The following is a 144,179-nucleotide window of genomic DNA, read 5'->3' as shown; positions in this document are numbered from 1 at the left end:
TTCTGTGCTATTCTGATTTCTTTCCAATTGATGCCAGTTGGCATTTCTTGATAAGCAGCTACCTCTTCTGTTTCTTTCTCTGGGGTTTTCTTCATTTTTAAGCCTGTTGAAATATTGACCCACCTGTCATTGATTTCATCCTCCTTCATTAGGATCATAAAATCATTAGAATAGGGAGCATGAATAGGTCGTTGAATCACTTGCACCTCCTCCGCCATTCAGTAAGATCATGGCTGATCTGTTTGTGGCCTAACTCCACTATCCTTCCTGCCACCCATAACCCTTGACCCTATCCTGCTGATCAAAATCTGTCTAAAGATAATGTGGTCTGCAATCTTGATTTTATACTCATTTTGTTAATCTATCACTAGCAGTTGCTATTCTGAAAAGATCTTTTTGACTGTCTTCGATATCAAGATTTTCAAATCACCAGTAATCACTTTCTTTGCATTCCTTTTTGCACTGTTTATCTTCTCTCAATCCCCACTGTTTCCACTTTTTTAACAGTAGAGTCATGGAGGTTACAGCATGGAAACAGGCACTTTGGCCCAACTTGTCCATACTGCCCTTTTTTTTAAAACCCCTAAACTAATCCCAATTGCCCGCAACTGACCCACACCCTTCTATACACATCTTACCCATGTAACTATTTAAATGCTTTTTAAAAGATAACATTGTACCCGCCTCTACTACTACCTCTGGCAGCTTGTTCCAGACACTCACCACCTTTGTGTGAAAAAAATGCCCCTCTGGACACTTCTGTAATTCTCCCGTCTCACCTTAAACCTATGCTCTCTAGTTTTAGACTCCCCTACCTTTGGGAAAAAATATTGACTATCTAGCTGATTTATGCCCCTCATCATTTTATAGACCTCTATAAGATCACCCCTCAGCCTTCTACGCTCCAGAGAAAAAAGTCCCAGCCTATCCAGCCTCTCTTTATAACTCAAACCATCAAGTCGCAGTAGCACCTTAATAACTCTTTTCTCTACTCTTTCTAATTTAATAATATTCTTTCTATAATAAGGTGACCAAAATTGCACACGGTATTCCAAGTGTGGCTTTACCAATGTCTTGCACAACTTCAGCAAGACATTCTAATTCCTGTATTCAATGTTCTGACCGATGAAACCAAGCATGCCAAATGCCTTCTTCGCCATTCTGTCCACCTGTGACTCCACTTTCAAGGAGCTATGAACATATATCCTAGATCCCTTTGTTTTATAACTCTCCCCAACACCCTACTATTAACTGAGTAAGTCCTGCCCTGGTTCAATCTATCAAAATGCATCACCTTGCATTTGTCTAAATTTAACTCCATCTGCCATTCGTCAGCCCACTGGTCCAATTGATCAAGATCCCGTTGCAATTGGAGATAACTTTCTTCACTGTCCACTAAGCCACCAATCTTAGTGTCATCTGCAAACTTACTAACCATGTCTCCTATATTCTCATCCAAATCATTAATATAAATGACAAATAACAGTGGACCCAGCGCTGATCCCTGAGGCACATTATTGGTCACAGACCTCCAGTTTGAAAAACAATTCTCTGCAACCACCCTCTAGCTTCTGTCAAGAAGCCAATTTTGTATCCATTTAGATACCTTGCCCTGAATCCCATGAGATTTAACCTTATACAACAACCTACCATGCGGTACTTTGTCAAAGGCCTTGCTAAAGTCCATGTAGACAACATCAACTGCACTCATCTACCTTCTTTACACTTTGTGTTTTCATCCCACTAACAGGTTTTTTTCCCAGCCTTTCTCCTCCCTGATAAACTTTCACACACTTCTTCACCAGTTCTCTGAATCAAATCTGCCGCCGAGTTCCACCATTCCTCCACATTATCTGTCGTGACTCTTATTTATCTGAGTTGTCTCATCTGAATTCCTCTGTCATTTGCAGGTTTTTGGGTTTCCATCACCTGATGTTCTGGCTATCACTTGTCTTCTGCTGTTTTGATTTCTTTGCAGTCAGCTGTGTCATCAGCACTTCGTGTTGGGTGGTCAGTGCCTCTCTTGGGAAGACTGCAGTTGTTTGCTTCCTGTTCATTTCTCACCATAATGTGGTCCACCTGTTGTTTCACTATTTCCATTGTTATAGGTTATAAAATGATTTCTACATTTATGGTATCACTTTCTCCAGTTGGTATGATACAGAAAACTCCAGGATTTTTGCTCCTTTGTCATTTGTTCCTCCAAAACCCTGTCCACTTTGGATAACTAAACACCTGCTTCTGATCTCCCCAGGTGTCCATTTAGGGCTCCTGCCACCACTAGTTTGTCACTGCTTGGTATTGTTTGAATTATATTGTCTATCTGTTCTCAGGATTCTTCTTTCTCATCTGGTCCACATCTGCTCTGTGGTGCACAACAACTCACTATATTCTACTCTTTATCCCAATTTCCAGCATTACTTTGCTGATTCTGTCATTGATCTTGTCCACTGCCAGCATTTTTTCACATTGTACTACTCCATAACAATTTTGTCTCCCATCCTGTTCATGGTAATAAGGTTTATATCCATTTCCAATCTCTCTTGCTTTGATTCCCTTCCACTTTGTTCCCTGGGGAATTGTATTCCTTTTCTCATCATCAGATCCATTACTTCACCACTACTTCCTGTCAGCCTGTCAATGGTTAAACTTGCAATTTTAAGTTTAGTTATCTGTTCGCCCCTCATTTGAACTTTCTTCTTTAGCCATCATCATCCACTGGATGCCAACCCTTATCCATTCCTCACAGTGTTTGGGCGGGGGACCTTGTGTGTGGCTTGCAAGGTATGCCCTAGCATGGATACCATTTCCATTTATATCAACCACAATTTGGATTTAGTGGGTCGATTTACAGCCAGATGCCCTTCCTGCCACTAACTCTCCCCTTTTTATCCGGCCTTGAGACCAGCACTGGCCTACCTGTCTAGTGGCTGTGTAGCACATTCTAAATATATTTAAATATAACTCTCCAAAGTTCTGTGGTCACATCTCAAAATGCAAACAATATTAAAAACATGTAACCAATGAAAGGCTATTTCGTGGGATGATTTTCCTTAACTTTCATAACACAGTTCTGGTGATGGCACTATATTTAGTATTGCAAGTTACAGTAGTCCGTCAGTGATAAATGGGTTAAAAAAAACAACAGTCACGCAGGTGTGAATCTTCAGTGAACTTTATTAGGCCATTTTGTTGTAAGTGCATTGTTTCTCTTAATTACAGAAGTGAGTCTTCCTGTGAGACGCCAAGGAGCTAGATGTTTACAACCTTATGGTCTGGCTTGAATTCTCAGGGCTAAAGTATAGAACTAACATGAAAGGAATGCAACATGAATAAGTTTTGATCAAAGAAACTAGTGCACTGATTATTTAAATACAGACACTTACATGGAAAGTCAAGTGACAAGACATCAGCTTTACTCGCATGTGGATCAAATCAAAATTATTCAGTAATTGACTCTTTACAAGGTCCAACAGTATTGTAATGGACTGGCTATTAAGTCTCTGAGCATTTATAGTTGGGTCCAAAGTTTTTGGATGAAGGCAGCATTCCGTTAAGAGCTGTTTTACAAGTCTGTAGAATTAAATGTATTAGCCTAAAAATGCACTGGTGCTGACTCTACCAGCCTGGGATTAAAATGATTGTAGCAGTACTTGTGTGAACTGGGTAACTCTGAGCTAGTGGGAAATAGGGAATGATCTTTTAGAAATGAACTCCAGATGAGTCTGTCTGGCTGTACCAGAGACAGACTCTATTCCTGTGATGTCCTGAGGATTTGCTGGGCCCAGTTTAATAGAGATCGGCTGTATTTCTTTTACTGGAAGGTTCGGTATTGAGAATGTTTGGAGTTGTCTGGGAATCCTATGAACTTTGGACTTGTATAAATGATATACACTGGATCAGAAACAGCTCACTTGATTTTTACTTTAGATAAAATGTATCTCAGGTCATTGAGATATCCCGTGCTCACAACACCCACACCCCTTGCCTGTAGAATTCTGAGCAATGAAGTACAATGGACTGTTCTTCCATTTTGATTCAGTGTTTATCTATTTAACAGCTAACACATTGCAACTTACTCTCTCCCATTTATTTCATCATGCAGCAGAAAGTTTTTGTCAGCAGAACGAGTCTGATGCCATAAGTAGTTAGTAAGTACAAGGAATTTCAATGGAACTGTAAGTAAGTTATGCACCGTAAAACATGAAATGGAGACTATTTATACACAGCAGACGTATTTTGAAACCAGCAGTATCATAGCCACAGATTTGAGGGTCTCTGAATCTTCCTGGTTAAGGCTATAAAGTAAACATAGAGACAAACCCACATTTGCCGTCTAGGCCTTTGTATTAAACAACGGAACCCAGTTTATCTAAACCTGAATATTTAGGGACCAGAGTGCTATATATTCTTTCTGTTGCTTGAAATAGAATACTTTAACAGATGTACAAGCATCAAATTAAAAGCCTGTATAATCTATCTAAACAATATAAAAATGCCTAAATATTGTTCACACTTCTTGTAAATATCACAATTTTGCTAATATTTTCCCCCACCACACTTCGTTAGTAACACTGTATTGTTATAAAACATAAGAGGGTAGAAATTGGATATTATTATGCCTTTTTACATGTGTAATCTGGGTGCCGTGAGGCTGATTTCACAGCCAATGCCTTGCATTACAAGGTCATGTGAAAGACATGCAATCAAAATTCCCAGGAGGGAAAACATTTCAGATATGTTTTCTTATTTCCCTGTTTTTTCCTGTTTTCCCTTCTGGGAATTGGATTGGATAATAATTCGGCCCATTCCTGGTAGCCACTTACAAGGAGTACTAGGTCCCTTAAAAAAGTTAGTGATGGCCCAATGCCTGATTTGGAATCCCTGACGAAATTAGTATTGCAAGTATCAGAACAAGCTTGCTCTCAGAAAGATCTGCATTTGGACTAGGCAGAACAGCCTCTGAAGTCCTCCCTGAAGATGACAGATGAGGGGGAAAACAAGAAAGCAACAGAAGGAGGAAGACTATCTTGTTGGTTTGCAGCAAGAAATATAGGAGAATCACTTATTGCTCAGCCATTCCTGGAAACTGCTTAACTGACCTGAGAACCTACATAGAACCAGCAATCTTAGCATTTCTTATTAATCCTTCACCATTGCCTTTATCCAGAATTAAAGAATGCTGAAACCATTCAACCTTTACTTTTATATTCTACTCCTTTAGCAACTTCTGTATCCACAACATAATGGGAATTCATACTCAGAAGTTGCTATGAAACCACACTGGAGACTAAAGGTGTAATTTAATACCAAATGTAACCTTGAATACATTTCTCACCCATTTGCTCAATCCATAGTTTTCTACAAGGAGGTTTACTAGCTCTGCTATGTCTATGAAATGCAGCCAAGCTTAAAACAGATTGTTCCATTTTCTCAGCCATGGTGCTAAAGAATGTAAGAACTAGAGCAGATTATAATCTTTATACACTTATGACTGTATGACTAAATTTTCCTCCAATTCCATTTTCAAGTTTGCTCATGACACCACCATAGTGGATCAGATCTCAAACAATGAGGAGACAGAGTACAGGAGAGGGATAGAGAATCTAGTGAACTGGTGCGATGACGGTAGAACAAAGAACAAAAAATACTATAGAGCAGCAACAGCCCCTTCAGCCCTCCAGGCCTGTACTGACCATGTGAACTGAAACCCCCTACCCTTCCAAGGACCGTATCCCTCTAATCCCATCCTATTCATGTATTTGTCAAGACACCACTTAACATTCACAAATAATCTTTCCCTCAATGTCAGTAAAATGAAGGAGATAGTCGTCAACTTCAGGAAACATAGTGGAGGACATGCCCCGTCTACATCAACTGGGATGAAGTGGAAATGGTCAACAGCTTCAAATTTCTAGGTGTTCAGATTACCAACAACCTGTTCTGGTCCCTTCAGTTAAGAAAGCCCCCCAGGAGGCAAAGGAAATTTGGCATGTCCACTATAACTCTCACCAATTTTTACAGATGCACCATAGAAAGCATCCTCTCTGAATTTACAACATGGAAAAAAGAATTTTGACTGTGAAGAACAGAGTATCCAGAAATATGATGAAGAGCTCCAGCCAAATGTCTTATCTATGCATGATGAATCACATAGATTCTGGGCGATTGCAAAGTTAAGTGGACAATCTATGAGGATGGAGTTTGATACCGGTGTTGCTGTATCTTTAATTCCTGAGATACTTGTTAACAAAAGCATCTTCCTTTAAAACCAGCTGATGTGATCTTAAGAACATACACAGAAGAACTTGTGCTGTTAAAAGGTTACATCATGGTCAATGTAAGAGTTGAGTGGAGTTGCCTCTCCATGTGGTCCGAGATACTTTTCCAGTTCTATCTGCGAGATCAAGATTGGAGAAGATAAAGCTTAACTAGAGTGCTGTCAACAGATTGGTCGATGTCAGAACACACTGACTGCACCTTCTGGATAAAGACAAGAGTGTATTTGAAGAAACACTTGGTTCAACGAAAAGAATTTGAATGAAACGCAAAATAATGATCAACCAAAAAATCTCAAAGCAAGAGTGGTGCCATATGAAATTCATCCCAAGTTCGAAGAAGAATTAGTACGACTTGTTAACACTGGTGTGTAGGAGCCAATTACAGTAAGTGACTGGGCTACCTCATTATACCTGTCATGAAACCAGATTGTTCAGTTCATATCTGTGGGATTTTAAAATAATCATAAATCCAGTGTTATGTGCTGATCAATATCCACTGAAGCATTATCACACTTATGTTTACTATTGAGCAGATGCCACCAACTAGTTTTGCTAATATTCTTTATTTTTTGCAAGTAGATAATTTGCCTGTAATAGCTTCTCAAGTTCAGAGACATACATCTTACTGGCCAGTGCTTTTTTATGCCTCGTCTTTGCTCTCCAAATGCTTTCTTAAGTTCCCCCTACACTTTCTATACTCCATTAAGGTTTCCACTGATTTGCTCCCTTTGTACCTGCTAAAAAGCCTCTCTTATTTTCTTATCCAGTATTGAATGCTCCTAGACATCCAAGGTTCTCTGGGCTTGTTGCTCCTACATTTCAACCTAAAGGTAACATGTTTGGCCTGTACTGACCCCATTTCATTTTTGAATGACCCCCCACTGCTCTACCATAGATCTTCCCACAAGGAGCTGTTTCTGGTCTATTTTGGCCAGATCCTGCCTTATTTTAATGAAATCTGCCTTCACCCAATCCAAAACCGTTTTCTGCAGACCATCTTTTTCCTTTTCATGACAAACTTAAATTGTACTGTGTTCTGGTTGTATCACTAAATTGCTCTCCATTGCCAACTTGAACACCTGTCCAGCTTTGGTCCCCAGCTCTGTGCCATCCCTAGTTGGACCTTCTACGTACTGACATTAAAGCTCTTCAGAAATCCACCCTCTCTAAGCCCTTTACACTGTGACTATCCAAATTAATGTTGGGGAAGTTGAATCCCCATCCTCTTGTATAATTATCCTATTATTCATACACACCTCAGTGAATTGTCTACACATTTTCTTCTCTATTGCCGCCGGCTCTTTAGGGGCCCATAATGCACTCTCAGCAATGTGACTGCTCCTAATCTCTACCCACAAAGCTTCATTCGAAGACCCTTCCAAGGTATTTTGCCTCGTGATTGCAGTAGTTGGCTCCTTAATTAATAATGTGATAGCACTGCCTCTTATTCATCATTCTCATCACACCTGAAGATCTTATACCCCACAATGTTGAGTTGCCAGTCCTGCCCCTCCCTCAACTACATCTCTGTGATGGTTTCTATAATCACAATTCCACATGTCAATCCATGCTATTAAGTCATCAGTCTTACCCATGATACACATAGCATTAGAGTAGAGGCCATCTAGCCTCTCCTTACTGCCATGGTATTCAACATGGCTAAATTCCCAGTCTTGGTTCCTTTATTGTAGTATGCTGTGTTCCTATTATACTAATGCTCTGTGTTTCCTCCCCTGCCAAACTAGTTTAAACCACTCCCAACAGCATGAGCAAACCCGCCTGAAAGGATGTTGGTCCCATTCTGGTTCAGATACAGACCGTCCCACTTGTACGTGTTCCATCTTCCCCAGGATTAGTCCCAGTGATCTAGGAAGCTAAAACCATTCCTCTTGATCCACACATTCATCTCTCTTACTCTCTTATTTCTGTACTAACTGGTAGGTTACACAGTTACCCAGAGATTACAGTAAATAGTCTCACTAGGTTAAAGTCCAATAGGTTTATTTGGTAGCACAAGCCTTCAGAGCATTGCCCCTTCATCAGGAATGTGAACCAAACTCTTCACTAACAGGGCATACATAGACACAAAATAAACCTGTTGGACTTTAACCCCATGTTGTGAGACTACTTACTGCACTTACCCCAGTCCAATGCTGGCAACTCCACATCAGAGATTACAAACATTGATGTCCTGCTTTTTAAGCTGCTGCCTTAATTCTTGATGCAAGACATTTTACCTATATCATTCATATGAACTTGTACTATGACCTCTGCCTTATCATCTTCTCCCTTTAGGGTGCTCTGCAACTGTTCAGTGACATCCTGACCCTGGCTACAGGGAGGTAACACACCATCCTGGAATCACATCTGTGGCCACAGAAATGCCTGCCTACAACTAAATGGCCACTTAAAGGTCTTCTCCTGCCCAGCTTCAATTTTTACACTGGCAGGTGTAGTAATAATTCCACAGAGGTAACAGTCCTTCACCAAGTTACTTTATTTACACCATCTATCTGTACATAGCCAGCTCTCCAGTTACTCCCTGCTGAATGCAAGCTAGGTGTCTTAGCACACCTGCATTAAATAGGGAGCATGAGGTTCCTTGATTTAACCATCAATTAGGACTCATGAGGCACCTCTTTTGCATACCTATCAAGTAAACAAACTCAAATTAACTTAGGGACAAATTAAAAGGGGCAGCCTCCCAAAAAGGAAGAGGGGCCAGCCCGAACCAAAAATCAAATCACAAAGGAAACTTAAAGCAAGGACTCATCAGGTAGTTCACATCTAGCAAGCCAATGTCATTAACCTGGCTGAAGTCATCACAGGCGCCTTATAGATCAGGGAGGGAAATAGGAAATTTTCAAATCTTAAATTGCAGAGGGAAGGTTGCAAGAGCAACCTCTGTCAAAAGCCCTCCCCTCAAAGACTGAACACCTCCAGACCTTCCTCCCTCCACCCCAACCTATCCTCCAATACCCCAATCGCTCCCCTGGTGACATCCGCAAGGGTTCCCTGCCCTCCCCGCTCCAGGACCTTTGTCCATGTCCTGTCACCTAATCCCAGGCATGTTGTTGCAATGCTTCTTCTGGCCACTATAGCACTGCGCCTAGAGGGGCTGAAGAGCTGCCAGTCCATCTGATCAACTTTTTTTTTTGGCTTTCATTCAAGTGAGGACAAGTCCCACCTGCTGCCAATCGACAATCTTTAGAAAGTAAAATGGCTGTGGGCTTCTCAGAGCCAGCGGGAATGTGTTCCCTGCCAACTCTGCTGATGGCAGGGACATCCTAATAATTCAGGCCCAAATATATTTTAAAACTTAAATGATTGACATAAATGCGTAGGAATTAATTTAGATAAAATGGTTACTTTGAGAGCCAATTTTAACTAAATTTTTAAATATAAACTACAAATAAAACACTTGTGTCAGTGACAGATTACAATATTTGTTAAAGTTTCAAACAAGTTCATTTGTAGCACACTGAATTTTTAAATCTATTTTTATTAATAATTACAAATAAAGATGAAAACGAAACTGACCTAAATTTATGTTGGCCCCAAAGATCGGCAAACTAGGATCTTTGTAGCTTTGGCAGATTTGTTCCCACCATCCTCTCCAGGTACACTTTTCCAGGGTCAATAAGATAGCATCTAATTTCTGAGGGACAAGCAAGCACTTCTATGGTTGCTGTCTGACATATGTACTGCAAAGATCCAGTTCCTACACCCCTTTTGGAAACATCCCAGCCCTTCCACATCACACAAACTCCCCCAACCCCTACTAGACCACAGTCATCCTTACTTTCGACCCTTGTGACATGAGGCTTATTCATGAACTATGAAAAACTTGAGTAGTCTTCAGGGATTGATGTCTGGCCTACTGGGGTTAGCCGCTACCCATCTGGACACCAGTGTGTTTTATCTCGCTGGGCTTACCAGTCTCCAGTATGATACAGTGTCCCAAATGAGCCAAGAAAGTAGGAACTCCAGACCTAGGAAACCTCAGAGATCCACCACTGATGATTTCTGTCTTCTAAAAAGCAGGGCAGAAGTTTTATCCCTGCAAGACAGGCCATCAAATCCCACAAATGATTAAGATCCAGCACACCCAGATCCCTGCTAGTGGGATGGAATTACAAGGGAGTCCAATGGAATAGCTGCAGATTTCCAAAGTCACTGCATATTATTGACATTACAAGCTGAATGGCCAAGCCACATTAGTGCTTCCAGGATTTCTAACACTTAAAATCTCAGCAATGAGTCACTGTTACATCCACAGGCCAGGCTGGGCAGCAGGAACCAAGGCTTCTCAATGAATTGGGTTAAAACAGTCACTATGATGTTTTTGACTTTGACAAAGTTTTCCCTACTGAGGTCAAACTGTGAATATGTAAACTGCAAACGTTTATTCACTGTATACCCGCTGTGTGCTTATATTGCCGCTCAAAGCAGTGGAAATCACAGCAAGTTGTTGAATGAACCAAGGAAGCAGAAACACAAGACTTAGGATGCCCCAGATCCAACACTGACAACATTTACCTCATAAGGGGATGGACAGAGGTTCTATTCCCTACGAGACAGAGTGATACATCCCACTGGCTGTGGAAATCCAACATATCCAAGCTTTTCCAGTTCTTTGGAATTAGGGGGGAAAGGGGGAATTATACACCAAGTGTTCCCATGAGTGAATAATTGTGAATTCCTTCTGTTGAACTTTACACTTTATTAAGCTCTGCCCATTTAGATAAGACAAGATAGATCTTGCCTTAACATACACCACAAGCCTTGAAGCAATGAAAACATACCAAGTTCAATAGACAGCATAATCTTCCTTTTATTAAGCTCCTGAGAATCGAGGTTAGCTAATTTGCACTGGTGCTTCTGCTGAGGTATATGCTTGTTATGATGACACTGTTTAGCACTAATTTACAGCACTGTGTTTCTAGATTTGATTTTGCCTTCAAAAAAAGGTGGGTTGTGGCTAAAAAAATCCCTCCACAGAAGCATTCTGTTTTCATTAAAAATATAAAGTTATGGTCCAATTCTGTCACGTACACCATGTATTCATAGTTCTGGTCTCCATTCTTCAAAATTTAACGGTACTGTATAAACAGACCAAAACTTTTCTTAGTCTGCTATATTGAATATGTGAGCAGTTAACGATGTGTTGATTGCTTCAGACTGTCCTCTGCTTATATATGAAACCAAGCTGACCAAACCCCATTATTCTAAATTGCCAAATTATTTTGGCTCAGGTATTGTGTTTCATGAAAGTTTATGCAGACTTTTAACCTATTTATGAATGACCTTCACGTTAAAGCAAGCTTTGACCTGAACCATAGTAATACCAATGTCCAGCAGGCTAAAATGTAAGCACGCAATTAGAAGGGTCTGTTTCCATGCTATAAACTTCTATGATTCTATGACTCTATGATATGTTGGCCTCTGTTGCAAGGGGTTTGGGGATTAAGAGTAAGGAAGTCTTCCTGCAAAAATATAGGGCTTTGGAGAGAGTGCACCTGGAGTACCGTGTGGAGAGAGCATACCAGGAGTACCATGTATCATTAGGGTCTCCTTGCCTAAGGAAGGATATATTTGCCGTAGAGAGGATACACATAGGGATGGCACAATGGCACAGTTGTTAGCAAAGCTGCCTCACAGCTCCAGGGACCTGGGTTCGATTCCTGGCTTGGTTCACTGTCTGCGTGGAGTTTGTACATTCTCCCCATTGCTGTGTGGGTTTCCTTCCATGGTCCAGTTTCCTCCCACATTCCAAAGATGTGCAGGTTAGGTTGATTGGCTATGCTAAATTGCCCCTTAATGTCCCAGGATGTGTAGGTTAGAGGGATTAGCAGGGTAAATATGTGGGTTTGTGGAGGTAGGGTCTGGGGTGGGGCTGTCAGTGCAGACTCGATTGGCGTATGGCCTCATTCTATAGGGTTTCTATGGTTTCTATGATTTAATGGATATTACATGCCGAATGATCAAGCAAAATTAGCATTTCCATGATTCCTAACACTTAAAACCTAAATACCTCCTCATACTTCCGCATGGCAGGCTAGTTAGCAATAGCCAAGGCTTTTCAATAACTCGGGCTAATGCTAGTCACTGGATTGATTTCTGAGTTGAGAAGGCTGTCCTCTCAGGAGAGATTTAATAGAATGGGCTTATATTTCCTGGAGTTTCAAAGAACAAGAGGTGATCACACTGGAATGTAGCAAATTGACAAATTCTTTCTATTAGCTGGAGAGTCTGGAATTAGGGGACAGTATCTCAGAATAAAGGCCAGCTAGATAGAATTGAGCAAAGGAGAAATTTCTTCAATCAGAGGGTTGTGAATCTTTGGGACTCTTGATTCTCAGAGATGTGTGGATGCTCAGTTGTTCGGTATATTCAAGACTGAGATTGATAGATTTTTGGGGACGATGGGAATCATTGGATATGGGGATAGGGTAACAAATTAGAGTTGGTATGAAAGTTTAGCTATGGTCTTATTAAATGGCAGAACAATCTTGAGGATCTCTATGTGTACTTCTGCTCCTATTTCTTATGGTCCTGTGTTCTAATCAAAAGCAGGCCTTGCATTTATTCTGATCAATTTTTACCTTCAACATCACCATCCAAACAAAGCTTAATGCAAAATACTGCAGATCTTGGAATCTGAAACCACCACAGAAAAATGCTGGAAAATCTCAACAGGTCTGACAGCATCTGTGGAAAGAGAATAGAGCCAATGTTTCAAGGCTAGATGACCCTTCGTCAGGCAGGGCTCTGCAAAGGGTCATCTAGATCCTTAACCCTACAAACCCCACAAATTTCCACCAAAAAAAAATGAGGTAATTTACCTCACTTCCTGGACCAGGACAGATTATTGGTGATGTGCACACCTAAACACTTGAAGCATGGGGCCAGTGAGCATTTGCACGACTTTGGACGCTCACCCACACATGCTGGCTGAATGTCTAACACCTTTCAGGCCTGGGTGAAGGGAAGAGAGGGAATGTCTAGTTCCTCCTCCCTCCTCACACTTTGAAGATCCAGGTTGCTGCAGCCTGTGTAAGAGGGGGCAAGTATTGAACTGAGGAGATTTTTACTGACCTCCAATCAGTGAAAGTGTCTGATCCAAGGGTGAAGAGACTGAATCAAGACCCAGTTTCAAACCTCAGGAATTTGAAAGGCTGTGCTAGTCTGTATATAGGACTGGTGTGAAGGAGAGAGACAGTATATTTATGAAGCCACGCTTACTCCTGGTTCCACAAAACATTCCTTGGACTGATTTTGTAGCAGTTCTTTAAGATCCACTGCTTCAGCCGCTCAAGACAATGATGCATGGATGATTCGTGCACAATGCATGCTCCACTAACTTGTTCATTTAAAACTTAAATGGGGGTCCTAATAATCTCATTGGGCCTTGATTTATGATCAAGAGCCCTGCCATCAAATCTCTGCCAGAGTTAGAATGGGAATTGGCTAAGAGCCAAGAAAATTTGGCCCCTATAATTTGTATGCTTCCTTGGTGGTTCAGGACATCAGTGTGCTAACATGTTGGGTGTAATCTTCCAATCCTGCCAGCAATGGGAAGCATGCCAGGTGGGGACACCTGGCAAAAAATAGCTTCCTGATAGTGAGATGAACTTCAGCAATGATGGTCTTGGGACTTAAGGCGGGTCAAGTTTTCTAACAAACAATATCAGGAAGCCCTTTTACATCCATTAGCACATGATACAAGCTTATTAGAAACCAGCTTGCCAGAATTAAGTTCCCCTCCAAATTAAGTACCAACAGCGAGAAATTAGAAATTTCAATATTACCCATAAGTTGGGTGTGCATCTGGTGAGATAGACTTCTGTGATTAACAGTGAGCTGAACTGTCCTCCTTGGGGAGTGTCTATAATTGCTAATCTGTGATTGAGGCCAAGTGATATCAGTGTAAGTTGTGTGGAGAATGATGAAGGAAGTGAGAAGATGAACGGGGAAGGCTGGAGAAGTGGCTGGGCAAAGGTAAAAGGAATAATACAGAATGTCTTTAAATATGACACCAGGAACTTCGACCCCATGAAGTGATGCAGGAGATGGTAATTCCTGCCTGCCCCTGCTGCAAGAATCAGCGAGATCCTCACTATGGTATATTTAATGAGCGGAACAGCTCAAGGTCACTCATGATAAGATATCCTGAGCCTGCCACTGAATTTAAACTCCAGAATGGAAGATTCCAGCCATTGTATCATAGCACAACAGATGGCAGCTTCTTGCACACAATTCTAAGCAGTTAAATTCTCAGTTTCAAGTAAAACTGTGGACTTAGTGGGTATTAAATAAAGCCTGCACACAGGATGGTGGAGAAATTTGGATAAGTACCTCCATCTGTGCTCTCAAACTTGGACCCAGCTGAAGATGAGCAGTCGCAGAAGCTGAGACTTACGGTGGTTATATTAAAAAGTACCCTAGTCCCAGGAGCAATTTTATGTGGCTCTCTATTTTACTTGTATTATTTGCAAGTGCTTCATGTAGTTAATCTTCTTTATGGATATCATTGACTTCACAAATTATTATATGTGACTGATATTTCCCTAAACATTGTACAAACTAAAAATAATCAATTTTAAAAATCCACTCTTTATGTGTGACATCTAAACTTGTTTGAAAAATCTATGACCTGAGCGACACCTAATACTGAGCCTCATGTGCGTTAGACTGTTAGGCAACAGACGCCTACTTGATATCACCAGGCACCTTTCTGGCCAAGAGGATTCCTCAGGTATGTTCTGGGATGGCCAAGGTAGTCATTCGGAGAGGAACAATAATGGAGAGGGTTATGATTGAGAGAGAGGAAGGAACCAGTCAGGAGAGGTCCGGCATTGAAAAGCAGAGGGAACAATCAGGAAAGGCAGTGAAGTGATCTGGGATGGGGGGGTGCATAAATTGGGAGAAGGCAAACTGGGAGAGAGGAGGCAATCAGGAGGGATGGGGAAATCACAGAATCAAAGACTTACTCTTGGTGCGCATGTAGATGGCGTAGTTCCGTTGTCTCGTCTGCTTGGCAATGTTTCACAGCTGGCCTGCATCCTGAGCGCAAGTTGAGAACATGGATTCTATCTTGATTTCTAGTTATGAGGCGTCTGCTGTAGAGCTCGTGTATGAGGTGGTTGATGAGTGTGAGAGAGGTGTGAGGGCAAACTCTCTCAGCATAGTCTGTGTTATAGGTTAACCTGGGTGGGTTTGTGATTTGTAGCCCTATCAGTATCTTGTCTGCTTTCTTGCATCTTTGTAGAAACTTGATATCTGTGTTGCTATGCATGATCTTTTTGGAGACCCTCTCCAATTTGAGCCAGCAGTTTGCGGTAGCCATGATATGGAGATGCCGGCATTGGACTGGGGGAGGCACAGTAAGAAACCTCAGGTTAAAGTCCAACAGGTTGATGGGGTATCGCAAGCTTTCGGAGTACTGCTCCTTCATCAGGTGAGATGTCACCTGATGAAGGAGCAGCGCTCTGAAAGCTCACGCTACCAAGTAAACCTGTTGGTCTTTAACCCGATGTTGTCAGACTTCTTACTGTGCTTCCCCCGGTCCAACGCCTGCATCTGCACATCAAAGAATTGTTACGATGCAGAAGGAGACGTTTTGTCACGTTGTGCCTGCACTGGCTGCCTAAACAAGTAAGAAATTTCACAACACCAGGTTAATGTCCAACAGGTTTATTTGGTAGCAAACGCCACTAGCTTTGGGGGCTCTGCCCCTTTGTCAGGTGAGTGGGGAGTTCTGATCACAAATAGGGCACATAAAGGCACACACTCAGTTTGCAGAATACTGATTAGAATGCAAGTCTTTACAGCTAATTAAGTCTTAAAGGTGCAGACAATGTAAGTGGAGATAGCATTAAGCATGGGTTAAAGAGATGTGTATTGTCTGCAGAGAGGACAGTAAGTGAGATGTTACAAGCCCAGGCAAGTCATGGGGGTTACAAATAGTGTGACATGAACCCAAGATCCCAGTTGAGGCCGTCCTCATGTGTGCGGAACTTGGCTATCAGTCTCTACTCAGCGACTTTGCGCTGTCGTGTGTCATGAAGACCGCCTTGGAGAATGCTTACCCGAAGATCAGAGGCCGAATGCCCATGACCGCTGAAGTGTTCATCAACAGGAACAGAACAGTCTTGCCTGGTGATTGTTGGGCGGTGTTCATTCATCCGTTGTCATAGCGTCTGCATGGCCTCCCCAGTGTACCGTGCCTTGGGACATCCTTTCCTGCAGCGTATTAGGTAGACAACATTGGCTGAGTTGCAAGTGTAAGTACCATGTACCTGGTGGATGGTGTTCTCACGTGAGATGGTGGCATCCATGTCAATGATCCGGCATGTCTTGCAGAGGTTGCTGTGTCAGGGTTGTGTGGTGTCATGGTCATTGTTCTCCTGAAAGCAGGGTAGTTTGCTGTGGACAATGGTCAGTTTGAGGTTGTGCAGTTGTTTGGGGATGGCCTTGGCCTAAACAAGCATCATGGCTTTGTGCCATTCCTCTGTCTTTTCCCGTATGCCTGTACATTGTTTCTATTCAAATAATCCTCCAATGTCCTCTTGAATGTCTTGATTGAAATGATTGGAAAGAAGGGAAATGACCAACAGAGTTTGACTGGGATGGGAGGGGCTTACTTGGAGGAGGGATCAAAGACAAGGCAAAGCAATCAAAAAAAACAGCAAGTAAACAGTCTTCAGCTCTGCACGGGAACAAGAAGCACTCTTCTTCTCTCTGCTCTACATTCAGGTAAGTATATTTCTTTTATGTCATCTTCTTGGTGGCAGCCACCAGCAGTTCCTTTACTGGAATAGTACTGCAGTATAAATGGTTAATGAAGAATTTATATTTGACATTCATAGGTTTAAAGCAGCTTGAAATCCAGAGCATTGTATTTCTTAACAACTTATATTACAGTATGAGTGTGATACTAATAGAAAGCTGATTGAATAGTGGGAAAAATATAGACTTCAGAATTTGATGGCACTGTGCTGATTCTGGTTAGAGTGTACGTGGACCTTGATTTCCTGAACCAACTTGCCCACTATCAGCTGCGTTCAGGGCACCCCAATTATGCATAAGGGGCCCCTATCTGAATATGCAAATGGTCCAACTCCTGCTTCTGCCTTCACAAATATGCTGAGCACTTACAACCCGTAAGCCTAGCACCTCATTAACCATATTGGGTGCTTAGGTGATGTTTTGCAAATGAAAAAGTTGGTAGTTGATAGGTTGGTGGGGCCATAATGAATGCATAATATTGAAATTTCTTTCTAGAACAGAACAAAAAATCAGGAAGGTAATATTAAAATCAAAGGTTAAGTTGCTATAGTCCAGATGACCATAGGCTGCTCGCCTCTTTGAGGGGAGACTGGTGCTGATTTTAACCTGAGGATCACTACACCTCAAGTTAAAATCAGGTGAGAGGCAAGGCTAAGAAGGTGAACTACATGAATAACCACAGCCAGTTCAGGTATTGGCATCAGATATTGGTGCTGTTGGCATCACTCTGCATCACAAACCAGCTGACCAACCAATTGAGCCAATCGACTCTCCAGTACTAAAATTAAGGGGTTAGCTTTGGCTGAATAGTTGCACTCTTCCCTCTGAATCAGAAGGTTGTGCGTTCATTATCCCACTCCAGAGACTTTGGCACACAACATAGGCTGGCATGCCAACTGTAAACTGAGGGCCTTCTGTATAACTGGAGATGTTTGGCAAGATTTTACAGCCTTGCTTGAGTGCGACTAGAAATTCATGCCAGAGGTCAATGGACATTTCCATTGTCTGTCCCTCGCCCACTCTGATTCCATGATGGGTGGGGCGTTAGAATTCTGGTTGGCTTTTGGATTAGACTTTAATCTCAGGTGACGCGGTGGTACAGTGGTTAGCACTGCTGCCTCACAGTGCCAGGGACCTGGGTTTGATTCCTGGCCTCGGGTGACTGTGTAGAGTTTGCACATTCTCCCTGTGTCTGTGTGGATTTCCTCCTGTTGCTCCGGTTTCCTCCCACAGTCCAAAGATGTGTGGGTTAGGTTGATTGGCCATGCTAAATTGTCTCTAGTATCCCAAGGCATGTAGTTTAGGGGGGCTAGCAGGGTAAATACATGGGGTTACGGGGATAGGGGCTGGGTGGGATTGTGGTCGGTGCAGGCTTGATGGGCCAAATGGCCTTCTTCTGCACTGTAGGGATTCTATGATTCTATGATATTGTGTGGGTATTAAAGATCCCAAGTCACCATTTGAAGAAAAGCAAGGGAATTCCTGGCTAACATTTATCACAAAAAGAATTATAATAGTGGAATACAGAGAAATAAAATGTGAAAAAGTAAAAAGCAACTTGAGCAGTTGTTCCTCAACCAACCAGTATACTAGAAGCACCCCATCTGTAACAAGGAAACCACGCCAGACAAAATTTATATTTATATTCTGAGGTCTGACTTCACATCATACATGGGCAGCTTTATGTAGCTTTCTTCAGAGTGATTAGTTTCGATTCTGTTAAAGATTCTTGTGAAAAATAATTAGCAGTCCTGTATTTGACGAAGTACTTTTGCATTAAAGATGCTAATTTTATCACAAATATTTTGTTGATCACTGTTAGTTTAATTATTTATACGTTCAAGGGCTGTTCACCTAGAGGTATTAAGAGCTTGGCCAAAGAAACTAGATGGCCATAATTTTTCGGCTATTCACGCCTTGATGCCACTGCAAGTTATTGAAAAATTCATATCAAAGAACAAAGAACAACACAGCACAGGAAACAGGCCCTTCGGCCCAACAAGCCCGCGCCACCATTTTAACATTGTGAGTGCCCTCTTCTACCTATGACCTTTAGAGTTTTTATTTGCCCATTATATCCTAGTTACCTAAATTCAGAGCGGGTGCAGTTTAGCAGGATCAAAGTTTAGAGGATGTGCAGACGGATATGTTAGAATCATAGAATAGTAAAGAGCAGATAAAGACCTTTTAGCCGATCAAATCTAAATCAGCTTTCACAAAGCAATCCAGTTAGTTCAACTCTTCTGCCTCTCCTGCTTTTTCCCCATATTTGTGCAATATTTTTCCTTTAAATATTTATTCAATTCTCCTTTAAAGGCTGCAGCATCTATCATTCTCTTCTATACCTTCTTCAAATTCTTCACATCCTTCCTAATGGTGAAGTTTAACCACCTATAACCATGCAGTTTATCAGAGCTGATTACTAGTAAGTTTCCTCTTGTTTATCTATCTCGGACTACCCTACCAAAGATGTTTTTGGCTTCAAGGTGATCTGGAGTAAAATAAAAAGAATCCCAGATATCAGGACAGTTTACTTCTCCAGATTTCAATGGTAAAGAGATTGATTGGCCAATCATTAACAGCACTTTGATGGTGTGTGAAACTAGCCTGGTCTAAATGCCAGGATGTCAGAGTATCAACTGGGTTCTGAGCTTCTCCTGCTGGATGTATCTTGACACCACCCAGGTCCCAAAAGAATATTGCCTATTTATTTCTCATGAAATATAGTCATTACTTGTTTGGTACCTGAAAAGTACAGGTTTGAGTCCACAGTAGTGGACAGCAGGCAGAAGAAGCTTTTGAGGAGCAATTTGGTGCTCGCTACAAAATATGTGAGTACAGTACATTGACATTGTTCCTCTAACCATAGCATCAAAACATATCAAACACAAATTTCACCTGACACTTCGGTCCTGTATCTCCCACACAGATAGGAGGGAGCTTCTCTGTTGTAGACATAGGAAGTGTGAACCATAGGGCAGAAGTGTTTGGACTCATAAAAGGGCAAAATGCTCTCTGCCTCTTCTTCCAGGTTGTTGTTAGCTCCCACCAGGACTTTCAGCAACAGGCACAAAGCAACACCAGTTTCAGTACTTTACTGTGCAAGAGAGTTAGCAAACTTGTTGAAGATGAGTAGATGCTGCATGGTGTTGGTGATATAGAAGTGAAGCAACACAGAATAGCATCAACAATTAGAGCGTCTAATACCTACAGTGGTGCAGCAAACTGAAGAGGTGGTTCTCCACATGACCACTGAGCTTCATATTTCACTTTGGCACAATGCATAAAAGACATTAAATATTTTAATCTAACAATATTTCTCAGCAGCCTTTCATAACTCTGATGTATACAATAAAGACAAGGTTTTGCTTGTAGCAGTGCAATGAATCTTTAATTGAAGAGCTTCTTGGTGACTTTTAGATTTGCCCATTAAGTACATGGTAGCTCAATCCTGTAATCTGAAGTGGCAAACAATTACTTTGTATTTTCCCTAATGGTAACGCCATTTATTTCAACTTGCAAGAATTCTGAAGAACATTGCAATCAGGAGACAGTAAGAAGTCTCACAACACAAGGTTAAAATCCAACAGGTTTATTTGGTATCATGAGCTGCTCCTTCATTAGGTGAGTGGCCTGTCCTACGCTGGCATCTCCATATCATAAATCAGGAGATGAAGACGTGGAACATCATTGATGCACTGCACTGTGGAAGCATGCCATTAATATGAACTCCTAATTTCCATATACCAAATTCCCACCTTTACAGATGCCATCACAGGAAGTACTCCTGGTCTTCAGACAGAAAAAGGTACTTCAGGATGTGCAAAACTTTCCTTTTTGGGGCCAGGAGGAGTACAAGTGATCCTTTGAGTCGCCTGAGGAAAGTTGCACCCTCCTCTGTCCAGGACTCCACTACCGCTGCACCCCCCACCCTCATTCCATCCCTAGTTGCCACTTGCTTGAAGACTTGCCAGTCTTTCCCTTTTCGGCAGCTGCTTTGTGTCTTCTTCCACCCTTCCAGATGGGAAGTAGACCAGTAGCACTTAAAAGACAGCTGGGAGTTAAAAAAGCCCTGAATCTTAAACTCAAGCTAGTTAGTGCATTTCACACGTGCCCTTACCACTGCCCTCTTAAAACCAACAGGCTTAAAATTGATCCTAATGCATCTGTCTCATCTCAACCTGGTGATTACCATTTTAGGCTTGATTTTGTAGATTTCTAATTACTATTCTTTCTTGTTTCTGTAGGTCTGGCTGGTTCCTACAGCTGTTTGGCATTGCCCACTGCTTAGAATTCCTGATACCACACTGGCAGAATGAGAGAGGAAGCAGTGAAATTTGACACGGAACATTGGCTTTTACTGTCGTTTCTTCACCTAGTCAATTTCCATATATGAAGCAGGTCTTTTATCTGCAACAGACATCTGATGGCAATGTTTACAGCCTATGTTTTAACTTATGTGGTAAACTTACAAGCCTATAAAAACATAAGTAACAAACTCACAGTTTCTGTAATTTTCAGACTACGATAAAGCCATTTACTTAATTTGGATATTAGAATTCAATCCTTTAACTGTTTTTTTCAGATGTATTTTACTGTGTGATGACAAATTTGAATATTTCAGGATCAGCACTATTAAGAGAAAGGTCCTGGCACTTTAGTCACTGGAGAATGTTTAGAATTGATTGTGACACCAAACTCTTTCAAAAAGACTGCAGTCTCCAAGGCTATCTGCAGGACTGAAATGAATGTCAAACTAAACTAGGTTATGCAAAATTTCTGGAGAATGCTTAGTAATTGTCCTCTCTAGCCATCCATGCCATACATCTCATTAGGCTTGTTCCATTCAAGCATTATTCATTGAATTAACCCTTTCAATACCAAAAGCTCATTGCATATTATGTGTTAGCTGGCAGTTGTTTCTTGTTGCAATGTCTCTGCAAATGTTGTGGGATATTATACTTTGGAACTAGCAAAATATTTAGGGAGATAATTTCACTCTCTCATTAGAAGGCTGTGGATTAAAGACAGGATCAGTTTCCACCACCAATAGAGTATCATCAAGGAATCAAATACATGATCCTCTGCTTCTCTAATAGCACATGTGGTGCAAACTCCAGTGATCAGTCATTCAAAACAATGAACTAGCGATGAGAGGCATGAGTAGAACTTGTGTGGAATACTTCTGCCTAATCCTGCATTCATCACTCACCATTAAAGGACCTGTACCAAATATGTACTTTTGAAGTCATAAGTTAATACCTCATCAGAAGGTGAGTGACTGTTAATGCTTTGAAAATCTCATGGTATGTGTTTTTTTTGTGATACAGGGCAGCACATGCTTAAACAGGAGTTTGTTGGTATGCGTACATTTCTATAGCCAGTACAAGGACAGATGTAGCAGGTTTTCAGATCTGTATGTGAACAAAATGAAGTGCAGAAATTGAGTCAGGCAGAACAGAAATGACAACAGTCAGCTGCCCAAGCTGGCTCTAATCTGTCACATATTGTACAGAGGAAGGAAGTTTTAATTAAGTTTGCAGTTTATTTACTTTTTATGCTTGTACTGTGGCTGCTGCTGTGTGTTCTATCTAAATGATGCACTGCGGTAACAAGCCAAAGCTTCTCTGACAAGCGCCTCTCCACCACCTAGAAGAACAAAGGCAACATAAACTTAGGAATGCCACCAGCTCCAAATGACACACCATTCCGACTTGGACACATATTGTCATTCCTTCATTGCCAGGTCAAAATCTGAGAACTGCCTTCGCTACATACTCTGCAAGAACCTTAACTTGGCAATAAATGCTGTCTTTGCTAGTGACACTATTCCAAGAATATTTTTTTAAATCTATAAGCAGAGAAGTAGTCATTAGTCAATTAGAAGGAAACAGAATTCAATTTATAATTTGTCATTTGAATGAAAATAATAATGGTTGGTTTTAGATAACGTCCAGCTATGTGTTATATGTTGGATACCTGCAATTTACTGAGAGAACGTTAGAAAATTGCAAGGCTGAAACAAAAATTAAAACTTATAATGTTCATGATTTCACATGCAATACGCTTTTAAAACAACACAGCAGTAACAAACTAGGCACTATTAATGTAGTTGGTCTGCTGAGTGTTTGTTTTCATTGTTTTAAATTGTAAGGACTAATTCTGAGAAAGTCACGAGACCACTTCTAATGGAAATAGATTTTTTGTCTATTTGATCCCATCCTTTCTTAAGGTCAGCCATACCAACCATCCATTACAATTTTCTTTTAAATCCAATGTATAGCAGACAGAACCTTAACTTAACATCTTATGTGGAAGACAACCTTCCTTGTGAATTAGAAGCAGAAAACGGATCTCATTTAAGAGATATAGTTATAACTGTTGAAGATAGTGAATGGACAAACTGGGATAATGGATAGGAGCCTCCATAGTCAATGAGGAACTTGCTTTCTGGTCTCCGTGCGAATTCATCTTCTATACCCAAATCTTGAAGTTTCATTTCCATTTCCAAAGGGGCATTTTGTTTGCTGTCATAAAAAAACGAATGATAAGTGAAAGTTTTGTATTGCAGAAAAATAGCAGTGTGAAAAGAAATCCACAAGTGAAGATGCAAAGTAAAATAAAAGCTGACGATTGAAAAGAAATCAAAGTTTCAAACCAATACACCAAACTCCATGGTGACTTTTAAGAACAGTAAGAAGTCTCACAACACCAGGTTAAAGTCCAACCAGTTTATTTGATAGTAAACCCACAAGCTTTCGGAAACACTGTTCCTTCATCAGGTGTGTGGAAACAGTGTTTCCAAAAGCTTGTGAGATTACTATTGAATAAACTGGTTGGACTTTGACCTGGTGTTGTGAGACTTCTTACCGTGTTTACCCCAGTCCAGTGCCGGCATCTCTACATCATGACTTTTAAGAACCTAACTTCAAAAAGCCAGATGAGCAGTTGAGTCATGCACCTGTTTTTTTATGCACAAGCTGCACTAAGGGGGAGAAGGTGGAACAAAGACATGAAATGCAGCTCGGGATCCACTGAATAAAACTTAAAGCTGTTATGAGGTTCAAACTGATCAGCAATTTGGCTTCTAGAAAACCATAGCACAAGTTATATGACTTATCCTCACTGACAGTGTAGTTCCTCACTGGGACTATGTGATCAGTTCATTTATACGTACCCATGATTTCCATACAATCCCGTCTCACAATTTCCAGGGTTGATTTCATGTTGAGGATCACTTGTCCCAAGAAAAGGGCAAATGTAAATTATGACACAGAATCACACAGAAACCCCATAGTGCAGAAAGAGGCCATCTGGCCCATTGAGTCTGCACCGACCACAATCCCACCCAGGCCCTACCCCCATATCCATATACATTTACTCACTAATCTCTCTAACCTATGCATCTCAAGACACTAAGGGACAATTTTAGCACGGCCTATCAATCTAACCCGCACATCTTTGGACTGTGGGAGGAAACCGGAGCACCCGCAGGAAACGCACGCAGACAAGAGGAGAACGTGCAAACTCCAAACAGATGGTGACACATACCGGGAATCAAACCCAGGTCCGTGGAGCACTTTAAACTTTGGGATCCAATGTAATAAGTGGCCCTTGTTTTTTGATGAAGAATTTTCATGGAATATTCTATATATTCTGGTGCTTTCAATGCCAAATTGACCAGACTGAAGAGGTTTAGAATGTTTGAATTGATTTTGTCAGTGGCTTTGCTGGTTAAAACACTAAGTAACTGAGTCATTCAGACCAGGAATGTCCATGTTTTGACCTATGATGCTGTATTAGTTATTTTCAGTTGGGAGGGGGGTAAGGGAAGCAGAATTGGTCTTGACATCTCTGAGATAGGTAAGAGAAAATCTGTCAAGACTTCCCCTCTTAATAACCAAAAAGAAGTTCAAGGGGTGCCCAAATCTAAAGTTAATTTAATTATTAGTCATGAGTAGGCTTGCATTAACATTGCAATGAAGTTACTATGAAATCCCCTTAGTTGCCACACTCCGGTGCCTGTTCAGGTCAATGCACCTAATCAGCACGTCTTTCAGACTGTGGGAGGAAACCGGAACTTCCAGAAGAAACCTATGTAGACATGGGGAGAAGGTACAAACTTCACATAGATAATGACCCAAGTTGGGAATTGAACCCAGGTCCCTGGTGCTGTAAGGCAGCAGTGCCAATGACTGTGCCACCGTGCTATGAGATGTACATAAGCAAGGAGTCAACCACATCGAAGTAGGGGAGAAAATTGGAGGAAAAAGTAGAGAAAAAACATTGTTTTTTTGGTACTGGCTGGCACAGTGTTTTGTTGCAACAGGGAAGGAAAGAAAAGGAAGCAAATCCTGTACTCTGGAACCAACCATCCCATGGGACATCTTGCCCTAGATTCTCAAAAAGATGTGGGTTAACAATTGGCCTGCTCAGTCGCTTAAAGACCAACGGCAGCAACTCACAACCCTGAATAGATGGCATCCTCAAATCGAGAGACAGCTGACAACAACATGTTACCACAGAGGGATTAGTTACAAGAATAAACCTACCATTCTTCAAATACTACGATTCCATTTTCAGGAGATGGGGGGAGGTGTTACATAGTACATGGAAGAAGGGAAAGCTACACAGTGACCTGCATCATTTTCCAGCATTTCCTAATGGTCAATTGACATTGTCTGGGAATCATTTTACTACACATCTTCATAGGATGAAATTACACTGTAAATTGCTATTTTTGTAGTGTAATCTGAAGTTTCAGTGCATTTTACTCCAAAGTTGACTCTCCCTGATTTTGGGCTGTGTTTTACAGGGTAGTTAACATCAATGTGAAGCAAACCACAACAAAATCACCACTGATCTTTGGGAAGTCCTGTAATTGACATGAGAATGGGAGAGAAAGAGAACTAAACAGGAAAAGAATAACAAGGAATAGAGGGAAAAATAGTCTATAAAGCACAAACTATGGATCTATCTTTTTTCTTATATATGGATACTTGACAGTCAAATACACATGATTAAAAGTTTGTTTGAAAACTTTATACAAACATCTTAAAATGGTAGATGACAGAATCACTCTGATAACATTGAAAATATTCACCTCTCTATCATAACAAAATAAAGTTGCTGATTACAAAGAAAAACATTTTTTAAAATATTTTGAATCCCAGATATTGCAAATTCCAAGATGTGACCAGAAATTTGTTTTTCTTTTGGACCAACTTTCTGATCCATGAAATCAAGTGGCAGCAAAACAAATACTTCAAGACCACTACAACACAATCCTTCACAAAATCAAGATACCTACTTTATAAAAATTCTGATATACCACCTATCATATAGGTTAATATGGGAGCAATAAAATGATGACCCATACTGTAGTCTGATATTGAGAATCTCTATTATAATACTGACCATTGTTTGACATTGACATGGTAATTGCCAATTTGCAAGTGCAATTGGTCTGACAAACAGCTAGCTTCAGGAAGGAAATACTGGAATTTCAAGCTAACTGAAGAATTTAGAACAGTGAAACTTGCCTTGCCTCAGAGTAAGTGACACTGATACTTAATCAGATTCAGGAGTATAAAACCAATGCTAACAAATCTGCCTTGCTAGCAGGACTGGAAGAATCCAGTAGAATTTATAAAATTCTTCCAAACCACAACAGTCCAAGCCTTTGCCGGTGAATGGGCTGGCATCCAATGTTAAAGTGCATTGAGGCTAATTCCTGACAGATACAAATGGTCTAATCCTTCTGACTAAAGCAGCAAGCATAGCTGGCTCAGGTAGCATTAAATGGGGAAATATTTGTATAAATAACAAGAAAAGAAGCAATCTTATTGGTTTTGAAACAATTGCAAAGATTATTTTCATCTCTGGCTAACTTGTTTGGATTGGAAGGAACTTAAATTGTGCAGAATGAAAATATTTGAAACATTGCAAATGGTTTGAGTAATGATCCTCCGTGAATTTTTGAAGACAAATTCTCATTTACAATGTATAAAATATGATTAAAACAATGATCCTTGACTCTGGCATGATACAATATCCATTGGATGTGATTTTTGTTCCATCAAACTGTTCAAAATCCAAATATGGAAAGTGCTAATGCGAGTCCAATTAAAATTGCAACTGCAACATATTCTTGTAAAATGTGTCACATTCACTTAGTTTCTCAAATGAAAATTAATATTTAATTTCTGGTCCACATGACTCTACCACTCTTGAAACTGGAAATTTTTGACATTGCAGCTCAGCGCTCCTTTGGCTCTAAGCTCAACTTGTTCCTGTCATTGGCTGAGAGTAGTTTCTAACTATGCAATAATATCTCCATAGGCTCCAGCTGCAGCTGAGGTTGACTCTGCCCAGCCACTAAGATTGAACCACGGAAGTCATCACTCAATTAATCCACCAGATAAGTCTGTCATTGTTTTTTGTAAGTTAATTGTTTTTAATGCAGCAATCTGGCTATGGTATAAATAGACAGGTTGGGTTCTTGCTAAATACGATATTCACACAGCTCGTGAATCTGATAACATAATTTTGAATTTGTTATTAGTGTAGTATTCCATTGAGTTTCTTGTATAACATATCATACACAATTTGACCCCAGCCTGTATCCTTTATATGCATGTTTAAAGCTGAATATAATGTAATATAATGTGTTTAGAAAAAATGTTTATTAGCACATTCCTTCTTTTGGTCGAAATTGTTGACAGATTCCTTGAAGAATTTCTGGTAAACAGACTATTTACAGGTAAAACCCGTGGCAGAGAATACACAGAGTATTTGATTACTATTTCAGAATCATAAAAGCATTGTTGTTTCTTGAAGTTAAGGTGAAGCAGATGTTTACTGTAAGGTGACATCATTTCATTAGAGAATTATAGTTTCTTAAACAGCTGTGATAAGCATAATGGGATAGATTGTCTTGTGGCTGTGTAAATTCCAGCAATAAATGTTTCATGTAGGAAAAGTGCACTAGTTGTGCAGCAAATGCTTCATCTTAATGGATACATTTCTAATGAAAAATGAATGTTGATTCTGTTATCACCACATTGCCTAGTCCAGTATTCAAATGTCAACATAAAACTTACCTCTATACAAAGTTTTACCAACTATTCATAGCACAGAAACAGCCCTATAGGTCTATGCTCCAGTGTTTATGCTCCACTCCAACCTTCTCCCAACCTTCTTCATCTAAACCTGTTAACATATCTTTCTATTCCTTTATCCCGATGTGCCTATGTAGCCTCCTCCAAAATGCAAGAGTGCTATTTGTCTCAACTATTCCTTGTGGCAATAAGATGCAAATTCTAACTACTCTTAGTTAATAAAATGTTTCCTGAGTTTCTTATTGGATTTATTAGTGACTAGCTTTTGTTTATGGCCCCTGGTTTTGGTCTCGTCCACAAGTAGAAACAACTTCGCTACACCTACTTTATCAAACCCTTTCATAATTCTAAAGACCTCTAATAATTCACCCTTCAGCTTTCTCTTTTCTAGAGACAAGATCCCCAGCCCGTTCAATCTTTTCTGATAATTTTAACATCTCAGTCCTGGTATCATGCTAGTTTTTTTTTGCACCTTCTCCAGTACTTCTATGATGGTTTTTGTAATATGGAGACCAGAACTGTCCACAGTATTCTATCATTTAACACTAAAACCTTAATTAGTCTTAAATGCCTGCTTGGCTCAGTCTAGCATACTTGGCCTAAAGGAGCGAAGATTGTGGATTCAAATTCCACTCCAGAAATTACATACATTAATTTAAAAACTGGGAGTGATGTCAACTAGGCAGTCAATTCCTTATCACCCATTTTGAACTATCACCGAAAATCAAAATGACCTCAGATGTGAGGATATATTGGGCCAAATCCACATCTACCACACTGAGAAATATACATCCTTATTCCAACCAGTTGGATCTGGGAATTAGATTCTTATTTGGAGAATTAAGTTGCCTAACATTTAAACATTTAAGTGTGGCTAGGTGGAATCAATCTGTTCAAAAAGCATGGCGATAAAGGGCAGTGCTAAACCCAAGTTCTTGTGTATATCTTTAAGTATACTTTTTCTTGCTAAAACCTGTTCTCATGTGTTTGAGATATTGTCAGCCATTTTAAAACTAGCAAACCCACCAATGTTTCTTCTATTCTGTGCAGCTACACACAAATTAAATACCATGCATGCATTGAAAACAAAAAAAATCTAGAAGATATTTGGTCTTCAACCTGACAATAAACATCAATAGAAAGTAATACGGCATCATATGAGGATACTACATGCACATATTTACACATATGCCTTTGGTTTTAAAATTCTCATCTTTGTTTCCAAATTTCTCCATGGCTTCTCCTCACTACCCCACCTCTCCAATCCCTCCATTTCTACAACCCTCAGCTATCTCTGTGCTCTGTCTCTTAGCCACTTGCGATCCTCCATTTTGCCCCCTCTTTTAAAGTTAAAAAGTTAAAAGTTATTATCATAAGTAAGACTTGCATTAACACTGCAATGAAGTTACTGTGAAATTCCCCTGCCATTGACAGCTGCATTTTTAGAATCATACAAGTGATCTACAGTGCAAAAGGAGGCCAATTGGACCATCGAGCCTGCACCCACCATAATCCCATCTAGGCCATATCCCCATAACCCAATGAATTTACCCTAATCCCCCAACACTAAGAGACAAATTAGCATCACCAATCCACTTAACTCGCCCATCTTTGGACTGTGGGAAAAAAACTGGACAAAACCCATGCAGACACAGGGAGAATGTGCAAACTCCACACAATGAGCCAGTTCCCTGGCACTGTGAGGCAGCAGTGCTAACCACTTGCCGCTGTGCCACCCCAGTTCATTTAGTTCATTTGTCTAGGCTGCGAGCTCTGATATTCCCTCCAGAGATATCATCTCTGCTTCTCTTTCTCCTTGTTGAATCTCCTTAAAGTCTACCTCCTTGACCAAGCTTTAGTCACCTGTCCTAATATCTCATTGTGTGGTCTGGTATCAAACTTTGTTTAATATAGCTCTTATAAATGCAAACTTTGTGTGTGATGTTCTTTAATAATCAATAAGCACATTCTTAATGGTGACGGACTGATACTGCTATTAAAGGTAGCTCTGCCTAGTTACCTTTTACAATTGCCAATGAACCTCTGCAGCAACAGAAAAGTGCCTCACTAATACACTGAATTATTTAAAAAATAACCATCAACAGATTTCATCATATGCACTACTTTTCTGTAGCGCTGTTTTTTTCTCTCTACCAAAGAGTAATTGTGAGCTTTCCCACTGTAAATACAAACACTTATTAAATAATTGATTGCTGAAAACACCCTCATCATTTTAATTTCCAAACATACTGTTTGAAACATGAATGTTTTAAATCTACACGAGACACCGTGCTGTGCAAGGGTGCCACTAATGACTCCAAAATGGCGAAGGATATCATGCCACAAAATACAGCTTCAGTCAATAGCTTTGTGTTTATGTCTGTCCTTGGACTTCCTCAAGGTGCAAATTGAAGCTTGGCGACAGAACAACAGCGGCTGTGTTTCAAAAGAATCAATTTCAAAACACTTTGCTACATCGCAAGCGAGTGACAAGGTGCTGTATAAATGCAAGTTCATTCTTTGCACATGCAGTGCAGTACTGATTGCGGGCAGGGCAAAACAGAAAGAATCTTTTACCAAACATCCACTTGGCACAGTGCAAGGAGCAGAATGGAAAAATTGGCACCAATCCAGTAGCTTGCGCGACTTTGCGCTGCAATTATATAGCAGTTTCATCCTCTTATTTCACTGTTAAGATATAGATTTATTTTTTTTAACCATTCTCATAGTCACCTAGTGTTATCTGTTTGTAGGAGGAACTACAGTTCTGTACGAGGTGGGGGGGGGGGGAGGTGGTAGCCTGGGTCTGAGTCCAGCCGACCCACCTTTTATCATACAATGACAAAACAGAGTCGCTGAGCAGAGACTGATAGCCAAGTTCCGTGCACACAAGGACGGCCTCAACCAGGATCTTGGGTTCGTGTCACACTATTTGTAACCCTTGCCTGAGCTTGCAAAATCTCACTAAGCGTTCTGGCCGGAGACAATACACATCTCTTTAACCTGTGCTTAACCCTCTCTCCATTCACATTGTCTGTATCTTTAAGACTTGGTGAGCTGTAAAGACTCACATTCCAACCATTATTTTGTAAATTGAGTTTGTGTCTTTATGTGCCCTGTTTGTGAACTAAAATCCCACTCACCTGATGAAGGCTAGTGGCTTGTGCTACCAAATAAACCTGTTGGATTTTAACCTGGTGTTGTGAGACCATTTTTTATCTCACAGGGTGAGCAGATTATCCCCCCACCCTACTAGTTGAGACAACGCATTGAATCACAAAAAAGGACATGTTACATCTCTGCCAGGTTTAGTGAAATTGTAACAAAATATAAACATGATCTATTTACCGTTTAGCCACTCCCGCGCAAGGGGAAATCTTTCCCCGAAAGTGCCCCTAAAATTCACAATTTTGACCTGTGCTGTTCTGTACGGGTGAGGGGCGGGGGGGGGGCGCTGCGGAGGTGTGGGTGAGAAAGGTTGTTAAGAACATGCACTGAAAAGCAAATTTTGAAAATAGAACTAAGAGTTTTTAATAAATGCCTACAGTTGGAAAGTTAATTGTCAGCAGGGTTGCAGTGGTGTTAAAGCACTGGCTTGGGGTTACCAATTAAAGCGCAGAAAGGTGAGGTCACTGGTCCGGGTATTTGAAATGTTGTGAAGATTCAGAAAAGCTCTTTGAGTTTAGGATGGGGTTTCTGAAAAGTTTCTGTTTAAAATGTTTAATATTTTTGAGCCACAATCATTTCCCAAATTGATTAATGGATAATGTTAATGGATAAATACTTTTTTCGATGTTCTCTGCAAAATCGAAAATCGCCTTTACACAGGTTTTACACTGCAAACAACTGATTACCCGAGTTTGCAAACAAGTGAGTTTTCCTATTAGAAATTTCATGTAAAAAGGCTGCATAGTTGTGTCAAATAATGCACATGAAAATGGCAAGCTTACATGGGTAATTAAGCAAACAAATATATATTTGGCATTATTCAGTAACTGGACACTTTTTTCAAAGATTAAATAAACAAAAAGAAATAATTACAAGTTGGTGCTTCTGGCAATGCAGTGGTTCATTCATTGATACACTGCGCCGCAGAACAGCTTCACCCCCAGTGATCCTGCACCCGGTGGGCCCACAAACATCAACCCGGGTCAACCAATGGAAGGTGCTGGGGTTAAAGTGATCACTTTCCCAAACGAAGAAGAGCAAACTGGCAAACGAGCTGCTTCAACAGAGACGGATTTGCATCTTCCTCGGGGCCAGTTCAGTGCAGCATAGGCAGGCGGCTGGCGGCAGTCCCCCGCCCACACTTTACAGAATGAAGGGGTGTAGAATAACCTAGCCGGGGAAGGAGGGGGGAGGGGAGAGGGGAGAGGGGGGGAGTGCGGGGGTAGTCAGAGGAAGAAACATTTAACAATAATTTCAGCTCCAGCCACTGAATTCACAGTCATCAAAATTATTCATAGATAGATGATTTTAAAAATATGATACTGTTCTTTATATATTCCACTATCGGATATAAGCACAAAATACATGTCTTTTAGCGCTGTTCATAATGCACACAAAAATGCAGAATGCATAGATTTCCCGGTCTAGCCACGCAAGACTTCACATCAGGAGAGTACTGCAGCTTTGGCTATTATGTCTTTCTTAGTTTACTTAAGACATCTTTGCAGAAAACATCTTTACAGTTGGTTTAATCAACTCAACATTGAGCAAGAATCACAATAATCTGAAGTAAGTAGTGAATAGCAGAAATATTCTTGAATGTATCTCTGGTTTAGTAGAGTCAAAGGGAGGGAATATGGTGAGGCAAATTCTGAGCTTTTTGCAGCGTGAAATCTACCTGCCCAACGTCAGAAGCCCAAACCTTTTCTGCAACCGTCTTACTAACACTGCTGGGTTATATCAGTCCGAGTCAACTGTCTGTCCAGTTTGTTACAGGCCCCAAACCGGAATGGTACTGGGTAGGTAGCTCTCTCGGTAAAGATAGGCTTTGTGAGAAAAGGAATTCCCGAGCGTTCTGAGCGTGAGGAGAAGGTGGGATTCTCTCATGGGGCGAGAGGGGAATTCTGTCTCGTGGGGAACATGAAGAAATGGGTACCCGTTGTCGAACCTGGTGCTGAGGTGGCGAATGATAGCCACTGAATTGCGAATCGCAGGGAGGCTGTGAGCTCTGTCCTGGAATGCTGGAGAGGTGGGGCATCATAGCTGTGGTGGTGAAGTGAGCTGAGAAATGCTGATAAGGAACGGGTTCCATGGTCTGAACACTACAGTTAGCATACGGTGGAACGGAAGCCCACATGTTGCAGTTTAATGTTTGAGGAGGGTGTTCCTCAGCGGCGGCTCCTCCGGGCACATCGCTTCCAGGGGTGGAAAACATGCAGGCGTCCCTTAGATCCGCTTCGTTCCGATAGGATGGACTCATCACCTGCTGGTCATATGGTGGCGGACGAAAGTAATGTTCTTCCGCAATAGAAGCGGGGGCTTCGAGAAAGGGCCGTTTACAGGAGAGCTCTGGATGGCCATGGGCTTCTGGAAGAAAAACAATAAAGTGTGTCATTTATCCTCTGTAAAAAACTAAATTATTGCTTGTAATCCACCTTTCTGCAGCCACCTGGCAGAGTTAACCAGCCTCCTATCCATTGACTCTGTCTACACTTTCCGCTGCCTCGGCAGAGCTTGATGTGGCGATATCGGCGTTGGACTGGGGTAAGCACAGCAAGAAGTCTCACAACACCAGGTTAAAGTCCAACAAGTTTATTTGGAGCACAAGACACAAGCTTTCGGAGCATTGTCCCTTCATGCTACAGAATTACCAGAATGATAGCGAGTGGGATAACTTGATCTTGGGTTTGGACACTGCTCCGCACAATATCGAGGGCCGAAAGGCCTATACTGTTCTATGTTCTAAACCTGTTGGACTTCTTACTGGGCAAAGCAGCCAGCATAGTTAGGGACCCCATGCAGCCTGGACATTCTCTCTTCCGCTTCTTCTGTTGGGAAAAAGATGGAAAAGTCTAAGGTTACATACCAACTGACTCAAGAACAGCTTCTTCCCTGCTGCTATCAGACTTTTGAATGGACCTACTTTGCATTAAGCTGATCTTTCCCTGCAAGTTAGCTATGACTGTTATACTACATTCTGCACTCTTCTCAATGAACGATATGCTTTGTCTGTACAGCGTGCAAGAAACAATACTTTTCACTGTACCCCAATACATGTGACAATAATAAATCAAATCAAATGATAAACAAGGGCAGTGCAGCACTGAAAATATTATTCACCTTTGGTTCCACTAATTACAACTCAAAATAGGTTTGCTAATTCATCCCAGGGTTCTGAAGGAAATGGCAGAGGTGATAGTGGATGTCTTAGTGATTATTTACGAAACTTCGCTGGACTCTGGGGAAGTGCCGGAAGATTGGAAAACGGCTAATGTTATGTCGCTGTTTAAAAAAGGGAGCAGGCAAAAGGCAGGGAATTATAGGCCAGTTAGTTTAACGTCTGTAGTTGGAAAAATGCTTGAATCCGTCATCAAAGAAGAAATAGCGAGGCGCCTAGAAAAGAATGGTTTGATAGAGCAGATGCAGCACGGATTCATTAAGGGGAAGTTGTATTTGACAAATTTATTGGATTTCTATGAGGATGTGACTAGTGCGGTAGACAGAGGGGAACCAGTGGATGTGGTGTTTCTCGATTTTCAAAAGGCGTTTGATAAGGTGCCGCACAAAAGGTTGCTTCAGAAGGATAGGGTGCATGGAGGTGGGGGTAAGGTGTTAGCGTGGATAGAGGATTGGTTGTCTAATAGGAGGCAGAGAGTTGGTATCAATGGGTGCTATTCCGGTTGGCGGTTGGTGACTAGTGGGGATCGGTGCTGGGGCCTCAGCTATTTACCATTTATACAGATGATCTGGAGGAGGGGGCTGAGTGTAGGGTAATGAAATTTGCTGATGACACAAAGATGAGTGGAAAAGCAAATTGTGCGGAGGGTGTGGAAAGTCTGCAGAGGAATCTGGATGGGCTCAGCGAGTGGGCGAGGACCTGGCAGATGGAGTATAATGTTAGCAAGTGTGAGGTTAGCCACTTTGGCAGAAATAATAGTAGGAGGGATTACTATTTAAAGGGCAAAAAGCTGTAGCATGCTACGGTGCAGAGGGACCTGAGGGTCCTTGTGCATGAGTCGCAAAAACCCAGTCTGCAGGTGCAGCAGGTGATCAAGAAGGCGAATGGGATGCTGGCCTTTATAGCGAGGGGGATAGAATATAAAAGCAGGGAGGTCTTGCTGCAACTGTACAGGGCACTGGTGAGGCCGCAGCTGGAGTACTGTGTGCAGTTTTGGTCGCCGCACTTGCACAAGGATATTTTGGCTTTGGAGGGAGTGCAGAGGAGGTTCACTAGGCTGATACCGGAGACAAGGGGGTTGGACTACGAAGAGAGACTAAATAGACTGGGTCTGTACTTGTTGGAGTTTAGAAGGATGAGGGGGGATCTTATAGAGACGTATAAGATAATGAAAGGGATGGATAGGGTAGAGGTAGAGAGATTCTTCCCACTCAGAAAGGACAGCAGGACTGGAGGACACAGCCTCAAGATAAGGGGGGGGGTGCAGTTTAGAACGGAGTTGAGGAGGAACTTCTTCACTCAAAGGGTGGTGAATCTCTGGAATTCTCTGCCCGTTGAAGTGGTGGAGGCTACCTCAGTAAATATATTTAAGTCACGGATAGATAGGTTTTTGACAGACAAGGGAATTAAGGGTTATGGGGAGAAAGCGGGAAAGTGGAACTGATCCACTTCAGATCAGCCATGATCTTATTGAATGGCAGGGCAGGCTCGAAGAGCTAGATGGCCTACTCCTGCTCCTATTTCTTATGTTGTTTTAGTTTTATTTTATAAATATCTGCCTATCTCCCTATTTCTCTCAACTTGTTCATGTATTTATTTTTGTGATGAGCAAGGTATTGTTGGAAAATTGAACGTTTTTTAATCATTTCAGCTGTTTGGTATCCTAATCTAACTTGTTGCACTAATTAATTCTCTATTGTTTAATCTACAAGATATGATATGAGCATTATCATATTACTCCCTTTTTTGAAATGTTTAATTCTAGGCAATAGTTTTGAAAGCTGCAAAAACAAGTAAGACTAGGGAAAGCACCAGTTGATCCAATAATACGGGACTATACCTGGGCTGATAGATTGACTAAGAAGAATTTCAACATACAACCTTTTAGAGCAAAATTTTCCCATAGAATTCAAAAGTGAAATCATCTAAGTGCTTGTTGTTTTAGAGAGTATGTTTGTGTTAAGAAAGATAGATGGAGATATGGCAGTTTGCTTAATTAGTAAATACTTCTCAATTCCAGCAGGTGTTCTTGCTCCTGATGTAACATCATGACATGGCTTCCTCCTGTAGCCATGTTGCCCGAAAGACTGCCTCCCTCCTGTAGCCATGGTAAGTACTCGAAGTAGCCCAGTTGAGATGGAGGTTATAGGTACTGGATATTTCAACCAATGTGACGTGAAGGGACTCATGATGTATCTTCCTAAGTATGTCCTTATTATAATGTGTGATGGAATGTTTTCTGTAAATCTTGAATGGTGGCTATTAGATAGTTCATAGAATCATAGAATAGAATCATAGAGTCCCTGTAGTGCAGAAGGAGGCCATTCAGTCCATTGAGTCTGCACCAACCACAATCCCACCCACACCCTATTCCCGTAATATTTACCCAGCTAATCCCCCTGACACTAGATTAAATTTAACATGGCCAAATAACCTAACCCACACATCTTTTGACTGTGGGAGGAAATTGAAGCACCCATAGGAAACCCACGCAGACACGGGAAGAATGTGCAGACTCCACAGAGATAGTGACCCAAGCCGGGAATTGAACCCAGGTCCCTGGCACTGTGAGGCAGCAGTGCTAACCACTGTGCCACCGTGCCACCAATCTGTCCAGAATCAGTCTGTTCAATCAGAAATGGACTGACTCTGAATACATTTGTTGCAATATCTACTAACAAACCTTCATTTCAGTGTCTTTGGTACACTTGGATTTTTTAATGTTTTCTGATCTCCAGTCTAAAAATTCCTTGAGATTAAGTTTTATCTCATGTAATTAGTCCTGCCAGGATATACATTTTTCTGCCTCTTGCACCTTTGCAGCCCCCTGCGTATCATTCAGTCAGTCACATGCTTCCTGATCATTTGCTAGTGCCACTGTAACCACACACCAGGGCACCTTTGCTGAGGATAGAAATATGAATTGTCCTCCAATAAGTGGGTCAGATGCCCACCAGAAACATAGCACATGTGTGAATAAATGTGCAAATTGCTTTTTGTATAAGAGTAGCAAGACTGAGAATAATTAATTAAAAGCATCAACAAACCCAAGACGCAGAATATAAGAGAAAAAAAAGAAACAATTGAGTAAAAACAAAATAATGTGTGTGCTCAAAAGCTGAACTAAAAGCAGTATGTGCTGCAATAAGTCTGGCAGCATCTGTCAAAAGAGAAACAGAGTTAGTGCTTCAAATCCATTTTGACTCCTTAAGAACTTTTTTAATTTGAAGAAGAATCATATTGGACTTATTTTTCTCTCTCCAAGATGCTGCCAGACCTGCTGAGTGTTGGCAGCCCTTTCTATTTATGGCTCAGAAATGTGGACTATGTACAGCAGGCACCTCAAACCCTGGAGAAGTAATCACCAATGCTGCCCCTGCAAGGTCCTGCAAATCCATTGGCAGAATAGATGCACCAGTGTTAGTGTTCTCACTCCGGCCGACAACCCCAGCATTGAACACTCAATCAGCATTGTGAGAGCCACATCATCCCCATTTCTGACTTCAAAAACAAACACTCGGAGACTCAACATGGCAAGCAAGCCCAGGGAGATCAGACAAAATGCTTCAAGGATGGCCTCAAAGCCTGCTTGAAAAAGTGCAACATCTCCCATCAACACCAGGAAATCCCTAACCCAAGACTGCCCAAAGTGAAGGAAAAGCATCTAGGAAGGAGCTTAATACCTTGAGTTTCATATCCGGGAGCAAGCTACAACCAAACATCAACATTGAAAGAAGAGTGTGACAACCTGGACATCCCACCCACCTGCTCCTCCAAACACCAATTGCCCAACCTGTGACAGAGACTGTGGCTGGTGCACTGGACTCCGCAGCCACCTGGGAACACTTGAGAATTAGTCATCCCTGACTCCTAGGGACTGCCTGAGAAAAAGACTTATGATTGAAATGCATTGCTTGAAAGGGTGAAAGCACATTCAACTTTAAAATGGAAATTGGCAGTATACTTGAAAAGGGAAAAAAAATCATGAAGAGAGAACAAGAGAATAGAATTAATTGGATAGCCCCTAGGGGATTTTCACAGTTACTTCATTGCAGTGTTAATGTAAGCCTACTTGTGACACCAGGAAAGTTTAAAACTTTTAAGTTTTTTATTTATTAGTCACAACTGAGTCTTATATTAACACTGCAATGAAGTTACTGTGAAATCCCCCTAGTTGCCACATTGCGGCACCTGTTCGAGTCAATGCACCTAACTAGCACGTTTCAGACTGTGGGAGAAAACCCATGCAGACACTGGGAGACCGTGTAAACTCCATACAGACAGTGACCCAAGCTGGGAATCAAATCCAGGTCCCTGGCGAATAAATAAACTTTAAAACTTTTTCAAAGCGCCAGCGCAGGCGTGAAGAGGCGAATGGCTTCATTCTGATTCTATAATATCTGAGGAATAACAGTGAATGGGGTAAAGTGTGGTCTGGAAATGTAATCTTTTATTTTCTCCATTCTGCCGACTGTAATTTCGCTACATACTGAAATCTAATTATCCCCAAATGCAAATAAGAAGTCTCACAACACCGGTTAAAGTCCAACAGATTTATGTAACCTGGTGTTGTGAGACTTCTTACTGTGCCACCCCAGTCCAACGCCGGCATCTTCACATCATATCCCCAAGTGTTTATAATTAGAGCCTGAAAGCAACACTCAAAGTACAACAGAGGCTGCGATTGGGACGTGTGAGTGTAATTAAGAATGATGCAAAATGCTGTAAATAGGTAAATAAACAAAAGCAAATTACTGCGGATACTGGAATCTGAAACCAAAAGAGAAAATGCTGGAAAATCCCAGCAAGTTTGGCAGCATCTGTATGGAGAGAAAAGAGCTGACGTTTTGAGTCCAGATGACCCTTTGTCAAAGAAACATCAGCTCTTTACTCTCCTCACAGATGCTGCCAGACCTGCATTTTCTCTTAAATAGATAAATGTTTGCTTAGGCTCCAGTGGATATTCTCATGTAGTTTCGTCAAAAGGATTCCAGTAATGTCAATCTATGAATTTGCCAGGAGGAGAGATTTAGCAAATAGCACTGCCGCCTGTTCACACTCGGACAAACTGTGACCAAAGCGTCCCTTTCCTCGCAGCTCCCCAAGAACTGAATACATTTACCCGGCTCTCCTCCCTGCAACAAATTCCTAGTGTTGGGTGGGATGTTGCTCAGAGGTAATAAGCAAGCCAGTTTATCAGTGTACACCAGTGTTGTCCAATACACTCGCCAGTTGTGGCGAACCGGCCACTGACGTGGCGAGTTGATGCTGTTCGTTTTCAGAGACCCACAGTACAGCGTTGTGTCAAAGTTGAAGTTTTAGATGTGAGTGTGTGTGTGTCACTCCCTGGAGCGCTTTTTTGTCATTCCTCCCTAATTGAGAAAGGAATATTAAGCCTTGTTGCTATTAGACAGGATTCAATCGCGGCCAGACCGCCACTGTGTGTCATCCCAGTTTGGTTCAGTTGTCGGGTTTCTCCTGAGCTGGACGCTGAAGCCAGTTCAATGCAAGTGGAGAAACAGTCTGTCTTTTGTTACCTTGTGTTCCTGTTTCTCTCAATGATGATCCTTTTAGATCCGCGATGGACAGCGATTGGGAGGCGCTGGGAATGTTTCCGGGGTCTAGAGTCAAGGGGAAGCTGACAGAAAATGTGGTTCTGTTCAGAATGTTTGTTGTGGTGTTTGGCTGTGTGGGGGCGGGGGGGCAGTGGTGAAGGGGGAATGGGGGGACTGGGCGGTAAGTGATGCCCACAACAGCCCCTGAGGGCTCAAATGTGGTAAACTTGGGGAGTTGCAGCAAGATTCAGAGTATTCCACCCTGATTTTAATAGATCTCTTGAAACGAGTAATTGAAAACAATATTAGCATCATCAGTCTAATAGGAGAGATTACAGGAAGTTGGCCATAAACCACGGGTCCATTAACTGCCCGTACGCTGTGTTTGGAAATGACAGGCGACAGAGCGTACCCAAAGCAAGAGTCAAGAGTGCAGAAGCCAATAAATAAAGATTTGTCCATTCTTTTCCCTCCTTGACTTTCCTAATATGTCAATTATACTGTAACAGAGTCAGCTTGCTCTTGAGGAAAGTTATTTCTTGAAATAAATTGGAGCAAGCTGTCAAAAACAGAACACTTAGATTGCCGCCGCCTTGTGAAAGTGGATACAGCAGGCTTGTTTGCGGAACAGTTGGATTGCAAAATCCTTTTGAAGCAGCTCCCCTGTCTCTGACAGTGAGTGTATTGGTTTTGATTGCTGACAGTTTAAAACCTCAATTCTATTTCCAATAAGATGCACTTTTGATTTATTAATATTGCATATATTTTCGATCAGGTGGCGAATCCGGTGAGCAGACAAGAACATAAGCGTTAGGAGCAGGGGTAGGTTTGATTTTGATTTGATTTATTATTGTCACGGTTAACCCTGCTGCCTCACAGCGCCAGGGACCTGGGTTCAGTTCCCATCTTGGGTCACTGTTTGTGCAGAGTCTGCACCTTCTCCCCGTGTCTACGTGGGTTTCCTCCGGGTGATCCGGTTTCCTCCCATAGTCCTAAGATGTGCAGGTTAGGCTGATTGGCCATGGCAATTTGCCCCTTAGTGTCCATGGGTGAGTAGGTTAGAGGGATTAGCAGGTTAAATAAGAGGACGGGGATAGGGTCTGGTGGGATTATTGTCTGTGTGGACTCGATAGGCCGAATGGCCTCCTTCTGCACTGGAGGGCTTCTATGATTCTATATGTTGGTTAGGCACATTGGCCACGCTAAATTCTCCCTCATTATACCCGTACAGGCGCCGGAGTGTGGAAACTAGCGGATTTTCACAGTAACTTCATTGCAGTGTTAATATAAGTCCACTTGTGATACTAATAAATAAACTTTAAAGTGTCTGCTATTGCGACAGGTTTGACAAGCTTTGAAATCCAATTGGAAACTTTGGAGTAGACCAGGACTTAGTGATTGCTGGGCTGTGTCTTTCTGTCAGCTGGTTAGTTTCTTGGCAAAAGAGTAGTTTGCCTCTCTGACCTGCCTGTCTGCTGACGATTGTGTAGCGCCAGGAAATGTGGAGGAAAGAAGGAAAGTAGTAGTATCAAAATGCGGGAAACAAAAATAACTTTTTTTTAAAGGAACCGCTCATTTGTCAGTAAGCATGCTGCTTTCCAAACTGATGGTTACATTGGCTTACGTTTATCCATTTTCTCTAGAAAAACTGGAAGTTTTAGTAATTTATTGCCATGCATTATCTTATGAGTAGAAACAGCGAGTCCAGGGAGAAATCAGAGGATCGTATTAGTTCTCTGTTATAAAAATACCATTACTGTATAGGTACAAAGACCAAACTTCTTAACATCGATCAACACAAGGAATGCTTATCAGTCTGAGCTGTTGATTGCTGACAGCCTGCTTCCAGACCTTGCTTCTTGCACTTACCCAGGCACCCGCAATACTTAGATTGAAGTGTCACATTCTCTGACAGGATCAAGAGCCCTTCTCATTTTCCTTATCGCTCCCTTTCCTCCCATCCTCACCACAGTCAAATTACATTTCCCATTAATGTCAGGAGAACTTCACGTAGACAGACACACCAGTGCAAGAAAATATTAACTTCATAGATGCAAACGCATTATGTATGTATTTACACAATGTACAGGTGGTACCAGCTTTATTGTTTAATAAATTATTTTCATCGGGAGATGGGCTGATCTGTGCTTCTTGCATCTCTAGCAACGTGCAGCATTGGGAAAAAATATTTGCCAGTATATCAAGCACCTGTGGTTTCACCATCTGCTTTGGAAAAAGAGTTTGTGCTTTCTGAAATGCTTGATGTGAGCGTTGCTTATCGCTCCAGGTGCTGGAGTCGCCTCTCATTGGAAATACTCAAAGTTTTACCGTCGCTATGGTGTGTATGCTGTACTGCAGACTGTGCGATGTATAGTTTAGAGAATGTTTGTGAGATATCAGCATAAAGCATATGATATGTGACCATCCATAAAACTTCTATATGTAAAGTTTTGGGTAGTTTTATGAGCTGCAGCCGGGCCCTTACTTGGCAGGACGCAAGTGTGGAGGTCAGCGCCCCCATATCACGGTCCTGCCGATTTTTCAGTCATAAAAGTAATGTCTAGAAATTTGATCGGTCTGTGAATCGGACCTTTTCGTAGAATCCCTACAGTGCAGAAGGAGGCCGTTCGACCTCTCGAGTCTGCACCGATCACAATCTCACTCAGGCCCCATCCCCGCAACCCCACATATTTACCCCACCAGTCTCTGAAACTAGGGTCAATTCGAGAATGGCCAATTAACCTATCCAGCACATCTTTTGGGTTGTAAAATTTTTCTGTGAAGTTCCACCCCAAAACCTGTCAGATCTAAAAGTACTGAGTCCAAAAGTGCTTAATAATCCCAGTCTTATCGAGTTCTATATCTCCAGGCTATAATTTATTCGCGTCATTCTAAATTAATAGAATCACAGAATCGTTCAGTGCAGAAGGAGGCCATTCGGCCCATCGAGTCTGCATACCGTATCTGGTGCATCCACCGATTATAGGAGTAAAAATCAAAACAAAGGTTCGATAGAACATTATTTGTCATATTGAAGGATAGACAGGAAACAAATGGCAGAAAACACAAACGGATGACATTCTGCAGGCATAGGTTTGTACTCCGTATCCTCTATAACAACACCGGAACCGAGAAGATGCAAAGAGCTCGCTTTTGATTGCGGAATCATCCTTGTTATTTGATGCAGCAGCTACTCGCTGGCAGTAAAATTCATGCCTTGGAGTAACAGAACAGTTTGTTTTGCTGTTTGTGGTCAAACAAAATGGGATGTTAGCAGAGATTAAATAAAAGCAGATGAGTAATTTGGGGTGGAACTGTGGCACAGTGGTTAGCACTGCTACCTCACAGCGCCAGAGACTCAGGTTCAATTCCAGGTCTGTCTGTGTATAGATATTTGTATTTTCTCCCCCTTAGTGTCAGGGGGATTAGCAGGGTAAAATGTATGGGGTTACGGGAATAGGGCCTGGTGGGATTGTGGTCAGTACAGAGTCGATGGGCTGAATGGCCTCCTGTGCTTGTAGAGATTCTATGAGTGTATGCGCCAGTATCCAATGTGTATTTCAAAATGTCATTAAAAGAGGGAATGTTTTTTGAAGGAACTCTTTAAAAGCATTAATTATTGTCTCATTGCTGTCATCATTGCTTAAGCCTCATACATCAACCATTACCCAGTATATACTTAAAAACTTTGTCACCAGTTACCTCTTGGTTTAAAACAGTGATAGATCAGCCCCGAATCTCTCTGTGCCGCGAAGGGGCTGAGTGCCAGATCCTGAGTGCCCGATGCAGTTAACTGAATGGGTCCGCTGTTGTCGTACGGGTAATGCTGATGACCCTGTGTCCCGTGAGGCGTGTTGACTTCCATTTTCGGTGTCAACTGACCATGGTTCGAAATGAGCCTTTGCCTAACAATGCTTTTTGAAATCACTGGATATTCTCTGCAAAGAAAACGGAAGAAATCTGTATTTGTACCAAATGATTTCCTGCAGCAGTACACATGGAGTAGGCCAGGTGCCCAGAGGTAAAGTTTTAAATAAACTGTTTCAGTGCCGTACATATTTAGGACTTCTGAGATACACAATTGCAGTACTGAAGTGTTGCCTCTGATGGCGGAGTGTAATCACAGTGTAACAAGTTTACATAGAGGGTTTTCATTATAGCTGTGGACATAGAAATTTCAATTAGAAATGTCGACATGAATGTGACAAAAACATGAGGAGAAGAAGATTATTGGATAAGAAGTCAGATTGGAAGATATCCAGCTGCATTCCCCAGGAGTCAGTACTAAGACTGCTGCTTTTCCTGCATGGTGGCACAATGGTTAGCACTGCTGCCTCTCAGCGCCAGGGACCCTGGTTCGATTCCCGGCTTGAGTCACTGTGTCTGTGTAGTCTGCACGTTCTCCTCATGTTTGCGTGGGTTTCCTCTGGGTGCTCCGGTTTCCTTCCACAGTCTGAAAGATATGCTGATTATGTGCATTGCCCCAAACAGGTGCCGAAGTGCAGTGACTAGGAGAATTTCACAGTAACTTCATTGCAGTGTTAATGTAAGCCTTACTTGTGACTGATAAACAAACTTTGGTTGGCATGATTTCAAAATTTGCAGATACCAAACCTGGCGTATTGTGAGCTGTGAGGAGGATAGTGATTGATTTTAGTATTGCATAGACAGGTTAGCAAATACATGGCAGATGAAATTTTGTGAAGAGACAAATGAAGTGATACATTTTAGTAGGAAAAATGAGGAAAGGAAACAAATGAAAGGCTTCAATTCAATGATGGGTGCAGAAAGATGACAAGAGTAGATTGAAAAAGTGGTTAACGAGACACATGAAATCCTAGGCTTTATGAATAGATACATGAGTACAAAAACTAGGAACTAATGGCAAACCTTTTCACTGCAAATGGAGGACTGTGTTCAATTTTTAGGTGTTGCACATTAGCAAGGATATGAAGTTTGTGCACTGAAACTTTACCAGAATTGTCCCAGAAATGAAGGATTTCATTTACTGGACAGATTGAAGAAGCTGGAGTTGTTCTCCTTAGAGAAGGGCAAGAGGACATTTGATAGAGGTGTTCAAAATCATGACGGGTTTAGACATTGCTCTTGCAGAGAGCCTGCTTGGACTTGACAAGCTTATTTTTTAAGAAGTTTATCTATTAGTCACAAGTAAGGCTTACATTAACAGTGCAATGAAGTTACTGTGAAATTCCCCTAGTTGCCACAGTTCAGCGCTTGTTCAAGTCAATGCACCTAACCAGCACGATTTTCAGATTGCGGGAGGAAACTGGAGCACCTGGAGGAAATCCACGCAGACACAGGGAGAACGTGCAAACTCCACATAGACAGTGAGCCAAGCCAGGAATCAAACCCAGGTCCCTGGCGCTGTGAAGCAGCATTGCTAACCACTGTGCTACCGTGCCACCCTCATTTCTGTCCTATGATTTGAAGTCTACATGAAACGTGGATGAAATCTGGACTGAGACTAAGGGCATATTAGACTTTAAGGCAAGGCTAGATAATTTTATGGCAAGGATAGATACATTTTCGAACCATAAAAGAATCAAGGGTTATGGTGAGTGAGTGGGTACATGGAGCTGAGTCCATGAAAAGATCAGCCATGATCTTATTGAATGGCGGAGGAGGCTCAAGAGCCAGATGGCCGACTCCTGCTCCTAGTTCTTACGTTCTGATGTAAAGTTTATTCTTCACAGAGGCACCTTGACATGTATGAATTCTGGCCTCACATTTAGGAGGGATTATCCATTTCATCCTTCTCCATTCTACCTTAATTTTTCATATAAATATTTTTGTTCTGATCTTTATTTTAAGAAATCAGTAGAACGCCTCTTAAAATTGCCTGGCACAGGGAGCTTTTACTGATATTCACATAGAAATGCATTGAATGTACAACAAGGAAAACAGGTCACCTGATCAAACCTTTCGAATTAGTGTTCAAGCTCCACAACATGATCCAAACCATCTTGCCCCATTCTGTTCTTTTTAACCTTCCTCCTTTATTCTCCCACTTCTCATTCTCTTTTTCTCCATCTAACTGTCAGTCAAACCTGGTGTGTTGACAGTTCTTGCCTCGGACCATTCATCTTGAAAGCAAATTCTACAGACCCTGTTTAGCTTCTTATACTCTTAATTCTGTATCACTGGCTCTTCCAGCTTCATGAAGACTTCCAGCTACTGAAAACAGATATTCAAGTTTGCTGATGGCACCACCATAGTGGGTCATGTCTCAAACAATGATGTGATGTAGTACAGAAAAGAGACAGACAATCCGGTGTGATGACAATAATCTCTCCTTCAATGTCAGTAAAATGAAGGAGATAGTCAGTGACGTCAGGAAGCATAGTGGAGGACACACCCCTGTCTACATCAATGGGGATGAAGTGGAAATGGTTGAGAGCTTTAGGTTTTTAGGTGTCCAGATCATCAACAACCTGTTCTGCTCTGTCTATACCCACACTATCGTTAAGAAAGCCAACCAATACCTCTACTTTCTCAGAAAACTAAGGAAATTTGGTGTGCCTGCTATGACTGTCACCACCATTTACAGATGCACTGTAGAAAGCATCCTTTCTGATTGTATCATAGTTTGGTATGGCTCTTGCTCTGTCCAAGATTGCAAGAAAGTACAAAGGGTTGTGAATGAAGCCCAGTCTATCATGCAATCTAGTCTCCCATCCATTGACTCTGTCTTCACTTCCTGTAGCCTCGGAAAAGCAACCAGCATAATCAAGGACCGCAGACATACTCTCTTACACCTTCTTCCATCAAGAAAAAGAAACAAAAGTCTGAGGACACATACCAATTCCCTGCTGCCCTTCAGACTTTTAAATGGACTTACCTTATATTAAGTTGACCTTTCTCTACACCCTAGTTTTGACTGTAACACTATATTCTGCACCCTCTCCTTTCCTTCTCTATAACTGGTATGCTCTGTCTGTATAGCATGTAAGAAACAATACATGTGACAATAATAAATAAGGAGTCCTGAGTTTTTAAAGCAGAAAACAGTTTACCATCCTTTCATGATGTTTTGGCATCTTCACATCATAATTTTTTAACCCTTCTATCATTTTGTCCTATGACATACAAATATCCTAAAGAAAATGACTCAAGTTTTTTTTATTAATTATGGTATGTGGGCATTGCTGGCTAGGCCAGCATTTATTGCCCATCATTAATTCCCCTTAAAAGGTGGTGGTGAGCTGTCTTCTCGAACTGCTGCAGTCACTGAGGTGTAAATACATCCATAGTGCTGTTTGGGAGGGAGTTCCAGATTTTAGATCCACTGGAAGTATTCAAATAAATCTGTATTCTATCCTCCCTCAAGTCTCAATATTCTTTCTATAACGCAGACTCCAATACTGCAGTGTTCTAATTGAAATCTTCTATCAATCTGGCAGGATGGTTATATTAGGAAGAATTAATTGTGAAGTATTAATCTCAAGAGTCACACTGGAACTTGAAACGTGAACTCTTATTTCTCACTCCACACAGGCTGCCAGATTTGCTGAGTATTTCAGCAGGTCTTGCGATGATGTCTAGAATTCTATCACTGTTACAACCTATAAACGGGCAGATTTGACATGTGGAAGAAGGAAAAGGGATTAAATGAAAAGAGTTGAAGAAACCAGATTTTCAGGTCCTGTGAATCCTGGAACCTTAAATGTGTCTGATCATAACACCAAGCTGCTCTTCAATGAATAGATACACCTTTCTGATGGAAATACGTTGAATTCAATGTGTCACTTTTTGGCCGATTCGCAGATTCGATCAGTTGCACCCTTTGGAAATTCCTTTGTTTCCCATTCTGTTTTTTAATTGAAAATAACCGCTGAACGCCTAAAAATAGTATTTCTGGTTGAAGAAATCTAGACTCTCTTCGTCTCTCTCTCTTTGGCATCTATTCGGTTCTGGAAGTGTAGCAGAAAGTTTAAAGTTTGTTTATTTGTCACAAGTAGGCTTACGTTAACACTGCAATCAAGTGACTTTGAAAATCCCCCAGACCAGGAAAGCAACATTTTTCCATGTCCGAAAATAACATGATGTGATGAAGGACAGAAACTTGGAGAAAACGACTTTCAGAAAAATAATGAAACTAAAACACAGCAATGTAAATGAAATATAGTACCTGCAGGTTTGTTGCATAACGTACCTCTGCAAACGAGATACGCGCAGATCACTGTCATCTCCCCCTCTAAATCCCTTGGCAAATGGGTTGTTTTCAATTTTTAGCTGGGTGATCTGTGAAGATAAGGTACAACATTGATATTAATTTGCACTCCAACAGCTTGTTTCAGTGTCGGTCTACCCATACAACAAGCATCGAGCTTCTTGGAATGCAACGTCTTATCTCAGTAGTGCCATCTAATTGTCACGACTCGGCGTCTTTTTTCAATCACAGGCTGCTCTGTCAGTGTTTATTCTTTATTTACGTTTTAATTAGGATTGGTGTCTACGAAGAGTAGACAATTGTGCGCCACCTTGTTCAGCGCTGCATTTGAAGAATCAGAGAACGGGTAAGTCGCAATAGATAATCCTGGTTTCTTCAGGCGCTGAGTACCATTAGAATTAATCCCTGCATCTGATCTACAGCTGGGGGTTGGATCAGACGCAGCTCTTATCCTCATTCCTAAAGTGACTCTCTCATGCTCCCAGTAAACAGACTGCTTTGCTTTTGGAAAACAAATATATCTTCAGACCAGAGATTTAAAACATGTCAACTTGGAGACAGGAAGTTATGGAGCGGTTCAGCTCACCGCCGTCCGCCGGTTCTGAACTCCTGTGCCCAGTATCCAGTGTAATCGAGTTAGAATTTTAACATCACAGAATAGGCCCATTGAGAATGTACCGATGCATGAAATGCTCCGACCTGCCCACCTAATCCCACTTGGCCCAAAGCCTTGAACAGAGACTATTGGCCAAGAGAACATCTTGATGATGATCCTGTTTTTTTTTAATTCTTTGGTGGGACGTGGGTGTTGCTGGCTAAAAAATGCTGTCATAGACAGTGACACCCACATTCCCATGAAAGAACATAAAAGGATCATCATCAAGATGTTAAAAATTCTAATTCGATTACACCCACAGTCTGTAACTGGCCACAAGAGTTTAGAACCAGCGGTGAATGAGGGGATGATTGTCCAGATGGTGGTGAGCTGGAGCACTCCAGAACTTCCTGTCTCCAGAGCTAAGTTGCATGCTCGGTTCAATATCATATTTGAAGTTCCAATTCAAATTCATTTATTACAGCTTTTTTTAAAAAAATCAAAGTATAAAAGATAAAAAGCCATATAACACTTTGAAATATTTGTTCAAATATCAGCAACAACAGACAAAGATGGCACAATGGTTAGCACTGCTGCCTCACAGCACCAGGGACCTGGGTTCAATTCCAGCCACGGTCACTGTCTGTGTAGTGTCTGCAAGTTCTCCCCGTGTCTGTGTGGGTTTTCTCCGGATGCTCCGGTTTCCGCCCACGTGCCAAAGATGTATAGGTTAGGCTGATAGGCCATGTTAAGTTGACCCTCGTGCCAGGCAATTAGCAGAGTAAATATATGGGGTTATGGGAATAGGGCCTGGGTGGGATTGTGGCCGGTGCAGACTCAATGGACTGAATGGTCTCCATCTGCACTATAGGGATTCTATGATTCTATGAATTTCAGTCACTACAGAGCTGAATTCCATGCTCACATTGCATCAAGCAGTGAAATGTAGAAAATAGGAGCAGGAGTTGGCCATTCGGCCCTTCAAGCCTGCACCACCATTCCGTATAATCATGGCTAATCATCCAACTTACTAGTCAGATCTTCCTTACCCCTGATATCCTTTGATCTCCTTCACCCCAAGAGCATTATCTAACTCCTTCTTGACAACCACAATGTTTTGGCCTCAACTGCATTCTCTGGTAGCAAATTTCACAGGCTCACCACTCTCTGGCAGAAGAAATGTCTCCTCATCTCAGTTCTAGAAGGTTTATCCCATATCCTTTACTTGTTTAATGTTGTTCAGTGCTACACTGCCAAACTCTCTGCTATAGGTATAATCACACATAGGTTTACAGATTAAAGAACAAAGAACAACACAGAATAGGAACAGGCCCTTCAGCCCTCTAGGCCTGCGCCGATCACATTTACCTATCTAAACCAACTGCTTATATCCTTCTATTTCCCGTTTGTTCAAATGTCTATCAAAATAAGTCTTCAATGTGACTAATGTAACAGCCTCAACCATCTCACTTGGCAATTACTTTCAGGCCCTCACCACCCCCAGTGTAAAAAGCTTCCCCTGCACATCTCCACTGAACCCTTCCCCCCTTATCTTAACTTTGTGCCCCCTTGTAATTGCCATTTTTGCCCTGGGAAAAAGCTTCCAACTGTTCACCTTATCCATACCCCTCATAATTTTATAAACTTCTATCAGGTCACTTCTCAGCCTCTGTCTTTCCAGGGAAAACATTCCCAATTTATTCAATCTTTCCTCATAGCGAATACTCTCCATACAAGGCAACATCCAGGTAAACAATTTCTGCACTCTCTCCAAAACCTCCACATCCTTCCAGTAGTGTGGTGACTAAAGTGACTAATATTGTTATCTACAATGGATTTATAATGTGATGTGCAGTCAACTGGCATTAAGAATACCCTTAATTTCTTTGTGCTTCTGTCATTCAAATATAACAATCTGTGTGGTAACCTGGGAATTGGCAGTTCAGCCCATCAGAATTCCAGGCCAATTTTAGGTCATCACCGAATGTAACTCCTCTATTATCAGCCTGGTAGCAAGGGAGGCTTATATATCCTTTGTGCCTGGTGTTAAAAAAGGGGGTCCTAAAAGGAGAGATTTCCTATGAAGAGCTACTGCTGCATGGAAATTAGTTTGTTTTTGAAGATTTTTGTACAGTCACAGAGCCCAGTTACACTGCAGTGGGACACCTTCAAAACTCATACCCCATTCCCTGGTAGGCGGACAAGGAACAGAACAATGTGATAAGTCGCAGTCTGTAGCTCAGTCTGGACTCTGAATTGAAAATGTTCCGAGTTCCAGTCCCACTCCAGGGCGTGAGTGTTAAAACCAAGGTCAGAAATGACCTCATTTGGATGAGATGTTAAACTGCCTCAATGTCTTGCTTGGATTGATGTAAAAGATCTCTGGGTGCTCTTCTGAGGATCCTGGTATCCTGGCCTATCCCTCAATCAACATCACAAAGATAGATTATCTGATCAACATCATATTGCTGTTGTGGGACTTCTACAAACTGGCAGCCTCTCCGCAAGACAACAAAAGTTTGAGTGTGCAGAGAAGTTGTCCCCACCATGCTTCTGTAATATAGTGAAACCTGGACTGTGTATCAGTGACTAAATAAGAACTTTGAAAAAATTCCATCAGCAATCCATCCACCAGATCTAATGGGAGGACAGTCAAACAGATGCTAGTATCCTTTGTGAATTTGCAAGGGGTTGGGCTACAATACAGCCCGGATTCCAAGATACAACCCAGAAGTCCAAGTAATAAACAATTGATTAATGAATCCATGTGAAGGCACATAGCCAAGTTCATAGTCATGAAAACAGAGAAGGTTCTAATTACCAAGATAGTTCTCATACAATCCTTAGTCAAATTCTACAGGAGTCTAACACCTTCCTAGCTTTCAGCCCAGATTCTCTCTTTTAGCAGGACTCAGCACTCTGCTGATACAGTCTGGTAAGACTGCACAACTGATCCATGCTTGCACTGATTCCTCATCAGTCTGTCGTGTAACAGACTTCCCGTGGTCATCTAGTGAGGCCTGGCTGGACGCATCGGCCATGTTGAATGAAGCATGGGCATGATCTAGAAAATGGAGGGTTGAGTGTTGGAAACAGCCTCCCTCCAGCACCCAGCCCCTTGTGACATCACATCTTCCTGCGACCAAACTCCAGCAAAATCAGTTTTGATGGAGTGGACAGTATACACATGACCAAAATCTGTCTGCCCCATGAGGAACTGATCGCTCAACTCAAATGGCCAACATTCTGGGGATAACAAAGAAAGTGCTTTGAAGATACTTTGAAGCGCTCCTTCAAGTGTGGAGGCATTGACCTTAATGACTCAGAAGAGCTAGCTACCATTGATTCAGAATGACAACAACCTATCTATTAAGCTATGTCACACTTTGAGTCTCAATGCCTTAAGGTCCAAACATGTGCAGGTTAGATGCTTGGCCATGCTAAATTGCCCCTTATTGCCCAGGGATGTGTAAGTTAGGTGCATTTGACATGGCAAACACTTGGGGCTATGGGGACAGGGCAGAGGGGCAGGCCATGGTAGAATGCTGTTTGGAGAGTCAGTGTAGACTTGATGGGCCAAATAACCTTTCTGCATTGTAGGAATTCTATGGTTCTAATAATGAGATAAAGGTGGTGTAAAAAGTCCTTGGAGGCAGAAATCCCTTCACCAAAATTCCTTTATTTACAAGTCTGACAGCAGCATACAGAGTGCTTTCAGTTAGCAGTCTACTCAAGGAGTCCCAGAGGAACTGACATACCTGGTTAAGTACAAAATAAGAGGCTCCCTGGATGACCCATCAATTTGGTCCTTAATCAGGGAGTTCATATTCTAACAGGCCCACCTCAATTGCCTGATTAAAGTCATTACAGAAGCAAAGAAAAGGAAGCAAATTCTACCCTCCAGATCCTACTACCTCATGGGATGTCCTGCCCCGTGTGTGGATCAAAAATCAGCCTGTTCAGTCCCATGAAGACGCGTGATAGAAACCTGTGACCCCGATTAGATGTCATCCTCGAATCAAGAGACAGCTGGGAGTTTGTTGTGTGCAAATTGGCTGCTGCATTTCCAACATTACTACATTTCAATTGGCCATAATGTACTTTGAGATTTCTGGTGTCGGTGAAAAGTGTGTGTGAACGCAAAGCTTGTTTTTAAGACAGCAGAACAAGTGGAAGTTTTACATATCTCGACATGTATGTAGACAAGAATCTTTCACAAGACTAACTGCTGATTGAAGAGTCTGTTAAATATTTCACAAATGCTAGCACATAACTTTCAGTACATTAAGGGTTAAGATAATGAGAGGATAATAAAAGCTATTTCTAAGTCAGAAGTGTTTTTCCAATAATGCATGTTCAATTCCCAATGGCAGTGGTGCTTCCAGATTTAATCACTGGAGAGAAATAAATAATTACATGTAAAATCTTGATGAAGAATATTCCCTGATATTATTCAGTGCTGGCGGTCTCATTTTGCATTTGACATCAAGACTGTCACAGTAGCACAATAATCACTGTGTTCTCAATTTATCTATGTCTATACCAATAGTTTTGGATATATTTCTCCTTTTAACAACAATCTTATTCAAAACTAAAATACATTCCATTGTGGTGTTAATTTAATTGAGAAATTATTTTCCTATTTCTGATCAGTTGGGGTGCTATTTTACGATAATAGAAAACACTTTCAGTGGAACCAAAAGGTGGTGTTTCTGCTGGAGGGCATTATTTAATCTTAATTTTCTTTTTGGCAGGCAAGGAACTAGTCATTAAGATGGTCGGAGATTTATTTCTGTCATTACTGAGCCATAATTTCTAATTCATCATATTTATAAAAGGTATAATTTGGATAGATTTGCTATGATTTATTGTAATAGTACATGCCTTCAAGGGAATGCAACAAAGGTCAAACCATTGAACTATAGAATCCCTATAGTGCAGAAGATGGCTATTCAGCCCATCGAGTTTGCACCTCTCTGAAAGGTCATCTTGCTCAGGCACTCCCTTCTGCCCTATCCTCATAACCCTGAACATTTACCATGGCTAATCCACCCAACCGACACATCTTTGGACGCTAAGGGGCAAGTGGCGCGGCCAACCCACCAAACCTGCACATCTTTGGACTATGGGAGGAAACCCAAACACCAGGAGGAAACCCACATAGACAAGGGGAGAACGTGCAAATGCCACACAGACTTAGTCACCCAAGGCTGGAGTCAAACCTGGGTCCCAGGCGCTGTGAGGCAGTAGTGCTAACCGTTGTGACACTGTGCCGCCCAACTGATTCCTAGGATGAGGGGTGATTACCCTCTGAGCAAAGATATAGTAGACTGGGCCTGTGTTCCCCAAAATTTAGAAAAATTAGGAGTGATTTCACTGAAACTGATAAAATTCTTAAGAAACTTGATTGGATAGATTCTAAGCAAATGTTTCCCACGGGGAGTGTTCTGGTTTTCTCCCACCATCTAAGGATGTGCAGGTTGGATTGATTGGCCATGATAAATTGCCCCTTAATGTCAGGGGGATTCAGAGGGTAAATATGTACGGTTATGGGGATAGGACAGGACGTGAGTGTGATTGTTGTTGGTGCAGGCTTGATGGGCCAAATTGCCTCCTTCTGCACTATAGATTCTATGATTCTATGAGTCTAGGACTAGGGATCTGATAACGAGTTAGCTTTTTAGGACTGAGGTGAGAAATTTTTTCACTCAGAGAGTAATGGAACTTTGGAATTCCCTCCTCCACAGGGCTGTAAAGTGCTCAGCCATTCACTATATTTAAGATAGAGACTGATAGACTTTTTTGGTAATAAAGAAATTAAGGTTATAGTGGAGAGGTAAAAATAAAAAAAGAAAATGTTGGAAATACTCAGCAGGTCAGGCAGCACCTGTGCAGAGAGAAACAGAATTAACGTTTCAGGTCAATGATCTTTCATCAGAAACTACAACCTGCATTTATACTGGACCATCACTGTGGCAAAATGACTCAAAGTGTTTTACAGGAGCGATATCAAATGGCATTGTGGTTGGGTGACATTGAACATAAGAACATAAGAAATAAAAGGAGGAGTAGGCCATCTAGCCCTTCGAGCCTGCCCCGCCAATCAATAAGATCATGGCTGATCTGAAGTGGATCAGTTCCACTTTCCCGCTTTCTCCCCATAACCCTTAATTCCCCTGTCTATCAAAATCCTATCTACCTGTGACTTAAATATATTTAGCGAGGTAGCCTCCACCACTTCAACGGGCAGAGAATTCCAGAGATTCACCACTCATTCCAGAGATTCATCACCCATTCCAGAGATTCACCAGAGTGGTAGCACTGCTGCCTCACAGTGTCAGGGACGCAAGTTCAATTCCCAGCTCAGGTCACTGTCCGTGTGGAGTTTGCATATTCTCCCCATGCCCGGATGGGTTTTCTCTGGGTGTTCCGATTTCTTCCAACAGTCCAAAGGTGCGTGGGTTAGGTCGATTGGACATGCTAAGTTGACTCTAGTTTTGGGGGATTTGCAGGGTGAATATGTGGGGATATGAGGACAGGGTGGGATTTTTGTCGGTGTATGTTCGATAGGCCAAATAGCCTCCTTCCTGCACTGTAGGAATCTATGATTCAATGAACTTTAATATTAAACCCAAGAAAAGGTGATAATAGGCCAAAAATGGACGTTTTATGCTCCTCAACAAGATTTAGGAGAGGAATTCAAGAGCTTAGGGTTCCAATAGTTGAAGATATGGACACCAATGGTGATGCAATTGAAATTAGTAATTTGCAAGTGGCTAGAATTGGAGGAATTGCGAAGATGCAGAAGTTGTAGAGCTCAAGAACATTTCAAAGAAAGGAAGGGATTTAAAAGCAAGGATGAGAATTATAAAATGGAGGCATTGCTGATCCTGAACACCAAGGGAAATACAGGACTGAGTAAGGAAAAAAGGAAGGCTTATGGCAGAAAACTGTAGATACTGAGGAGTATAGAAAATGCAGGGGATGGTACCTAAAAAGAAATCAGGAGAGTGAAGAACGGGCATGAAAAAGCATTGGCAGGCAAAATGAAGGAAAAGCCCAAAGTGTTTTATAGGTATATTAAGGGCAGGAGGATAACCAGGGAAAAAAACAGGGCCAAAGTGGCAACCTGTGTGTGAAGCTGAAAGACATAATTTAGGAAGTAAATGACTATTTTTCATCTGTGTTCAGGATGGAGAAGGACTATATTGGTATAGAAAGCAGGGGGGAGGGCTGTGATATAATTGAACAGATTAGCATTGAGATGGAGAATGTATCAGCAGTTTTAACAGGCTCAAAAATGGATAAGTCCCCAGGCCCAGATGAGAGGTATCCTAGAATGCTGTGTGAGGCAAGGGAGGAGATTGCAAGGGCTCTGACATTAACTTTAAAATCCTCTCTGGCCACAGGTGAGATGCTCGAGGCCAGCTAACGTGGTACCCATTAGTCAAGAAGAGAAGTAGGGAAAAACTAGGTAATTACAGGCCATTGAGTCTAACATCAATGGTAGGGAAATTATTGGAAAACATTTTGAAGGGCAAGAATTAATCTCCACTTGGAGAGGTGCGGATGAATCAAGGGTGGCTTTGTCAAGGGGCGATCATGTCTAACAAGTTTGATTAATTTTTCTAGGATGTGACTAAATATGTAGATGAGGGTAATGCCATTGATGTAGTCTACATGGACTGGAGTAAGGCTTTTGACAAAGTTCTGCATGGGAGACTGATCAAAAAGGTAAGAGCCCATGGAATCAAAGACAATTGGCAAATTGAATCCAAAATTGGCTTAGTGGCAGCAGGCAGAGGATATTTGCCTGGAGCTTGTGTCCACTGGTGTGCAGCATGGAGCAATGTTGGATGCCTTGCTGCTTGTACTGTATACTAATGATCTAAACAGGAATGGGGGAGGTCTGATCAGTAAGTCTGCTGATGGCACAAAAATTGGTGATGTGGTAAAAAGTGAGGAGGAAAGATTACAGGGCAATATAGATGGGCTGATGAGATGGGCAGAACAACGAAAATGGAGTTTAACTCGGAAAAGTATGGGCTGAAGTGCTTTCAGAGGACTATCAAGGCAAGGGAATACTCGATGAATAATAGGATTGGAGGAACTTTGGGGTGCATGTCCAAAGATCCCTGAAGGCAGTAGGACAGGTAGATAATGTCGTTAAAAAGACACATGGGATATTTGCCTTTATTGACTAAGGTGTAAAATATTTTTCAGCATTCTGCAGGCATGCCTTCAGTTGCATGGGCCCAATGAGGAACTCCCTCTCTAAATTCCTCCACCTCTTTATCTCTGTCCTTAAAAAGTACCTCTTTGACCAAATTTTTGATCATGTCCTAATGTTTCCTTAAGTATGTTGGTGTCAAACTTGGCCTCAGGACGTTATGATGAAGCTATACAAAAAGCTTATTAGACCACAACTAGAGTACTGTGTGCAGTTCTGGTTGCTATAGGAGGGATGTGATTGTAGTAGAAAGGGTGCAGAGGAGATTCACCAAGATGCTGCCTGGGCTGAAGCGTTTCAACAATAAGAGAGGCTGGTTAGACTGAGGTTGTTCTCCTTAGGCCTGATTGAGGAATACAAAATTATGAAGGACATAGATCGGGTGGGTAGGACTAAACTTTTTCACTTAGTAGAGGGTTCAATAACCAAGGGGCATGGATTTATGGTAATGGGCAGGAAATTTAGAGGGGATTTGAGGAAAAATCTTTTTATCCAGAGGGTAGTTGGAACCTGGAACTCACTGCTTTGAAAGGGTAGTAGATGCAAGAACCCTCACAACATTTAAGAAACAGGTAGATGAACACCATAGCATACAAAGCTATGGACCAAGTACTGGAAAATGGGATTAGAATAGATGGGTATTTGATAGCCGATGCGGACATGATGGACCAAAGTGCCCCTTTCAGTGCTGTAAAACTCTATGATGCTGGGTACCTCTCTGTTAGTAGGGATGCTCTGTAAGTCTTTCAGCACTTGGAGCCAAAGAGCGCAGTGAATATAAGAAAAAGAGCAAGAAATGTTGAAAATACACAATATGACCGTCAGTGTCTCCAAATTAATAAAGATGGATTAATTTTCAGGTATGAATTCCTCATCATACTTTTTTGAAACATTAACCTTTTTAATATTTTCAGATGTTTGTCAGAATGTTTCACATTTCCAGTATTTTTGTTGTTTTATTTCTCTTCCTCAGTTGTCTTACCTTCATTTTTCATTAATGCTATCAGAAAGGAATCCCCCCAGGAACTGTTCAGAGCAGCACATTCATTTTCATTGCATTGGTGTTGTACATCAGGCATGATCATATTCACTGATGTGAACCATCCAAGATAGCTACACACCTCCAACTGTGTCCTTCATGTGTATCCCCAATTTTCAGCACTCTGCAGGTACGCCTTCTGCTGCAGGGGCCCTATGAGGAATCCTCTTTTTAAATTCCTCCACCTCTCTACCTCTCTCCTTAAAAAGTACAGTAAGAAGTCTCCACGTTAAAGTCCAAAAGATTTATTTGGTATCACAAGCTTTCGGAACGCTGCTCCTTCATCAGGTGAGTGGAGGGGTGGGTTCACAAACACAGCATATATAGACCAAAGACTCAATTGTAAGATAATGGTTGGAATGCGAGTCTTTACAGGCATAGACAATGCGAGTGGAGAGAGGTTTAATTACAGGTTAAAAAGGTGTGAATGGTCTCAAGCCAGGATAGTTAGTAGGATTTTGCAAAATCCAACGCTGGCATCTCCACATCTTAAAAAGCATCTCTTTGACCAAATTTCTGATCATGTCCTAATGTTTCCTTAAGTAGCCCAGTGTCAAACTTTGCCTCATAGTGCTCCTGTGGAGCATTAATGTTTTTGATACAGTAAAGGTGCTATATAAATGCAAGTTGGTACTGACTGGAACGGTCATGTTGCTCATCAGCAAATAATGCCCCTAGTTAAAAAACTGGTGATGGTAGACAATTAATCCAAACTCAGCCCATAAAGAGTGATTTTTTTGAATATTTTAGTGAAATTCAGTGATGGTCTGTAAAGGTGTTGCACAGTCGCTCTGGCTTTTTATGATAGACAGGTTCATTGCTATTCATCCCCTACCCTGCTCCCAACTATCCCATAGAGGAGTCAGAAATTCAAAAGGAAAATGTTTTCCACCTGTGTAAGACAGGACAGTACTATTGCTGGCACCAGTCTAAGCTTCCCCGTGTCAGGGGGCAACAGTCTGTACGCTGTCGCCTGCTGATGCCTCTGTGAACTATTGTCCTCTGACCCCAATTAACAAACAATTAGGGTAACATTTTGTACCACACAATGACCCTTCAGCTAATCACTGTCAGCACTTTGGTTCCAGTGTATGATAAAAAGGATTAGACAGATTTGATGATGGAACCAGCAGTTTGTTTTATGGATGTTGGATTGGATATTGAAATTGTCTGTGAGAGGGACAGTGGAGGTAGACACACCTGGGTGGTTTAGTAGTGTTTGAATGGAGCTCATTCACTGATCTCAGTGATATACTATTATCACCCATATTCAACTGACATGGTGTCACTTCATGGTCCTTTGTTTTCCATGGTATGACAGGACAATACTATCGCTGGCACCAATCTGAGCTTTCCCATATGTGTGGGGTGCAGGGGGAAGGGGGCGCGTGGTAGAGGATGTGGGGAAGATAAGAATTTAACTTTGGTACATTTAGCTACTTTCAGTTGTGTCTGACCCAATCTGGGTCTCACATATTCAACAGCAAACACAAAATAAATTTATCAGATTCACTAGGATGTCAGCTGGGAAGAGGGTGTTGGGAATCTGGAACTCACTGCCTGATAGGGTGGTGGAGGTGGGAACCCTCACAATGTTTAAGAAGCATTTAGATGAGCATTTGAAACACTGTAGCATACAAGGCTACATGCTGGAAAATAGGATTGGAATGCTGAATGGCAGGTGCAGAAGATGGGCTGAAGAGCTTCTTTTTGTGCTGCAGAACTCTGACTTGGTTAAGAATTAGTTCTTCCAGCCATCAACCATAATGAATCCATCAAGGTTCCTTTGGTGTCACTACTGATTGCATGAAACCCATCCACCTGGAGACTATGGAGTGGTCAGTTTAGCTCAGTTGGCAGGACAACTGGTTAGTGATGCAGAGCGATGCCAACAGCACAGGTTCAATTCCTGACATTATTCACAAAGGCTGCACATTCTTAACCTTGCCCCTCACCTGAGATGTAGTGGTTACGGGTTAACTCATCATCAGTGAGCCTATGCTCATCTGGGACTATAGCAACTTTGCCTTTTTACCTATTGCACCGGCACTGCACTTAACTCAAATATGAGCAAAGGTATTAGAACTGAGAATTGCTGTCCCCATCAGCCCGTCCAAATCAATACCAAAAAAAGAAAGGATTTCCATGATTTAAGGGTGAGGGGGGAGAGGTATAATTTGGAAGTGAGAGGAAGGTTCTTTACGCAGAGAGTTGTGGGGGTATGGAACGCGCTACCGAGTAGGGTGGTGGAGGCGGGAACGTTGGACTCGTTTAAGGTTCAGTTAGATAGACACATGAGTGAAACGAGGATGGAGGGTTATGGTAGGGGTATTAAATAAGGGTTAGAACCTCAGGAGAGACCGGAAAGGCAGGCTTGTGATTAACGTTTTTGTCTTTTATTCCGCAGGTGGAGGTCCACCTCGTTGTCAAACAAGGGGCATGCACACGGTGGGTCGTGTGTGGGCTACTCTTGGAGGTTCCAGGAGTGGCCTAGTACTTCGTGTCGGTGTGTGTGCTTGATCCTGGACCGGTAGAAGAGCGCCGCAACAGCTCGGTGACTAGCACTGCTAGCTGTGCAGATACATGGATTTGGGCCTGTGTCTGTGGGAGTTTGTGCATTCTCCCTGCGGATGCGTGGGTTTCCTCCGGGCACTCCGGTTTCCTCCCACACCCCAACGATGTGCTTTTAGGCTGATTGGTTTTACCAAATTGACACTATTCTCCCCTGAATCTGGCTAAGTTAGGGGTTCTATTCGTAGACACGCAGGGTAGAATAGGTGTAGGGTGATGCGGCGGCACGGGCTTGTTGGGCCGAAGGGCCTGTTTCCCGTGCTGGGTTGTTCTTTGTTCTTTGTTCTTTATATAATGCCTTTTATGACCTCAGGATGTCCTAAGGCGCTTTACAGTCAATTAAATACTTTCGAGGTGCTGACTGCTTTGCTGTGGAAAGGTGATCAATTTCAGCAAGTCATCATCCACAAACAGCAATGTGACAATGAGTAGATCACAGGTTTACTGATGTTAATATTCAGGGTTAAGTATTGCCCCGGACACTGGGGAGAACGTGCCTGCTCATCTTGAAACAGTATGGCAGAATATTTGACAATTACCTGAGAGGGCAGAGCAGACTACATTCTTATGATCTGATTATTGCTTAGTCTCTGCTATAGTGAAGTCACCAGAAAAGGAACCTTTAAAGTTGTGAATTGTTGGATATATTGGCTTTCAATTACGAGTCTGTTGTGATGGATGCTATTGTCTGCTGTGGGACCAGTTTTTTTAATAATCTATTTTTATATCAATCCTATGTTGTGAAATGCAAGTTTCGTATAACTGACGACAACCTCCACATAAACTTCTCCAATTGGCTAAGACAAGAAGCCAGGGATACCATTATTTTACTGACTCCTTTACAGCCATGTGCCATCAACACACAAACACGTAAGATTAACCCAGCATGTGCAGTTTGCACAGTACACAGTCAATCACTATCAGCCAGGTAAGCAACAGGAACTTATAAAGTGCCTGTCACATAGATCATAGAATCCTACAGTGCAGAAGGAGGCCATTCGGCCCATTGAGTCTGCACTGACCACAATCCCAGCCAGGCCCTATCCCCATAACCCTATGCATTTACCCTAGCTAGTCCCCCTGACACTAACGGACAATTTAGCATGGCCAATCCACCTAACCCACACATCCTTGGACTGTGGGAGGAAACCGGAGCACCCGGAGGAAACCCACACAGGCACAGGGAGAACGTGTAAACTCCACAAAAACAGTGACCCAAGCTGGGTCCCTGGTGCTGTGAGGCAGCAGTGCTAATCACTGAGCTGCCTGAACGTATTTAAATATCCCAAGAGCTTCACAGGTATCTAGTCAGACAGAGACTGATACCAAGCTAAGAAAGAGACATGAACGCTGATGAACAAAATGCTTGGTCAGACAGCTAGGTTTTAAGCAGTATCTCAAAGGAGAGTGAAGTGAAGAAGCAAAAGTTGCAGCATTAATTATGCAGCCAGTCTAAACCAAAACAGATTAATGAACATAGGAGAGTCGCAAACTTAGGCTTAAAGGGAAAAAAACATAGTGGTCCCAGATCTGCTTCGTGAGACTGACTCTGTTAACCAAACAATATAATTTTCGGTGTATTTGGGATGTTTAGGGTGCAGAGTGCAGACCAGTCACCAGTCAGACTTATACCTGTGCTATCACCCTCAGTTTCCCCTCACTATCGAAGATGGCCAATTTGTGTATCTGTTGTGAATTCCAGCAAGGCTGTGGAGCCCAGCTGCAGGTCTGCATGACTTTCAACAATGTGGGCAAGAATGAATTGTCTGATTTTGTTGGGTCTGCCCAGTTTTTTAAGCTTGCCATTTGTCCTTAGCTGCCTTTATTCTTTGCTGTTTGACAGAAATGTTGCCACTACAGTCAACTCCCATCATTCATGATCCTCTCTATAGTAAATTTATTTACCTGTGTGAATGTGTAAATCAAATTGCTGTTCATGTCCCCAAAACTTTGTTCATCGCGATTTAAACTCTCATGTTAAACTGTTAGACTGTTAAATTCTCGCTTTCCTTTGTGTTTGCCATGTAGAAAGCATCTACTGTGCATGCACTGTCTCTGCGCATGCACAAGTTCATTGTTCATGACTTCACCCTTCGCGGGATTTTGCAGGAATGGAAACAACAGGAGTTGGCTGTACTTGAGGTCATTCCTTAGTTAATTCTTTCTTGTGCATTTTTCTCCCAGTCCATGGTGAACATGTCACATTTCCTGAGGTTTACCTTCAAGTAGTCCTTGAACCTTAATCTTGGTCTACCTCGCTGAGCCTGATGATGTGCTTCAATTCCAGGCGTTTCTGCTTTTTGAAATATTTTGGTGTCGGGCACTTTATTCTCCTATTTGATGCGCATAATGTTCCAAATGCATTTCATATGGAATCTCTCCAGCTAAGTCTGGAGTAGGTAGTCCACTTCCCAGAGGCATATAGGAATGTAAGTATTATCACAGCTTTGTACACAGTAAGTTTTGTTGTAAGTTTGATACCTGATTTCCCCCAACAGTCTCTTGCCCTGGCAATTCTACTGTCAATGCAAAAGTTCCTGTAGATTGTAGTTCTGATACAGGTGAGGTTATCTACAGCAATGATCCCATTAATGGTTACAGTGGGTGGGATATAGTCAGAATGGCAGGGGGGGTTGGTTGGTGGAGTATCTTGGTCTTCCTTAAGCTGATGGTTAGCCCACATTCATCAGCCACATTTGAAAAATAGTCCACGATTCTTTGAAGGTCAAGCTCATAGCCTGATACAAGGCAACAGTCAACAAACAGCAATTTCCAAATTATTATCATGGATATCGCAGTTGAAGATTTCTGCAACTTCAGATTGAAGATATCACCACCTGTTCTGAATTGGATGTCTATTCCAACAACATTTCCATCAAATGTCCCAGAAAACTTGGCAGCAAAGAATACACTGAAGGGCACAGAGGCCATCATACATCCTGCCTCACACCATTTGTTATTTCAAAAGGGTCAACACAAGGCTCGAGAGGGCTAGATTACGAGAGCAGGGATGTACTTCTGAGGCTGTATAAAGCTCTGGTCAGACCCCATTTGGAGTATTGGGAGAGCTTTGGGCCCCATATCTAAGGAAGGATGTGCTGGCCTTGGAAAGGGTCCAAAGGAGGTTCACAAGAATGATCCTTGAAATGAAGAGCTTGTCATATGAGGAAGGTTGAGGACTCTGGGTCTGTACTTGTTGGAGTTTAGAAGGATGAGGGGGGATCTTATTGAAACTTACAGGGTACTGCGAGGCCTGGATAGAGTGGATGTGGAGAGGATGTTTCCATTATAGGAAAAATTAGAACCAGAGGACCCAGCCTTAGACTAAAGGGACGATCTGTTAAAACAGATATGAGGAGGAATTTTTTCACTAGAGAGTGGTGAATCTGTGGAACTCTTTGCCACAGAAGGCTATGGAGGCCAGGTCATTGAGTGTATTTAAGATAGAGATAGATAGGTTCTTGATTAATAAGAGGATCAGGGGTTATGGGGTAAAGGCAAGAAGAATGGAATGAGACAAATATCAGCCATGATTGAATGGAGGAGCAGACCCAATGGGCTGAGTGGCCTAACTCTGCTCCTTTGTCTTATAGTCTTACGGCATTCACTGCAGTCAGAGACTCTGGCCATCATCGCAACATGAAACTGCTGCATCAGATTTGATTTTGATTTGACCTATTATTGTCACATGTATTAGCATATAGTTAAAAGTATTGTTTTTTCTGCTTTACACAGATGAAACATACCGTTCATAGAGAAGGAAAGGAGACGGTGCAGAATGAAGTGTTATAATCATAGCTAAGGTATTGCAAAAGACCAATTTAATTTAATTTATGTCTTTTCAAAAGTCTGATGGCCGCAGGGAGTCAGTTGGTACGTGACCTCTGACTTTTGTACCTTTTTCCTTACAGAGAAAGGTGGAAGAGAGTATGTCCACGGTATGTGGGGTCCTTGATTATACTGGCTGCTTTTCCAAGGGAAGTGTAGACAGATTCAATGGATGTGAGGTTAATTTGAGTGATGGACTGGACTTCATGAACAACGCTTTGTAGTTTCTTGCAGTCTTGGGCAGAGCAGGAGCCATACCAAGTTGTGATACAACCAGAAAGAATGCTTTCTGTGATGCATCTGTAAAAGTTGGTGAGAGTTATAGTGGGCATAGCAAATTTCCTAAGTCTCCTGAGGAAGTAGAGGCGTTGGTGGGCTTTCGTGCAAAGCAGCAATGTCAGTATCGTTTCAACATAGCCCCCTGCCAACCAGAATAGCTCTGTGCTATGGTGGGGAGCTATTATCTTTACCAAGTAGAGTTCATACTTTCTAAGAAGTTAAGTAGAGTTCTTGTTTCTTCTTCTTTTTGTCTCACCCACAACATGCTATCATGTGTGAATGAATACTTTCTCTTTCTCTCTCTTTCTCTCTGGAAAACAAGCAAGACAAACGCTTGTGTGGGTGAATAATAAAGGAGTACATTTGAGGGAATCACTAAGGTGTGCACACAAGAAACACCTGAGTTGATCACAGTGGGGATGAATTGACATGGCCAACCTAACTTGCACATCTTCAGACTGTGGGAGGAAACCGGAGCACCCGGAGAAAACCCACACAGACAGTCAATCACCCAAGGCTAGAATTGAACCCGGGTCTCTGGTGCTGTGGAGCAGCAGTGCTAACCACTGTACCACCGTGCCACCCCAACTCTAAGTGTTTAAGGTCTAATCATCAATGTTCAATGCAGGTTTAGCATAACTTTCCTACTTTTCAATTCTACCCCTCTAGAAATGAAACCTAATGATTAGTTTGCTTTTTTAAATGATCTTGTTAACCTATGGCACAGCTTTTAGGGATTGGTGTATTTATACTCAGAGAACCTCTTGTTCATCTACCCCCACTAAACCAGAACCTTCCAGGTATTAAGTGACCTTCCCATTCTTCCAACCAAAACGTACTAACTCACATTTATTTATGCTCCTCCTGTTTATTCAGCTCTGATCTGATGTTGCTTGTTTCTTGCTCCACCTCCTCAGCCTTGACTTGGTGGCTCAGATTACATTCTTGATCACTTCTGATTTTGATCCCAATCGAATCTCTCAATTTCCGATAACAGAACCCAAAACATTATTCAAAACTGAACAATTCCCAAGAGCGTTCTTCATTGAGTTTAGATGAAAGAGCTAGTGACAGGGCTCTATTGTTTCAAAAGGGAAACATTAAGAGAAGGCGAGAAGTATCTTACCTTGTGATTCTGATATGACGTGACTGAAATGAAGGTCGTCTCTGTGAATACATGGGTGGAAAAGGCTGTGTTTTTTGAACCAAATGCATTATTTTCATCTGCTTTTACGATGTGGAGTCTCGGTTGGTATTTGTGCATAGAATTCAAAATAATCTGTGGAGAGGGATGCAAAAAGAGTAATTATTAGAATGATAAATTATCAAGATAAATAGAAACATTTTCATGAATTATTGCTTAGATCGGTGCAGTGTGTGAAAGGACTACAGATCAGTACTCCTTTCACTCATTCTGTCCCAAGACAGTTCAGTAACGTGGAGAAGGAAGGCAGGAAACTGGTTAAAAGCAAATTATTGCGGACGCTGGAATCTGAAACCAAAAAACGCTGGAAAATCTCAGTAGGTCTAGCAGTATCTGTAAGGAGAGAAAACAGCTGATGTTTCGAGTCCAGATGACGTTACTAAACCTGCTGAGATTTTCCAGCGTTTTCTCTTTTGGAGGCAGGAAACTGGGTCTCACTATTTTGATGGTATTAAGGCAGGAAGAGGAGGTGTTAATTCAAGCAGCACTAATTTCTCCTTTTGCCACCTGCCTGTAACATAAAGGTGTTTTTTATTTGTTTCCCCCTTTATCAGCAGCAGCATATTTCTCAACTCCTCAGTTTTTGTGTGATCCAATTTTCAATTAATGAACCCACAACAAACTCAAGATAGGCTGAGCTCAGGGAGGAGGTTTGTAACATTACATCCATTACACTCAGACAGTAAAAGAGAGGGATAGAGAAAGGAAAGATTTACACAGCAGAGATCACAGAGAAAAGAAAGACAGTTTCACGTGGATTCCAAAGCCCAGAATCAAATCCGATGAGATTCCTTCTGGGGAGTTTAGCAAGCTGAAAACCAATGTGGATAACTCATTTATTGGTGCTGCTGACTTCACACAATCAGATAGAACTGCAGAAGTGAATCAGTCTTGTAGGCGATGGTACAAAATATACAGCAGAAGCAGTGCATTTGGGGCCAGAAGCTCCAGTGGGACGGCGGCGCGGGCTCGTTGGGCCGAAGGGCCTGTTTCCCGTGCTGTGTTGTTCTTTGTTCTTTGTTCTCCTTTTCTGTGAGGTTGCCAGTCAAATGGCAAAAAGGCAGACTGAGACTTTGCAGTTCAGCAAGGCAATATTACTGGTTTCACAAACCAGGGGCCCATAAGAACATAAGAACTAGGGGCAGGAGTAGGCCATTCTGGCCCCTTGAGCTTGCTCCACCATTCAATAAGGTCATGGCTGATCTTTTTGTGGACTCAGCTCCACTTATCCGCATGCTCACTATAACCCTTAATTCTTTAATTGTTCAAAAACTTATCTATCCTTGCCTTAAAAACATACAATGAGGTAGCCTCAACTGTTTCACTGGGCAGGGAATTCCACAGATTCACAACTCTTTGGGTGAAGAAGTTCCTCCTCAACTCAGTCCTAAATCTGCTCTCCCTTATTTTGAGACCATTCTTCCTAGTGCTATTATCACCTGCCAGTGGAAACAACTTCCCTGCTTCTATCTTATCTATTCCCTTCAAAATCTTATATGTTCCTATAACGTCTCCCCTCATTCTTCTGAATTCCAATGAGTATAGCCCCAGTCTTCTCAGTTTCTTCTCATAAGCCAACCCTCTCAACTTCGGGATGAACCTAGTGAATCTTCTCTGCACCCCCTCCAGTGCCAGTATATCCTTTCTCAAGTAAGGAGACCATCTCACATGACTCCCACTTCTCCACATTGTTTTTAACAAAGGACATGTTTGCCTTGCCTGGCATCCCAAAATTGTTAAATATCTCAACTGTTAAGAATTGAAAGGAAGGTTGTGGGGTCTTTGTTTTAGTTTTGGGTTTGGAGTTATATGTAGGCCAGACCAGGTAAAGACAACAAATTTCCTTCGCTAAAAGGCATTAATGAACCAGATGGGTTTTTATGACAGTCAACAATGGTTTCGACTTTTAATTTCAGATTTTTACTGAATTCAAATTTCACCATCTGCTGTGATGGGATTCAAACCCAAGTTCCCAGAGCCTTACCTTGGATCTCTGGATTATTGGTCCAATGACAATACCACTATGCCAGTCCCTCCCCTTTTTGTCAAGTATGGAATTTTCAGAGATAGCAATGGGCATATGTATGTATTTTATAAGTAAAATAAGATACAGGGTGGGGTCTTAGTCCCTCACAATATTGTACTAAAGTCTGTGTCATGCGAAAAGACACATTACACAGCAATCATTGCACTTTCCACCAACAACAGGACAACTGAGATTTCTCCCGGATGCATTTACAGACTCTCCATTTTAAATTTTTTTCATTTGCTTTTGATATCTCTTTACAATGTAATACTACCTGATTTTTCCTCCCACTCTCAAAAGTACAGTTTAAGGATCTTCTCCTTCCCTCTCTTTGTGGGCCTTTTCAACACTGACCAATGTGATACTGCCTCAGGTGACCCATCCTGAGATTTGTCACTTTCAGCCTGGTTCAGTGGTACCATTGTCACCACAGAGTTAAACAACTGTGGATTCAGGTCCTTCTCCAGAGATCTGGGTTCAAAACCCTGACTGACATCCCCAGTGAGGCACTGAAGCATCGCTACACTGTCAGCCTTTCATTGGCCACAGCCCTGTCTGCCATCGCAGGTGGGAACACATAAAATATACAATATTCAGTAGCATTATTTCAAAGAGCAGGGGGATGCTGCCTAATATGTATCACTCAACAATAGTAAAACAGCTGATCCAGTCACTGTTGTTTGTGGGATCTTGTTGTGCACAAGTTCACATTTCCCATATTACAGCAGTGAGGACACTAGAGAAGGACTTTATTGATTGTGTAGTGCATTGAGATGCCCTGATTCTGAGAAATGCAAGTTTGTTCTTGAAAGTTTATTTATTAGTGTCACAAGTAGGCTTACATTAACACTGCAATGAAGTTACTGTGAAAATCCCCTAGTCACCACACTCTGGCACCTGTTCGGGTACACCGAAAGAGATTTAGCACGGCCAATGCACCTAATCAGCATGTCTTTCAGACTGTCGGGGAAACCGGAGCACCCTGAGGAAACTCACGTAGACACAGGGAGAACATGCAAACTCCACACAGACAGTTACTCAAGCTGGGAATTGAACCCAGGTTCCTGGTACTGTGAGGCAGCAGTGTTAACTACCGTGCTGGCCCACAGAGAAATTTCTTGCACCCCCTCATCAAATTCACTTGACCTCTTTGACATCTGAGTAGTACCTTTGTGTGCATGAGCCCACATCCTTTACCTTTGTACTGTTCAAAACAGAGATATGGTCAGAGGTCAGTATCATGTCTGTCCCAATTTATATCAGATTCCATGATCTTTCATTGTGCTGACAAGAGATGTGACCAAAACTTCAGGTACCTGTAATAGAGAACTATTACCTCGCACGATTTATCCACATGAACTCTAATTAATAGCCCGTTCGGGAAGTTCCTAACTCATCTCGCACTAGATATTAAAGTTTTTTTAGAGACCAAGTTCTAGTATCTACTGAGTGAGTTTGGCCAGAATGGGGCTTGAATCGTTTGCCTTCTCAATCAGAAGTAGGAACATTAAGCCCAAGGTTCACTCCCGTGTAACAGTAATAACTGTTAAATGTCACTTCCATTTTTATTGTTGATTTCTTCCAGAGAGCAACAGGGACAACAGATGAAAGAATGTTTGGAATGTTAGGAGCTCAAGGCCATTTCTGCTCACCCAGAGCCCCATAATACTGGGAGAAAAAGTAAACTAAAGATTTGATTTTTTGATTTTTGATTTATTATTGTCACATGTATTAGCATACAATGAAAAGTATTGTTTCTTGCGCGCCATACAGACTGAGCAGTATCGTTCGTAGAGATGGAAACGAGAGAGTGCAGAATATAGTGATACACTCATAGCTAGGGTGTAGAGAAAAATAGCATTGTTAGAGTGTTTAAAAGAGTTAGAATGAAGTTTGAGAAGCGTGGAATGAGAGTAAAAGATAGGATTAGAAGGTATGTTGGGATAGCTTGCAAGAAGTCGTCTTGCTCCGGCCTGAGATTTCTCAAATATGAATGACTTATATTATTGATCTAGCCTTCCAACAGTTCTAATAGTTTCATTGAAGGAAATTTAGCCTAATGTACTCTCCTCCTAGGGCGACAGGACATGCTTTCCCGCTGGTGATTTCTCCAGGCAGTCGTCTCAAACTATTGAACAGTCAGTTTCAGTGGCTAGCACTCACGTCTCTGCATCAGAGGATCATGGAATCTAGTCTCATTCAGAGGTTTGAGCACAAAGCCCTGATTGACACAACTGAGGGAATGCTGCAATGTAGGAGATGCTGTTTTTTGAATTAAAGGCCTTGTCTACTCTCTCAGGTGCTTGTAAAAAATCCCATGCACTATTTTGAAGAAAGAGGGTCATGATCAGTATTTATCCCTCAACTAACATCATTAAAACAAAATAGCTTTTTTATTATTCATTTGTGGGACACAGGCATCGCTGACTGGCCAAGCGTTTACTGCCCATCCCTAGTTGTCCTTGGAGTTCAGTTGAGAGTCGACCATATTGCTATGGGTCTGGAGTCACATGTAGGCCATACAGGGTACGGATGGCAGATTTTCTTCCCTAAAAGACATGAGTGAACCAGATGGGTTTTTCTGACAATTGGCAATGGTTTCATGATCATCAGTAGATTCTTAATTCCAGATATTTTTCACTGTGTGCAGTTCTGGTCCCCGCATTACAAGAAGGATGTGGAGGCGTTGGAGAGGGTGCAGAGGAGGTTTACTAGGATGTTGCCTGGTATGGTGGGGAGGTCCTATGAGGAGAGACTGAGGGATCTAGGGTTGTTTTCGTTGGAAAGAAGGTGGCTAAGAGGGGATCTTATTGAAACATATAAGATGATTAGAGGTTTAGATAGGGTGGATAGTGATAGCCTTTTTCCTCGGATGGAGAAAGCTAGCACGAGGGGGCATGGCTTTAAATTAAGTGGGGGTAGCTACAGGACGGATGTCAGGGGTAGGTTCTTTACCCAGCGGGTGGTGAGGGATTGGAATGCCCTGCCTGCTGCAGTTGTAAATGCGTCTAGTTTGGGGGCGTTTAAGAGATCTCTGGATAGGTTTATGGACGAAAAGGGATTGGTATAGGCTAGTGGGTCATTGTTTTTGTAACTGGTCGGCGCAACATCGTGGGCCGAAGGGCCTGTTCTGCGCTGTAATGTTCTATGTTCTATGTTCTATGAATTCAAATTCCACCATCTACTATGGCAGGATTCGAACTCCAGTCCCCTGAGTTTCTGGATTATTAGCCTAGTGATGATACCACTAGGCCACTGCCTCCCTATAATTAGTTTTGTGGGACAATGTTGTGTGCAAATCGACTGTACAGTTTCCTGAATTATAACTGTGACTACGCTTGAAAAGTACTTTGTTAGATGTAAAATGCTTTAGGATATCCTTAACTTATTGACAACACTTTCGGATGCAGATCTTTCTTCTTTTTTATGTGGCTACCCCGCCCAATGTAATTGCGGAACTTTCCCAAAAGTAGGGGCAGTCAATGGATAAATTGACCCACTTTGCCCCAGAGATTTTCCAATCAATTAATTGCACAGTAGCACTGCCACAGTCTCAGAAATGGCAGATCACAGGTGGGATTCGCTGGCCTTGTGTGCCCCAAGATCAGAAATTCTCATCCCAGCTCAATGAACCTTTAAATGGTCCTTCGAGTTTTCTATCTCACCTATTACGATTCCCATAGCACTGCTCCCTGACCTGTTACAGATACATCTGCTTTGCCAAGTGTGGGAAGTTCAGGATTGTAGTGGGCTAGGATCTCTGAGGATATTAGCATTTTGATTCGTTCAAATAATTGTTGTTGATGCTCAGTCCAGCACCAAACTTGGTCATGTCTGAGGAGTTCATTTATTTGGGCAAAGTGAGGTAAGAATTGACCTAATTAGTTGGCCATGCCCATAAATTTTATAGTTATGTTGTATTCCTAGGCAGGAATTCCTTTATTGCTCTTGTTTTCTGTGGATTTGCAGTAATTCCAGTTGTTTATATAAGGGCCTAGAAAACTCACATTTATCGTCAAATGTTAAGCCAGTAATTGTCAAATTAGTAAACCTTCTCTTATTCATTCATCAAGTTCTTCTTTCATTGAACTAAGAATCAAAGCATTATCTATGTAGCATATGATGTCTTCCATGCCCTTCGGTATGTTGGCCATCATCTGTTGGAGAATTTCTGGGGCAGACATCGTAGTTTTCAAAGGCATACTGAATGTCATTAGAAGTATTAACTCCAGACCCAGTGATCTGCACTGCTGGTGGCAAGTTTGGTGAAGACTGCATTTTTTGCACGTTTGGCGAAGTTCTCATCTACTGATGCTATTTCTCTTTCCACTGTCTTGTTGAGGGGTGTCAGATTAATTCAAATTGAGGCTTTGGAACTGGTATCATGGAGGTTGAATGGAGGTTCCTTTAACAGATTTCTCTTTATCTTGTAAACACAACTGGCATGTTAGCTACTACTCTCACTAACTTTTACACATGCACCATAGAAAGCATTCTTTCTGGTTGTATCACAGTTTGGTATGGCTCCTGCTTTGCCCAAGACTGCAAAAAACTACAAAAGGTCGTGAATGTAGCCCAAACTATTACACAAACTAGCCTCCCATACATTGACTCTGTCCACACTTCCCGCTGCCTCGGCAAAACAGCCAGCATGATTAAGTCCCCCACGCACACCAGACATTTCCTCTTCCACTTTCTTCCGTCAGAAAAAAGATCCAAAAATCTGAGGCCATGTAGCAACCAACTCAAGAACAGCTTCTTCCCTGCTGCCATCAGACTTTTGAATGGATCTACCTTGCATTAAGTTGCTTTTTCTCTACACCCTAGCTATGACTGTAACACTACATTCTGCACTCTCTCCTTTCCTTCTCTTTGAACGGTATGCTTTGTCTGTATAACATGCAAGAAGCAATACTTTTCACTGTATTACATGTGACAATAATAAATCAAATCAGGTTCCTGCAAAGGCAGATCGCTGTAAAGTGATCTACTTTGCTGCAGCCATGGCACTGCACAATGTAAGCAGGGTATTCTTCCTACCCATGCAATTTCTTTCCGCCACTGTGTGGACATTGGAAATGGTGGGTGCACCTTTTCAGAGCTCTTCCCCAGTTGCTACCTTGCTACATGTTCAATATTACAACCCACAAACTGAATGACTTCGGCGAGCTGGTCCTGCAGGATTTCCCTTGCACGTCCTATAAAGACTTTGGCTGAAATTCTCTGGCCTCCCCTTAGCATTTTTCTCAGCAGCAGGAGGCAGCATGCCACTCACTGGTAGTGCAATCTTCTGGTCGTGTCATTGTCAATGTGAATTTCCATTGAGGCCATGCTGCTGGGAAACCAGCAACAGGGGGTGCGTCGATGGTGGGACCAAAGAAAACTGCCAGAGTGAACGGACGGAGAATTCTGGCCCTATTCTCTCTGTTCTTTGGCTGGTCTGGCCAGTTGTACAGCTTTACTTGAAATTAAATCTTCTTTAAAAGGATTGTAAAAAGTCAGAGAGTTTACATCTGAAGCACCAATGACTATTTTATTTCTGATTAGGTCATCTTTTCATATTCTACACAATTGTTAGTTAGGCAGTACAACTTGTTGATAAATTAGTTGATCCCTTCACCCTGTTTTTAGCTATGATGATTACATTTTTCCTTCTCTATCACAATAGTTTTATAGAGACTGAAGTATATGTTAAAAGTTCCAATTACATCCTTGTTTTTCAAAGTTTATTTATTAGTGCAATTGAAGCTACGTGAAAATCCCCTAGTTGCTACACTCCAGTGCTTATGCAGGTACACTGAGGGCCAATGCACCTAACCAGCATGTCTTTCGGACTGTGGGAGGAAACCAGAGCACCCGGAGGCAATCCTTGCAGATGTGGGGAGAATGTGCAGACTCAGCACAGATAGTGACTCAAGCTGGGAATTGAACCGCAGCCTTTGGCGCTGTGAGGCAGCAGTGCTAACCACTGTGCCACCATGCCGTCACACTTGTAGTGCTAACTTGGTCCTTGTTATCTTTACTCACAAGAGCTGAAGCGTTGATGTATTGGGTAAAATGCCTTCACCAATTTTGCCATTGCTCAACCTGTCTGGGGCCCTCTATATTTTGAAATTACAGAGTATGACAAAGGTAATTTAGCTCAATCAACAATATACTCACCTCACTAACCCAGTGTGGGAGAGCTGTCTCATAGACTAGTGAAACAACACTACTTACAGAATCATGGGCAGGATTCTCCAATCTTGTGCGTGACCACCCTGCTGTCAATGAGAATGGAGAATTTGGTGCTCAGCCAAAACTCCATTCACTGCAGCGGCACGGGAGAATCCCAAGTCAGAAGTTTTTGGTGCATATCTTTCAGCCTGTATTCCTGTCTGTCCCACCAGCAGGATAGACCCACTAGAGCTGGGCAGCTATGAGAAACAGTTGGTAGGGAGCGACCCTGGGAGTCTTCACTGGATCTTCTTGAACCCTTAAATTTCCAAGAACTGGAATCTGTAAGTGGGCACCTCTTTAGCTTTCACAGATCTCAGTCAGTTTTCTAAGTGCCTTGATTTTTCCAATGTTCTCCTTTGCCAGCCTTCCTTTTCCCGTCCTACATAAATTCCAGTATGACAAACGTCAACCTTACACTCTGCAGTAGTACCGCAACATTCCTGTTCCTGATGACTTTTCCTGGCCTCGTCTATCAGTGCTCTACAGCCTTGCTCCACTCTTTTCCAATAAAAGTCTTCAATCCTACATCTCAGCTTTTCATTCTGGTCCCCTCAACGACTAATCCAGACTTACTCGCAACCTCGCCATGTTATTTGATCCTAAGCAACAGGTTATGACCCTATATTCTATCCACCTCCGAGAGTATCTACTTCCACCTTGTAATATCATCAGTCTACTGTCATAAGAACATAAGAACATAAGAAATAGGAGCAGGAGTAGGCCATCCAGCCCTTCGAGCCTGCCCCGCCATTCAATAAGATCATGGCTGATCTGTCGCTGCTCAGTTCCACTTTCCCGCCCTCTCCCCATAACCCTTAATCCCCTCTCCTATCAAAAACCCATCAACCCGCGTCTTAAAAATATTTAGCGAGGCAGCCTCCACCACTTTAATTAAGAATGGTAGGAAGGACTATTACTTACGGGGTGAAAAACTGCAGCAGGCGACAGTGCAGAGGGAATGAATGATTATGGTAATTATGAATGATTACCATCTGTCTCAACCCTAATTATCCTTTAGCCTACATCATCTTTGACCAAGCCATTTATTCTTAAATCTCCCATTTTGACTTTGTGTCACTTTTTTTCTGATAACACTTATCTGAAGCATTTTGGGATGTTTTACTACGTTAATGGTACAAACTGTTGCTGTTATTCTGTTGTTCACATAACCTCTCTTCCCTCCACTTTACAAAGATTTGTAGAACATTCAGCCACAAATGTCTTGCATCTGGAAGTTCTCCCTAAACCTCTTCACTCCAATACCTCACCGTCCATTGTCAAATTTCCTAAAAAGATCTTTATTTACTTCCTGGTCACAGTCCATCTTTGCTCCTACAAGGTAGCTTGAAAGGTAATGTATGAATCTAACTTATTGTATAAAAGAACCACACCATAGAATCCCTACATTGCAGAAAGAGGCCATTTGGCCCACTGAGTCTGCATTGACCACAATCCCACCCAGGCCCTATTCCCCACAACCCCATATTTACCTTGCTAATCCCCCTGACACTAGGGTCAATTTAGCATGGCCAATCCACCTAACGCGCACATCTTTGGACTGTGGGAGGAAACCAGAGCATCCCCAAACAGACACTGAGAGAACGTGCATACTCTACACAGATAGTGACCCAAGCTGGGAATCAAAACTGGGTCCCTGGCCCTGTGAGGTAGCAGTGCTAACCACTGTGCCATCGTGCCATCATTGAATGTCAACATAAAAAGACTGAACCCTCAATCGGTCAAATTTCCATACAAGTGTTTAACTTGCTACAAATGCTGGTAATGCTGATAATTGCGCCACTTTTACGCAGACATTAACCCATTTCACAGAAAAAAGGGCACATTAAGGCCTGATGAACTTTTCCAATCTGCCCTCCACGTTGGCACTATACTGTAATCAGCAGTTTGGTCACCAATAAATCGAAATTCTGACAATTGCCTTTATTTAAACACACACAGTAATGGTTTGTTTTTAGTGTTGCTAAAAGCTGTGGGTTTAAACAACCAAGCTTAGTACACACAACCCTACAAGCCAGTAACCAGAGCCATTAACTGTGCACATCACAGGCATTTAGCAAGCGCGAGTAAGTTTAATGGATAAAAGAGCATGCTCTTGTATCAATCACTACTTTTGTCACAATGAGGTCTGTCTGGATGACAGAGCGATGTCTGCTGTCTTCTTCCGTCCCAAATCCCTTTCTTATCATTTGGAAATGGGGCAAGTGATTCTGACAATGAGATTAAGCCTGCGCTTTTCAAACCAAAGACCCAATGAGCACTAATTTGAGAAAATACAATGGGACAGGCACTTCAGAGCTCCCTTGTGTCAGACTGCTCTTTGCTCATGTAATGGGAAAAAGCAAGTTTCTCTGGTGAAACTCTTTTCTAATTCTTTACAGTTGATTAACCACAGTAGTTTAAAAAAAGGTGCAATTACTTTCTCTTCGTGCCTTGCTGGTGTCTCTCAGAGTTTTGAATGGGTTCAGGTTTTTGAAGATGGAAGGCTAGCCAGGAGAGCAACGGAATAACTTTTATTTCAAATTCCCAGCATCCACATCCTAGTATTTTGTCTTTGTGTTGGAATAGGCTGATCTGGCGGCATTGTTCTGACACTGTGGCATTTCCCACCCGGTGATGGTTTTCATTCCTCGTGCACTGAACGCAGCATCTGAATAAATTGCCAGCTGATGCTTTCATAGAATGATCCTGCATAGAAGGAGGCCATTCATTCCATCACACCTGTGCTGTTAATCCCAATCTCTACTCTTTCCCTTTTTCACCACGCCAAAGTCCACTCTGTCAGCCTGTTTATGGAAATATGGTTTGGTGGAAAGCAGATACTTCATTTTAGTTTTTGTTCTTCAGAAGAAACATTTAGTGAGTCATAGAGTCAAAGAGATGTACAGCATGAAAACAGGCCCTTCGGCCCAATTTGCCCATGCCACCTAGTTTTACCATTAAGCTAGTCCCAATTGCCTGTGTTTGGCCCATATCCCTCCATATCAATGTTACCCATGTAACAATGTAAATGGTTTTTAAAAGACAAAATTTTACCCGCCTCTACTACTATGTCTGGCAGCTTGTTCCAGACACCACCCTCTGTGTGAAAAAATTGCCCCTCTGGACCTTCTTGTATCTCTCCCCTCTCATCTGAAACCTACACCCAAGCCTATGAGGGTAGAGTGTAAATCCTAAAATTGGAATTACTGTTTAATGTTGACTGGAATTAAAATGAAAAGATTATTTATTTTATGGACTAGGATCTTTATCGCTCTGAATTCACCATTCACCTACATTTCAGAAAGAATGGAAGTCCTGTATTTTGATTTATCTTCGATATCCTGCTGTGCATCACCAATATTTGATATATTTTGAAATAATTCCTCCATTTTGCAGGAAGCAGGGATTGGGAGAATTTTGTGTATTTAATTAACTGAATTTAAAATCTCCAGTTGTTTTGGTGAGATTTGGAGTTCAATTTCATAGATCATTAGTCTAAGTGTCTGGATTGCTAGCCTAATAACAGGACTATTATGCTACCATGCCTCAGGCTTGCTATCAGCTTATCTCCATGGTAGCTCTCTTAACTCAACTCATGGTTAGAAAGTTCAGGTTCTACTCAGTCTTGTGACTATAAATTAGGCTATTATGTTAGTGATGTGCTAAGAGAGTGCATGTGTATCTGTTCAAATTGCTTTAGAACACCTCATGATATTATCACAAGATGCACAGAGACCTTTGCTGATGCTCTTGCCATCATTTATCCAACGCCACCAAAACAAATCAATTGATTAGTTTTCTCATTTCTGTTTGTGGGACCTTACTGAGTGCAAAGCTGACATATTTCCCGACACAACAGCAGTGATTCTGTTTCAGATATAAATCACTGCCTGCGAAGGTCTGTGTGATTTACTAAGGATTTGAACTATGTCATATCGATTTAAATTCTGCTTTTTTTTTCTGTAGTACTGTAGCCCCATCTCCAATCCATGATCCCTGCAAGCACGAGATCATAGAATTACCCTTTAAATCTGTCACTTTGAAAAGGCACTGTGCAATATCAATTTGCAAATACTTCAAGCATGCATTTTAAAATTCCTTTGGTCTCAATTTTAACAAAAGCTTTTACAATTTCACATAAAGAGCCTAATGTATCATTGGTATATAAGACAAAGGAATTTCAATCAAACACACTAAATGCTTTTTTAACCAATATTACACAGTATAATTTCATGATTCATTTGTCTACATATTACAGATTTGCTTGAGTAATTCACTTATCTGCTGAGACTCGTATTCACATGGAGTCTGTTCCAATCGATACTGAACAGACAATCAATGCTGAATGTTGAATAGTCTCAGAAATTATTTTTGCCAGCAGCAATGGAAAACTAGTGTTATAAATACAGAAAATGCTGGAAAATTGTAGCAGGTCTGGAGTGAGAATAGAGCCAACTGGTGGGATTTTCTGGCCTTACTCAGGCTAGATTGTTAAATTCCATCCGAGGCCAACGGAGATTTCTGTTCTGGGAACCTTGCCCACACCAGTGAGGTTTCGGCCAATGTTTAAATCTGGGTGACTCTTTGTCACGAAGGGTCATCCAGACTCAAAACATTGGTCTATTCTTTTTCCACAGATGCTGTCAGACCTATTGAGATTTTCCAGCATTTTCTGGTTTTGTTTCAGATTGCAGCATTCACATTATTTTGCTTTTATTTTAGTGTTACAACGTGATGCGTTTATGATAACAATCCTTTAAATGTGCCTATTACCGGAAGTCACTGTGCTGGATTTTTAAAAATTCGTTCATGGGATGTGGGCGTCGCTGGCTGGGCCAGCATTTATTACCCATCCCTAATTGCCCTTGAATTGAGTGGCTTGCTAGGCCATTTCAGAGGGCAATCACATTGCTGTGGCTCTGGAGTCACATGTAGGCCAGAGCAGGTATGGGGATGGCAGATTACCTTCCCTAAAGGACATTAGTTTGATGATGGGATCCAGGCATAAAACAGCTGACCCGGAATGAGTTCTCCATCTTTGATTTATTCAGAATGAAGAGTTTACAAGTCATTAGTAGAGTGGAAACTGGAGAGATGCACAAAGCCATCAGTGTGACCCAGGACTTACAGCAATGGGCTTTAGGTCTAGTCTATACATTCCGAAAAAATACAACATAATTCCTCAAGTCCTGACTATTTCAATGCACTCTTGGACATCTCTGTCCCACCCTCCACAAATTCAAGTCTGTTTAAAACACTGTGGAAGATATCCTACCTCACACTACACCTGGCTCACCCATCTCTCCAGTATCGCTGACCTATATTTGCTCCCAGTTAAGCAACACCTTCATTTCAAAATTCTCATCTTTGGTTACAAATTCCTCCATGGTTTCATATTCCCTGATGGAACAGCCATGGGGACCAAATTTGCGCCTCAATATGCCAATATCTTCATGCACAGGTTCGAACAAGACTTCTTCACTGCACAGAATCTTCAACCGATGCTGTACACTAGATACATCGATGACATTTTCTTCCTCTGGCCTCATGGTGAACAATCACTGAAACAACTATATGATGATATCAACAAATTCCACCCCACCATCAGACTCACCATGGACTATTCCCCAGAATCAGTTGCATTCTTGGACACACGCATCTCCATTAAGGACGGTCACCTCAGCACCTCACTGTACCGCAAGCCCACAGACAATCTCACAATGCTCCACTTCTCCAGTTTCCACCCTAAACATGTTAAAGAAGCCATTCCCTTTGGACAAGCCCTCCGTATACACAGGATTTGCTCAGATGAGGAGGATCGTGACAGACACCTCCAGACCCTGAAAGATGCCCTCGTAAGAACAGGATATGGTGCTCGACTCATAGATCGGCAGTTTCGATGCGCCACAGCGAAAAACCGCACCGATCTCCTCAGAAGACAAACACGGGACACAGTGGACAGAGTTCCCTTCGTCGTCCAGTACTTCCCCGGAGCGGAGAAGCTACGACATCTTCTCCGGAGTCTTCAACATATCATTGATGAAGACGAACATCTCGCCAGGGCCATCCCCACACCCCCACTTCTTGCTTTCAGACAACCACACAACCTCAAACAGACCATTGTTCGCAGCAAACTACCCAGCCTTCAGGAGAACAGTGACCACAATACCACACAACCCTGTCACAGCAACCTCTGCAAGACATGCCGGATCATCGACATGGATACCATCATCACACGTGAGAATACCATCCACCAGGTACATGGTAAATACTCTTGCAACTCGGCCAACATTGTCTACCTGATACGTTGCAAGAAAGGATGTCCCGAAGCATGGTACATTGGGGAGACCATGCAGACGCTACGACAACGGATGAATGAACATCGCTCGACAGTCACCAGGCAAGACTGTTCCCTTCCTGTTGGCGAACACTTCAGTGGTCACGGGCATTCAGCCTCTGACCTTCGGGTAAGCATTCTCCAAGGCGGCCTTCACAACACACGACAGCGCAGAGTCGCTGAGCAGAGACTGATAGCCAAGTTCCGCACACATGAGGACAGTCTCAACAGGGATCTTGGGTTCATGTCGCACTATCTGTAACCCCCGTGACTTGCCTGGGTTTGCAAAACCTCACTTACTGTACTGTCTGGAGACAATACACATCTCTTTAAACTGTGATCAGTGCTCCTACCACTCACATTGTCAGCCACTTCAGGTCTTGAACAGCAGGTTAGGTGTAAGGATTCGCATTTTAATCAGTAATCTCTAAACTGTCTGTGCTTTATATGCTCTGTCTGAGGCCAGAACTCTCCATTCACCTGACGAAGAGGGTAACTCCTCGAAAGCTTGTGAGAATATTATCAAATAAATAGGTTGGACTAAAACCTGGTGTTGTCAGACTTTTTACTGTGTTCATATTCCCTATCAGCCTTATGACTGACTACAATGTCTGCTCTTCTTGAACTCTTGAATTTTCCCAATTTTCATTTCTCCACCACCGGAATCTGGGCCTCCAGCTGCCAAGCGCTCCCAACATCTCTCCAGCTCTCTTTCTCTCTTTCCTCCATTATGCTGCTCCTTAGACTCTCTGGCTTAATATTTATTTAATTGGTTCAATACCAAATTTGTTTGATAAAATTTGTTTGATAACCCTCCTCTGAAGTGGTTTAGGACATTTTACAGCAGGGTATTGGGTGTGTGTGAAGGCCCAGATTCCGATTCTTGAGGAATTAAGTTTGTGTGTGTGTGTGTGTGTGTGTGTGTGTGTGTGTGTGTGTGTGTGTGTGTGTGTGTGTGTGTGTGTGTGTGTGTGTGTGTGTGTGTGTGTGTGCGCGCGCATGCAAGCGTGCACATAGGGATGGGTGGAGGCATTGAAGTAGATGATCAATCATGATTGTAGTGAATGGTAGAGTAGGCTTGATGGGCTGAGTGGCCTACTCTTGTTCCTGTGTTCCTATCCTGTGAAAATAACCCAAAGGAACAATGTGCAACTTCTAAGGGCTTAATAATTTACTAAATGCAGGAATGAGACTCGAACAGATTAAATAGTTTCCTTTCTGACTTGGAGAAATTGCGTAGCATAGTACTAACAATTATCACATTGTTGAAGGATGCCTGCTGTATTAATTCTGAGCCCTGACTCTCTGTAATGCATTGAATGGGCAAGTAATAATATATACAATAATGGGTCTACAAAATTATGAGAGGCATAGATAGGGTGGATAGTCAGAGGTTTTTACCCTGGGTGGAACTGTCAATTACAAAGGGGCACAAGTTCAATGTGACAGGGGAAAGTTTAAGGGAGATGTGCAGAGGAAGTTTTTCATGCAGAAAGTAGTGATGCCTGGAATGTGCTACCAGAGGAGGTGGTGAAAGCAGGCGCATTAGCAACATTTAAAAGGCATTGGAATGGGTACATGAATAGAGGGATAGGGACCGAGTAAGGGCAGGTTTTTTTTTACTTTAGTTAGGGCATCAGAGAGCTGAAGGGCCTGTTTCTGAGCTATACTTTTATTTGTTCTTTGTCCTTTATTAAGGGCCCTTTATAAATCCAAGTTGTTGCTGTAGATTAACAGTCTCTTGCTTAGAGTATGTGCCTTGGCTCAGTGGGTCACCACTGAAACAGAATATTATGGGTTTAAGTGCCATTCCAGGGACTTGAGCACAAAGTCTAGACTGACCCTCCCACCATCAGAAGTGCCAAATTTTGGATGAGATTTCTTTTTTATTCATTTGTGGGACATGGGCATTGCTGGCTGGGGGAACATTTATTGCCCATCCCTGGTTGCTCTTGGAGGGCAGTTGAGAGTCAACCACATTGTTGTGGCTCTGGAGTCACATGTCAGCCAGACCAGGTAAGAACGGCAGATTTCCTTCCCTAAAGGACATTAGTAAACCACCACTCCATCCATCCTCTCAGGTGAATGTAAATGATCCCATGGGATTATTCTGAAGAGGTTCAGAGGAGTGCACCTGTGTCTGGGGGCCAATAGTTATCCCTCACCCAACATCACTGAAATAGATTATCTGGTCATTATCATGTGGTTTTTGTGGTTTTGTTCAGTGTAAATTGTCTGCAATGTTTCCCAATATTGCAGCAGTGGCAATACTTCAAAATGGTTCCATTGTTGTAAAACACTAGGATGTTCTGAAGAGTTGAAAGATAGTTTATAAATGCAAGTATTTCTTTTATTCAAGGTTATCAATAACTTATGAGTTAAAATCATTACTTTAATCAGCGCATGGACAAAGCTGACACCCAGCTCCACATGGGAAATGGTTTCTGCTCTCATCTCATAAACTTAGAATCATAGAATCCTACAGTGCAGAAGGAGGCCATTCAGCCCATCGAGTCTGCACTGACCATAATCCCACCCAGACCCTATCCCCATAACCTCATGCATTTACCTTGGCTAGTCCCCCAACACGAAAGTCAATTTAACATGACCAATCAACCAAACCTACACATCTTTGGACAGTGGGAGGAAACCGAAGCACTCAGAGGAAACCCATGCAGACATGGGGAGAATGTGCAAATTCCACACAGACAGTGACCCAAACTGGGAATTCAACCCAGGACCCTGGCGCTGTGAGGTGCAGTGCTAACCCACTGTGCCACTCTGCCAGCCTTGTTTGGCCAATCAACCTCTTAGCAGCCTGATTGACAACAGGGCAAACCACTGGTGAACACAGCAGCTGATATTGACAGTTGCATCCCTCTGGACAGGGATCCAAAGTTTCCATTTGATCCTGGGTGTCAACATTGAATAATAATTAGTGAGCAATAAACATCTTTGCCTGTTCGTTCACTCACGTGTCCAAATGGATCCAGGTGATTGTTGGTCAGCTTCAGCTTCTGGAAAGAGACGAGTTGCCGCATCCAATGTGCTCCTGTTGCTGGTGAATCCGGGTGTACGTACAACCTCCCCGGCATAGCAGGCTCTGCCTTTCCAGCCACCATCCTGGAACACAATGAGTAAAAGTTAAATGTGTAATGCTGAGTCTGTTGGATTATCTTGTGGACGCACAGTGGCACAGTGGTTAGCACTGCTGTTTCACAGTGCCAGGGATCTGGGTTTGATTCCTGGCTGGGATCACTGTCTGTGTGGAGTTTGCACATTCTCCCCGTGTCTAAGTGGGTTTCCTCCAGGTGCCCTGGTTTCCTCCCACAGTCTAAAAGACATGCTGGTTAGGTGCATTGGCCCCAACAGGCGTGGACTGTGGCGACTAGGGGATCTCGCAGGAACTTCATTGCAGTGTTAACTTGTGATGAATAAATAAACTTTAAATCAATAAACTTTACTTTGAAGTGCAAGAGGGGAGGTCTATAAACTATAAGTAAATAATTTCTTTCATTCACATACAGAATAGAAATATCTACTTTTTATCCTTTTGTGGGATGTGGAAGTCAATGTCAAGGCCCACATTTGTTGCCCCCCTCCCCCCCAATGCCCTTGAGAAGGTGGTGAGCCACCTTCTTGAACAACTGCAGTTCATATGGTGTAGGTGCACCCAGAGCTGTTTGGAAGGGAATCTGGCTCAGCAACCATGAAGGAACGGCAACATAGTTCCAAAGTCAGGTTGATGTGTACCTTGGAAGGGAGTTTGCAAGTGGTGGTGCTCCCATCCATCCACTGACCTTATCTTTCCAAGTGGTAGAGGTGGTGGGTTTGGAAGATGCTGTTGAAGGAATCCTGGTGAATTGCTGCAGACTATCATTGATATAATACACACTGCTGGTGGTGGAGGGAGTGAATGTTTAGGCTGGTGGATGAAGGAGTTATTAGCAAGCTGCTTTGTCATGGGTGGTGTCGAGCTGCTGGAGTAGCACTCAGCCACAACTTGAGTTTAGCAATCAGAGTACCCTATTTTACCATTTTCATTCTAAGTGCTGAATCTGGGCACAATTCAGATCTGACTTGGAAATCTGCTCTCAGGCGCCCCCATTAGCACTAAGCCTGAAAAAAAATCACGGGTCTGAATCGCGCTGTGGGTGAAATGATCGGAGCTCTGAACTGCACATGCGCAGTTAAAAAATAATTTGAAAAATTGTCCCCATGTCAGATCGCTCCCGGGCTGCAGAAAGTGGAGAAAGTGGCCCGGGAGCGATGGTCCCCGCCAACATCACTGTCTCCCTTATCCACCCACCCTCCTGCTACCCAGGTCGATCGCGACCCCCTGCCATCTTCCCACAGATCACCCACAGAGTGGCAGCGGATGCCCCTGCCTCTGCCCCACCTACCCCCCGCACCCGAGATCCATCTGTCAACCCCCCCCCCCCACCAGTGAGTGATTGGGCTTCTCCCCACCCCCACACCCACCCCCACACCAGAGATATATCTTACCCGACTCCCTTCTCCCCCCCATCAGAGAATGATCTGTCCTCACTCCCAACCCTCCCCTCCCCCCCAGAGAATGATCTGGCCTCACTCCTCACCCCCACCCCCAACCAGACAATGATTGCACCCCCCACCACCAAATAACGATTGGCCCTCCCCCCACAGCCAGACAACGATCAGGCCTCCCACCCCTCCCCACCAGAGATACATCTGACCCGCCTCCTTCTCCTCCCCCCAACCAGACAACGATCTGGCCTCACTCCTCTCCTCCCCACCCACCCGCCCGCTCGCCAAGAGTGGCCTGGCCTCACTCTCCTACCCTCCCCCCCACGGTGGCACAGTGGTTCGTACTGCTGCCTCACAGCACCAGGGACCCAGGTTCTGTCTGTGTGGAGCCTGCACATTCTCCCCGTGTCTGCGTGGGTTTCCTCCGGGTGCTCCGATTTCCTCCCACAGCCGGAAAGACATGCTGGTTAGGTGTACTGACCTGAACAGGCACCAGAGTGTGGTAACTAGGGGAATCTCAGAGTAACTTCATTGCAGTGTTAATGTAAAGCTTACCTGTGAGACCAGTACGTAAACTGAAACTTAAAAGTTGCTCCTACCTTGCACTTTTTAGACCAAACTCGGGTGGAGCGTAAAACAGGAATTCAACCCCATCGGATCAATTTCCAGCTGGGTGGTTAGCTCACATTTACTCCTCACAGTGGGATGGGTGTCGGGGGTGGATTCTCTGGCCTCCCTGCAGTGTGTATTTATAACAGCAGGAGGTGGATGCGCCACTTCCTGGCAGCAGTGCTGCCACTGCTGTCAGTGGAATTTTCCATTGACAGACCCCACGCCTCTGGGAAACCTGCAGCAAGAGTGCACAGTTGGCGGGGACCAGAAGATCCTACCGGTATGAACAGCCAGAGAATTCTGGCCACATCGCCAGGAGAGACTAGGGAAGCTGGGATTGTTCAATTTACAGTAAAAATAGTCAAGGGGAAATTTAATAAACGTGTTCAAAATTATTTTAATAGAGTACATAGGGTGAACCTTTCCACTGGCAGGAAGGCCAGTAATCAGAGAACACAGATTTTAAATAAATTGTAAAAATCCAGGGGGAGAGTTAAAATGTTGTTTTGCAGCAAATCGTTGTGCTCTGGTATGCATTGGCTATAAAGGAAGATGGCAGAAAATCCAAATGTTACTTCCAAAAGGGAAACATTTGCAGGTTATGGGAAAGAGCAGGGAGTGGGAATTATTGGTCTGTTCCTTAAGAGAGAGCCATGATGTGGAAGTGCCAATGTTGGACTGGGTTGGGCACAGTAAGAAGTCTCACAGCACCAGTTAAAGTCCAACAGGTTTATTTATCCTTTATCAGGTGAGTGGAGAGGTAGGTGCTCACAGGACAGTCCAGTATAAACTGCACAAAATGCAGGATGCCTGGCTGAGCGCCAAGGCAGATGAAATGACTTGAAACAGTTCTGTGAAGCCCTCAACACTCTCTATGGACCTCAATCTCTCGGGAGTTCCCCCCTCCTAAGTACAGATGGTACAACTCTCATTACAGAGAAGGCTCAGATCCTGCAGAGATGGGCTGAACACTTTGAAGCTGTCCTCAACCGACCGTCATCTATTAACGATGAAGCAATAGACAGGATTTCCCAGGTCGCTATCAACAGCGCCATGGATGATCCACCGGTAGTAGCTGAAGTCACGAAAGCTGTCAGCCAGCTATCCAGTGGCAAAGCCCCAGGGGCAGATGCCATACCCACAGAGATCTACAAAGCTGCTGGTCCTGCACTTATCTTGAAGCTCACCGAGTTGTTCCAGTCCTTTTGGAAGCAATTGCTCAGGAACTTAAAGATGCTTCCATTGTACACCTCTACAAGAGGAAGGGTAATCGGCAAGTATGCGACAACCACCAAGGAATCTTGCTGCTCTCCATCACAGGAAAAACCCTCGCAAGAGTCCTGCTAAATCATCTAGTCACTCATATGGAGCTGGGCCTGCTTCCAGAGTCACAGTGTGGCTTCCGCAAAGGTCACGGGAATTATTGACATGAGTTTTGCTGCATGCCAATTTCAGGAGAAGTGTCAGGAGTAGAATCGCGAGCTCTACACAACCTTTGTTTTATCTTGCGAAAGCCTTCGACACTGTCAGCCGACAAGGCCTGTGGAGGATCATGTCAAAGTTTGGCTGCCCCCCCAAATTCATTCAGATGGTACGCCAGTTCCATGATGGCATGATGGCCAGAGGATTGGATGGCGAAGAATCCTCTGAGGCATTCCTAGTCACCATTGGTGTCAAACAGGGCTATGTGCTCGCACCCACACTCTTCAGCATGATGTTTACTGCCATGCTGAATAATGCCTTCCAGGACAGTGTTGCTGGAGTCAGCCTCAAGTACAGAGTGAATGGGAAGCTCTTCAACCTGAGGAAACTTCAAGCTATTACCAAAGTGAAGGAGACTGTTCTGAGAGACTTCCTCTTTGCCGATGACTGCGCCCTGTATACTGGCTCAGAGCCAGAGATGCAAGTCAGTATGGACAAATTTTCCACGGCTTGTGACAACTTTGGACTCACCATCAACATCAAAAAGACCGAAGTCATGCACCAGCCTGCTCCTCATGCATCAAACAGAGCCCATAATCACAATCAAAGGGCAGAAACTACAGGCAGTGGACCAGTTCACTTATCTTAACAGCATCCTCTCCCAAGCAGTGACTATCGATACAGAAGTTAACTGCAGAATAGCAAAGGCAAGTTCTGCTTTCGGTAGACTGCGCTCCACTGTATGGGAACGTTGAGGAATCAGCCCTGCAACAAAACTAAAGGTCTACAGCGCTGTGGTACTCACTACCCTCCTGTATGCCTTGACAAGTAGATTGTGTATTGAATGCTTGCAAGACAGCTCAATCATTTCCACATGACTTGTCTTCACAGAATATTACGCACCAGATGGCAAGACAAATTACCAGACACTGAAGTTCACTCTAGAGCAAGCCTACCATCAGTCCACACACTGCTGATGAGAGCGCAGACCGGGTGGGCAGGTCATGTCATCCGTATGCCAGATGAGCACATACCCAAGCAGCTCCTATTGGGGAACTCTCTGCTGGAAGATGCTCGCATGGAGGGCAGAAGAAATGTTACAAAGACACACTCAAGGCCTCCCTGAAGTCACTTGACATAGACACGACCACCTGGGAAACGCTGGCACAAAACTGCCCTACCTGGCGCTGCCTCATCCACAAGGGCTATCAAGCTTACAAAGCAAAGTGCATTGCTGAAGCACAGCTTAAGCGTGAGCTGCACAAGTCCAGAGCCACCAGCGCAACAACTACAGTGCCTACACAAGTCTGTCCAATATGTGCCAGGACATTCCGTGCCCAAATTGGTCTGATCAGTCATCTTCGGACATATCGCATCTAGCCTCAAAATGACTAACGGTGTCGTGGTCCTCATCAATGACAATGGACAAACAACAGAGAGGTAGGTTTACAAACATGGAATATATAGGCAAAGACACAATTACAAGGTAATGATTGGAGTGTGAATTTTTACAGGTATAGTCAAGTCTTTACACATACAGATAACGTGAGTGGAGAGAGGGATAATCACAGGTTAAAGAAGTGTTCACTGTCTCAAGCCAGGGCAGTTAGTAGGATTTTGCAAGCCCAGGCCAAGTGGTAGGCGTTATATATAGTATGACATGAACCCAAGAATGCAAGAATAATTTAAGAGAGAGGGATAGGCACAATAGGCTGAATGGATTCCTTCTGTGTTTTAAGATTTTCTGATTTCTAGGAGTAATTTTTCAGACACTCACCACTTATTATCACAGAATTTATAACGATGGTCATCGGCAGGAACAATGTCAATCAGCAAAATGTACTTTGTTTTGGGATTCATTCCTGTAACTTTCACCTTGTAACTTGGAAACATCCGCCTGGAGAAAATCAGAAAGAGGCAGGTTACAAAGCAACACCAAGGCAGCTAATTTTGATTGCAGACAGTTGTTGCAATAACTGCTCCTTCGGCAAAACCTGCACAAACTTCTGCCGTTTCCTACCTTAAATCACTCACCACAGCGGTTCAAGAAGGTGGTTCACCATCACCTTCTCAAGGTCAACCAGGAATGTACAATAAATGGAGGCTTTGAAATTGGCACCAGGAAAGAAATGGACACAATACAACTTCAAAGGTTAAATTAGGAACGCAGATCGCGATGACTAATGTTGTATCCCCTTAAACTTAAAAAATTAAAGGGGTTGATCGAGTTGAGGTGTTTAAAATGTGTAAAAGTGTCTTTAGAGTAGATAGAGAAAAACAATTCCCTTTTGTGGAGGACTCTGGAACAAGGGAACAGGCATCACCCAAACACTAGAGTTTGGCCATTCAGGGAGTGACATCAGGAAGCCCTTGTTCACACATAGAGTAGTGGAAATCTAGAATACTCTACCCAAAAGCTGAAATATTCTACCCGATCAGCCGAAAGTTTTAAAGCTGAGATCATTAGATTTTGTTAGACTTGGGCCAGAATTCTCTGGCCATTCACGTTCTGTCGCTGCCAGCGAAAACGGAGAATTTAGCGCTCAACCAAAAGCTCTGTTCACTGCAGTGGGACCAGAGAACCCCGGGTGATTGGGCGAGGTCGGTGAATCCGGTCCCGATATGAAGTGTTCTGAGATGAACACAAGATCTGGAGTTGCCGGCGTTGGACTGGTTTGGGCACAGTGAGTGGTCTCACAACACCAGGTTAAAGTCCAGCAGGTTTATTTGGTAGCACGAGCTTTCGGAGTGCCGCTCCTTCCAAAAGCTCGTGCTACCATATAAACCTGTTGGACCTTAACCCGGTGTTGTGAGATGAAGACAAGTAAATGGAGTTATGGTAAAGTTTAGCTATGATCTAGCTGAATGACAGAAAGGCTTGAGGGGCTGAAGGGCCTACTCTTGTTCTTCTGCTTCCATTGAAATGAACAAAGTCGATATTAATGGACAAACTCTTCATGCATTCACATGCAAGCCTTTTGCCTTACAATTTATTGATGTCATTAACCTTTTAAAATAAATAGGTTAGCACCTGCATTAAAGAAGCAGACAAAAGAACGTAAATGGAGCCCATAAAGTTTGTCCATTGATATCATTCCCAATTATTTCTGGGTCCATGAAAAAGGTACAAAAGCGGAGGTGTGCTCAATTGAGCTGAATCCCTGGACTAAGAAGGGATAAAATATAACAGTGTTTCTGCTTTTGGTCGCTGTCCAACACTACTTGATGGCTTTGAAGCACTTGTAATTGTCCAATGAGAACAAGGTTCGGGTTTGGCGATGATTCATCTCAAGGTCAACAAGCCATCTGGGTTTGTAGGACTGATTCAGTAAGGTCTCACCAGGCAGAAATCACCCCCGATAAAATGTAAGTGTTTTGACCAGAGGAAGAGAGAAACGGGAAGAAACATTTGCATTTATATAGTACTTTGCACAGCCTCAGGACATCTTAAAGGGCTTTACTACCAACGAAGTACTTTTCAAGTGTATTCACTATTGCAACATAAGAAATATGGTAGTAAATTTACAAACTCCCACAAGCAGTAATGTTATAACGACCAGATCATTTGTTTTAGAAATGATAGTTAAGGGATAAATATTGACTAGGACACCGGGGAGAATCTTTTGTGCATTTCTTCCGAGGAGCACCATGAGATACTTTATGTCCACAGGACTTCAGTTTAAAGACTCATCCAAAAGGCGCCTCTGATAGTGCAGCACTCCCTCAGTACTCAGGGACCATCTAGATAGATTATCTGCATAAATCTGGTGATTGGGAAATATGAACCTACAAACATGTAAGACTCAGAAATCAAAGTACTTGCCATTGAGTTTCTGCAGATTCAGAGCTGAGGGATTAAAGGGATCAGAAGAGAAAGAACATGAGTTGGTGTAGCAACTCATACACTGAAATAGAAGGCCAAGAACAGTGAAAGCATGAGAAGGAAGAGGGAGGTGAGGTAGAGTGTGGGGGCAGTTAATGAGACATATGACCAGAGAGAGAGAGCGTCACACCAACCAGGATTTATTACACCTGGCTCCTGGAAAATAATTTGTTGCTCAGCTCACATGCCTGAAGTTAGCAGCTAAAGTAGCCTGGCCTTATAAATTTTAAGTGCTTTTTTAATGGCAATAAAAAGAGTGGAGGCATGTGAAATTCATATTGTTGACATATCTGGACATTTTTAAGTGGGTTCACACAGAACTCAAGTAGCAGAATTATGGTCGGCTGAAGCAGCTGAGAGTAGCAGAGCTTTTCCAGAGTGGGAAATGCTTTTTGAGCTTTCAAGGGAGAGCAGGCTGCCCCGTTTACCCACTGATCTCTGGTTTTCATTTTGTATTCTTTTATTAACATCCTTGTCAGGCTTTTAACCAACTTTGACCCGCTGTGAATTTTCTGGACCCCATCGCTGAGTACGATGTGGTTGAAAAGTGTCTGTCATACTTGGAGAATTCAATTAATAAAATGTTGTGTGTTTTTTTAAAACTCCCCTTCACTTCTTTTCTGAACCTAATTCCACAGGACAGTTGATTATTTTGATAGGGAAGTTGTTGTATGACAGCACTCCAGAGATAAGTCACTTTTAAATGTTTTCTTAGCATTAAACTTGTCTTTTACTTCTCTTTCTCCTACTCCCCTCCACAAACATCATTTTTGATGATCCACAAGCCAGGTGCCATAGTTAAAGTAAATCATTTCACCCTGCATCAGAGCTACCACAGTAAGCTTGTCTCGTCACCTGCCAGTGTTAATGCCAGTGTCAGTGCCAGTGTCAATACTAGTGTCAATGTCAGTGTCAATGCCAGTGTCAGTGCCAGTGACAATGCCAGTGCCAGTGTCAGTGCCAGTCACTGATCCTTAACCATGAAAGAGGCTTTCATTTAGTACAGTAGTTGGCTGATTTTGGGAGGAGTTTTGGACCTTTAGTTCCCACAGCTCCAGGGTTTTCATCACTTTATGTCTCGGTTTTTGTAGACTAATTGATAGCGATCGATTGTTATGATTAGTTGCTATTAATGTATCATGTGATGACCAGGATGCTGGAAGGTTCGCCAGGATATTGCCTGGCCTCGAGGGCGTTGGCTTTGAGAAGAGGCTGAATAAACTAGGATTGTTTACACTGGAAAGACGGAGGCTGAAGGGAGACTTGATAGAGGTCTACAAAATTATGAGAGGCATAGACAGGGTGGATAATCAGAGGCTTTTTCCCAGGTAGAAGAGTCAATTATAAGGGAGCACAGGTTCAAGGTGAGAAGGGGAAAGTTTAAAGGAGATATCCAGGGAAAGTTTTTCATGCAGAGAGTGGTGGGTACCTGGAACCCATCATCGGAGGAGGCGGTGGCAACAGGCACATTAGTAACATTTAAGATGTATCTGGATGTGTACTTGAATCGAATACAATGTGGAAAAGTGTGAGGTTATGCACTTTGGAAGGAGGAATGGAGGCATAGACTATTTTCTAAATGGGAAAATGCTTAGGAAATCAGAAATACAAAGGGACTTGGGACTCATTGTTCAAGATTCTCTTAAGGTTAACGTGTAGGTTCATTCGGCAGTTAGAAAGGCAAATGCAATATTAGCATTCATGTCGAGAGGGCTAGAATACAAGAGCAGGGATATAATTCTGAGGCCATAAAAGCCTCTTGTCAGACTCCATTTGCAGCAGGTAATTAAGAAGGCAGATGGAATTTTGTCCTTCATTGCTAGAGGGATGGAGGTTAAAAACAGTGAGATTATGTTGCAGCTGTATAAGGTGATGGTGAGGCCACACCTGGAGTACTGTGTACAGTTTTGGTCTCCTTACTTGAGAAGGGATATACTGGCACTGGAGGGAGTGCAGAGGAGATTCACTCAGTTCATTCCAGAGTTGAGAGGTTGTCTTATGAGGAGAATCGGAGTAGACTGGGGCTATACTCATTGGAATTCAGAAGAATGAGGGGAGATCTTATAGAAACATATAAGATTATGAAGGGAATAGATAAGATAGAAGCAGGGAAGTTGTTTCCACTGGTGGGTGAAATTAGAATTAGGGGGCATAGCCTCAAGATAAGGGGAAGCAGATTAGGACTGAGTTGACGAGAAACTTCTTCACACAAAAGGTTGTGAATCTGTGGAATTGCCTGTCCAGTGAAGCAATGGAGGCTACCTCACTGAATATTTTTAAGGCAAGGATACATACATTTTTGAACAGTAAAGGAATTAAGGGTGAGCGGGCGGATAAGTAGAGCTGAGTCCACAAAAAGATCAGCCATGATCTTATTGAATGATGGAGCAGATTCGAAGGGCCAGATCACCTTCTCCTGCTCCTAGTTCTTATGTTCTTATGTATTGTGAGTAGTTTTGGGGCCCATATCTAAGAAAGGATGTGCTGGCCTTGGAAAAGGTCCAGAAGAGGTTCACGAGGATGATCCCTGGAATGAAGAGCTTGTCATATGAGGAACGGTTGAGGACTCTGGGTCTATATTTGTTGGAGTTTAGAAGGATGGGATAGCCAGACAAGCACTCAGATCCTACAGGGATCAGCTGGTGGGGGTATTCACATACATCTTTAACCTCTCTTTACACCAATCTGAAGTCGTTTTCTGCTTCAAAAAGACGATCATCATCCTTTTACCGAAGGAAAGCCAAGCAGTGTGCCTTAATAACTATCACCTGGTGGCTCTGACATCCATCATTATGAAGTGCTTTGAAAGGCTAGTCATGGCACCAATCAATTCTGGTCTCCCAGATTGCCTGGATCCACTACAGTTCGCCTACTACCACAACAGGTCCACGGTATACACCATCTCCCTGCCCTGCACTCAACCTGGGAGCGCCTAGATAACAAAGATATCTATATCATTACAGTTCAGCCTTCAACACCATTATTCCTACAAACACCATCTCCAAACTCTGTGGTCTGGGGCTTGGCTCCTCCCTCTGCGACTGGATCCTAAACTTCCTAACCCTAAGACAGCAATCAGTAAAGATAGGCAACAACATCTCCACCACAATCATCCTCTACACTGGTGCCCCACAAGGCTGTGTCCTCAGCCCCTAACTATAGTCCTTATTCACCTGTGACTGTGTGGCCAAATTCCCCTCCAACTCAATTTTCAAGTTTGCTGACAACACCACCGTAGTGGGTTGGACCTCAAACAGAGTACAGGAATGAGATAGAGAATCTGGTAAACTGGTGCGATGACAATAGTCTCTCCTGCAATGTGAACAAAATGAAGGAAGCGTAGTGGAGAACATGCCCCGTCTACATCAATGGGGATGAAGTAGAAATGGTCGAGAGCTTCAAGTTTTTAGGTGTCCAGATCACCAACAACCTGTTCTGGTCCCCCCATGCTGACACTATAGTTAAGAAAGCACACCAATGCCTCTATTTTTTCAAAAGACTGAGGAAATCTGACATGTCAGCTACGACTCTCACCAACTTTTACAGATGCACTATAGAAAGCATTCCTTCTGGTTGTATCATACCTTGGTATGGCTTCTGCTCTGTCCAAGACCACAAGAAACTACAAAGGGTCATGAATGAAACCCAGTTCACCACTCAAACCAGCCTCCATCCATTGACTCTGTCTACACTTCCCGCTGCCTTGGCAAAGCAGCCAACATAATTAAGGACCCCATGAACTCTGGACATTCTCTCTTTCACCTTCTTCAGTCAGGAAAAATATACAAAAGTTTGAGGACACGTTCCAGCCGACTCAAGAACAGCTGCTTCCCTGCTGCCATCAGAATTTTGAATGGACCTACCTCGCATTAAGTTGATCTTTCTCTACATCCTAGCTATGGCTGTAACACTTCACTCTGCACTCTCTCCTTTCCTTCCCTATGTATAATATGCTTTGTCTATATAGCATGCAAGAAACAATATTTTTCACTGTATACTAATGCATGTGACAATAATAAATCAAATCAAATCACCATTAAAACCATCCTGCTTTCTGTTTGGCTGCTAATTAGTTGATGTCATTGAGAACAGGCTACTACTTAATCCCAGGGAGCACAATTTGCCAGCACTAGATTTAAACATATCTGGATCCTTCAGTCATATTTTTGTCCTGTATATTGCCACCCCAGCTGAAGTCCTTTTCAACCACCTGAAGCTTAAGTTTCACTCCAATGTAAATGTACTATCAATGAGTAAATGCTTTTCTGATTAAGTGACAACAATCAAAAAATGCCAATCCCCTTTGCAGTAAGAAGTCTCACAACACCAGGTTAAAGTCCAACAGGTTTATTTGGTATCACAAGTTTTCGGAGTGCTGCTCCTTCGTCAGTGAATTATAGCTAGGGTGTAGAGAAAGATTAACTTAATGTGAGGTAGTCCATTCATCACTCACCCGATGAAGGAGCAGCGCGGGTTGATAGGTTTTTGATAGGCGAGGGGATTAAGGGTTATGGGGAGAGGGCGGGAATGTGGAACTGAGACACGACAGATCAGCCATGATCTTATTGAATGGCGGGGCAGGCTCGAGGGGCTAGATGGCCTACTCCTGCTCCTATTTCTTATGTTCTTATGTTCTTATTCCCAAAGTTCGTGATTCCAAATAAACCTGTTGGATTTTAACCTGGTGTTGGGAGACTTCTTATTGTACCCACCCCACCCCAATCCAATGCTGGCATCTCCACGTCATGACCCCCCCCCCCACTTTATGGTAGCGAACAGAATTAGGGCAGCTACAATGTACACAGCAAGATTCCACAAATATATGAAAATGATCAGATCATCTCTTTCAGTGATTTTAGTTGGGGGATGAATAGTGACAAAATACTGGAGAGAATATCACTGCTAATTTTTGAAATAATCGCTTTGGAATCTTTTACATTCACCTGTAAAGATGGACGGGACCCTGACTTCATGGCTTATTTGAAAGATTGCACCTCTGACTGTGTATACTGGAAGTAAGGAGTCTCACAACACCAGGTTAAAGTCCAACAGGTTTATTTTAAATAATGTTGTGAGATTTCTTACTGTGTTTACCCCAGTCCAACGCTGGCATCTCCACATCATGTATACTGGAGGTGTCAGACCTAGAGTGTATCTTCAAATCTCAGGAGGAGGAGCTGAAGGCATGACCATCTAATAGAGGGGTGAGCTTACTGGCCTCTGTGCCATGGCTGAGATTAACTATGTTGCAGGGGGAGGATGGAAGATTTGAAAGTTTGAGATGATAGATTTCATTGTTTTGGTTGTACGAAATCACACGGCAGAGCCAAGTAGCAGTTTGTCTAGCGTTGGATTTAGATACTTTTTGGATAAACTAACCAACTAACTGGATAAATTAATTGCTTTTAAAAGCTTTAATTTTATGGTGTTGTTCTGGTTGCTCCTGGAGCCAGTCTGCTTTTAGTGCCTTCTCATGGATTTTTACTTTAAAGACTAAACTTTTGAGAAGATCAAAGGGAGGGTTGGGGTCATTGGGGGGGTCCCCCAACAGAATCTATTCCTCTTTAAGTGTTTAAATGCTTTCAGTCTCTTCCTCTTATCACTTCTCTTCGACCAGTCCTTCTGGTGCTGTGTATACAGTGAGAATCATTCACTTTGAAGTGCTGGATTAGAGTACGCCAGAGGCAATTCTCATAATAACAAACAATACCAGTTCAACGGGAGTTCTTGTCTCATGTTAATTTTTCAAATCCAACTTCACTGTCACTAACACAAGCAAAATAAGTGAACTCTCTGGGTGTGAGGGGGTATTGTCTGTAAGCAAATGAATTTGCTGTCGGGCCTGTGACCTGTGGACAAGATGTTTTTTGTTCTCTGCTGGAATCTGTGAGGCTGAAAATTGAATTCTTCAGATTTCCAACAAGACGTTTGTTGCATGGAGAGGGCTGAAAAATGCATTTGCTTTATGCTTTTTAACTGTCCTCCCAGGCTATTTATTTTTCACACTTTTAACCCCCCCCCCCCCCCCCCATATCATTACCCATCCTGTCCAGGTGAGAGGACATTCACGTACCTGCACTTCGCACATCCATCAATAGAATCATTTTTTAGCATCCACTGAGAGCTGCTCCCAAGACCTATTATCATTACTAATGCCTAACCCCCAATTTGGGGAAGTTTCTGCCAGACTGGATCCATCACTGCCCATTGATAACTCAACTGACAATCTGGCTGTTGGAGATCTCACTTTGATGAGCATCTGACTCTCTGCTTTATCATTTATTACTGATAGGGTGAGATGAACAAAGAACAATAAAGCACAGGAACAGGCCTTTCGGCCCACCAAGCTTGTGCTGATTCCTAATTCTTATTTAGACCCACTAATTATTGCCCATATGTGGTTTATGTCCCTCTGTTTGCCTCCCATGTGTCTATCAAGATGCACCTTGAATGTTGCTAACATGCCTGCTTCCACATCTTCATTAGCAGTGCACCCCAGGCACCCACCTTTCCCTGCATGTCTCTCCCAAACTTACCACCTCTCACCTTAAACCTGTGCCCCCTTGTAGTCAAACCTTCCATCCATGGAAAAAGCCTCTGACTATCCACCCTGTCTATAATCTCATAATTTTGTAGACCTCTATCAGGTCACTCCTCAGCCTCTGTCTTTCCAGTGGAAACAATCTGATTTATCAACCTCTCCTCATACCTAAAACCTGGACCCAGGCTGTGGTTACAACTGTTGCCTCACAGTGACAGGGAGCGGGTTCGATTCCTAGCCAGGGTCACTGTCTGTGTGGAGTTTGCATGTTCTCCCTGTGCCTGCGTGGGCTTCCTCCGGGTGCTCCGGTTTCCTCCCATAATCCAAAGATGTGGGGTTAGGTTGATTAGCCATGTTAAATTAATTCTAGTGTCAGGAGATTAGCAGGAATAAGGCCTGGGTGGGATTGTGGTCAGTGCAGATGTGAGGGGCTGAATGGCCTCCTTCTGTACTGTAGGGATTCTATGATTCTATGAGGTTACTGGTGATATCAGCAGGTCGATGGCAGTGAAAAGGTTAAGTACTAGTCTACATTTTATTTTTTTCTCTTCTTGAAATTTTATTACCTGTCTGGTAAATGTCCTACTTCCACCTGGGCCTGCACACTGTACGCTAACTGATATCACTCCTCCATCCTCATCTTGCTACAATGAATTAGCTTCATGCCTGGCTATCCTCGAGTTGCTAACCACTGCAGGCATGCTGCACCCACTCAGCTCCCTGCAAGCCTTGCTTCTGTCTCTGGAACCAGACGCAGTTCTCCCTGGTGAATGTCCGAGTAGTAATGACATTCACAAAGTTCAGGTCTGCATCAGAAAAATGTATCAAGTAATTCTCTAGATTTAGTCAAGGGATAGAATGCAGAGCATTAAACTTTCCTAACCCCTTCCCCTTCCCTTCCCTGATCAGGATAATGAATTCTGAAAACTACTATCCAGGAGTAACACACACCTCACTCACAGGGAGCAACAAGGGTTGGATGTGAGCCTAAAGAAAAGTGGCAGAGGATGAAGAAAAAGGGACATGTCCTCTCTCTGTCCGACCCCAAAAATACTCCCTCACTCCCAGTAATCAATGATTAATACAATCAACTTTAGATTAATCATTACCTGATCCTAGTGTATAGAGCAAGTTTATATCCCAGTTTATCATTCCAAGTCAATCTTACTATATGGAAATCTTGACCTACATTTAATTCTAATCCAAAGTTTTGGCAAGCCAGCCATTAAGGTTTCTCATCAATACAGTAAATAGCGAAAGAATACTGACATGTTGGTCAGTGCCTGAGAAGAAAACAATTTAAAGTTTTGGGTTACAGATTTTCATCACTTTTTTAAAGTAAAGTTTATTTATTAGTCACAACTAGGCATACATTAACACTGCAATGAAGTTACTGTGAAATTGACTTACTCGCCGCAGTCTGGTGCCAGTTCAGGTCAATGCACCTAACCAGCATGTCTTTTAGAATGTGGGTGGGAACCAGAGCACCTGGAAGAAACCCACGCAGACACAAAGAGAATGTGCAGACTCCACACAGACAGTGACCCAGACCAGGAATTGAACCTGGGTCCCTGGTGCTGTGAGGCAGCAGTGCTAACCACTGTGCCACCATGCTGCCCCCACCTACAGTCCTGCAGGGTTTTTTCAGTGTCTAGCAGTAATCAGGAAAAGGAAAGAGTTTGCATTTGTTTAGCTTTCACACTCAGGATGTCCCAAAACTAACAAAGTACTTTTTAAAGTGCAGTTACTGCTGTATTGTAGGAAATGCAGCACAATGAGATTCCACAAGTGGCAATGTGATAATGACCAAATAATGGTTTTTGGTGATGTTGGCTAGGATATAAATATTTGTCAAAACATGAGGAAGAACTACGATAAATGCAAAATACTGCGGATGCTGGAATCTCAAACAAAATTGTTAACAAAGTGTCATCCAGACTTGAAACGTTGGCTCTACTCTCACTCCATAGACGGTGTCAGACCAGCTGAGATTTTCCAGCATTTTTCTATTTTTGTTACTAGGGAGAGCTATCCTACTTTTTCATTCAAATGGTACAGTTGAATCTTTTACATCCAGTTCAGAGAGCAAACATGGCCAAGTTTAAATTCCTCTTTCTACTGTTTTAATGGGGGCATCAAACCTGTTCAATAACTGATACTAATGCATTCAGTATGAGGAGGATAAAACCTCCATTCTGATACAATCACTACATTTATGTTACCTTGCAGCAAGTGTTGTTCAAATTGTCCATTCCCCCTCTCAGATTTTACTGAATCACAAACACTCATATTCTTGGTGACTGGAAGGGAAATTGCTTCTTTGCTGCTGCTGAAAGATCAGTGAGTGACTGAATGGCACAGTTTACTGTGATTCACTGCCTTTCTCAAACAAAATGTTATATGATTCCACCCTGAATTGTGGCAATTGGTTACAGATTGACAAATACTGGGTAAAGGGCTAGATCTGGTAAAAGCCATCAGTCCCCAGTGATTAGTTTCTAATGAGGTCTATAGCTGTACACTGAAGGTAGGTTGACATTGTTAGTGCATTTTTAAAATTATTATGATGACTTTTTTTCACTAGGAACTTCTGAATTGCAAACCTGAAGTTACACATCCCACCCAGCCTGTAGTAAAAGCAGTACACTGTCTATTTATAACATCACAAGGCAGAAAAGTCTTTGGTTTGATTTCAGTTCTATGTTTGGTTAGCTGGGACAATGTGTTAAATTTGGCCTTCAGGTTGGGAAGGATGAAATCACTCAGGGTCCCTTACAGTTCTGTATCAAATGACTGCTGCAGAAAAGTGGCTGAGTGTGAACATCAGGGCAGGATCCAGATTGGACTTGGCCATTATTGGTGCTACATTACATTTGGACAGTCTACTGGCCTCCTTCTCATGACTTCAAAGAAATATCTGGTTGGTAACTTGATCTAGTGTATTATTAATGTTGCCACTACGGCTGCTTCTTCTTTCTCATTATCTTGTTTTACTTCTGCAGTTCTTTTCCTTCAAATATTCCTTCAGTCCAAAGATGTGCAATTTATGTGAATTGGCCGTGTTAAGTTGCCCCTTAGTGTCAGGGAAATTAGTAGGGTAAATACGTGGAGTTATGGGGAAAGGTCCCGGGTGGGATTGTTGGTGCAGACCTGATGGGCCGAATGACCTCCTGCCCTGTAGGGATTATGTGGAATGTTCTAATTCTATTTATTCAATTCCTTTTTGAAAGCTACTATTGAATCTGTATCCACCACCCTATTATCAGTGTCTTCCAAATCCTAACCACTTGGGTATGAAAGGTTTTCCTCATATCCTTTACAGTTATTTTGCCAATCACCTCAAATCTATATTGATAGAAATAGTTTAGTTTTGTTTACTTTATCTAAACGTGTCAATAAATTCCCTCTTAGCCTTTTCTGCTCTAAGGAGATTAATCACAAGCTCCTCCAGTCTATCCACACAACTGAAATCCTTCTTTCAGGAAACCATTCTTGTAAATCTCATCCTTACTTTCTCCAAAGGCTTCATGTGCTTTCTTAAAGTGCGATGTGCAGAATTAGACACAATACACCAGCTGGGTCTGAATATATATTTCATATCAATTTAGCAAATGTCTTGGCTTTTGTACACTTGAGTTTTCTCCGGGTGCTCCGATTTCCTCCCACAGTCCGAAGATGTACAGGTTAGGTTGATTGGCTAAATTGACCCTAGTGTCAGGAAGATTAGCAGAGTGGGGTTATGGGGATAGGGCCTGGGTGGGATTGTGATTGGTGCAGACTCGATGGGCCAAATAGCCTCCCTCTGCACTGCAGGGATTCTATGAATCTATGATTGTGTCTCTATTTATAAATACCAGGATCTTGTATGTTTTATTAACTGCTTTGTTATCCTGTTTTGCCACCTTCTAAGATTTGCACACTGACAACCCTCAGACCTCTCTGTTCTTGCATCTTTTATGTATTATTATTAGAACAAAGAAAAATACAACACAGGAACAGGCCATTCGGCCCACCAAGCCTGCGCTTGGAATTATTTTAAATTGTTTTTAACATATTTTAACGCTGGAGTTCATTTGGGAAAAATATTTATTCAAAGAACCTTCAACACAATGCATCCCTTGTTAAACTGGAACTCTCTCCCACAAGGAGCTAGAAGCACAAATTTCAAATCTGAGATGAATAGATTTTTGTAGGTCGGGGATATGGAAACAAGGCAGGTCAATGGAGTTGAGAAACATCAGCCATAATCTAATTGAATGGTAGTCCATGCTGGAGGAATAGAAATACTTTCTCCTGTCCCTATTGCATGAAATGCTACTATAATGATGACATATATTTTCTTCTGCATGTCAAGTTAAGGAAATATTCTTCCACTGTTTTGGACAGCAAAGTGACACAGTGGTTAGACTGATGCCTCACAGCGCCAAGGACACGGGCTCAATTCTCACCTTGGGTCACTATCTGTGCCGAATTTGCACATTCTCCTCATGTCTGTGAGAGTTTCCTCTGGGCGCTCTGGTTTCCTCCCACACTCCAAAGATGTGTAGGTTAAGTTGAATGGCCATGGGGGATTATCAGGGTAAATGTGCAGTATTATGAGGTTAGGGCCTGGGTGGGATTGTGGCCGAATAGCCTCCTTCTGTACTGTAGGGATTCTATGATTCTAAGAAAATACTGTATTTTTTCCTGGTGTGCCTGGCCAATATTTGTCCTTGAATTAGTATAACAGAAGCAGATTATTTGGTCATTAAAACATTGTTATTTGTGTGATCTTTAAGGGTGCAAATTGGCTACTGTATTTCCTATATTACAACTGCAGCAACACTCCAAAAGTACTTCATTGGCTGTGGAGCATTCATTCGCTTTGGGGCATCCTGAAGTTATGAAAGGTGATATACAAATGCAAAACGATGGCACAGTGGTTAGCACTGCTGCCTCACAGCACCAGGAACCCAGATTCAATTCTGGCCTCAGCTCACCATCTGTGTGGAGTTTGCATGTTCTCCCTGTGTCTCTGTGGGTTTCCTCCAGGTACTCTGGTTTCCTTAAAAGACTGACCATGCTAAATTGACACAGAGGATTAAAGGGTAAATATGTGGGGTTATGGAAATAGGAACAAGGTGGGATCGTAGTCAGTGCAGACTCAATGGGCCGAACGGCATCCTCCTGCACTGTAGGGGTTCGAAAAAAAACTCTCTTACTAAAACTATCATTGATTTCTCACAAAATTTCAATAAACTATTCTTCTTTAACATTGCTTGCACTACACAGTGCATCACACACTGCACAGTCTGATTTTCTGGGCTACGTCCAACCAGTGAATGTGCATTAGCCTGAAAACTATGGGATATGTTTTCACTGAAACAGGCTTTAACAGGCACGCAGCTGAAGGCAGGGCAAACCAGAGACCAGCAACAAGCTGTTTAATATCTCATTCCCAATGAGTGTTGTGGAATCATTGGAATGATAAATAGACTCAGTTATAAAAACACGGTTGCTGTAGGTACACCCTGAACATGAGAGTGCGAGAAAAGCTACAGAAATATTGATGTTGTAAGATGAGACCAAATTATTTAACAGTAGGAAGGAGGTGACCTTACAGAGGTGTACTGGATAATACACATAATGGGAAAGATAAAGGCAGTAAATAACTTCACATTCAATCACGGGAATAGCATGAGGAGCACAGACACTCAAGCTAGTGAAAGGATAATTAAGGATCAATGTCAGGAGGTTCTCTACATTGAGGGTTATCTATGCATGGAGTGGATTTCCAGGGAGCATTGATGAGGTAAAAGTTCTAGAAAGATCTGAAAAACTCCTGTAATGTAGAACTGTGTGCGCATTCTAAATTCAGTGAGCTACGATGTTACAAGTGACGCAAGTATGCGGCAGCATGGTTAGCACTGCTGCCTCACAGCGACAGGGACCTGAGTTTGATTCCCGGCTTGGGTAACTGTCTGTGTGTAGTTTGCACATTCTCCCCTATTCTGCATGGGTTTCCTCTGGTTGATCCGGTTTCCTCCCACAGTTCAGAGATGTGCTTAGGTGAATTGGCCATGCTAAATTGCACCTGAACGTCAGGGGACTAGCTAGGATAAATGCATGGGGTTATGGGGATAGGGTCTGGATGGGATTGTGGTCAGTGTAGACTTAATGGGCCGAATGGGTTCCTTCTGCATTTAGGATTCTTTAACTCTCAACTCTGTTTATCTGGGGAGAAGGCCATTTGACCCATGCCCAATCCTTCCACTTTCTGCGCAATCTGCTTCTATAATTCCTTCCACTGCAGAAGAGACCATTCAGCCCATCACATCTGCACTGAGTCTGTGACAGTGTATGTTATCCAGGCCCTCTCCCCCACCCTATCCTAGTAACCTCACACATTTACCATGGTCAATCCATGTTATCCACAAATCTTAGGACACTAAGGGGCAATTTAGCATAACCAATACACTTAAGTAGCATATCTTTGACTGTGGGAGGAAACCAGAGCTCCAGCAGAAATCCACACAGACATGGGGAGAGAGAAATTCCAGAAAAAGATTCCCTGGGGTGAATTTTCCTGTCCTGCCTGCCAAGGGAATCGTAGTAGGGAGGGGGTGGACTATGCAAAGGTCCATTGACTTTGGGCAGGATTTTCCAGTTTTGGGGTGAATGCGGCTGGAAAATCCCAGCCCCTGACTCAAATGTTGACTGAACAAAACTCTGCAACACTTAGTTATTTCAACATTCTAATCTAGATGTGACAATCCCACAGTAACAGTGGCATGAATGTTCCAGTGAGCCCAGTGGAAGATTTAATCAACTCTGAACATAGATTGGAGAAACTGGGACTGTTCTCCTTGGAGAGAAAAAGGCTAAGAGGAGACTTGATAGAAATTATCCAAAATCATGATGGGGCTGGAAAGAGTAGATAGGGAGATTCTGTTCTCACTCGTAAAGAGGGCACAAATTTAAGGTGGTTTTCAAATGAAGTAAATAGGATGTGAAAAAAACTTTTTCACACAGCAGTTTGATCTGATTTGATTTATTATTGTCACATGTATTACCATACAGCGAAAAGTATTGTTTCTTGCGCTCTATACGGACAAAACATACTGTTCATAGAAGGAAAGGAGGGAGCATAGAATGTAGTGTTACAGTCATAGCTAGAGGGTAGAGAAAGATTAACTTAACGCAAGGTAAATCCATTCAAAAGTCTGACAGCAGCAGGGAAGATGCTGTTCTTGAGACAGTTGGTACGTGACCTCAAACTTTTATTTTTTTTTCCTGACGGAAGAAAGTGGAAGGGAGAATGTACGGGGTGTGTGGGGTCCTTAATTACGCTGGCTGCTTTGCCGAGGTAGTGGGAAGTGTAGACAGAGTCAATGGATGGGAGGCTGGTTTGCGTGATGGATTGGGCTACATTCATGACCTTCTGTGGTTCCTTGCAATCTTGGGCAGAGCAGGAGCCCATACCAAGCTGTGATACAACCAGAAAGAATGTTTTCTATGGTATATCCGTAAAAATTGGCGAGAGTCGTAGCTGACATGCCAAATTTCCTTTGTCTTCTGAGAAAGTAGAGTGGTTGGGGTTTGAAATGCACTGCCTGGAAGTATGGTGGAGGCAGGTTCAATTGAGGCATTCAAGAGGGCATCAGATGATTACTTAAATAGGAACAATGTGCAGGGGTACAGGGAAGCGTCAAAGGATTGGCAGTAAATCATGATGCTTCCTGGAGAGCTAGTGCAGACACAATGCTAAATTGTCTACTTCTGCACCATTCTCCCCATGTCTGCGTGGGTTTCCTCCGGGTGCTCCGGTTTCCTCCCACAGTCCAAAGATGTGCAGGTTAGGTGGACTGGCAATGTTAAATTGCAGTAGTGTCAGGGGGACCAGCTAGGATAAATTCATGGTGTTATGGGAATGGGGCCTGGGTGGGATTGTGGTCGGTGCAGATTCGATGGGCCAAATGGCCACCTTCTGCACTGTAGGATTCTACGAACAATGCTCTGATTCTGCATTTAGTTGTTACTATAAACTTCAATCCAATTCCTCACAAGTTACTAATACTCATTCAATCTTATCTCATTTTCAGAAATTTATCTAGTCTTTTTAAATCCTACTGTTTCAGTAGTGAAAATGGTTGAGAAGTTTAAATGTAAATTTTAATTTAATTGAGAAATTTTGCAGAACATTCACCAAGGTTGATGAATATAGATTAAAAGAAGAGGTAAATTATCAGAGCTTTAAGCTGAAGTTTTCAAGTAACCAGTTAGGCTTCCACTGGAGGACTGTATTGTAGCCAATTCCTTGGTGAAGGTTCAGGAAAGATTTACTAGAATTGGGCATATTTGAGGAACTTCAGTTATGTGGAAAATGAGAGAAACTAGGATTTATCTTCTCAAAGCAGAGAAGGTTAAAGGAAGTTAAGATGGAGCTTTCCAAATTCTGAAGGATTTTGATATAGGGAGAAACTGTTTCCACTGGCAGCAGTATCAGTCACCAGAAGTCTCAAATTTAAACTAATTGGCAAAAAAACAAAAGGAAGATGAGGAGAAATGTTTTACACAGTGTGATTGCGAGCTGGAATGCATTGCCTGAAAGAGAAGTGGAAGTAGATTCACGAGTAACCTTCATAATGGACCTAAATGAATAGGGAAAAAAAGATCCTGGGCACAGGGAAAGAGCGGGAAATTGCTGCAGAACACATTCAAAAGCCAGCACAGACACAATGGGTTGAGTGGCCTCCTTCTGTATGATTCTATGACTCGAAGTGAAATGTAAGAAATGAGAGGGAAAATTTGAAAGCAAAAAAAATGAAAAATCTCAGCTTTTGAAATCTGTTTCTGCAACACGCACCATGCTTCCAGACAAAATAGCTCCCAGTTCCCTTCTGAGGTCGTCTGACAATCCCTGTTACCTTCCGGACTTCATCTGCATCTTGTTCTCAGGCAGCAGTGCTGCTGGTGGACAAGGCCCAGGAGGATTGAACTGTTCAGATCCGTCATTAATCAAAACCAAGACAAGGCTTCACGCCTCACCATTTACTGAACACGCCGTCTGTTAACTCTCACTTAATTCAGTGAAAATTGTGGGTTTGGGAGCTGTGAGACTTTGGCTGAAAGGCCCAATCATACACAAATAAAGTCCAATGCAAACTGGTTTGCCTCACTCCTACAACCTTTTAAAAATGCAAAACATTAAACATTTGGGGTGGCACGGTGGCACAGTGGTTAGCACTGCTGTCTCACATCGCCAGGGACCCGGGTTCAATTCTAGCCTCGGGTCACTGTCAGTGTGGAGTTTGTACATTCGCCCCATGTGTGCAGGGGTTTTCCTCTGGGTGCTCCAGTTTCCTCCTGCAGTCCAGAGATGTGGGGGTTAGGCTGATTGGCCATGCTAAATTGACCCGAGTGTCGGGGATTCGCAGGGTAAAAATGTGGGGCCTGGGTTGGATTGTGTTTGGTGCAGACTCAATGGACCTCCTTCTGCACTGGAGGGATTCTATGAACATTTTTGCTTTCAAATTCTCTCTCCAATTAAAACAATTTGCATTTCTACAGCATCTTTAACATAATAAAACATAAAATAATTTAAAAAGTGCCCTTTCACACTTCTCAGTATTAAATTGCATTTGCATATTTGGCCATTCCACCAGTCTATCAATGTCCTCTTCAAGTCCATCACCTTGGCAGCATTGTAGCATGGTGACACAATGGTTAGCACTGCTGCCTTATCAGTGCCAGAGGCCCAGGTTCCATTCCCAGCTTGGGTCACTGTCTGTGCAGAAGGTGCATGTTCTCCCCGTGTCTGCATGGGTTTCCTCCGGGTGCTCTGGTTTCCTCCCACAGTCTGAAAGACGTGCTGGTTATGTGCATTGGCCATGGCAAATTCTCCCTCAGTGTACTCGAACAGGCGCAGGAGTGTGGTGACTAGGGGATTTTCACAGTAACTTCATTGTAATGTAAATCTATTTGTGACACTAATAAATAAAATTTAATAAAAAATGCCCAGAAGTATTTTGGAGGAGCGTTACCAAACAAAACTTGACACCACTTCACCTGTTAGGGCTGATGACTAAAAGCTTGTCCAAAGAGAAGGTTTTAAGGAGCGCCTTATAAAGGAGAGAAAGGCAAAGAAACGGAGAGGTTTAAAGCTCCAAAACTTAGGGCTTAGCAGCTGAGGACTTAATCGCCAGTGGAGGAATAGTCAAAATCCTGAATGTCTAACAGACCATAATTGGAGAAGCAGAGAGTTTAAGAAGGCTTTTGAAGCTAGATGTGATTACAAAGAAGTAGGGACAAGGCCAGTGAGAAATTTAAATACAGGGATGAGAAATTTAAAATCATTGTCAGACCAGGAAGTCAATGTAAGTCAGTGAGCGCAAGGGTGCTTGGTGAACTGAGCTGCGTTTTGGATGAGCACAAGTTTACAAGAGGGTATTATTGGTCACAAGTTGGCTTACATCAACACTGCAGTGAAGTTACTGTGAAAATCCCCCAGTCGCCACACTCCGGCGCCTGTTCAGGTACACTGAGGGAGAACTTAGCATGGCCAATGCACCTAAAACCCCCACATGGACACTGGAGTACGTGCAGACTCTGTACAGACAGCAATCCAAGCCAGGAATCGAACCCAGGCCCCTGAGGTAGCAGTGCAAACCAAAGATGAAAATCCAGCTAGAAGTACATTGGAATAGATGAGCCTGGAGGCACAGATAGCTAGCTGGTCAAAACAAAAAGGAGAGTGATAACATGGATGCAAAGTTGACTTAGAGAAAGAAACAGTATAATTGGGAACAGTTGTTTTTTGAACTTGAGGAAGATATAAAGTGGGGTTCCCTAGTGGTCTATTAATTGGATCAGTGCTTTTTTCCATCTATATTAAGACTTGGGTGTACAAGGCACAATTTCAAAATTTGTAGATGACACAAAATTTGCAAGTATTGTGAACAATAAGGAGGATTGTGATAGACTTCAAGAGGACATTGATAGACTGGTGGAATGGCCTAATAAGGCAGTACGGTAACACAGTGGTTAGCACTGCTGCCTCACAACGCCAGGGTCCTGGGTCCCATTCCTGGCTTGGGTCACTGTCTGTGTGGAGTTTGCACGCTCTCTGCGTGGCCACATGAGTTTCCTGTAGGTGCTCCGGTTTCCTCCCACAGTCTGAAAGACGTGCTGGTTAGCTGCATCGACCCAAACAGGTGCTGGAGTGTGGTGACTAGGGGAATTTCACAGTAACTTCATTGCGGTGTTAATGTAAGTCTTTCTTGTAACTAATAAATAAACTTCAGAAAAAACATGCAGATGAAATTTAATGCAGAGAAATGTGAAGGAACACTTATTAAATTATTATTTAATGTTTTGGGGATGTGAGCATTATTGGGAAGGCATTTATTGCTCATCGCTGATTGTTGTTGTGAAGGTGATGGTGAACTGTCTTCGAGAATTGTGGCAGTCCACGTGGCGTATGTATTTTATTGTGCTTTTATTGGTGGCCGTTTCATAAAATTGAATGGCTTGCTAGGCCATTTCAGTGGGCAGTTAAGAGTTAGACACATTGCTATGGATCTGGAGTGACGTATAAACCAGACCACATAAGAATTAGTGAAGCAGATGGACTTTCACAACTATCTAGTAGTTTTATAAAATAAAATGGAGAGAGGCAATCTAAACTGAACAATTTTAAAAGAGGTGCAAGTACAGAGAGAACTGGGTACAAATTATTGAAGATGGTAGGGCAGATTGGCAAAATGGTTAAAAAGAAAAGAAATTGGCATCCTGGCTTATTGAATAAGAGATATAAAAAAACAATGAAGCTGGGACTGTTTTCCTCAGAGGGGAGATGGTTGAGAAGAGATTTGATAGAAATGTTGGCAATCATGAGAGTAGATAGAAAGAAACTGTTTCATGAATAGAAGGGGCAAGAGTTGGACTAGTTAAGTTGCTCTTGCAGAAAGCAGGTCTGACTCAGTGAACTGAATGGCTTTCTGCTATGCTGTAACTATATAATGATTATGTGAGTTAAAAATATACTGTTTCCCAATTCATCAGTTAATGAGACCAAACTATACTTGTACAAAACCCAGAGTTTATTTATCTTACTGAACATTTAAAATGCTTGATTGTTCTGCTTTTATAGAAACATATGTCTCATTCAACTGATGTTTGTGTAACATATGTTTTCCAGTTCTAAAAAATACAATACTGACCCCCCTGATCTTTTAAACTTTTGTTTTTGGACCTTTTGGTACTTTATTCCTAATAAAATTCCAATTTAAAACAGATCCAAATTGACAAGACAGGCCATTCCTCCCATCTTGGGCTCAATCAAGCTGACAGGATGAGGCACTGCACCCTATCCCGGGCTTGGTCTGAGCTTTATCTTAGCCAAAAGGCCCAGAAGGCATGTTAAAAAAACACGGCTTCAGGTGAAACCTCAGTGTAAACTCATTGGCCAAGACCAGACACAAGATCACAAATTGCATTTGATCCCTTGTCTTTTAAACATTTAATGAGATATTTTGCTGAGTGTGGGCTGTGTCTGGGTCAAGCACTGAATATAACCAGGGTATATTTCACATTTCACGATTACAGTAAGTATCACTCCCCAGGTTCCCTGTACACCAGCAACATAATCCTTTGCTTTAACTTTCCAATTGATCTTTTCTCTGACTTTTCATTGTTTAATTCTGTTCTGAACAATCTCACGGTCTTCCTCTCATTCATCCTTTGCATTTTTTTCTACTCTTGATTCTTCCTATAGATGAACACATATCCTTGCACCCTGGTTCCTCCCTGTAACTCACTGTAAATGGCTGTTACTGGTTCTGGGATTTTGATCAAACCAAGGACACACTGGGTCTGATTTTACTGTTGCATTGCACTCGTTTTGGGGTGTTCAAACTTGGTAAAGTCGGGTGTGAGGCGAATAGCACAATCCGTGCCCACATCTGTGCAGATTTCCACTTTACCAAGACCCAAAAGTGACCAAGATCGCAACCGCACCTGAAATGCATTTAAATTGACTTAATGAGCTGGACGCCCAATCTTACCAGTATTTCCCCCTTTACCGTCACCTTCACCCATCCAGATTCGGCGCGAAACAGACATGCTCGGCAAAGCATGTTTCGGGCGCTCCAGCTTCTGAAGAGGTAAATTCAGAGCTTCCAATGGCTCTCTGACTCAGTTCGGTGGTGGTGAGGGGAGGGAGGTAGCCCAGATCACTCTCTGTGGAGGGGAGGGAGGAGGAGGAGGAGGCAGGTCAGATGTACCTCTGATCCAGGGGGAGGAGGGAGGCCCAATCATTCTCTGGTGGGGGAGGAGGGAGGCCAGATGGTTCTCTAGTGGGGCTAAGGGGGGGAAGAGGGAGGCCCGATCATTCTCTGATAGAGGGGAGAGGGGTAGGAGGAAAGCCAGATTGCTGCCTGGTTGGGGGGGCTGGTGGTGGTGGGCAGGAAGAAGGGAAGCCAGATCGCTCGCTGGGGCGGGGTGGGTTTGGTGGTGATGGTGGTTGGGAGGAGGCCAGATGGATCTCTGATGGAGGAGGCTGAGGGGCAAGGAAGGCCACAGCCACTCTGCGAATGATTGGTAGGGAGGAAGGGGGTCAGGGGGCCACGATCAGTCAGGGTACCAGGGGATGGTTTAGGTGGATAAGGGGAACAGTTATGTTGTGGGGGTGGGGTAATATCTGTGGGGGCCATCACTCCCGGGCCACTTTATCCGCTTTTTGTAGCCGGGGAGCGATGCGACATGGAGTATGTTTCCATGTTTTTTACTACACATGCGCAGTTCAAAGCTCCAACCGGAGCAGCAGCATTTCGGGCATGATAAAGCCCCACCCACAGTGTGATTCAGACTCACAATTTTTTTTCAGGCTGAGTGTGTATGGGGGCACCTGAGAACAGGTTTCCAAGTCGGATCTGAATTCCGCCCAGATTCAATACTTAGAATCAAAAAGGTAAAATCGTCCCCACTGTGGATGAATCCAGGATTATTGGTTGCAATCAGTTGGTGTGGCATTCCATCATTGGTTCTGGAATATTTACCGGGAACAATGGTGCACTGTAACTGGCCATTGCTGGCTCTGGGATCTTGCCTGGAATCAATTACTGTAACTGGTGGTTACTGACTGTAAGGTATTAGCTGGAACCAGCTACTCACCTTTTGCTTCTGTTTCCCTTTATTTGAGAATTTCTATTGGTCACTCAGTACCTTTCTAGATGGGCAGGGCAAAGATTGGGATCTCATATGGGGAATCATTTGATTTAATTTGGTTTGATTTGATTTATTATTGTCACATGTATTAGTATACAGTGAAAACTATTGTTTTCTGCCCGCTATATAAACAAAGCATACCATTCATAGAGAAGGAAAGGAGAGAATGCAGAATGTAGTGTTACAATCATAGCTAGGGTGTAGAGAAAAATCAACTTAATGCAAGGTAGATCCATTCAAAAATCTGATGGCAGCAGGGAAGAAGCTGTTCTTGAGTCGGTTGGTACGTGTCCTCAGACCTTTGTATCTTTATCCCTGTGGAAGAAGGTGGAAGAGAGAATGTCTGGGGTGTGTGGGGTCCTTAATTATGCTGGCTGCTCTGCCAAGACAGTGGGAAGTGTAGAGTCAATGGATGGGAGGCTGGTTTGTGTGATAGATTGGGCTACATTCATGACCTTTTATGATTTTTTGCGGTCTTGGGCAGAGCAGGAGTCATACCAAGCCATACCATGGGTACAGATCCATATTCCACAAATCCATGACATAGCATATTCCCAATGTACACCCACATTCTCACCTCCAAAATCCATTCACATCCATTCTCTTTATTTATAACTTTACGATTGATTATTTTGAACGAAACTAATTCTTCCCATGAGAGATCTGATTACATTCCAAGATTGCTATGCTATTCCTTCTTTCCTCCTGTTGTAAGGATCCTGATAATGGGAGATTATTTCTTCAGGCGGAGGAATCAAGAACATGGACATGTAGGGCGGTATTTAATGGAGATGATGGGGCCTCACCTGCTGGCTGGAGAACTGGCAAAGTCCTGCACCTGGTCAGGTTTTTAACTTAGTGGCAAGCCTTTCCCAGGATCATTGACCACCCACCCCTGGGGCAGAAATCCTACCTGCTGAGAGCTGCTGGCAAATCCACAGTTAGCTCCTTCAGTGATTGGCAGTGCCACCGGGGAGGTGGGGGTGCTGCTGGTACTTCATTCATCCAAGGCTGAGGATCGCCATAGACCCGGCCACAGGCTGACATGGAGTCACAGGGTTGGGGCCTTGGAGAAGAGTAGGGGAAGTGGTTCGGCAGCAAGAGGGTTGAAGGGATAGTGGGGGTTGCTCCAGGTTCAGTGGGTTTCTCGATCAGGCACTGAGTGCCTTTGAATGTGGGACTGCCAGGTATACCTGCTTCAGGCTTCCCACAGGGTGAGGCCCCTTACCCACCACTGGATGAAGACTATGAGGCCCTTGTTCACAAGAGCTTCAGTTGGTGAGGGGTAAGAAGGGGTAAGAAATTTATTCAGAGTTGAGGCGGGAAGACAGTGGGCTCCCACCCAATCCCTCCCACCTGATTAAATATTACCCCACCACCATTCCTGGTGCGGGGGGGGTCTTTCAATTCCACCCAGAATTAAAATTAGAGCCAGCTCATTCAGTGCTGAAATCAGGAAGCCCCACTCCAGACAAAAGATAGTAGAAATCTGGAATTATCCTACCCCACTCCCCCACTTCCCCCCCCTCAAACAAATACACACACACACACACATACATACACTTGCACATACATACACACACATACATATAAGCACACACATAATGCACATACACAAACACATGCATACGCGCGCACACACACACACACACATACACACACACACATGCACACACATACACACACACACAAAAGGCTGTGAATGCTGCAACAATTGGAGCTTTCAAGTTATGACTGAAAAGCTTTTGTTGGTTAAGGACATTAAAGCATAAGGAGCTAAGGTGGATAAATGAGCTGATGTTCAAATCAGCCACGGCCAAATTGAATGCTGGAACAGATTTGAGAGGTTCATGAGCTCGTCCTGTCCCTAAGCTCAGATGAGAGACAGTTCTCTGGTTTTGAGCTCAGAGCAAATGGCAGTTAACCGTATAACTTGTGTTGGTCAGCTATACTTCTGAAGCTGCTCTGGTGGGGTAGTAGTATCAAGGAACTTGCAGCCAAGATGAAGGTGAATGGAGCTGAGATTGAATTGCAGTACAGGCTCCAGGGGCTGAATGGTTTCCTCCCAGTCTTCTATGTTATGATCCTATGTTAACTTGGTGCTATCAGCTCCTGATGACATGCTATATAATGTATAGCAACATTCTACGGTCTAATCTGACTGATGACATTTTAAGATTATCATTATAATGAGATTAAAAGATTGTGATCTTAATTCTAATGCAAGTTACATATGAATGATTTTTTTAAAAAAATGTTAATTCAGTTGCTGTGCATTTTTTCCTTATGATTATTTCTTATAAATATAAGCACTCCTCAGTTCCACATTACTAGCTGAGAATTTTCAAAATGTAACTCATCCTTCTTCATTATTTTTGTTTCCTGGAGGGAACAAACCAGTTTCTCTGAGTTTTTTTCTAAGTTCAATCGTCTAACCCTCCTTTTATCTTCCTGACATTTTGCCCTGATGCTCATCTATCTCATGGACATTTTAGCAGTGAATGGTAAATCTTCTGAACAGACTGTGAAAGGGGAGACATATCTGTTGTTACCAGGGATTCACATTAATTCTTGTCCATTCATCATTGAAAATGTATCACTTGATTTTTTTTCATTTCACATTCCCTGACTGGGACCCATGTATTGTTTAATTTTTTTGACCTTAATGGTCAAATGGCATGCCTAGTAGAGAGTTTGGTTTGTTAGTTTACAAAGGAAGATACGGGTGGTACATTGGGCACAGTGGTCAACATTGCTGCCTCACAACGCCAGGGACCCAGGTTCGATTCCTGGCTCGGTCACTGTCTGTGTGGAGTTTGCCCGTGTCTGCGTAGGTTACCATCGAGTGTTCCAGTTTCCTCCAACAGTCCGAAAGACATGCTGGTTAGGTGTATTGACTGTGCTAAATTCTCCCTCAGTGTACCTGGGCAGGTGCTGAAATGTGGTGACTGGGGATTTTCACAGTACCCCCATTGCGGTGTTAATATAAGCCTACCTATGATATGAATAAATAAACTTTAATAGAGGAATTAGGAGCAGAAGTGGACAAATTCAACCTTTTGAGCCTGCTCCACCATTCAATCAGATCCTGGCTGATCTCGCCCTGTGCTAAAATCCACCTTATCCCTCTTCTTATTAGAAATATATCCATTCCCTTCTTGAAACCATTCAATGATTCAGACTCCATCATGCTATGGGGCAGCAAGTTCCACAAATTCATCACCCTCTGTGAGAAGTAGTTCCCCCTCATCTCAGTTTTAAATCTACCGCCTCTCAACCTATACCTGTGACCTCTTGTTCAAGATTGCCCCTTAAGAAGAAAGATTTGGTCTACATTTACTTTATCAATCTCTTTTGAAATTTTACATTCCTCGATCGCATCCCCTCTCATCCTATTAAACTCCAGCAAGTGTAAGCTCAAACTATTTAATCTCGCCTCATCGCCAGGATCAATGGAGAACCTGAATTACAGCTTGAATTATAGCTACTCTCACTTTGAATTACAGCTACTCTCTTTTTATGACCATTTGGAAAGATGCAGTTTAATCCGGGATAGACAGCATGGTTTCGTGAGGGTGAGTTGTGCCTCACAAATTTGATTGAATTCTTTGACGAAGTAGCTAAGTGTGTGGACGAAGGTAGAGCAGTTGATGTCGTATACATGGATTTTAGTAAGGCGTTTGATAAGGTTCCCCATGGTAGGCTCATGAGGAATATAAGGAGGTGTGGGATAGAAGGAAATTTGGCTGATTGATAAGTAACTGGCTGTATCATAGGGTGGTGGTGGAAGGAAAATTTTCAGACTGGAGGCCAGTTACCAGCGGTGTACCACAGGGGTCCTCTGCTATTTGTGATTTTTATCAATGACTTGGAAGAAGGGGCTGGAGGGTGGGTTAGTAAATTTGCTGTCGACACCAAGATTGGTGGAGTAGTGGATGAGGTGGAGGGCTCTTGCAGGCTGCAAAGAGACATTGATAGGATGCAGAGCTGGGCTGAAAAGTGGCAGATGGAATTTAACCCTGATAAGTGCAAGGTGATTCATTTTGTAGGACAAACTTGAATGCAGATTACAGGGTCAGCGGCAGGGTTCTGAGGGACATGGAAGAACAGAGAGATCTTGGGATTCATATCCACAGAGCCATGGGGTTATGCTGCAACTATACCGGACGTTGGTAAGACCACATCTGGAATATTGTGTTCAGTTCTGGTCACCTCACTATAAGAAGGAGAGAATGCAGAGGGGATTTACCAGGATGCTGCCTGGTTTGGAGGGTAGGTCTTATGAGGAAAGATTAAGGGAGCTGGGGCTTTTCTCTTTGGAGCGGAGGAGGATGAGAGGTGACTTAACAGAGGTTTATAAGATAATGAGGGGGATAAATAGAGTGGACGTGCAGAGACTATTTCCTCGGGTGGACGTAGCTGTTACCAGGGGGCATAACTATAAAGTTCATGGTGGGAGATATAGGAGGGATGTCCAAGGTAGATTCTTCACTCAGAGAGTGGTTGGGGTGTGGAATATACTGCTTGCTGTGATAGTGGAGTTGGACACTTTAAGAACTTTCAAGTGGTTATTGGATAGGCACATGGAGCACACCAGAATTATAGGGAGTGGGATAGCTTGATCTTGGGATTGGACAAAGCTTGGCACAACATTGAGGGCCAAACGGCCTGTGCTGTGCTGTAATGTTCTACGTTTAAATAATTTTCCATTGAGGTGAAGAATTGAATTGTTCTCTTCTGAGGATTTTGATCTAACTTTGGTGGAGGTTAAGAAGAATTTCTTTGTTTTGGTATTGAACAGTATCTTGTTGGAGGTTTTGTGGAAGTGTGGGTTGTGTCTCTACCTCTGGGCTAGAAACTCAGGGTTCAAGTCCCACCTCAGAACCTGAAGGTGCTTTCACAAAATAACCAAACAAGTTGATTATCATCCTGTGCATCTTTGCAATACACCTGATGGCATTTGGTAACAATAGAAGTTTCCTGGTTGATGAGATTGCAAAAAGCAATGGAAAACCACAGCAGTACTTTGCCAAGTATAATCATAGTCAATTTAATGGAAGTCTGTGGTCACCAATGCCCTCTTAGGGCGTGGTACCTGGAGGAGGAGGAAGATCATGTTATGGGAAAATTCTGAAAATAATGAATGGGTGGCACGATGGCACAGTGGTTAGCACTGCTGCCTCACAGCGCCAGGGACCCAGGTTTGATTCCAGGCTTGGGTCACTGTCTGTGTGAAGTTTACATGTTCTCCTCATGTCTGTGTGGATTTCCTCCGGGTGCTTCAGTTTGCACCCACAGTCCAAAGATGTGTGGGCTAGGTGGATTGGCCATGCTAAATTGTGCCTTAGAGTCCAGAGGACTAGCTAGGGTAAATGCATGGTGTTAGGGGGAATAGGGCCTGGGTGGGATTGTGGTCGGTGCAGAATGGCTTCTTTCTGCACTGTAGGATTCTATGAATAAGAAGGTGTACATTTTTAATTAATGAAGATCATTGTTTGTCTTCCTTTTCTAAAGTCTGTATAGTTTTTATGAATATAATCCAGCTTGGTACAGCTCAGTCATCAAAAATGTTCCACAAATCATACAAACTTAATTGACTCTTGCAGGTGAATTGTTTTTGTAAATCAGCCACTGGAATTGTAAGAGAGGTGAAATCTATCTACGTTTAACTGTTACTTATGCACCAAGTCTTATTGATTTATTGTTGAGATTAGCTAAATTAATCAGAAAATTGCCCACAATCATTGTTCAATTTAACCTGGGAAATGGTACATGGATTTCCACAGTGATGGAAGTGTTTCCTTTCAGATGAGACACAAAACAATTGTCCTGTCTGCACTGTCCATTGGAGGGAAAAGACCTAATCACACTATATAGAAATAGAACAAAGAATTCTCTCCCATGTACTGGCCCATCAACCAGCATTAATTTTTGATGAACAATCTGGGAAATTTCTCTTCTCAAACTGACAGCTGTGTTTCTGACATTGTAACAGCATACTTTGAAAGTATTTCATTGGCTGTATGGGACTTTGGGAGCTGAGAAAGATGTATCAGTAAATTTTTTTTTATAAATATGAAGTAGCTGTGAGTTTATGGCTGTTCTCAGTATTGGGGGAGGAAAAGGAAACAGGACACAGGAAAAGGTCGAGTATCTCTTACTCCAGCTTTGCTCTGTAGTTTATGATGTCAATCAAACCTGTCTGGGGAAGTCATAGTTGCTGATAATAATTCCTTAAAATCCCCTGAACTTTCCTCCCTTGTTACTCATAATTTACAAATATGTCAAACCTGTGCACTCTTCCCCTTTCCTCATGAAGTTGAAATGAAGACTTCCTACATCATTTCCTCCAGTAGCTCGATCTTTTTCAGAACCCTTTACCTTCCTCGCCCTCCTTTCTTTTCTTCATTTGAAAGCCAAACTTGGTGTTGTCTGCTCTGTCCAGCACTGTGAAGCTTACCCCCTTATTTAAAAACATTTTCAAAGTGTAGAAATGCTGGGTTCCCAAAGACTGGTGAGGTGACCAAGGACTTGTAACAAACGAGGACTTTATTCACTGGCTGAGCAGTTACTTCACGCTTGTGTTCTACCTGCGCTCCGGGGAGAACCCCAAGTTCCCATCACGTGACCCTTTTAGTGGCTATGCCATCATATCATCACACGACCATTCGGTCTACATTAAGTATTTTAAGTGTTTCATGGGGTGGGGTTTTCCAGGCCCGCCAGCCACAGGAATCATCTGGCCCCAACAAAGGTCAATGGGCTTCTGGCTGGGCTGCTATTGGCAGGTCCCGGCATGTCAGGGCCAGAAAATGCCAGCCAGAGTCTAACGGTGCTGTCAAATTTCAAGCAGAGTTCTGGTTTCCATACCACGAAAGGGAGGTAAAGGCACGTGAGCAGGTGCAAAGATTTACAAGGATGATATCAGAATTGAGAGGTTATATGAAACAGGAAAGATTGAATATCTGGAGATCTTTTCTCCAGCAAAGAGAAGGTTTGGGGTGGCTTAATAGTGTTTTTAAAATTATGAACAGCGTTTCCACTTTTGCAGGAGTCCAAAACTAGTGGTCATAAATATCAGATGGACACTAATTATTTTAGGGAATTCAAAAATGAATCTTCTTTACCCAGACTGGTTAGGATGGGGAGCACACTGCTACAAAGGTTAATTTAAGAAGAAGATAGACATGTGCATATGGGAGAAAGGAATAAAAAGATATGCTCATTAGAAAGAAATGGAGGAGGCTCATGTGCGATATAAACACTGGCATCAAGCTGTTTGGTTGACAGGCCTGTTTCCTTGCTGTAAATTCTATGTAAAACTATGTGAAAAGTAAGAATATATAACTTAAAATAATGACATACGTCATCATGTGTACGGTTCTGCATGTCTGGGATAGCCATCTATTTTGGGCAAATCATTTTATTTATTTTGTGATCAACAGGGAGAAGAGGAAAGCATGCGCAGGGCAATGGGGAAAGGATAGGACAGTGGGACTAGATGACTTACTCTCACAGACAGCTGGCACATACATGATGGGAAGAATAGCCATTCTTCAGTCAGTGATTCTATGGTCATAAAGGTACTGATTACAAACCAGACTAAATGCAGTGGCTGTTTCAGAGTCCAGTGCTCACTGATTTTAAAGCTCTGAAGATGTGCAGGTTAGGTGGAATGGCCAAGATCAACGTTGTGCAGGGTTATGGAATTAGGGTGGGGGATTGGGCCCAGGTAGGGTGCTCTTCGATGGGTCGGTGCAAAATCAATGGACTGAATGGCCTCTTCTGCACTGTAAGGATTCTGTGATTCAATGACTTAAAGCAAAGTTAGAACTTCAAGGAGATTTAACCCACTAATCACACCGTAAACAAGTTTAATGTTTTTTAAAGTTTATTTTTTAGTGTCACAAGTAGACTTACATTAACACTGCAATGAAGTTACTGTGAAAATCCCCTAGTTGCCACACTCCAGTGCCTGTTTGGGTGTACTGAGGGAGAATTTAGCATGGCCAATGCACCTAATCAGCATGTCTTTATGACTGTGGGAGCACCCAGAGGAAACCTATGCAGGCTCCACACATACAGTGACAAAGCTAGTAATCAAATCCAGGTCCCTGGCGCTGTGAGGCATCAGTGCTAATCACTGCCACCATGTCACCCACATTTAATTGAGGGTTTGCTAAGTCTCCATGCTCCTGCTTGCTCCTGAAGTTGTTAACAGTGCAGGCAGCTGATGGGGACTTCAAGCAGTTTCATTTAGATGTTTTAAATCTTTTCTGCATACAGCAAGCAAATCACATAAGTGACTAAGTGGTGAGTAATCATATTGTAAAGATGTATGTATGCTGATCCCTGTGCTGTGACAGTCAGCTGAACCCTCTATTCCAATACTGTGAATTGCATTCTAGACTAATATTCCAAAGATTTTGGGTACATTCTTTTTATAATACAAGCAAAGTTCAACAACTGTTTGCATTTATATAGCACTATTAACATAGTCAAAATCAAAAACAGTTCACAGGAGCGTTAAGAGACAAATTTCTGCTTAAGCTTAATGAGATATTAGAATATGTTAACCAAAAGCTTCTGAAAAGAGAGGAGGGAGTTGCAGAGGCAGAGAGGTTCAGGAGGGAAATTCCAGAGCTTAAAAAGTACCAATAATAATGTGAAGGAATTCAGGGATTCGCAATGGGCTAGAAATGGAGGAACCCAGAATTCTCACAGAGTTAGTAGGACTACGGGAGGACATTGAGATAGGGTAAAGCATGGAGAGGATTTGAATATAAGCATGAGAATTTTAAATTCAAAATGTTGCTTAAACCCAGAGGCAATGTAGGACAATAAGCACAGGGGTATTGGGCGAATGGAACTTTGTGCATGTTCGGTTATAAGCAGTGGAATTTTGGCGAGTTGTCATTCACCCTGGTTGTTAAAAGCAACAACTAGAGAAATTTGTGACTCTCTGTCTGGTGTGACAGCAAATCAGCAATATCCTCATTAACCATCTCCTTAACATCCAAAATAATACGAGTGAGTGGTGTGCACAGGTTGGAGAGTGCAAAACAACTCATTAAACTCACACTAGTGTATTTTAATTATGCAGTGTTGATATTCTTGATATGCGAGTCCTGAATGCTACTCCTACCAACTATCAATAATTGATGTTGGGTGTGACACTATCACTACTGTAACTGATTGCTGTGGTTTAATTATAAGAGAGGAAGAAAGATGAAACATTAGCAGCTGTGTTGCTGTGTATATCATAGACAGTGACATTGATTGAACGTGTGAAAGGGGAAATGAGAAATGTACATTTGGTTTGTGTTAAGCTGACAGACTGTTTGCATCAAGATCGTATTCATTATTCAATAATACCTTGATAACAGCAGCTGACAGAAAACACTAATATCTACATTGTACTTTAATGAAGGAATGTCTGGCTTGCCTTCAAATCCACTTGAGGTGTATGTCAAATAAATAAGCAATAGTCAAGTGCTTTGAGAAATCACAGACTAAAAGAACAAAACCCCAGTGGTTTATAAAGAGTTCAAAGACTGGGATTCTCCGGCTGTTCATGCTGGCGGGATTCTCAAGTCCTACTGCAGCGAACAGAAATTTGGCTCAGCACCAAATTCTCCACCCTCGCTTACAGAAGTGGTGGAGAGTGAAGAGGTGGAGATTTTCTGCTGTAAATTTTCTGTGGACAAAATAACCGTGGATTTTATGACACAAAAGTCACTGCACTTTAATGTATCTCATTTTGTATGTGGGTGGTATGGTGGCACAGTGGTTAGCACTGCTGCCTCACAGCGCCAGGGTTCAATTCCTGGCTTGGGTCACTGTCTGTGTGGAGTTTGCAGATCCTCCCCATCTCTGCATGGTTTCCTCCGAGTGCTCCAGTTTCCTCTCACAGTCTGAAAGATGTGCTGGTTAGGTACATGGACCCGAACAACACCAAGGTGTGGTGACTAGGGGAATTTCACAGTAACTTCATTGCAGTGTGAATGTAAGCCTTACTTGTGACTAATAACTAAACGTAAACTTATGAAGAACTCTGAAACTTTACAATAGACGTTACAAGGCATTGTGATCACAATAGACATTACAAGGCATTGTGATCATGTTACGTCTCCTCTTCTTCCAAGTATTTGCTGTTATATTGTATTGTTTTGTGTCCCAGTTTAGACTTACCTTCCATTCTGGGTTGAACTCTCAAATCATAGCTGAGAAAGAGTGACTCAGTGAAACAACACAACTTTATATTTATATAGCATCATTAATGCTTCACAGGAACATTATAAAACAAGAGATTTCACTGAGCCACATAAGGCTATATTAGATCAAATGTCCATAAGTTTGGCCAAAGACATAGGTTGTAAGGAATATCTCAAAAAAGGAAAGAAAAGTAGAGAAAGGGAGAGGTGCAAGGAGGAAATTCCAGAGTTTAGAGCCTACAGAACTGAAGGTACAGCAACCAGTGATTAAAATCAGAGATGTTCAAGAGGCCAGCAGTAGATGTACACAGGTTCCCACAGGGTTGTGTGACTGGGGGAGATCACAAAGATGGGGAGCAGTGAAGCCATGGAAGGACTTATAAACCTGGATTACAATTTTAAGATCAAGTCATGGCTGGACCAGGAGGCAATGCATGTCAACAAGCACAGGGGTGAAAAGGCAATGACACAGTGCAGGTTGGGACATGGGTAGCAGAGTTTTGGATGACCTCAAATTTACAGGGGGTAGAATGTGGGAGAACAGTCAGGGGTGCATTGGAACATTCAAGTCTAGCGGGAAACAAAAGTATGAAGGAAGATTTCAGCAATAAACGAGCTGTGGCAGAGAGAAAGTTGAGTGATGTTATGGTGATGGCATGAATATGTCATTAAAAGCTCCGCTCAGGGTCACCAAGGTTACAAACAATATGGTTAAATCTCAGACAGTTGCCAAGGAGAGGGATGAATTTTAAAGTTAAAGTTTATTTATTAGTCACAAGTAAGGCTTACATTAACGCTGCAATGAAGTTACTGTGAAATTCCCCTAGCTGCCACACTCTGGCACCTGTACGAGTCAATGCACCAACTAGCACATCTTTCAGAATGCGGAAGGAAACCAGAGCATCCGGAGGAAACCCACACAGACAAGGGGAGAATGTGCAAACTCCGCACAGACAGTGACCCAAGTTAGGAATCAATCCCAAGTCTCTAATATTATGAGGCAGCAGAGCTACCACTGAGCCACCATATCACCCTAAGTCATTAGGGAACAACGTTTGAAGACTGAAAGTAATGGCTTCATAATATTTAATTGGAGGAAATTTCTGCTCATCCATAACTGGATGTCAAACAAGCTGAAAATCTATCAACAGTGGAGGAGTTGAGAGAGGTGGGATGAGGTAGAGTTGGGTGTCATCAACATACTTGTGAAAATTAGTGCTGAGTTTTGGATCATGTCACCAAAGGGCAACATGTAGATGATAGATTAGGGTCAAGATTAGATGCATTGAGGACAGCAGAGGTAAAGGTAAAGGGATCAGGAAGAAAAGCTATCACAAGTGATCCTCTGGCTATGAGTAGATAGATAAGAATGGGTAAGAGTAATCCCATACTTCTGGACAACAGTGGAAAGGCATTGGAGGAGAAAGGTGTGGTCAAACCATGTCAAAGGCTGCAGATGGGATAAGAAAGGTGGTGAGGGATAGTTTACCTTCACCACACTCACACAGGATGTCAACTATGACTTTGATAAGGGTAGTTTCTGTATAGGTGAAAATTCGACTGGAGGGATTCTGACATAAACTTTTGGAAAATTTCTGGACATGGATTTGCATGGTTCAGCATGTTCAAGGACTTTAGAGAGGAAAGGGAAGTTCCAAGAGGGGTGGCAGTTTGCAAGTTCTTGGAATTGCTGGAAGGTTGTTTTTTGAGGTGAGAGAAAAATGAATAAAACAGTGGAAAACATTGGACCTGAAGATATCCTGACATTTTGAGGTCATATATATACACACATGCCTTTCTTTTTCATTTGTAATACTGCTAAATAAGTAGCATTTACTGACAGATGTTACAATCTCATTTGGACAGAAGGAACCAGTTAATGTGTCATATTTGGACTTCTAGAAAGCATTCAACAAGTTACCTCACAAAAGGTTAAGTCATAAGATAAGAATGGGGATAAAGGATTCTTTTTCAGGTTGATCTAACCAGTAATTTACAGTATAAATTAATGATTTGGAGGAAGGAAGGAAGAGAATGTACTGCAGCCAAATTTACAAACAATGCCGAGATGGAGTACAGGAAAGAGATAGAGGGTGTGGTGAACTGGTGCAATGAAAATAATCTTTCTCTCAGTGGCAACAAAATGAAGGTGTCATCAACTCAGGGAGTGTATTGGAGGAAATGCCCCTGTCTACATCAATGGGGACAAAGTAGAAATGGTCGGGAGCTTTGGGTTTTTAGGTGTCCAAATCACCAACAACCTGGTCCGATAATATCGTTAAGAAAGCCCACCAGCGCCTTTACTTTCTCAGAAGACTAAGGAAAGTTTGCATTGCATGTTGGCACAGTGGTTAGCACTACTGCCTCACAGCGAGCGCCAGGGACCTGGGTTCGATTCCCAGCTTGGTTCACTAGCTGTGTGGAGTTTGCATGTTCCACCCAGAGGAGACATTGTGTGCATTTCCTCCGGGTGCTTCGGTTTCCTCCCGCAGTCCAAAGATGTGCTGGTTAGGTGAATTGGCCATGTTCAATTCTCCCTCAGTGTTACTCGAACAGGCACCGGAGTGTGGCGACTAGAGGATTTTCACTGTAACTTCACTGGCAGTGTGAATGTAAGCCTACTTGTGACTAATAAATAAACTTTAAAAAAATCTGTCATATCTGCTACGACTCTCACCAACTTTTATAGATGCAGCATAGAAAGCATTCTTTCTGGTTGTATCATAGCTCCTGCACTGCCCAAGACCGCAAGAAACTACAAAGGATTATGGTTGAAGCCCAGTCCATTATGCAAACCAGCCTCCCATTCATTAATACTGTCTACATTTCCCACTGTTTCAGCAAAGCAGCCAGCATAATTAAGGACATTCTCTCTTCCACCTTCTTCCATCGGGAATAAGATACAAAAGTCTGAGGATACGTACTAATCGACTCAAGAACAGCTTCTTTCCTGCTGCCATTGAATGGACCAACCTCCCATTAAGTTGACCTTTCAAAACACTCTAGCTATGATTGTAACATTACTTTTTGCACTCTCTTTTTCCTTCTCTGTGAACGGTATGCTTTGTCTGTATAGTGTGCAACAGGTAATACTTTTCACTGTATACTAATAGATGTGGCAATAATAAATCAAATCAAAGTAAAACCACGTCTCTTTCCTCTCACAGAGCATATAATGCATATTGGGATCCAAGTGAGGCCAATAGTAACTTGCAATCCTTCTGTTGCTTTTACATGTATGATTGAGCCTATTCAGCTCCTCGAATCTGGAGGAGCATCACTTCAAGTTACCTCCTATATATCATCATAAATAGCAGGTCTATCATAATTTGTCACAAGAGTCAACTGAATGTGGTTAAAATTAGATAAAAAGCAAAATACTGTGGATGCTGGAATTTGAAATAAAAACGAAAAATGCTGGAGAACCTCAGCAGATCTGACAGCTTTTGTGGAGAAAGAATAGAGGCAATGTTTCGAGTCTGGATGACACTTCGTCAAAGCCTCACCCTCCCCATCCTCCCCCCCACCCACCACCCCCCCAACCCGCCAGCTCTGACAAAAGGTCATCCAGACTTGAAATGTTGGCTCTGTTCTCTCTCTACAGATGCTGTCAAACCTGCTGAGATTTTCCAGCATTTTCTGTTTTTGCTGTGGTTAAATTATCTTTATTTTTCCATTGAAATAATTTTGATGAATTAATCGAATTACAAAAAAACATGGAAAATAGACAATAATTCAAAAATCACTGCTTTAAATAAGCTGCCTTGCAGTTATTTTCACAGTTCCTACAATTCTAGGCAAACAAAATACTGTTAAAATAACAAAATGAATAGAAATTCTAACATATTTGATACAGAGAATGATCAAACTTGGACTTACCAACAAAAATCAGACAAGCTGATCCATCAGGTTTGAAATTCATTTGCATTTTACAAATTTAATAATCAATATTCCAGAGATATTAATTGGCTGAGAGCTTGTGAGCTCTCCTTTCAACCTTCGGTTACAATACCTATCAGGGCTAAAGAACGTATGTTGATAAATCATGTCCTAATTTTGAACTTTGGTACATTTTTGGCATGGACTAGTTGTATCAAATGGCCTGTTTAACACCATATATTCTACGTTATCCTTTCCCCTTTCTTGAATGGTACAGTCCTTTCAATACTTTTCTCCTTTAAGTAAACTTTCTCTACAGTTCTTACTTTGGTGTTCGGCCTCAGACTGATTAATACCTAGAAAAGAAGGAGATTCCACTGTCCCAATTGCTCAGAGCAGCACTGAGTAGATTTGAGGTTGCATTACCTGGGTGTAAACTATCACCTGGACAATGCAGAGGATAACATTGGGCAGGAAGGAACACTTGGCCATAACCCAATTTTACAAATGGCAGGTAAACTGATGGTAGCTCCATTAGAACATGTGATTCCCTCCAGCCAACTTTCCTCTTTGCGTCTTCCCAGGTGATACTTAATGCCCAGGCAAAGAAGACAGAGACACATCCTATTCGAAATTAAACAGGTAACAGAAGATTGCAAATGGATGGTTTTACTTTAACAGTTGTCTGGCCATGGAGAGTGAGGCTGAAGTGGTCTGAAATGCCAAACAAATGCAAGGACAATACTTTCAAAATATAACAAAAACATGCATGTTTCCAAATTCCACCTTTAGGATGAGATGTTAAGCTTCTCTAATGAATGAAAATGATTGGCCTCATCAGTGATATCACTCTCTGACAAATGTGCTTTGAACATTAGTTTCTCACCTGGCCATGGCTGGAGCTCTTCAATATTACTGATCGTAGCCTTTCCAGATTGTCAGTTTCACTGAAGAAACACTTCAAGCTATGTATTTGCCAGGGTGGCCAGAACTTTCTATCACCGGGAAAATGGTGGCCACAGGTTTCCCGGTGAAGGTCCCACCACTAGCCAATGTTATGCTCCCTCCGCTGCTGCGAAACATATGGAGAGTTGCAGGGAAAAGCCACAAACAGTGTGGAACCTCTACACAACTGAAAAGGAAGCAAAGTTCCTGGCTAAAAAGGCTCTTAATTGCCATCTTATTCACTTCAGCTACTTTCCCTCCAGACTCACAGGGGTTCCCCTCCTGGACTTGGATCTAACCCAGGGAAAGCCATATGACGTCAGGATAATGTCAGAATCCTAGCCCAATACCAGGAACTGTACCACCTCATACCAGATCCCACCTCAATTGACTCGGGCAATCCAGCACCTGGAAGCACTGACTGTGAATAGCTTGTTCCTGGGTCTCTATTCTTATGATGAGCCGTCCATTATGAGGAGCAGGAGACAGCTATCTTTCATGTTCCTGTTAGTGGGGGCATTGCAAAGTGTTTGTGCTCTGACCTCCTAGACTGATCTTCTGTCTCACTCAATTGTAGTTGTATCTGTATAAAATTTTGTTTTTTAGAAGTATATAATCTCGAGAGTGCTGCATCAGAGACAAAGACCAATTGACCCATCACGCCTGGGCAGCCCTTTGAAAAATCTATCCAATTAATTGTACTCCTTTGCTATTTCCCATTGTCAGGCAAATACTTCATTTTGAAGCATTTATCCAACTCCCTTTCAAAGTTATTATTAAATCTGATTCCACTGCCTTTTCAGGAAGTCCATTCCGATCATAATAACTCACTGTTTAAGATGTTTTCTTCATGACTTCTGATTCTTTTTGCCAACTAACCTAGGCAATTAATTTTCATCAAAAACAATGCAATAATGGCCAGTTTATCACTAAAAGAACCAAATAAGACCAAAAGATATGAACCTGTCTCTCATTTACACTCACTCACATTTACCTACCTGCCAGCCTTTGTGATGATCATTTCTGTACCAGCCTCATGAAACTTCTTCCAAAGCTCTTTCTCATGGAGATAAACCTTGATGTTCTCTATACTCTGCAATTGAACGCATCTCTTTAGTACCATAAATGTTTTTGTTATAGGTAATATTATTTCATTCCTCCAATGCCAATTGGAAACAGGTTATACAATATTCTGTATTACATAAATAGAACATTAAAATTCCAATTACAAAGTCTTTTGCTCTTGAGATATTAAAGAAAAATACAAATGAACTTTCAATCGGTCAAAGGCAAACTTTGGATTCTCTGAGAAACTTACATCAACTTGCTGAAAGGAAATCATTGATGAAGAGATTCTTTGAATTGGATGTTTACAGTAAGAAGTCTTTCAACATAAGATTAAAGTCCAACAGGCTTATTTGGTAGCACAAGCTTTCAAAGCATTGCCCATCATCAGGTGAGTTGGATTCACACTTTAACCTTTTACTCTGCTCACCCCAGTCCAATGCCGGCATCTCCACATCACGAATTGGATGATTGACAGATCCATGAAATGATGAGTTGAGCAACAATGGAAGAGTGGCTGAGATTTGACCATAAAATACATTTTAGTCTGCAGAGCTTTGGGACTATTCCAGTTTACTGCAGAACCAAATCATGTATGAGAATTGTTTTATTATTGTCACATGTATTAGGATACAGTGAAAAGAATTGTTTCTTGCACGCTCTGCAGACAAAACATACTATTCATAGAGTACATGGGGAGAAGGAAAAGAGAGAGTGGAGAATATAGTATTACAGTCATAGCTAGGATGTAGAGAAAGATCAGCGTAATATATTGTATGTCCATTTAGCAGGGATGAAGCTGCTCTTGAGTCTGTTGGTTCGTAAGACTTTTGTATCTTTTTCCCGATGGAAGAAGGTGGAAGAGAATATGTCCGAGGTGTGTGGGATCCTTGATTATGCTGACTGCTTCCTGAGACAATAGAAAGTGTAGACAGAGTCAATAGATGGGAAGCTGGTTTGCGTGATGGATTGGGCTTTGTTCACAACCCTTTGTAGTTGTAATGAGGTTGTGTAATGTTTCATCACATAGTTGGCTTTCTCATTAGTTTTAACTGTATTTTGTGGTATGTTGCCATGTGATCTTGATGCATCATGGTTAGGAAGAAGGATATTTTGGTTACCCATGGAAACCATTAACCTCCATTCTGCACCAATTTTCCAAGCACGTATAAAACTATTTGGGATTTTGGCTCTTTGTCAGATTTTCATTGGTTTGCCACAGTGAAGGATGAGGTGATGAGTGGGATTGGCAAATTGATCTTGCACCGCTGGGACTGCTGGAGTGAAAGTCAACAATGGTAAGTTACTGTGAAAATATAAATGGGCAATTCTCAGCCAAGTTACTAAAGGTTTCGGGTCACAGTTCACAACAAACTGGCATTAATTTGACGGTATCACCTAGAGAGGATGGTTACAGTGTTAACTGTTGACAGCAGATGCTGTGATTTTGAGTGTTTCATTGCCCAGAACTGACTTATAAAGCTTAACGAGGAAAAAAATAACACCAACAATAAAAGTTTATAATTGGAATAATTTTTGTCAGTATCAAATGATATCCAAAGGGACCAAACCGTTCCCTGTGGTTGAAGGTGTTTACATGATTTCCAGCAGACTCCAGAATATTTTAATAAATTTCTTGCACTTTATTTGAAACATTTCCCTCAGCTCCCATAATATTTTGTTAATGAAGTCAACTGAATGTGAAATTGGTAAATTAAGTATATGTATATTTTCCTTCAATGTTGCCACCACATCCATTGTCATGGTTAGTTCAGTTGGGCATTTGAAGCATTGCGGCCCACAACCAATATAGGTCACCAAACGCATGGGGAAATGGGGGAATGGAACAAGTTAGGATATGGGCAGCAGAGTTTTGGATGAGTTCTGAGGATAAATGGTGTGACCCTGGCCAGGAGAGCATTAAAGTAGTCACACCCAGAGAGCAATGTTCCCTTAAGCTGTCATTGCCCCAAGATACCCACTTTGGCCACTCCAATTTCTTATTTGCATGCTGTTATGGTGATATTATTCTCCTCAAGCAATGGATCAGATTATTCCTCCAATAATAGTACCCCATTTTTGACCATCCACCATTGATTCTAAAACAGTCACCAGCCATTCTTAATTTCACAGTAACTGCATTGCAGTGTTAATGTAAGACTACTTGTGACAAATAAATAAATTTTAAAAATGACCCTGATATTTCTGTACCTCAAATAATGACAAGACCAAAGCTATCCAATGGGGCTTATTTCAGACACTTTGCATGTTAGCCCTTAATCTCAGCCTTTTTCGTGGTAGTCAACTTCAATTGAAAGATGCGTACTCTATGTGTTCTGCTTGACCCAGCCTTTGGTCAGCCGGTGATTTTTGACTTTTGATTCACCTCAACTAGTGACACATTCTCAATCAGTTACTTTCCATCATACTTTACTAATGTGGCCCTTTCCAGCTTCTCAAATTCTACCTCCACATAAACTCCAGTTCAGTCAGTACTCCTTCACCTGCACCCCATCTTAAATGAACTCCTGCTCCTCTAGCTCTCTTTTTATCAAATTGCATTTGCTCCCCCTCCCTCAGCATGTCAACTCTCATCTTTGGCTATAGATTCCTCCACAGCTTCCTCGTCTTTCTAATTCTGCTATTTCTTCCAGCCCACTGTTCCTGTTCACACTCTTTGTTCTTTCACCCTTCATGTGTTCCCTCTCCTTTCTTTCAACCAACAAAACGAGACACTGCCCCCCCATTCTCTCCCTAAATCCCACTGTGTTTCTACTTTTCTTCATCTTCAAAAGCTTCTTTACTGCTCAGATTTCTCACTCCTTCCCCTGATCCTATTCCTGTTGCAAAGCACTTGGGACATTTTGCTAAATTAAAGGCTCTATTTAAATATTCTAAAAATGCTATGTTGTTTGGGTTGTTTCTAAAATGATCGATTTAATTTTTTTTCTGAACCAAAGACCTCCAAGATATGACCATGTATTGTCGGGATAATATCCCAATGAATCTTCTCCTGGTACATACAGCAGGATTGAACGCTTTCAGTCTGGAATTATCTGTTGATTATATTCAATTGCAGGCTACTGCATTTCTGCAACTGTGTATCCTGTGAGTGCGGCTATTTCTGATCATTTCCATATATTAGTCTCCACTCACATCCCTTCCTCCACCCAACTCTACATTCTTCTGTGTCCACCCTTGCTGTTTTTTTCTGCTCCCACACTGTTACCTCTAGTATCCCTCATGGACCTATATTTCGCCCCGTCTTATTTGCCATCTAATGTCGAACCGTAGTGATAATTTCCACACGTACACTGCTGACACCCTGCTCTACCTCAACACATCTCTCTTAACCCTTTCACTTGCCAGACTGCATGTATGATACCTAGTATTGGATGAACAGAAGTTTTCCTCCCATTAAACATTGGGAAGAATGAAACTATTATCTTTGGTCCAAATCCCACAAACTCCACTCCCTAGCCACCAACTCTCTCCCTCCCCCTCGCAATTTCTGGGGCTGAACCAGACGAGTTTGACGTATCAGCTCCATAACTAAGACTGCCCATTTCCAACTCTGTCAGCTGTTCTGCTGCTCAAGCTTCATCCATTTGTTACATCAAATCTTGACTATTTCAGCACATACCTGGCTAAACCTGAGGTCCAAAACTCTGCTTCTCATTCCTAACTTGCACCAAGTCCCATTTTATTATCTTCCCTGTGCTCACTGACCTACACTGGCTCTTGGTTCAGCAACACCTTAACTTTAAAATTCACACGCTTGCTTTTAAATCCCTCCGTGGTTTATTTCCAAAACCTCCACCAGCACTAACAATCTCTGAGATCTCTGTGTTCCTCCAATGCTGCTGTCTTGAATGACCCCAATATTAATAACTCCACTATGTACCATGGCTGTAACTCCAAAATGACCTCTCTAAACTTCTCCACTTCTCTTCCTCTCTTTCTCCTTTGATTGCTTCTTAAAACTTACCAACTTGTCTAAACTTTTGGTCATGTCCTTATATAGTACAATTACTAATCTTGTTTGATAATCTTCCTATGGAGTGTCTTGGAATGTTTTACTACACTAAAAATGCTACATAAATATGGGTTGTTGTTGCAAAGTGCAGATTCATTAGAATTTTATCTTTAAATTTTCACACTAAATTGGATAAGTGAAGTTTGAAAATGATTCCTTTTTAAACATCCTTTCTGATCTTTTTCTTTTAATTTTTCATTCTCCATTCTTGAGGGTCAATAAGGTTCAGATTGCTGTTTCATGAAAGACACACTGCTGTCATACCAGTTTGTAGTCAGCCCATGTTGCATACAGATGAGCAATACTATCCGTGATGATTTATCATCCTCATTATCATAAGACATAAGGACAAATTAATGGGGAGGAGGCTGGCTGAATCTGATCAATAGAACTTGAACCGAAGCCAGATGTGAAAATCCATGTTTATCATTAGAGATTGTGGGCTATCAGACAGAGAATTGTGCCATTGACTTGAAGCCAGAAAGCATTCATTGTTAGTTTGTATCGTGGACACAGTTATAGAAATATGGAAGAAGTGTAGGATGTGTTATTAGAACAATGATTTTATTGTTGTGAAAATGTGGCAGGCAGAATTTTCCAAGAAAATGACAAATTGTCAGATTTGGATTGAAAACCGTGTGTTTCTCCCCAGAAACTCAGCCAGGTTTTCACTCCAGAGCTTCTGAAACTGTCAAAAGAAAGGAAGGGGTCATGTTTTGTGATATCTCTTTGGCAGGATGGGACATCATAGAGACAGCAAGGGTATCCCAATTTCAAAGTAGAGTAACAGCACCCTCACCCCCCACCCCAGACAGTGGGACACCCCAAGATAAGGGGAACATTTGCAGAAGGGAACTCACTCCCCACCCATCACCACATATTTGGGCTAGTTCTCCTTCTCCCCCATTCCCCCCCTGACACCACACAGACATCACAGTCACCAAACCTCCTGCCCATTTCCTTCCTGGCATCGAACACCCGTCCCCAGCCCCATCCATCCTCGATGACATCAGTCTCCACCCCCCTTAATTGCCAGCATCGGGACCCCCTCATTGTTGTGGACCCCCTCATGTAATGGGATTCCTCCCAATGGGGTGCTGCCCTAGAGGCTCCACCTCCAGGCCTCGCTTCCAATCCCTGCTTCCCTTTGCAGTGCCAACCTGGACATTAACCTGATTACAAACACAAGTGGGGGGTTGGGAAAGGTTATAAACTGAGATTGACAAATCCTCATTATGGCCCACCATGGGAGTTTATGACCATAACAGGATTTACACTTGTGGAGATTGGACCCTGAATATTCCCTGGCATGTCGACTGAGGGCTCTACTGACTGTCTTCAACTAAAATATAAAAAACACAGGACTTGCTTATGGGAATACCAGTGGTGTTAAACCTAAAAGATCTCATGTAATTCCAAAATATTTAATTGACACCTTTACTAAAAGAATAAAGAACAAAGAAAATTACAGCACAGGAGCAGGCCTTTTGGCCCTCCAAGCCTGCACCGAACATGTTGCACGACTAAACTAAAACTAAAATCAATGTAATGAGACAGCCCAAGGTGCTTATCAAATGAGGGTTGGCCTTAATTGTCGATGGGAAATTTGGGTGGAGGGGTCACTAAAAGTACAGTTGGGAAGAGGTAGGTATTAAAGATGCTTCATCAGTTGGTGAAGAATGGAACAATGATCATAATAAATAGGAGCAGGAATAGGCCATTGGTCCAATCTAGCCTGCTCCACCATTCAGTAAGATAATGGTTGATCTGATTTTGGCTTTAACTGCACATTGTGGCCCGGCCCCTGTAACCAAAGATTACTTTGTCAATCAACATCTATCTTCTCAAGCCCCACCCCGCTCAGAATCTTGTGTGTTTCAATAAGATCAGCTCTCATTCGTTGGCCAGAAAAGTAAAAGGGCAAATTATTCTTTAAATGGGAAGCAGATTCAAAGTGTATCAGTGCAGAGGGATCTGGATGTCCTTCTGCATGAATCACAGAAAGTGGATGTGCAGGTACAGCATTTAATATTGAGAGGCAAATGGAATCTTGGCAATTATCAGAAAAGGGCTGGATTTTCAAAGTGAAATGTAGTTGAAATTGTGTAAGACGTTGGTGTAACCACATCTGGAATATTTATCCAATTTTGGTCTCCTTACTTGAGGAACGTTGTGGTGGCACTGGAGCCAGTTCAGAGAAGATTCACCAGATTGATTCCTGGGATGAAAGGACTGTCATAGGAGGAGCAGATGAATAGCGTGTTTTTGTACTCCTTGGAGTTTAGATGAACGAGGGCGGATCTAATTGAAGTATATAAACTGCTAAAGGGGGTTGATAAGATGGACATTAAACAAACTTGTGGGGCAGTCTAGAACAAGAGGTCATAGATATAGGCTGAAGTCCTACCACCGTTCACGCTGGCAGGATTTTTCCATTCCGCCACAGTGAACGGAGATTTGGCTGGCCACCAAATTCTCCGAATTCGCGAGAGTGTGGCATGAACGGCAGATAAGATCATTCATATAGAGTAACAGGAGATAGGTTCAAACCTGAGCTGAGAAGAATCTGTTTCTCTCAGAGAGTTGTGAATCTGTGGAATTCAGTGCCCCAGAGTGCAGTGGGAACAGAATCAATCAACACATTCAAGAAAGAGATGGATATATTTCTGATGAAAAGCAGGATAAAGGGAGGAAAGTGGAGTTGAGACCAGGGTAAGATCAGCCATGATCATGTTAAATGGCGGAGTGAGCTCGAGGGCTGAGTTGCCCACTCCTGCTTCTAATTCCTATGTTCCTATGTTCTAAATTCCAATCAGTATGAGCCAAATCTGCTCAACGTTTTCTCACAAGACAAAGAACTTCAAGGAATCAGCTGAATGACTGATCCCTCCCTCGACTGCTTTAAATGCAAGTGTATTCGTCCCTAGATAGAGAGACCACAACTGTAAAAAGCACTCCAGGCACAGTCTCACTAATGCCCCATGCAAGATTTCCCAACTTTTATCCCCCTTGTAATAAAAACCAACATTCCAGTTGCCTTTTTAATTATTTGCTGTACTTACGTGCTGATTTTTATGTGATTAATTTGCAAAGACAGCCAGATCCCTCTGTAATACAGCATCCTGCAGTCTCTTTCCATTCAAACCAGATTCTGCTTTTCTATGCTTCCTGCAGGGCACCCATACATTTTCTTACATTTCACTTCATCGATTCAAGTTTTACCCACTCATTTAACTTATCTCTATCCCTTTGCAGGCTCTCTCTTTGTCCCTCTCACAACCTTCATTCCTACCTATCGCTGTATCATCAGCACATTTATCTACAATATAGCTAGTCCCTTCATCCGAGTCATTAAAATAGACTGAAAAAAGTTGAAGCTGCAGCACTGATCCCTGCGGCACTTCACTGGTTAAAGTTTGCCAACCTGAAAATGAGTCATTTATCCTAACCCTCTGTTTCCAATTAGATAGCCAATCATCCATCCATGCTAATATAACATCCCTAACGAAACAAGCTCTGATTTTGTGCAGGAATCTTTTACGTGGCACGTTATGAAATTGCTTTTGGAAATCTTGAATACATTACATCTGTTGGTTCCCCTCAAACCATCTTGATTGTTATATCCCCATACAACTCTAAGTTTATCAAACACAACTTTCCTTTCACAAAACCATGTTGACTCTGCCTGACTGGGTTATGATTTTCTAATGGATTCCTTGATTTTCCCAATTATAGAGGTTAGGTCTACTGCTTCCTGCTTTATGTATCTCTCCTTTTTCAATTAGAAGTGTTATATTTGCAGTTTTCCAATCTGCTGGAATCTTCCCAGGATCTAGGGAACTTTGGAAGATTGGCTGGGATTTTCCGGCTCCGCTCATTACCACGATCTTTCAGTCTCGTCGAAAGTCAATGGATTTGGCTATCTGACCACATCCCCCGCAGTGGGTCCTACAATGACAGGATCAGAAAATCCCAGCCATTATCTCTGAAGCTACTTCCTTTAAGGTCCTAGCATACAATCCATTACATCCATGGGATTTAACAGCCTTTAGTCCCATTAGTTTTGCTAGTACATTTTCTTGAGTGGCTGTGACTGATTAGCTTCCTCCCTCCCTTTTGCCCCCTGTTTTTCGACTATTCTCCAGATGACTTTTTTTTGTCTTCTACTGTGAAGACAAATACTTGTTCTAATTCTCTGCCATTTCATTTTTCCCATTCCTGATTTCTAGTCTCACCCTCTGAGACATCAATGCTCCCTTTTGCTACTCTTTTTTTCCACATGGTTGTGGAAGCTTTTACTGTTAGTTTTTATTTTTCTTGCTAATTTTGTCTCTTGCACCAATGTTTCTTTTCAGTCATTCTTCGCTGGTTTTTAAAATATTTCCAACCTCTAGCCCACCATTAATCTTTGCAAGATTGTCCATCTTTGATACCATCCTTAACTTCCTTTTATAGCCACAGATGGTGCATCCAACTATAGAATCTTTCTTTCTCAATGGAATTTATCTTAGCTGTGAGTTATGAAAATTGATTTTAGATCTGTGCTATTGTTTCTCTACCATCATACCTTTCAACCTATTTTCCCATTCCACTTGTAATTGCCTTTATTTAAATCTGAGACACTAGTTTCAGGCCAAAAGTTCTCACCCTCAAACTAACTGTGAAATTCTGACATGTTATGAGCTCACTTATCTAGAGAATACTTTACTATGAGGACATTAATTAATCTTGTCCCATTATAGATTACTAAGGCTAAAATAGCCTGCTCCCTAGTTGGTTTGAGAATGCATTGCTCTAAAATACTGTCCCAAATACATTCTATGAATTCATCCTCTGGACGACCTTTGCTAATTTGATTTGTCTGATCTATGAAGATTAAAATCTCCCACGATTATTGCAGTACCTTTCTTACAAACCCCTACTATTTTTTGTTATATATGCCGTCCCACAATTTAGCTACTGTCAGAGAGCATATAAACTACTCCTTCTCATTTTCTTTGCTATTTCTTATGTCCACCCAAACTAATTCTATATTTTGATCCTTTGAACCAAGATCATTTCTCGCTACTGTACTGATCCCCCCTGCAGCAGCCCTGAACTTCTGCTTCCCCTCCACACCAGCAGCCCCTACCCCCCACAGTCCCAACCCACCGCCCCCAACAAACCGACCTCCCCTCCATCGCAATGGCCATCCCTAATCACTGACCTCCCTTCCTCTGTTAATCAGCCCAATGGCAGAGTGGCAGTAGGATCCCCAACCTCCACTAATCTCCCCCCCAGAGGCCCTGCCCCATTAGATCTTGCCCCTTAGTACTGCCCGATGTTCCTTGGGCAGTGCCGGGGGCCCAGGCTGGCACTGCCAATATGGCAATATCCAGGGCACTGCCCGCTCCCTGACTCTCTGCGGGGTGGCCTTGATGTCCCCCTTCACTCCAACAGGGCTGGGCCACCAGCTCCCTGCAGGTGAGGAGTTATAGTAAACCCCACTGGAATGAACCTCTCCTGGTGGTGGGGGAGGCGCTATCAAGCCCGGAGACTTCAGTTCCGGGTCCACTAATGATATGTTACATAGATTTAAATGTTGATTTACAAAAATTATGCAGCTCTGCACTGACAGTGCTGGAAATCTGATGCTCAGAGGCCGTGCTGACCAGCTGCATGCCCGCAAAACGGCCTCCACTTGAGCCACCCGGCCCTCTGCGTGACATAAGCAGTCCATCATGCTCGGAGAATCATCCCCAAATAGTTAGGAACCAGTTTTTCAAGTTTCCCTTCTGGGATTTGCGATATCTTCACATTGAACATCAGGAGGTTCATAACACCAGGACATTACCCTGAGAAACTCCTACAGTGATGTCCTGGAGCTGAGATGATTGACATCCAACCATCACAACCATCTTCCTTTGTGCCAGGTATGACTACAAACAGCGGAGAGTTTTCCACCTGAATCCTATTGAACCTAGTTTTGTTAGGACTCCTTGATGCCACACTCGGTCAAATGTTGCTTTGATGTCAAGGGCTGTCACTCTCACCTTACCTCTGAAATTCAGCTCATTTGTTCATGTTTGAAACAAGGCTGTAATGAGGTCAGGAGCTGAGTGACCCGAGCAGAGCTTCACCGAGCAGGTTTATGCTGAGCAGGTGCTGCTTGATAGCTGTTGGTGACCCTTTCCATCACTTTGCTGATGATCGAGTGTAGATGGTTGGCAGGGTGGGATTTATCCTGCTTTTTGTGTACAAGACATATCTGGACAATTTTCCACATTGCTGGGTGGATGCCAGTATTGTCGCTGTACTGGACCAGGTTGTCAGGGTCCATTGCCTCTTCAGTATCAATACCTTCAGCTGTTTCTTGATATCACATAGAGTGAATGACATTGACTGAAAACTGGTATCTGTGATCCTGGGGACTTCTGGAGGAGGCCAAGATGGATCGTCCAATCGGCACTTCTGGCTGAAGATTGTTGTGAATTTTATCTTTTGCTGGATTCTCCCATAACTGAGGCTGGGGATGTTTGTAGAGCCTCCATCTCCAGTGAGCTGCTCAATTGTCCACCACCATTCATGACTGGATGTGACAGGACTGCAGAGCTTAGACCTGATCCATTGGTTGTGCAGTCATTGAACTTTGTCTATCACTTGCTGAATATGCTGTTTGGCACACAAGTAGCCCTGTGTTGTAGCTTCACCAAGTTGACACTTCATATGCCTCGTGTTTCCCCTGGCATGCCCACCTGCATTGAACCAGGATTGATCATCTGGCTTGGTGGTAATGGTAGAGTGGGGGATATGCAGGGCCATGAGGTTACAGATTGTGGTTGATACAATTCTGCTGCTGCTGATGGCCCACAGCGACTCATGGATGTCCAGTCTTGACTTACTAGATCTGTTGAAAACCTATCCCATTTAGTACGGGGGTAGTGCCACACAACACAATGCAGGGCATCCTCAATGTGAAAACGGGACTGGCTATGTTACCTCCTTTCCTTTTCTTGCAGCCCTTCAAATAATTTTGAGTATTCAGCTGTACTGGGTAGACGAGCTTGGAAAAGAATGTGAGTGCAAGGGTAAGATGACCGAAATTGCTGCCATTGATGGCAGAAGGAGGGGAACCACACAATGGGCCAGATTCAGAGCAATAGTGAGGGTAAAAAGGAAGAGTTTGCAGACATGGAGAAGAATTGGGTCATGGAGGAGTTAATAGCTCAGGCTGAGGATTTTGAATTTTGTGGTCAACGAACAACTGGGGGCCAAGACTGATCTTAGAAGGTAGCATTCATCCAGCCGAATGGTAGCTTCGTTCCAGTTCATGGAGAATGGGAATTGGAAGGTCATCAGGAAAGACATTGGAAAAAACAAGTCTGGAGGTAACAAAGGCAAGAAGGTGGGTTTCAGCAATAAATGAGGATGAGATAGGAGTGAAGTCAGCTGACATTCCAGATTTGGAGAAAAATAGTCTTGATGATGGATTGGATATGAATTTGAATCTCAGCTTAAAGCCTGACAAGTCTGAATGAAGTGCACAGGCTAGTTGTGTTAAGCAAGTATCACTGGGGGAGACGGAATGAGAAGAGAGTTTGTCTCCATTGGGATGAACGTGCTATTTTTGATTTTGCCACTTCCAGCCTCTAACTGTCCTTTATCTTAACCCATAGAGAAAGGAGAGATTGTTGTTTCTTACCTGGTCGGGGTCCTGTCCCGGAGGGCTGCCTGGAGACATGCTGCTTGCTCCTGGAACTCCATGTCCTGGTGACTGCACAGTGTGCTCCTGGTGTCCGTCTACTTGAGCTGCTGGGAAGCCCTCATCGCTCTCAGCCACACTCTTCTCTTGCAGCATTTCCTAAAGAAGCAACACAGGAGAAAATATACTCACTCACTGGTATTGTGTCCAAGAATACTAGCTAGTCTATTCAGGAAGATACTTTGCATTTTATACTTAAATTGTCATATGTATGAATTGGTCAGAATTTCTTAATCTCCTTTTCCTGCTGATAACATTTGTCGATGTTTTTTCTTCTTGAAGTTCTAACTCTTGTTGGGCTAGAGTTCCACTAATGAGGTGGCCAGTTCCAAGTCACTAGCTGACATTCAGTAACACACATAGGCTTGTTTGCTCACGTACAGTTTAGACATTGAGAAACAGCCAGATGTTGAGGCCTCACAGCCCAGCCTGATCCCGTTCTCATCTGACATCTGCACACGTACTGTTCAACAATGGACTGATAATTTGGAAGATTTCTGGAATAAACCAAGTCTGCTCCATCCAGAGCTCTCCACGCACAGTGGGGCGGCATGGTGGCACAGTGGTTAGCACTGCTGTCTCAGCACCAGAAATCTGAGTTCAATTCCTGGCTTGGGTCACTATCTGCATGGAGTTTGCACGTTCTCCCCGTGTCTGTGTGTGTTTCCTCCGGGTGCTCTGGTTTCTTCCCAAGGTCCGAAAGATGTGCTGGTTAGATGCATTGACCTGAACAGACACCCGGAGTGCAGCAACTTGGGGAATTTCACAGTAACTTCATTGCAGTGTTAGCGTAAACCTTACTTGTAACTAATAAATAGACTTTAATAAGTCTCCAACAATTGCTTAGATGATGAGGTCTCTAGTTTTATCAGGTAATGTGATTGTTAAGTCTCTAATGCTCAATTTCACTTCCAAACATGACATTGGAGGTGAATCTCTCCTCTTGCTTACAGGTGAAACAAAACCATAACAATTGCAAAGGGACTGGAGTATAAAAGTAGAGAAGTGTTGCAATTGTATAGGGTGTTGGTGAGACCACATCTGTAGTATTGTATCCAGTTTTGCTCTCCTTATTTGAGAAAGGATGTGGTGGCATTAGAAGCAGTCCAGAGGAGGTTCACCAGATTGATTCCAGGGATGAAAGGGTTGATAAATAAGGAGAGACTAAACAGTTTTAGCTTAAACTCGCTGGAGTTTACAAGGATGAGAAGGGATCTGATTGAGGTATATAAAATACTAAAAGGGATTGATAAAGTAAATGTAGACCAAATGTTTCCTCTTATGGGGCAATCTCCAACAAGGGGTCACAGGTATAGGTTGAGAGGCGGTAGATTTAAAACTGAGATGAGGAAGAACTATTTCTCGCAGAGGGTGGTGGATTTGTGGAACTCGCTGCCCCATAGCGCGGTGGAGTCTGAATCATTGAATGGCTTCAAGAAGGAGATAGATATATTTCCGATTATAAAAAAGGGTTTAAGGGATATGGAGAAGAAGTGGGCAGCTGGATTTGAGACCAGGGAGAGATCAGCCATTGATCTGTTTGAATGGTGGAGCAAGCTTGAGGGCTGAATTTGCCAACTTCTGCTCCTAATTCCTATGTTCCTATGTTTGATTGCCCCTGGTGGTGGAGTGGCAAACCAGGGCGGGAGCTGGGAAGCTTGGAGCCGGAGGGTGAGCAAGTGGCGGATATCCAAGATCACCAATGGAGAGGCTGGCGTCTCTGAGGGAGGAGAGAGCCTGTTAGGCTGAAGTGTGACATATTCAGGGTGAAGCTGCTGACTGAGGGTTTGCTCCATCAGAACAATTTCATTTATGTGCCAGGCACCGAGAAACCTCAATTTAAATAAGGCCAATTGCAATGGCACGCATGTTCTGAATGTTAACCTGTGCAATAGGACTATGAATCTTACCCTTTGTCTTCATCCCTCACATGAGCCACCTGCCAAAGCAGCCAAGAGGCAGACCACCCTTCCGGGACTGTGAGACATCGAGGGATACAGATGCAGCACAGCCTTTGTCAGCACCCAGCACCAGTGCAGATTTACACACAAGGGGACCATGATCTTGTCAGAAGAGTTGTTTGGGCACAGCAGTGAGGGCAGGCAGGGAGGCAGCAAATGACCAACATTTGGAGGGACTGCTGGAGACAAAGGCCACGCTGAGTCTGAGGGAGATGATGAGCTTTTGGAATTGTTCAAAAGATGGCAAATGCTAGATATCCAGCAGGATGTGCAGGAATTCAATTTGGTTTGATTTATTATTGTCAGATGTATTAGTATAGAGTGAAAAGCATTTTTTCTTGCATGCCATGCGAAACATATTGTTCATAGAGAAGGAAATGAGAGAGTGCAGAATGTAGTGTTACAGTTATAGCTTGGATGTATTGAAAGCTCCACTTAATGCAAGGTAGGTCCGTTCAAAAGTCTGACAGCAGCAGGGAAGAAGCTGTTCTTGAGTCAGTTGGTATGTGATCTCAGACTTTTGTATCTTTTTCCCAATGAAAGAAGGTGGAAGAGAGAATGTCTAGGGTGCAGAGGGTCCTTAATTATGCTGGATGCTTTGCCGAGACAGCAGGAAGCATAGACAGAGTCGATGGATGAAAGGCTGGTTTGCGTGATGGATTGGGCTACATTCACCACTTTTTGTAGTTTCTTGCAGTCTTGGACAGAGCGGGAGACAATATCAAGCTGCAATGCAACCAGAAAGAATGCTTTCTATGGTGCATCTATGGTGAGAGTCACAGCTGACATGCCAAATTTCCTTAGCCTTCTGAGAAAGTAGAGGCATTGGTGTGCTTTCTTAACTGTAGTGTCGGCATGGGGGAACGGTTTGTTGGTGATCTGGACACCTAAGAACTTGAAGCTTTCAACCATTTCTACTTCATCTCCGTTAATTTGCGTGGGGATATGTCCCCCACTTCCCTTCCTGAAGTTGAGACAATATTCTTCATCTTGTTGACATTGAGGGAGAGATTATTTTCATTGCACCAGTTCACCAGATTCTCTGTCTCATTCTGTCTCGCCATTGTTTGCGATCTGACCCACTACGTTGGTGTCGTCAGCAAACTTGAAAATTGAGTTGGAGGGGAATTTGGCCACAAAATCATAGGTGTAAAAGGAATATAACACAGCCTTGTGGGGCACCGGTGTTGAGGATGATCGTGGAGGAGATGTGGTGGAGATCTGGTGGAGAACCCTGAGGGTCAGCGTGCCATGGTCAGCGTGTCATGGAGAGGACTTTGCATAGCATGAAAGATGCAGTGACCCTGAGCTTCAAATGCACAGCCTCATCCATTCAGAGATTGGCGACCTTCACAGAGACGTAGCTCCAGGAGCACAATGGTCCCTTACTGGGGTATTGCTCGGACCTGCAAACCCTCACACAGGCGCTGACCTCAGGAGGTCAATTCAGGTATGGGAGAACGAGACGCAAACTGGTGTCACCAGTGGTTGGCCATCCCTCAGTGGTGAGTGAGGAGGTGAGCTCAGAATGACGGACGAGGTGGCTGCCATCTCTGTGGACTCTTCTGATGGAGCCTCAGATATGGGCACCGCCTCCTCTGTCCCTCTGCCAGTCTCCGCTCCCTCCCAGGTGTCCATGGTAACTGAGGGTTGCCCAGCCATGCCATCGAGTGGGCGGCGCCTGCTCAGACCCTGCTGACCAGTGGGCGACCACCAAGGTCACCTGTGCCAACAGGGCAAAGAAACCAACAACCTTCCTCCAATGCCACTGTCAGCGAGGTGGGGGGGCACCTAAATAGCCACTCTGAAACGCAACCTCTTGTCATAGTATTGTTGCAATGTAATCAACATTACAACAATGATTACACTTCAAAAAGTACTTCTTCAACACATCCTCAGATAATGAAAAATGCTGCATCAATGTATGATCTTTCTTTCTAAGGTAACTGTTAAGTAAAGATAAATTGCTGTCACATTAATAAATGCTATATTCCTGAAAGAAATTGAGAGAAATGGGCTCATAGAGATGTGGTTGCACCAGACTTCACACTTCCAAAACATATGCACACAGGAAGGACAATGGAGCATTAGTTAACAGACCACTAGCTACAGTAGACAGCATTTTATCTGAATTCAGTCCAAGAACTAAAACATTTGTGAGAAGTGGACAGGGATAATATTATTAAAATAAACATCTTTTACAACAAAATTACAATAATAAATGTTGGTGCAAATGTTTCCTGTAACTATTTTCCTAACTTGCCAGCAAGCCGAATGCAGATCTAGTGCGTGTTAAAAATGTCACTGACTCTGTTTTTTCTCTCTAAGTGAGCTGTTTCCAGTTTTTCTCACTCGGGAGGAAGAAATAACAACTTTGCTCATTTCAGTGGTCTTTTGCAGCTACTCGCCAATTAGAAACCCATTTCAGTTCACTTCTCTGTGTTTGCAATTGCCAACTTATAAACACACCTCTGTTCATTCCAGTGGCCTTCCAACCCCTATCCTGCCTTTGTAACAGTTCACTGCTGGCACTGGTCTCAACTTGGTAAGTGAGGAA

The 144,179-nt window shown here is 42.5% G+C and overlaps 1 protein-coding gene across 1 annotated transcript; it reads right to left on the bottom strand.

Moving 5' to 3' along the window:
- Positions 1 to 32,932: 32,932 nt before the first annotated feature.
- Positions 32,933 to 139,757, bottom strand: tbx4 (T-box transcription factor 4). The gene is made up of 9 exons (XM_080210516.1): positions 139,602 to 139,757; positions 127,818 to 127,912; positions 88,930 to 89,049; positions 83,588 to 83,735; positions 65,953 to 66,105; positions 48,267 to 48,355; positions 46,597 to 46,601; positions 43,796 to 44,029; positions 32,933 to 33,727 (listed from the first exon to the last, which is right to left on the bottom strand). The coding sequence occupies exons 1-9, from the start codon at positions 139,755 to 139,757 to the stop codon at positions 33,111 to 33,113; spliced, it is 1,617 nt and encodes a 538-aa protein (XP_080066642.1). The 3' UTR covers positions 32,933 to 33,110.
- Positions 139,758 to 144,179: the final 4,422 nt, after the last annotated feature.

The sequence above is a fragment of the Carcharhinus amblyrhynchos genome, chromosome 23 (assembly GCF_965287045.1).
Source record: "Carcharhinus amblyrhynchos chromosome 23, sCarAmb.v2.hapA, whole genome shotgun sequence".
NCBI classification, from domain to species: domain Eukaryota; kingdom Metazoa; phylum Chordata; class Chondrichthyes; order Carcharhiniformes; family Carcharhinidae; genus Carcharhinus; species Carcharhinus amblyrhynchos.
The sequence above is the reverse complement of the archived record's forward strand: the minus strand, read 5'-3'. Positions and strand labels throughout refer to the sequence as shown.

What these genes read in the sequence shown, in the direction of transcription:
- tbx4 (XM_080210516.1), bottom strand. Translation starts at nt 139,757, where the DNA reads ATGCTGCAAGAGAAGAGTGTGGCTGAGAGCGATGAGGGCTTCCCAGCA. An exon ending in CGTCATATCAGAATCACAAG is followed by an intron (nt 48,356 to 65,952) that starts GTAAGATACTTC and finishes TTATCTTCACAG; the next exon opens with ATCACCCAGCTAAAAATTGA. An exon ending in TCACTGTTTTAAACCAAGAG is followed by an intron (nt 33,728 to 43,795) that starts GTAACTGGTGAC and finishes TTTTTCTTCCAG; the next exon opens with AAGCCCATGGCCATCCAGAG.